We start from the raw sequence: 144,179 nt of genomic DNA, 5'->3' as shown, positions 1-144,179 counted from the left end.
CCTTCTGTGAATACGAAAATGGTAGTAAGTTTAGGATTTTGTCTTAAGTTAGTTCTGTGAATCGGGCCCTTCATCTTTAGGAGACCCGGTTCCACATTGTCCTTTTCCTGTTAGTGGCACCTCTCCACCAATCTTCACAAGGCACCTCACCACCATGTACTTCATCTTTAGGAGACCCGGTTCCACCATGTTCTTTTTCTATTAGTGACACCTCTCCACCAATCTTCACAAGGCACCTCACCACCATGTACTACATCTTTAGGAGACCTGTTGCATCTCTCCACCAATCTTCACCAGGCACCTCACTACCATGTACTTCATCTTTAGGAGACCCGGTTCCACCATGTCCTTTTCCTGTTAGTGGCATGTCTTCACCAATCGTCACAAGGCACTACACCACCATGTACTTCATCTTTAGGAGACCCGGTTCCACCATGTCCTTTTCCTGCTAGTGGCATCTCTCCACCAATCTTCACAAGGCACCTCAACACCATGTACTTCTTCTTTAGGAGACCCGGTTCCACCATGTCCTTTTCCTGTTAGTGGCATCTCTCCACCAACTTCACAAGGCACCTCACCACCATGTACTTCATCTTTAGGAGACCCGGTTCCACCATGTCCTTTTCCTGCTAGTGGCATCTCTCCACCAATCTTCACAAGGCACCTCACCACCATGTACTTCATCATTAGGAGACCCGTTTCCACCATGTCCTTTTCCTGTTAGTGGCATCTCTCCACCAACTTCACAAGGCACCTCACCACCAAATATTTCATCTTTAGGAGACCGGGTTCTACCATGTCCTTTTCCTGTTAGTGGCACCTCTCCACCAATCTTCACAAGGCACCTCACCTCCATGTACTTCATCTTTAGAAGACTTTGTTCCACCATGTTCTTTTTCTGTTAGTGACACCTCTCCGCCAATCTTCACAAGGCACATCACCACCATGTATTTCATCTTTAGTAGACCGAATCCACCATGTCCTTTTCCTGTTAGTGGCATCTGTCCACCAATCTTAACTAGGCACCTCACCAAAATGTACTTCATCTTTAGGAGACCTGTTGCATCTCTCCACCAATCTTCACCAGGCACCTCACTACCATGCACTTCATTTTTAGGAGACCCGGTTCCACCATGTCCTTTTCCTGTTAGTGGCATCTCTCCACCACTCCCATAATCTTCACAAGGCACGACACAACCATGTACTTCATATTTAGGAGACCTTGTTCCACCATGTCCTTTTCCTGTTAGTGGCATCTCTCCTCAATGCCAGCAATCTTCACAAGGCACGACACAACCATGTACTTCATCTTCAGGAGACCCGGTTCCAACATGTCCTTTTCCTGTTAATGGCATCTCTCCACCAAGTTCACAAGGCACTTCACCACCATGTACTTCATCTTTAGGAGACAAGGATCCACCTTGTCCTCATCCTGTTAGTGGCATGTCTTCACCAATCTTCACAAAGCACTTCACCACCATGTACTTCATCTTTAGGAGACCCGGTTCCACCATGTCCTTTTCCTGCTAGTGGCATCTCTCCACCAATCTTCACAAGGCACCTCAGCACCATGTACTTCTTATTTAGGAGACCCGGTTCCACCATGTCCTTTTCCTGTTAGTGGCATCTCTCCACCAACTTCAAAAGGCACCTCACCACCATATATTTCATCTTTAGGAGACCGGGTTCCATCATGTCCTTTTCCTGGTAGTGGCATTTTTCCACCAATCTTCACTAGGCACCTCACGACCTTGTACTTCATTTTTAGGAGACCCGGTTCCACCATGTCCTTTTCCTGTTAGAGGCATCTCTCCACCATTCTTCACAAGACTCCTCACCACTATGTACTTCATCTCTAGGAGACCCGGTTCCACCATGTCCTTTTCCTGTTAGTGGCATCTCTCCACCAACCTTCACAAGGCACCTCACCACCATGTACTTCATCTTTAGGAGACCCTGTTCCACCATTTCCTTTTCCTGTTATTAGCATCTCTCCACCAATCTTCACAAGGCACCTCACCACCACCATGAACTTCATCTTTAGGAGACCCGGTTCCACCATGTCCTTTTCCTGTTAGAGGCATCTCTCCCCTACAATCTTCACAAGGCACCTTACCGCCATGTACTTCATCTTTAGGAGACCCGGTTCCACCATGTACTTTTCCTATTGGTGGCATCTCTCCACCAATCTTATCAAGGCACCTCACCATCATATACTTAATCTTTAGGAGAACCGGTTCCACCATGTCTTTTTACTGTTAGTGGTATCCCTCCACCAATCTTCAAAAGGCACATCACCACCATGTCTTTCATCTTTAGGAGTCCCGGTTCCAACATGTCCTTTGCCTGTTAGTAGCTTCTCTCCACCAATCTTAACAAGGCACATCACCACCATGTACTTCATGTTTAGGAGACCCGGTTACACCATGTCCTTTTACTGTTAGTGGAATCTCTCCACTAATCTTCACAATGCACCTCACTACAATGTACTTCATCTTTAGGAGACCCAGTTCCACCATGTCCTTTTCCTGTTAGTGGCATCTCTCCACCAATGTTCACAAAGCACCTCACCACCATGTACTTCATCTTTAGGAGAAACGGTTCCACCATGTCATTTTCCTGTTAGTGGAATCTCTCCACCTATCTTCACAAGGCACCTCACCACCATGTACTTCATCTTTAGGAGACCCGGTTCCACCATGCCCTTTTGCTATTAGTGGCATCTCTCTGCCATTCTTCACAAGGCACCTCACCACCATGTACTTCATGTTTAGGAGATCCGGTTCCACCAAGACATTTTCCTGTTAGTGGCATCTCTCCACCAATCTTCTCAAGGCACCTTACCACCAAGTACTTCATCTTTATGAGACCCGGTTCCACCAAGTCCTTTTCCTGTTAGTGTCATCTCTCCACCATGCCAGCAATCTTCACAAGGCACCTCACCGCCATGTACTTCATCTTTAGGAGAGCCGGTTCCACCATGTCGTTTTCCTGTTAGTGGCATCTCTCCATCAATCTCCACAAGGCACCTCACCACCATGTACTTCATCTTTAGGAGACCCGGTTCCACCAGGTCTGTTTCCTGTTAGTGGCATCTCTCCACCAATCCTCACAAAGCATCTCATCACCATGTACTTCATCTTTAGAAGACCCGGTTCCACCATGACTTTTTCCTGTTAGTGACATCTCACCACCAATCTTCACAAGGCACCTCACCACCATGTACTTCATCTTTAGGAGACCCGGTTCCACCATGTCCTTTTCCTGTTAGTGGCATCTCTCCACCAATCATCACAAGGCACCTCACCACCATGCACCTTGCCTTTAGGAGACCCGGTACCACCATGTCCTTTTCATGTTAGTGGCATCTCGCCACCAATCTTCACAAGGCACCTCACCACCATGTACTTCATCTTTAAGAGACCCGGTTCTACCATTTCCTTTTCCTGTTAGTAGCATCTCTCCACCAATCTTCACAAGACACCTCACCACCGTGAATTTCATCTTAAGGAGACCTGGTTCCACCATGTCCTTTTCCTGTAAGTGGCATCTCTCCACTAATCTTCACAATGAACCTCACCACCATGTACTTCAGTATTAGAAGACCCGGTTCCACCATGTCTTTTCCAGTTAGTGGCATCTCTCCACCAATCTTCACAAGGCACCTCACCGCCATGTACTTCATCTTTAGGAGACCCGGTTCCACCATGTCATTTTTCTGTTAGTGGCATCTCTCCACCAATCATCACAAGGCACCTCACCACCATGCACCTTGCCTTTAGGAGACCCAGTACCACCATGTCCTTTTCCTGTTAGTGGCATCTCCACTCCAATCTTCACAAGGCACCTCACCACTATGTACTTCAACTTTAGGAGAACCTGAACCACCATGTCCTTTTCCTGTTAGTGGCATCTCTCCACCAATCTTCACAAGGCACCTCACCACCATGTACTTCATCATTAAGAGACGAGGTTCCACCATGTTATTTTCCTGTTAGTGGCATATCTCCACCAATCTTCACAAGACACCTCACCACCACGTACTTCATCTTTAGGAGACCCGGTTCCACCATGTGCTTTTCCTGTTAGTGGCATCTCTCCACCAGTCTTAACAAGGCACCTCACCACCATGTACTTCAGGAGACCCGGTTCCACCATGTTTTTCTCCTGTTAATGGCATCTCTCAACATAACTTCACATGGCACCTCATCACCATGTACTTCATCTTTAGGAGACCCGTTGCATCTCTCCGCCAATCTTCACAAGGCACCTCACTACCATTTTCTTCATCTTGAGGAGCCCCGGTTCCACCATGTCCTTTTCCTGTTAGTGGCATCTCTCCACCACGCCCGTAATCTTCACAAGGCACGCCACAACCATGTACTTCATCTTTAGGATACCTGGTTCCACCATGTCCTTTTCCTGTTAGAGGCATCTCTCCACCATGCCAGCAAACTTCACAAGGCACCTTAACACCATGTACTTCATCGTTAGGAGATCCGGTTCCACCATGTCCTTTTCCTGTTAGTGGCATATCTCTACCAATCTTCACAAGGCACCTCACCAACATGTAATTCATCTTTAGGAGACCTGGTTCTACCATGTCCTTTTCCTGTTAGTGGCATCTATCCACCAATCTTCACAAGGCACCTCACCACCATTTACTTCATCTTTAGGAGACCCGGTTCCACCATGTTCTTTTTCTGTTAGTGACACCTCTCCACCAATCTTCACAAGGCACCTCACCACCATGTACTACATCTTTAGGAGACCTGTTGCATCTCTCCACCAATCTTCACCAGGCACCTCACTACCATGTACTTCATCATTAGGAGACCCGGTTCCACCATGTCCTTTTCCTGTTAGTGGCATCTCTCCACCACGCCCATAATCTTCACAAGGCACGACACAACCATGTACTTCATCTTTAGGAGACCTCGTTCCACCATGTCCTTTTCCTGTTAGCGGCATCTCTCCTCAATGCCAGCAATCTTCACAAGGCACCTTAACACCATGTACTTCATCTTCAGGAGACCCGGTTCCACCATGTCCTTTTCCTGTTAACGGCATCTCTCCACCAAGTTCACAAGGCACCTCACCACCATGTACTTCATCCTTAGTAGACCCGGTTCCACCGTGTCCTTTTCCTGCTAGTGGCATCTCTCCGCCAATCTTCACAAGGCACCTCACCACCATGTACTTCATCTTTAGGAGACCCGTTTCCACCATGTCCTTTTCCTGTTAGTGGCATCTCTCCACCAACATCACAAGGCACCTCACCACCATATATTTAATCTTTAGGAGACCGGGTTCCACCATGTCCTTTTCCTGTTAGTGGCACCTCTCCACCAATCTTCACAAGGTACCTCACCTCCATGTACTTCATCTTTAGAAGACTTGGTTCCACCATGTTCTTTTTCTGTTAGTGACACCTCTCCACCAATCTTCACAAGGCACCTCACCACCATGTAGTTCATCTTTAAGAGACCGGATCCACCATGTCCTTTTCCTGTTAGTGACATCTCTCCACCAATCTTAACTAGGCACCTCACCAAAATGTACTTCATCTTTAGGAGACCCAGTTCCACCATGTCCTTTTCCTGTTAGTGGCATCTCTCCACCAATGTTCACAAAGCACCTCACCACCATGTACTTCATCTTTAGGAGACCCGGTTTCTCCATGCCCTTTTGCTATTAGTGGCATCTCTCCGCCATTCTTCACAAGGCACCTCACCACCATGTACTTCATGTTTAGGAGATCCGGTTCCACCAAGACATTTTCCTGTTAGTGGCATCTCTCCACCAATCTTCACGAGGCACCTCACCACCATGTACTTCATCATTAGAAGACCTGGTTCCACCATGTTCTTTTCCTGTTAGTGGCATCTCTCCACCTATCTTCACAAGGCACCTCACCACCATGTACTTCATCTTTAGGAGACCCGGTTTCTCCATGCCCTTTTGCTATTAGTGGCATCTCTCCGCCATTCTTCACAAGGCACCTCACCACCATGTACTTCATGTTTAGGAGATCCGGTTCCACCAAGACATTTTCCTGTTAGTGGCATCTCTCCACCAATCTTCTCAAGGCACCTTACCACCAAGTACTTCATCTTTATGAGACCCGGTTCCACCAAGTCCTTTTCCTGGTAGTGGCATCTCTCCACTATGCCAGCAATCTTCACAAGGCACCTCATCGCCATGTACTTCATCTTTAGGAGAGCCTGTTCCACCATGTCGTTTTCCTGTTAGTGGCATCTCTCCATCAATCTCCACAAGGCATCTCACCACTATGTACTTCATCTTTAGAAGACCCGGTTCCAGCAGGTCTGTTTCCTGTTCGTGGCATCTCTCCACCAATCCTCACAAAGCATCTCATCACCATGTACTTCATCTTTAGAAGACCCGGTTCCACCATGACTTTTTCCTGTTAGTGACATCTCACCACCAATCTTCACAAGGCACCTCACCACCATGTACTTCATCTTTAGGAGACCCGGTTCCACCATGTCCTTTTCCTATTAGTGGCATCTCTCCACCAATCATCACAAGGCACCTCACCACCATGCACCTTGCCTTTAGGAGACCCGGTACCACCATGTCCTTTTCCTGTTAGTTGCATCCCTACACCAATCTTCACAAGGCACCTCACCACTATGTACTTCAACTTTAGGAGACCCTGAACCACCATGTCCTTTTCTTGTTAGTGGCATCTCGCCACCAATCTTCACAAGGCACCTCACCACCATGTACTTCATCTTTAAGAGACCCGGTTCTAGCATTTCCTTTTCCTGTTAGTAGCATCTCTCCACCAATCTACACAATGCACCTCACTACAATGTACTTCATCTTTAGGAGACCCAGTTCCACCATGTCCTTTTCCTGTTAGTGGCATCTCTCCACCAATGTTCACAAAGCACCTCACCACCATGTACTTCATCTTTTGGAGAAACGGTTCCACCATGTCCTTTTCCTGTTAGTGGAATCTCTCCACCAATCTTCACGAGGCACCTCACCACCATGTACTTCATCATTAGAAGACCTGGTTCCACCATGTCCTTTTCCTGTTAGTGGCATCTCTCCACCTATCTTCACAAGGCACCTCACCACCATGTACTTCATCTTTAGGAGACCCGGTTCCACCATGCCCTTTTGCTATTCGTGGCATCTCTCCGCCATTCTTCACAAGGCACCTCACCACCATGTACTTCATGTTTAGGAGATCCGGTTCCACCAAGACATTTTCCTGTTAGTGGCATCTCTCCACCAATCTTCTCAAGGCACCTTACCACCAAGTACTTCATCTTTATGAGACCCGGTTCCACCAAGTCCTTTTCCTGTTAGTGGCATCTCTCCACCATGCCAGCAATCTTCACAAGGCACCTCATCGCCATGTACTTCATCTTTAGGAGAGCCGGTTCCACCATGTCGTTTTCCTGTTAGTGGCATCTCTCCATCAATCTCCACAAGGCATCTCACCACCATGTACTTCATCTTTAGAAGACCCGGTTCCACCAGGTCTGTTTCCTGTTAGTGGCATCTCTCCACCAATCCTCACAAAGAATCTCATCACCATGTACTTCATCTTTAGAAGACCCGGTTCCACCATGACTTTTTCCTGTTAGTGACATCTCACCACCAATCTTCACAAGGCACCTCACCACCATATACTTCATCTTTAGGAGACCCGGTTGCACCATGTCCTTTTCCTGTTAGTGCAAAAACAACAATTGATGGACAGAATGCAGAACAATGTCATACATTCACCCCAGTACAGAGATCTGGGCCTAAATCCATCATTTTTTTGCTCACCATGCCATTCCAGTTTGAACCCAGCTATATGCAAATCAGTCTTGACCCTGTGCCTCATGGGAACAGTCCAGCCCGAACTGCCAAGCCAGGTCCTACCTGGACTGGAAACAAGCATCCTAGGACCGGTTTCGTGGTTTCACCCCTCTTCAGCCAGGATAGCTTCATTCCAGTGGCATGGAGAGCACGGGACTCACGTCTGAGCATACCCGTCCCACTCGGGGTGACAAATGCAAAAACAACAATTGATGGACAGAATGCAGAACAATGTCATACATTCACCCCAGTACAGAGATCTGGGCCTAAATCCACCATTTTTTTGCTCACCATGCCATTCCAGTTTGAACCCAGCTATATGCAAATCAGTCTTGACCCTGTGCCTCATGGGAACAGTCCAGCCCGAACTGCCAAGCCAGGTCCTACCTGGACTGGAAACAAGCATCCTAGGACCGGTTTCGGGGTTTCACCCCTCTTCAGCCAGGATAGCTTCATTCCAGTGGCATGGAGAGCACGGGACTCACGTCTGAGCATACCCGTCTCACTCGGGGTGACAAATGCAAAAACAACAATTGATGGACAGAATGCAGAACAATCTCATACATTCACCCCAGTACAGAGATCTGGGCCTAAATCCATCATTTTTTTGCTCACCATGCCATTCAAGTTTGAACCCAGCTATATGCAAATCAGTCTTGACCCTGTGCCTCATGGGAACAGTCCAGCCCGAACTGCCAAGCCAGGTCCTACCTGGACTGGAAACAAGCATCCTAGGACCGGTTTCGGGGTTTCACCCCTCTTCAGCCAGGATAGCTTCATTCCAGTGGCATGGAGAGCACGGGACTCACGTCTGAGCATACCCGTCCCACTCGGGGTGACAAATGCAAAAACAACAATTGATGGACAGAATGCAGAACAATGTCATACATTCACCCCAGTACAGAGATCTGGGCCTAAATCCATCATTTTTTTGCTCACCATGCCATTCCAGTTTGAACCCAGCTATATGCAAATCAGTCTTGACCCTGTGCCTCATGGGAACAGTCCAGCCCGAACTGCCAAGCCAGGTCCTACCTGGACTGGAAACAAGCATCCTAGGACCGGTTTTGGGGTTTCACCCCTCTTCAGCCAGGATAGCTTCATTCCAGTGGCATGGAGAGCACGGGACTCACGTCTGAGCATACCTGTCCCACTCGGGGTGACAAATGCAAAAACAACAATTGATGGACAGAATGCAGAACAATGTCATACATTCACCCCAGTACAGAGATCTGGGCCTAAATCCATCATTTTTTTGCTCACCATGCCATTCCAGTTTGAACCCAGCTATATGCAAATCAGTCTTGACCCTGTGCCTCATGGGAACAGTCCAGCCCGAACTGCCAAGCCAGGTCCTACCTGGACTGGAAACAAGCATCCTAGGACCGGTTTCGGGGTTTCACCCCTCTTCAGCCAGGATAGCTTCATTCCAGTGGCATGGAGAGCACGGGACTCACGTCTGAGCATACCCGTCCCACTCGGGGTGACAAATGCAAAAACAACAATTGATGGACAGAATGCAGAACAATGTCATACATTCACCCCAGTACAGAGATCTGGGCCTAAATCCATCATTTTTTTGCTCACCATGCCATTCCAGTTTGAACCCAGCTATATGCAAATCAGTCTTGACCCTGTGCCTCATGGGAACAGTCCAGCCCGAACTGACAAGCCAGGTCCTACCTGGACTGGAAACAAGCATCCTAGGACCGGTTTCGGGGTTTCACCCCTCTTCAGCCAGGATAGCTTCATTCCAGTGGCATGGAGAGCACGGGACTCACGTCTGAGCATACCCGTCCCACTCGGGGTGACAAATGCAAAAACAACAATTGATGGACAGAATGCAGAACAATGTCATACATTCACCCCAGTACAGAGATCTGGGCCTAAATCCATCATTTTTTTGCTCACCATGCCATTCCAGTTTGAACCCAGCTATATGCAAATCAGTCTTGACCCTGTGCCTCATGGGAACAGTCCAGCCCGAACTGCCAAGCCAGGTCCTACCTGGACTGGAAACAAGCATCCTAGGACCGGTTTCGGGGTTTCACCCCTCTTCAGCCAGGATAGCTTCATTCCAGTGGCATGGAGAGCACGGGACTCACGTCTGAGCATACCCGTCCCACTCGGGGTGACAAATGCAAAAACAACAATTGATGGACAGAATGCAGAACAATGTCATACATTCACCCCAGTACAGAGATCTGGGCCTAAATCCATCATTTTTTTGCTCACCATGCCATTCCAGTTTGAACCCAGCTATATGCAAATCAGTCTTGACCCTGTGCCTCATGGGAACAGTCCAGCCCGAACTGCCAAGCCAGGTCCTACCTGGACTGGAAACAAGCATCCTAGGACCGGTTTCGGGGTTTCACCCCTCTTCAGCCAGGATAGCTTCATTCCAGTGGCATGGAGAGCACGGGACTCACGTCTGAGCATTCCCGTCCCACTCGGGGTGACAAATGCAAAAACAACAATTGATGGACAGAATGCAGAACAATGTCATACATTCACCCCAGTACAGAGATCTGGGCCTAAATCCATCATTTTTTTGCTCACCATGCCATTCCAGTTTGAACCCAGCTATATGCAAATCAGTCTTGACCCTGTGCCTCATGGGAACAGTCCAGCCCGAACTGCCAAGCCAGGTCCTACCTGGACTGGAAACAAGCATCCTAGGACCGGTTTCGGGGTTTCACCCCTCTTCAGCCAGGATAGCTTCATTCCAGTGGCATGGAGAGCACGGGACTCACGTCTGAGCATACCCGTCCCACTCGGGGTGACAAATGCAAAAACAACAATTGATGGACAGAATGCAGAACAATGTCATACATTCACCCCAGTACAGAGATCTGGGCCTAAATCCATCATTTTTTTGCTCACCATGCCATTCCAGTTTGAACCCAGCTATATGCAAATCAGTCTTGACCCTGTGCCTCATGGGAACAGTCCAGCCCGAACTGCCAAGCCAGGTCCTACCTGGACTGGAAACAAGCATCCTAGGACCGGTCTAAACTGGGGTGGCGTAGTGGGCAAAAGAACGATGGATTTAACCCAGATCTCTTGACTGGGGGAGAATGTCTGCATTGTCAGCATTCCGTCCATCATTTGTTTGTTGTAACGCTTTTCGCCCTAAGTGGGATGGGTATTCCCAGACGTGGGACCCGTGCTCACTACGCCACTGGAGTCAAGCTATCCTGGCTGATGACGGCTGATAGCCAGAAACCGGTCCTAGGATGCTTGATTCCGGTCCAGGGAAGACATGGCTTGGCAGTTCGGGCTGGACTGTTCCCATGAGGCACAGGGTCAAGACTGATTTACATATGGCCATGTCTAAACTGGGGTGGCGTAGTGGGCAAAAGAACGATGGATTTAACCCAGATCTCTTGACTGGGGGAGAATGTCTGCATTGTCAGCATTCCGTCCATCATTTGTTTGTTGTAACGCTTTTCGCCCTAAGTGGGATGGGTATTCCCAGACGAGGGACCCGTGCTCACTACGCCACTGGAGTCAAGCTATCCTGGCTGATGACGGCTGATAGCCAGAAACCGGTCCTAGGATGCTTGATTCCGGTCCAGGGAAGACATGGCTTGGCAGTTCGGGCTGGACTGTTCCGATGAGGCACAGGGTCAAGACTGATTTGCATATGGCCATGTCTAAACTGGGGTGGCGTAGTGGGCAAAAGAACGATGGATTTAACCCAGATCTCTTGACTGGGGGAGAATGTCTGCATTGTCAGCATTCCGTCCATCATTTGTTTGTTGTAACGCTTTTTGCCCTAAGTGGGATGGGTATTCCCAGACGTGGGACCCGTGCTCACTACGCCACTGGAGTCAAGCTATCCTGGCTGATGACGGCTGATAGCCAGAAACCGGTCCTAGGATGCTTGATTCCGGTCCAGGGAAGACATGGCTTGGCAGTTCGGGCTGGACTGTTCCCATGAGGCACAGGGTCAAGACTGATTTGCATATGGCCATGTCTAAACTGGGGTGGCGTAGTGGGCAAAAGAACGATGGATTTAACCAAGATCTCTTGACTGGGGGAGAATGTCTGCATTGTCAGCATTCCGTCCATCATTTGTTTGTTGTAACGCTTTTCGCCCTAAGTGGGATGGGTATTCCCAGACGTGGGACCCGTGCTCACTACGCCACTGGAGTCAAGCTATCCTGGCTGATGACGGCTGATAGCCAGAAACCGGTCCTAGGATGCTTGATTCCGGTCCAGGGAAGACATGGCTTGGCAGTTCGGGCTGGACTGTTCCCATGAGGCACAGGGTCAAGACTGATTTGCATATGGCCATGTCTAAACTGGGGTGGCGTAGTGGGCAAAAGAACGATGGATTTAACCCAGATCTCTTGACTGGGGGAGAATGTCTGCATTGTCAGCATTCCGTCCATCATTTGTTTGTTGTAACGCTTTTCGCCCTAAGTGGGATGGGTATTCCCAGACGTGGGACCCGTGCTCACTACGCCACTGGAGTCAAGCTATCCTGGCTGATGACGGCTGATAGCCAGAAACCGGTCCTAGGATGCTTGATTCCGGTCCAGGGAAGACATGGCTTGGCAGTTCGGGCTGGACTGTTCCCATGAGGCACGGGGTCAAGACTGATTTGCATATGGCCATGTCTAAACTGGGGTGGCGTAGTGGGCAAAAGAACGATGGATTTAACCCAGATCTCTTGACTGGGGGAGAATGTCTGCATTGTCAGCATTCCGTCCATCATTTGTTTGTTGTAACGCTTTTCGCCCTAAGTGGGATGGGTATTCCCAGACGTGGGACCCGTGCTCACTACGCCACTGGAGTCAAGCTATCCTGGCTGATGACGGCTGATAGCCAGAAACCGGTCCTAGGATGCTTGATTCCGGTCCAGGGAAGACATGGCTTGGCAGTTCGGGCTGGACTGTTCCCATGAGGCACAGGGTCAAGACTGATTTGCATATGGCCATGTCTAAACTGGGTTGGCGTAGTGGGCAAAAGAACAATGGATTTAACCCAGATCTCTTGACTGGGGGAGAATGTCTGCATTGTCAGCATTCCGTCCATCATTTGTTTGTTGTAACGCTTTTCGCCCTAAGTGGGATGGGTATTCCCAGATGTGGGACCCGTGCTCACTACGCCACTGGAGTCAAGCTATCCTGGCTGATGACGGCTGATAGCCAGAAACCGGTCCTAGGATGCTTGATTCCGGTCCAGGGAAGACATGGCTTGGCAGTTCGGGCTGGACTGTTCCCATGAGGCACAGGGTCAAGACTGATTTGCATATGGCCATGTCTAAACTGGGGTGGCGTAGTGGGCAAAAGAACGATGGATTTAACCCAGATCTCTTGACTGGGGGAGAATGTCTGCATTGTCAGCATTCCGTCCATCATTTGTTTGTTGTAACGCTTTTCGCCCTAAGTGGGATGGGTATTCCCAGACGTGGGACCCGTGCTCACTACGCCACTGGAGTCAAGCTATCCTGGCTGATGACGGCTGATAGCCAGAAACCGGTCCTAGGATGCTTGATTCCGGTCCAGGGAAGACATGGCTTGGCAGTTCGGGCTGGACTGTTCCCATGAGGCACAGGGTCAAGACTGATTTGCATATGGCCATGTCTAAACTGGGGTGGCGTAGTGGGCAAAAGAACGATGGATTTAACCCAGATCTCTTGACTGGGGGAGAATGTCTGCATTGTCAGCATTCCGTCCATCATTTGTTTGTTGTAACGCTTTTCGCTCTAAGTGGGATGGGTATTCCCAGACGTGGGACCCGTGCTCACTACGCCACTGGAGTCAAGCTATCCTGGCTGATGACGGCTGATAGCCAGAAACCGGTCCTAGGATGCTTGATTCCGGTCCAGGGAAGACATGGCTTGGCAGTTCGGGCTGGACTGTTCCCATGAGGCACAGGGTCAAGACTGATTTGCATATGGCCATGTCTAAACTGGGGTGGCGTAGTGGGCAAAAGAACGATGGATTTAACCCAGATCTCTTGACTGGGGGAGAATGTCTGCATTGTCAGCATTCCGTCCATCATTTGTTTGTTGTAACGCTTTTCGCCCTAAGTGGGATGGGTATTCCCAGACGTGGGACCCGTGCTCACTACGCCACTAGAGTCAAGCTATCCTGGCTGATGACGGCTGATAGCCAGAAACCGGTCCTAGGATGCTTGATTCCGGTCCAGGGAAGACATGGCTTGGCAGTTCGGGCTGGACTGTTCCCATGAGGCACAGGGTCAAGACTGATTTGCATATGGCCATGTCTAAACTGGGGTGGCGTAGTGGGCAAAAGAACGATGGATTTAACCCAGATCTCTTGACTGGGGGAGAAAGTCTGCATTGTCAGCATTCCGTCCATCATTTGTTTGTTGTAACGCTTTTCGCCCTAAGTGGGATGGGTATTCCCAGACGTGGGACCCGTGCTCACTACGCCACTGGAGTCAAGCTATCCTGGCTGATGACGGCTGATAGCCAGAAACCGGTCCTAGGATGCTTGATTCCGGTCCAGGGAAGACATGGCTTGGCAGTTCGGGCTGGACTGTTCCCATGAGGCACAGGGTCAAGACTGATTTGCATATGGCCATGTCTAAACTGGGGTGGCGTAGTGGGCAAAAGAACGATGGATTTAACCCAGATCTCTTGACTGGGGGAGAATGTCTGCATTGTCAGCATTCCGTCCATCATTTGTTTGTTGTAACGCTTTTCGCCCTAAGTGGGATGGGTATTCCCAGACGTGGGACCCGTGCTCACTACGCCACTGGAGTCAAGCTATCCTGGCTGATGACGGCTGATAGCCAGAAACCGGTCCTAGGATGCTTGATTCCGGTCCAGGGAAGACATGGCTTGGCAGTTCGGGCTGGACTGTTCCCATGAGGCACAGGGTCAAGACTGATTTGCATATGGCCATGTCTAAACTGGGGTGGCGTAGTGGGCAAAAGAACGATGGATTTAACCCAGATCTCTTGACTGGGGGAGAATGTCTGCATTGTCAGCATTCCGTCCATCATTTGTTTGTTGTAACGCTTTTCGCCCTAAGTGGGATGGGTATTCCCAGACGTGGGACCCGTGCTCACTACGCCACTGGAGTCAAGCTATCCTGGCTGATGACGGCTGATAGCCAGAAACCGGTCCTAGGATGCTTGATTCCGGTCCAGGGAAGACATGGCTTGGCAGTTCGGGCTGGACTGTTCCCATGAGGCACAGGGTCAAGACTGATTTGCATATGGCCATGTCTAAACTGGGGTGGCGTAGTGGGCAAAAGAACGATGGATTTAACCCAGATCTCTTGACTGGGGGAGAAAGTCTGCATTGTCAGCATTCCGTCCATCATTTGTTTGTTGTAACGCTTTTTGCCCTAAGTGGGATGGGTATTCCCAGACGTGGGACCCGTGCTCACTACGCCACTGGAGTCAAGCTATCCTGGCTGATGACGGCTGATAGCCAGAAACCGGTCCTAGGATGCTTGATTCCGGTCCAGGGAAGACATGGCTTGGCAGTTCGGGCTGGACTGTTCCCATGAGGCACAGGGTCAAGACTGATTTGCATATGGCCATGTCTAAACTGGGGTGGCGTAGTGGGCAAAAGAACGATGGATTTAACCCAGATCTCTTGACTGGGGGAGAATGTTTGCATTGTCAGCATTCCGTCCATCATTTGTTTGTTGTAACGCTTTTCGCCCTAAGTGGGATGGGTATTCCCAGACGTGGGACCCGTGCTCACTACGCCACTGGAGTCAAGCTATCCTGGCTGATGACGGCTGATAGCCAGAAACCGGTCCTAGGATGCTTGATTCCGGTCCAGGGAAGACATGGCTTGGCAGTTCGGGCTGGACTGTTCCCATGAGGCACAGGGTCAAGACTGATTTGCATATGGCCATGTCTAAACTGGGGTGGCGTAGTGGGCAAAAGAACGATGGATTTAACCCAGATCTCTTGACTGGGGGAGAAAGTCTGCATTGTCAGCATTCCGTCCATCATTTGTTTGTTGTAACGCTTTTCGCCCTAAGTGGGATGGGTATTCCCAGACGTGGGACCCGTGCTCACTACGCCACTGGAGTCAAGCTATCCTGGCTGATGACGGCTGATAGCCAGAAACCGGTCCTAGGATGCTTGATTCCGGTCCAGGGAAGACATGGCTTGGCAGTTCGGGCTGGACTGTTCCCATGAGGCACAGGGTCAAGACTGATTTGCATATGGCCATGTCTAAACTGGGGTGGCGTAGTGGGCAAAAGAACAATGGATTTAACCCAGATCTCTTGACTGGGGGAGAATGTCTGCATTGTCAGCATTCCGTCCATCATTTGTTTGTTGTAACGCTTTTCCTGTTAGTGGCATCTCTCCACCAATCATCACAAGGCACCTCACCACCATGCACCTTGCCTTTAGGAGACCCGGTACCACCATGTCCTTTTCCTGTTAGTTGCATCTCTACACCAATCTTCACAAGGCACCTCACCACTATGTACTTCAACTTTAGGAGACCCTGAACTACCATGTCCTTTTCCTGTTAGTGGCATCTCGCCACCAATCTTCCCAAGGCACCTCACCACCATGTACTTCATCTTTAAGAGACCCGGTTCTACCATTTCCTTTTCCTGTTAGTAGCATCTCTCCACCAATCTTCACAATGCACCTCACTACAATGTACTTCATCTTTATGAGACCCAGTTCCACCATGTCCTTTTCCTGTTAGTGGCATCTCTCCACCAATGTTCACAAAGCACCTCACCACCATGTACTTCATCTTTAGGAGAAACGGTTCCACCATGTCCTTTTCCTGTTAGTGGAATCTCTCCACCAATCTTCACGAGGCACCTCACCACAATGTACTTCATCATTAGAAGACCTGGTTCCACCATGTCCTTTTCCTGTTAGTGGCATCTCTCCAACTATCTTCACAAGGCACCTCACCACCATGTACTTCATCTTTAGGAGACCCGGTTCCACCATGCCCTTTTGCTATTAGTGGCATCTCTCCACCATTCTTCACAAGGCACCTCACCACCATGTACTTCATGTTTAGGAGATCGGGTTCCACCAAGACATTTTCCTGTTAGTGGCATCTCTCCACCAATCTCTTCTCAAGGCACCTTACCACCAAGTACTTCATCTTTATGAGACCCGGTTCCACCAAGTCCTTTTCCGGTTAGTGGCATCTCTCCACCATGCCAGCAATCTTCACAAGGCACCTCATCGCCACGTACTTCATCTTTAGGAGAGCCGGTTCCACCATGTCGTTTTCCTGTTAGTGGCATCTCTCTATCAATCTGCACAAGGCATCTCACCACCATGTACTTCATCTTTAGAAGACCCGGTTCCACTAGGTCTGTTTCCTGTTAGTGGCATCTCTCCACCAATCCTCACAAAGCATCTCATCACCATGTACTTCATCTTTAGAAGACCCGGTTCCACCATGACTGTTTCCTGTTAGTGACATCTCACCACCAATCTTCACAAGGCACCTCACCACCATGTACTTCATCTTTAGGAGACCCGGTTCCACCATGTCCTTTTCCTGTTAGTGGCATCTCTCCACCAATCATCACAAGGTACCTCACCACCATGCACCTTGCCTTTAGGAGACCCGGTACCACCATGTCCTTTTCCTGTTAGTTGCATCTCTACACCAATCTTCACAAGGCACCTCACCACTATGTACTTCAACTTTAGGAGACCCTGAACCACCATGTCCTTTTCCTGTCAGTGGCATCTCGCCACCAATCTTCACAAGGCACCTCACCACCATGTACTTCATCTTTAAGAGACCCGCTCTACCATTTCCTTTTCCTGTTAGTAGCATCTCTCTCCACCAATCTTCACAAGACACCTCACCACCGTGAATTTCATCTTTAGGAGACTTGGTTCCACCATGTCCTTTTCCTGTAAGTGGCATCTCTCCACTAATCTTCACAATGAACCTCACCACCATGTACTTCATTATTAGAAGACCCGGTTCCACCATGTCTTTTCCAGTTAGTGGTATCTCTCCACCAATCTTCACAAGGCACCTCACCGCCATGTACTTCATCTTTAGGAGACCCGGTTCCACCATGTCATTTTCCTGTCAGTGGCATCTCTCCACCAATCATCACAAGGCACCTCACCACCATGCACCTTGCCTTTAGGAGACCCAGTACCACCATGTCCTTTTCCTGTTAGTGGCATCTCTCCACCAATCTTCACAAGGCACCTCACCACTATGTACTTCAACTTTAGGAGACCCTGAACCACCATGTCCTTTTCCTGTTAGTGGCATCTCTCCAGCAATCTTCACAAGGCACCTCACCACCATGAACTTCATCTTTAGGAGACCCGGTTCCACCATGTTCTTTTCGTGTTAGTGGCATCTCTCCACCAATCTTCACAAGGCACTTCACCACCATGTACTTCATCATTAAGAGACGAGGTTCCACCATGTTATTTTCCTGTTAGTGGCATATCTCCACCAATCTTCACACGACACCTCACCACCACGTACTTCATCTTTAGGAGACCCGGTTCCACCATGTCCTTTTCCTGTTAGTGGCATCTCTCCACCAGTCTTAACAAGGCACCTCACCACCATGTACTTCAGGAGACCTGGTTCCACCATATTTTTTTCCTGTTAATGGCATCTCTCAACATAACTTCACAAGGCACCTCATCCCCATGTACTTCATCTTTAGGAGACCCGTTGCATCTCTCCACCAATCTTCACAAGGCACCTCACTACCATGTTATTCATCTTTAGGAGCCCCGGTTCCACCATGTCCTTTTCCTGTTAGTGGCATCTCTCCACCACGCCCGTAATCTTCACAAGGCACGCCACAACCATGTACTTCATCCTTAGGATACCTGGTTCCACCATGTCCTTTTCCTGTTAGAGGCATCTCTCCACCATGCCAGCAAACTTCACAAGGCACCTTAACACCATGTACTTCATCGTTAGGAGATCCGGTTCCACCATGTCCTTTTTCTGTTAGTGGCATATCTCTGCCAATCTTCACAAGGCACCTCACCAACATGTATTTCATCTTTAGGAGACCTGGTTCCACCATGTCCTTTTCCTGTTAGTGGCATCTATCCACCAATCTTCACAAGGCACCTCACCACCATGTACTACATATTTAGGAGACCTGTTGCATCTCTCCACCAATCTTCACCAGGCACCTCACTACCATGTACTTCATCTTTAGGAGACCTCGTTCCACCATGTCCTTTTCCTGTTAGCGGCATCTCTCCTCAATGCCAGCAATCTTCACAAGGCACCTTAACACCATGTACTTCATCTTCAGGAGACCCGGTTCCACCATGTCCTTTTCCTGTTAATGGCATCTCTCCACCAAGTTCACAAGGCACCTCACCACCATGTACTTCATCTTTAGGAGACAAGGTTCCACCATGTCCTTATCCTGTTAGTGGCATGTCTTCAACAATCTTCACAAGGCACTTCACCACCATGTACTTCATCCTTAGTAGACCGGGTTCCACCATGTCCTTTTCCTGCTAGTGGCATCTCTCCACCAATCTTCACAAGGCACATCACCACCATGTACTTCATCTTTAGGAGACCCGTTTCCACCATGTCGTTTTCCTGTTAGTGGCATCTCTCCACCAACTTCACAAGGCACCTCACCACCATATATTTCATCTTTAGGAGACCGGGTTCCACCATGTCCTTTTCCTGTTAGAGGCATCTCTCCACCATGCCAGCAAACTTCACAAGGCACCTTAACACCATGTACTTCATCGTTAGGAGATCCGGTTCCACCATGTCCTTTTTCTGTTAGTGGCATATCTCTGCCAATCTTCACAAGGCACCTCACCTCCATGTACTTCATCTTTAGAAGACTTGGTTCCACCATGTTCTTTTTCTGTTAGTGACACCTCTCCACCAATCTTCACAAGGCACCTCACCACCATGTAGTTCATCTTTAAGAGACTGGATCCACCAAGTCCTGTTCCTGTTAGTGACATCTCTCTACCAATCTTAACTAGGCACCTCACCAAAATGTACTTCATCTTTAGGAGACCTGTTGCATCTCTCCACCAATCTTCACCAGGCACCTCACTACCATGCACTTCATCTTTAGGAGACCCGGTTCCACCATGTCCTTTTCCTGTTAGTGGCATCTCTCCACCACGGCCATAATCTTTACAAGGCACGACACAACAATGTACTTCATCTTTAGGAGACCTTGTTCCACCATGTCCTTTTCCTGTTAGTGGCATCTCTCCTCAATGCCAGCAATCTTCACAAGGCACCTTAACACCATGTAGTTCATCTTTAGGAGACCCGGTTCCAACATGTCCTTTTCCTGTTAATGGCATCTCTCCAGCAAGTCCACAAGGCACTTCACCACCATGTACTTCATCTTTAGGAGACAAGGTTCCACCATGTCCTTATCCTGTTAGTGGCATGTCTTCACCAATCTTCACAAGGCACTTCACCACCATGTACTTCATCTTTAGGAGACCCAGTTCCACCATGTCCTTTTAGTGCTAGTGGCATCTCTCCACTAATCTTCACAAGGCACCTCAACACCATGTACTTCTTCTTTAGGAGACCCGGTTCCACCATGTCCTTTTCCTGTTAATGGCATCTCTCTACCAAGTTCACAAGGCACCTCACCACCATGTACTTCATCTTTAGGAGACAAGGTTCCACCATGTCCTTATCCTGTTAGTTTCATGTCTTCACCAATCGTCACAAGGCACTTCACCACCATGTACTTCATCTTTAGGAGACCCGGTTCCACCATGTCCTTTTCCTGCTAGTGGCATCTCTCCACCAATCTTCACAAGGCACCTCACTACCATGTACTTCATCTTTAGGAGACCCGGTTCCACCATTTCCTTTTCCTGTTAGTGGCATCTCTCCACCACGCCCATAATCTTCACAAGGCACGACACAACCATGTACTTCATCTTTAGAAGACCTAGTTCCACCATGTCCTTATCCTGTTAGTGGCATGTCTTCACCAATCTTCACAAGGCACTTCACCACCATGTACTTCATCTTTAGGAGACCTGTTTCCACCATGTCCTTTTCCTTTTAGTGGCATCTCTCCACCAACTTCACAAGGCACCTCACAACCATATATTTCATCTTTAGGAGACCGGGTTCCACCATGTCCTTTTCCTGTTAGTGGCACCTCTCCACCAATCTTCACAAGGTACCTCACCTCCATGTACTTCATCTTTAGAAGACTTGGTTCCACCATGTTCTTTTTCTGTTAGTGACACCTCTCCACCAATCTTCACAAGGCACCTCACCACCATGTAGTTCATCTTTAAGAGACCGGATCCACCATGTCCTTTTCCTGTTAGTGATATCTCTCCACCAATCTTAACTAGGCACCTCACCAAAATGTACTTCATCTTTAGGAGACCTGTTGCATCTCTCCACCAATCTTCACCAGGCACCTCACTACCATGCACTTCATCTTTAGGAGACCCGGTTCCACCATGTCCTATTCCTGTTAGTGGCATCTCTCCACCACGCCCATAATCTTCACAAGGCACGACACAACCATGTACATCATCTTTAGGAGTCCTTGTTCCACCATGTCCTTTTCCTCTTAGTGGCATCTCTCCTCAATGCCAGCAATCTTCACAAGGCACCTTAACACCATGTAGTTCATCTTTAGGAGACCCAGTTCTAACATGTCCTTTTCCTGTTAATTGCATCTCTCCAGCAAGTTCACAAGGCACTTCACCACCATGTACTTCATCTTTAGGAGACAAGGTTCCACCATGTCCTTATCCTGTTAGTGGCATGTCTTCACCAATCTTCACAAGGCACTTCACCACCATGTACTTCATCTTTAGGAGACCCGGTTCCACCATGTCCTTTTCCTGCTAGTGGCATCTCTCCACCAATCTTCACAAGGCACCTCAACACCATGTACTTCTTCTTTAGGAGACCCGGTTCCACCATGTCCTTTTCCTGTTAGTGGCATCTCTACACCAACTTCACAAGGCACCTCACCACCATGTACTTCATCTTTAAGGGGAGAAAAATTCCGCCATGTCCTTATCCTGTTAGTGGCATGTCTTCACCAATCTTCACAAGGCACTTCACCACCATGTACTTCATCCTTAGTAGACCCGGTTCCACCATGTCCTTTTCCTGCTAGTGGCATCTCTTCACCAATCTTCACAAGGCACCTCACCACCATGTACTTCTTCATTAGGAGATCCGTTTCCACCATGTCCTTTTCCTGTTAGTGGCATCTCTCCACCAACTTCACAAGGCACCTCACCACCATATATTTCATCTTTAGGAGACCGGGTTCCACCATGTCCTTTTCCTGTTAGTGGCACCTCTCCACCAATCTTCACAAGGCACATCACCACCATGTATTTCATCTTTAGTAGACCGAATCCACCATGTCCTTTTCCTGTTAGTGGCATCTCTCCACCAATCTTCACTAGGCAGCTCACCAAAATGTACTTCATCTTTAGGAGACCTGTTGCATCTCTCCAGCATTCTTCACAAGGCACCTCACCTCCATGTACTTCATCTTTAGAAGACTTGGTTCCACCATGTTCTTTTTCTGTTAGTGACACCTCTCCACCAATCTTCACAAGGCACATCACTACCATGTATTTCATCTTTAGTAGACCGAATCCACCATGTCCTTTTCCTGTTAGTGGCATCTCTCCACCAATCTTAACTAGGCAGCTCACCAAAATGTACTTCATCTTTAGGAGACCTGTTGCATCTCTCCAGCAATCTTCACCAGGCACCTCGCTACCATGCACTTCATCTTTAGGAGACCCGGTTCCACCATGTCCTTTTCCTGTTAGTGGCATCTCTCCACCACGCCCATAATCTTCACAAGGCACGACACAACCATGTACTTCATCTTTAGGAGACCTTGTTCCACCATGTCCTTTTCCTCTTAGTGGCATCTTTCCTCAATGCCAGCAATCTTCACAAGGCACGACACAACCATGTACTTCATCTTTAGGAGACCCGGTTCCAACATGTCCTTTTCCTGTTAATGGCATCTCTCCACCAAGTTCACAAAGCACTTCACCACTCTACTTCATCTTTAGGAGACAAGGTTCCACCATGTCCTTATCCTGTTAGTGGCATGTCTTCACCAATCTTCACAAAGCCCTTCACCACCATGTACTTCATCTTTAGGAGACCCGGTTCCACCATGTCCTTTTCCTGCTAGTGGCATCTCTCCACCAATCTTCACAAGGCACCTCAGCACCATGTACTTCTTATTTAGGAGACCCGGTTCCACCATGTTGTTTTCCTGTTAGTGGCATCTCTCCACCAATCTTCACAAGGCACCTCACCACAATGTACTTCATCATTAAGAGACGAGGTTCCACCATGTTATTTTCCTGTTAGTGGCATATCTCCACCAATCTTCACACAATACCTCACCACCACGTACTTCATCTTTAGGAGACCCGGTTCCACCATGTCCTTTTCCTGTTAGTTGCATCTCTCCACCAGTCTTAACAAGGCACCTCACCACCGTGTACTTCAGGAGACCCGGTTCCACCATGTTTTTTTCCTGTTAATGGCATCTCTCAACTTAACTTCACAAGGCACCTCATCACCATGTACTTCATCTTTAGGAGACCCGTTGCATCTCTCCACCAATCTTCACAAGGCACCTCACTACCATGTTCTTCATCTTTAGGAGACCGGGTTCCACCATGTCCTTTTCCTGTTAGTGGCATCTCTCCACCACGCCCAAAATCTTCACAAGGCACGACACAACCATGTACTTCATCTTTAGGAGACCTTGTTCCACCATGTCCTTTTCCTCTTAGTGGCATCTCTCCTCAATGCCAGCAATCTTCACAAGGCACGACACAACCATGTACTTCATCTTTAGGAGACCCGGTTCCAACATGTCGTTTTCCTGTTAATGGCATCTCTCCACCAAGTTCACAAGGCACTTCACCACCCTACTTCATCTTTAGGAGACAAGGTTCCACCATGTCCTTATCCTGTTAGTGGCATGTCTTCACCAATCTTCACAAAGCACTTCACCACCATGTACTTCATCTTTAGGAGACCCGGTTCCACCATGTCCTTTTCCTGCTAGTGGCATCTCTCCACCAATCTTCACAAGGCACCTCAGCACCATGTACTTCTTATTTAGGAGACCCGGTTCCACCATGTTGTTTTCCTGTTAGTGGCATCTCTCCACCAATCTTCACAAGGCACCTCACCACCATGTACTTCATCATTAAGAGACGAGGTTCCACCATGTTATTTTCCTGTTAGTGGCATATCTCCACCAATCTTCACACGACACCTCCCCACCACGTACTTCATCTTTAGGAGACCCGGTTCCACCATATCCTTTTCCTGTTAGTGGCATCTCTCCACCAGTCTTAACAAGGCACCTCACCACCGTGTACTTCAGGAGACCCGGTTCCACCATGTTTTTTCCTGTTCATGGCATCTCTCAACATAACTTCACAAGGCACCTCATCACCATGTACTTCATCTTTAGGAGACCCGTTGCATCTCTCCACCAATCTTCACAAGGCACCTCACTACCATGTTCTTCATCTTTAGGAGCCCCGGTTCCACCATGTCCTTTTCCTGTTAGTGGCATCTCTCCACCACGCCCGTAATCTTCACAAGGCACGCCACAACCATGTACTTCATCTTTAGGATACCTGGTTCCACCATGTCCTTTTCCTGTTAGAGGCATCTCTCCACCATGCCAGCAAACTTCACAAGGCACCTTAACACCATGTACTTCATCGTTAGGAGATCTGGTTCCACCATGTCCTTTTCCTGTTAGTGGCATCTATCCACCAATCTTCACAAGGCACCTCACCACCATGTACTTCATCTTTAGGAGACCCGGTTCCACCATGTTCTTTTTCTGTTAGTGACACCTCTCCACCAATCTTCACAAGGCACCTCACCACCATGTACTACATCTTTAGGAGACATGTTGCATCTCTCCACCAATCTTCACCAGGCACCTCACTACCATGTACTTCATCTTTAGGAGACCCGGTTCCACCATTTCCTTTTCCTGTTAGTGGCATCTCTCCACCACGCCCATAATCTTCACAAGGCACGACACAACCATGTACTTCATCTTTAGAAGACCTCGTTCCACCATGTCCTTTTCCTGTTAGCGGCATCTCTCCTCAATGCCAGCAATCTTCACAAGGCACCTTAACACCATGTACTTCATCTTCAGGAGACCCGGTTCCACCATGTCCTTTTCCTGCTAGTGGCATCTCTCCACCAATCTTCACAAGGCACCTCACCACCATGTACTTCATCTTTAGGAGACCCGTTTCCACCATGTCCTTTTCCTGTTAGTGACACCTCTCCACCAATCTTCACAAGGCACCTCACCACCATGTAGTTCATCTTTAAGAGACCAGATCCACCATGTCCTGTTCCTGTTAGTGACATCTCTCCACCAATCTTAACTAGGCACCTCACCAAAATGTACTTCATCTTTAGGAGACCTGTTGCATCTCTCCACCAATCTTCACCAGGCACCTCACTACCATGCACTTCATATTTAGGAGACCCGGTTCCACCATGTCCTTTTCCTGTTAGTGGCATCTCTCCACCACGCCCATAATCTTCACAAGGCACGACACAATCATGTACTTCATCTTTAGGAGACCTTGTTCCACCATGTCCTTTTCCTGTTAGTGGCATCTCTCCTCAATGCCAGCAATCTTCACAAGGCACCTTAACACCATGTAGTTCATCTTTAGGAGACCCGGTTCCACCATGTCCTTTTCCTGTTAATGGCATCTCTCCAGCAAGTTCACAAGGCACTTCACCACCATGTACTTCATCTTTAGGAGACAAGGTTCCACCATGTCCTTATCCTGTTAGTGGCATGTCTTCACCAATCTTCACAAGGCACTTCACCACCATGTACTTCTTCTTTAGGAGACCCGGTTCCACCATGTCCTTTTCCTGTTAGTGGCATCTCTCCACCAACTTCACAAGGCACCTCACCACCATGTACTTCATCTTTAGGAGACAAGGTTCCGCCATGTCCTTATCCTGTTAGTGGCATGTCTTCACCAATCTTCACAAGGCACTTCACCACCATGTACTTCATCCTTAGTAGACCCGGTTCCACCATGTCCTTTTCCTGCTAGTGGCATCTCTTCACCAATCTTCACAAGGCACCTCAACACCATGTACTTCATCATTAGGAGACCCGTTTCCACCATGTCCTTTTCCTGATAGTGGCATCTCTCCACCAACTTCACAAGGCACCTCACCACCATATATTTCATCTTTAGGAGACCGGGTTCCACCATGTCCTTTTCCTGTTAGTGGCACCTCTCCACCAATCTTCACAAGGCACCTCACCTCCATGTACTTCATCTTTAGAAGACTTGGTTCCACCATGTTCTTTTTCTGTTAGTGACACCTCTCCACCAATCTTCACAAGGCACATCACCACCATGTATTTCATCTTTAGTAGACCGAATCCACCATGTCCTTTTCCTGTTAGTGGCATCTCTCCACCAATCTTAACTAGGCACCTCACCAAAATGTACTTCATCTTTAGGAGACCTGTTGCATCTCTCCACCAATCTTCACCAGGCACCTCACTACCATGCACTTCATCTTTAGGAGACCTGGTTCCACCATGTCCTTTTCCTGTTAGTGGCATCTCTCCACCACGCCCATAATCTTCACAAGGCACAACACAACCATGTACTTCATCTTTAGGAGACCTTGTTCCACCATGTCCTTTTCCTGTTAGTGGCATCTCTCCTCAATGCCAGCAATCTTCACAAGGCACGACACAACCATGTACTTCAACTTTAGGAGACCTTGTTCCACCATGTCCTTTTCCTGTTAATGGCATCTCTCCACCAAGTTCACAAGGCACTTCACCACCCTACTTCATCTTTAGGAGACAAGGTTCCACCATGTCCTTATCCTGTTAGTGGCATGTCTTCACCAATCTTCACAAAGCACTTCACCACCATGTACTTCATCTTTAGGAGACCCGGTTCCACCATGTCCTTTTCCTGCTAGTGGCATCTCTCCACCAATCTTCACAAGGCACCTCAGCACCATGTACTTCCTATTTAGGAGACCCGGTTCCGCCATGTTCTTTTCCTGTTAGTGGCATCTCTCCACCAATCTTCACAAGGCACCTCACCAACATGTACTTCATCATTAAGAGACGAGGTTCCACCATGTTATTTTCCTGTTAGTGGCATATCTCCACCAATCTTCACACGACACCTCACCACCACGTACTTCATCTTTAGGAGACCCGGTTCCACCATGTCCTTTTCCTGTTAGTGGCATCTCTCCACCAGTCTTAACAAGGCACCTCACCACCATGTACTTCAGGAGACCCGGTTCCACCATGTTTTTTTCCTGTTAATGGCATCTCTCAACATAACTTCACAAGGCACCTCATCACCATGTACTTCATCTTTAGGAGACCCGTTGCATCTCTCCACCAATCTTCACAAGGCACCTCACTACCATGTTCTTCATCTTTAGGAGCCCCGGTTCCACCATGTCCTTTTCCTGTTAGTGGCATCTCTCCACCACGCCCGTAATCTTCACAAGGCACACCACAACCATGTACTTCATCTTTAGGATACCTGGTTCCACCATGTCCTTTTCCTGTTAGAGGCATCTCTCCACCATGCCAGCAAACTTCACAAGGCACCTTAACACCATGTACTTCATCGTTAGGAGATCCGGTTCCACCATGTCCTTTTCCTGTTAGTGGCATACCTCTACCAATCTTCACAAGGCACCTCACCAACATGTTTTTCATCTTTAGGAGACCTGGTTCCACCATGTCCTTTTCCTGTTAGTGGCATCTATCCACCAATCTTCACAAGGCACCTCACCACCATGTACTTCATCTTTAGGAGACCCGGTTCCACCATGTTCTTTTTCTGTTAGAGACACCTTTCCACCAATCTTCACAAGGCACCTCACCACCATGTACTACATCTTTAGGAGACCTGTTGCATCTCTCCACCAATCTTCACCAGGCACCTCACTACCATGTACTTCATCTTTAGGAGACCCGGTTCCACCATTTCCTTTTCCTGTAAGTGGCATCTCTCCACCACGCCCATAATCTTCACAAGGCACGACACAACCATGTACTTCATCTTTAGGAGACCTCGTTCCACCATGTCCTTTTCCTGTTAGCGGCATCTCTCCTCAATGCCAGCAATCTTCACAAGGCACCTTAACACCATGTAATTCATCTTCAGGGGACCCGGTTCCACCATGTCCTTTTCCTGTTAATGGCATCTCTCCACCAAGTTCACAAGGCACCTCAACACCATGTACTTCATCTTTAGGAGACAAGGTTCCACCATGTCCATATCCTGTTAGTGGCATGTCTTCACCAATCTTCACAAGGCACTTCACCACCATGTACTTCATCCTTAGTAGACCCGGTTCCACCATGTCCTTTTCCTGCTAGTGGCATCTCTCCACCAATCTTCACAAGGCACCTCACCACCATGTACTTCATCTTTAGGAGACCCGTTTCCACCATGTCCTTTTCCTGTTAGTGACACCTCTCCACCAATCTTCACAAGGCACCTCACCACCATGTAGTTCATCTTTAAGAGACCAGATCCACCATGTCCTGTTCCTGTTAGTGACATCTCTCCACCAATCTTAACTAGGCACCTCACCAAAATGTACTTCATCTTTAGGAGACCTGTTGCATCTCTCCACCAATCTTCACCAGGCACCTCACTACCATGCACTTCATATTTAGGAGACCCGGTTCCACCATGTCCTTTTCCTGTTAGTGGCATCTCTCCACCACGCCCATAATCTTCACAAGGCACGACACAATCATGTACTTCATCTTTAGGAGACCTTGTTCCACCATGTCCTTTTCCTGTTAGTGGCATCTCTCCTCAATGCCAGCAATCTTCACAAGGCACCTTAACACCATGTAGTTCATCTTTAGGAGACCCGGTTCCAACATGTCCTTTTCCTGTTAATGGCATCTCTCCAGCAAGTTCACAAGGCACTTCACCACCATGTACTTCATCTTTAGGAGACAAGGTTCCACCATGTCCTTATCCTGTTAGTGGCATGTCTTCACCAATCTTCACAAGGCACTTCACCACCATGTACTTCTTCTTTAGGAGACCCGGTTCCACCATGTCCTTTTCCTGTTAGTGGCATCTCTCCACCAACTTCACAAGGCACCTCACCACCATGTACTTCATCTTTAGGAGACAAGGTTCCGCCATGTCCTTATCCTGTTAGTGGCATGTCTTCACCAATCTTCACAAGGCACTTCACCACCATGTACTTCATCCTTAGTAGACCCGGTTCCACCATGTCCTTTTCCTGCTAGTGGCATCTCTTCACCAATCTTCACAAGGCACCTCAACACCATGTACTTCATCATTAGGAGACCCGTTTCCACCATGTCCTTTTCCTGATAGTGGCATCTCTCCACCAACTTCACAAGGCACCTCACCACCATATATTTCATCTTTAGGAGACCGGGTTCCACCATGTCCTTTTCCTGTTAGTGGCACCTCTCCACCAATCTTCACAAGGCACCTCACCTCCATGTACTTCATCTTTAGAAGACTTGGTTCCACCATGTTCTTTTTCTGTTAGTGACACCTCTCCACCAATCTTCACAAGGCACATCACCACCATGTATTTCATCTTTAGTAGACCGAATCCACCATGTCCTTTTCCTGTTAGTGGCATCTCTCCACCAATCTTAACTAGGCACCTCACCAAAATGTACTTCATCTTTAGGAGACCTGTTGCATCTCTCCACCAATCTTCACCAGGCACCTCACTACCATGCACTTCATCTTTAGGAGACCTGGTTCCACCATGTCCTTTTCCTGTTAGTGGCATCTCTCCACCACGCCCATAATCTTCACAAGGCACAACACAACCATGTACTTCATCTTTAGGAGACCTTGTTCCACCATGTCCTTTTCCTGTTAGTGGCATCTCTCCTCAATGCCAGCAATCTTCACAAGGCACGACACAACCATGTACTTCAACTTTAGGAGACCTTGTTCCACCATGTCCTTTTCCTGTTAATGGCATCTCTCCACCAAGTTCACAAGGCACTTCACCACCCTACTTCATCTTTAGGAGACAAGGTTCCACCATGTCCTTATCCTGTTAGTGGCATGTCTTCACCAATCTTCACAAAGCACTTCACCACCATGTACTTCATCTTTAGGAGACCCGGTTCCACCATGTCCTTTTCCTGCTAGTGGCATCTCTCCACCAATCTTCACAAGGCACCTCAGCACCATGTACTTCCTATTTAGGAGACCCGGTTCCGCCATGTTCTTTTCCTGTTAGTGGCATCTCTCCACCAATCTTCACAAGGCACCTCACCAACATGTACTTCATCATTAAGAGACGAGGTTCCACCATGGTATTTTCCTGTTAGTGGCATATCTCCACCAATCTTCACACGACACCTCACCACCACGTACTTCATCTTTAGGAGACCCGGTTCCACCATGTCCTTTTCCTGTTAGTGGCATCTCTCCACCAGTCTTAACAAGGCACCTCACCACCATGTACTTCAGGAGACCCGGTTCCACCATGTTTTTTTCCTGTTAATGGCATCTCTCAACATAACTTCACACGGCACCTCATCACCATGTACTTCATCTTTAGGAGACCCGTTGCATCTCTCCACCAATCTTCACAAGGCACCTCACTACCATGTTCTTCATCTTTAGGAGCCCCGGTTCCACCATGTCCTTTTCCTGTTAGTGGCATCTCTCCACCACGCCCGTAATCTTCACAAGGCACACCACAACCATGTACTTCATCTTTAGGATACCTGGTTCCACCATGTCCTTTTCCTGTTAGAGGCATCTCTCCACCATGCCAGCAAACTTCACAAGGCACCTTAACACCATGTACTTCATCGTTAGGAGATCCGGTTCCACCATGTCCTTTTCCTGTTAGTGGCATACCTCTACCAATCTTCACAAGGCACCTCACCAACATGTTTTTCATCTTTAGGAGACCTGGTTCCACCATGTCCTTTTCCTGTTAGTGGCATCTATCCACCAATCTTCACAAGGCACCTCACCACCATGTACTTCATCTTTAGGAGACCCGGTTCCACCATGTTCTTTTTCTGTTAGAGACACCTTTCCACCAATCTTCACAAGGCACCTCACCACCATGTACTACATCTTTAGGAGACCTGTTGCATCTCTCCACCAATCTTCACCAGGCACCTCACTACCATGTACTTCATCTTTAGGAGACCCGGTTCCACCATTTCCTTTTCCTGTAAGTGGCATCTCTCCACCACGCCCATAATCTTCACAAGGCACGACACAACCATGTACTTCATCTTTAGGAGACCTCGTTCCACCATGTCCTTTTCCTGTTAGCGGCATCTCTCCTCAATGCCAGCAATCTTCACAAGGCACCTTAACACCATGTAATTCATCTTCAAGGGACCCGGTTCCATCATGTCCTTTTCCTGTTAATGGCATCTCTCCACCAAGTTCACAAGGCACCTCAACACCATGTACTTCATCTTTAGGAGACAAGGTTCCACCATGTCCATATCCTGTTAGTGGCATGTCTTCACCAATCTTCACAAGGCACTTCACCACCATGTACTTCATCCTTAGTAGACCCGGTTCCACCATGTCCTTTTCCTGCTAGTGGCATCTCTCCACCAATCTTCACAAGGCACCTCACCACCATGTACTTCATCTTTAGGAGACCCGTTTCCACCATGGCCTTTTCCTGTTAGTGGCATCTCTCCACCAACTTCACAAGGCACCTCACAACCATATATTTCATCTTTAGGAGACCGGGTTCCACCATGTCCTTTTCCTGTTAGTGGCACCTCTCCACCAATCTTCACCAGGCACCTCACTACCATGCACTTCATCTTTAGGAGACCTGGTTCCACCATGTCCTTTTCCTGTTAGTGGCATCTCTCCACCACACCCATAATCTTCACAAGGCACGACACAACCATGTACTTCATCTTTAGGAGACCTTGTTCCACCATGTCCTTTTCCTGTTAGTGGCATCTCTCCTCAATGCCAGCAATCTTCACAAGGCACGACACAACCATGTACTTCATCTTTAGGAGACCCGGTTCCAACATGTCCTTTTCCTGTTAATGGCATCTCTCCACCAAGTTCACAAGGCACTTCACCACCCTACTTCATCTTTAGGAGACAAGGTTCCACCATGTCCTTATCCTGTTAGTGGCATGTCTTCACCAATCTTCACAAAGCACTTCACCACCATGTACTTCATCTTTAGGAGACCCGGTTCCACCATGTCCTTTTCCTGCTAGTGGCATCTCTCCACCAATCTTCACAAGGCACCTCAGCACCATGTACTTATTATTTAGGAGACCCGGTTCCACCATGTTCTTTTCCTGTTAGTGGCATCTCTCCACCAATCTTCACAAGGCACCTCACCACCATGTTCTTCATCATTAAGAGACGAGGTTCCACCATGTTATTTTCCTGTTAGTGGCATATCTCCACCAATCTTCACACGACACCTCACCACCACGTACTTCATCTTTAGGAGACCCGGTTCCACCATGTCCTTTTCCTGTTAGTGGCATCTCTCCACCAGTCTTAACAAGGCACCTCACCACCATGTACTTCAGGAGACCCGGTTCCACCATGTTTTTTTCCTGTTAATGGCATCTCTCAACATAACTTCACAAGGCACCTCATCACCATGTACTTCATCTTTAGGAGACCCGTTGCATCTCTCCACCAATCTTCACAAGGCACCTCACTACCATGTTCTTCATCTTTAGGAGCCCCGGTTCCACCATGTCCTTTTCCTGTTAGTGGCATCTCTCCACCACGCCCGTAATCTTCACAAGGCACACCACAACCATGTACTTCATCTTTAGGATACCTGGTTCCACCATGTCCTTTTCCTGTTAGAGGCATCTCTCCACCATGCCAGCAAACTTCACAAGGCACCTTAACACCATGTACTTCATCGTTGGGAGATCCGGTTCCACGATGTCCTTTTCCTGTTAGTGGCATACCTCTACCAATTTTCACAAGGCACCTCACCAACATGTATTTCATCTTTAGGAGACCTGGTTCCACCATGTCCTTTTCCTGTTAGTGGCATCTATCCACCAATCTTCACAAGGCACCTCACCACCATGTACTTCATCTTTAGGAGACCCGGTTCCACCATGTTCTTTTTCTGTTAGTGACACCTCTCCACCAATCTTCACAAGGCACCTCACCACCATGTACTACATCTTTAGGAGACATGTTGCATCTCTCCACCAATCTTCACCAGGCACCTCACTACCATGTACTTCATCTTTAGGAGACCCGGTTCCACCATTTCCTTTTCCTGTTAGTGGCATCTCTCCACCACGCCCATAATCTTCACAAGGCACGACACAACCATGTACTTCATCTTTAGAAGACCTCGTTCCACCATGTCCTTTTCCTGTTAGCGGCATCTCTCCTCAATGCCAGCAATCTTCACAAGGCACCTTAACACCATGTACTTCATCTTCAGGAGACCCGGTTCCACCATGTCCTTTTCCTGTTAATGGCATCTCTCCACCAAGTTCACAAGGCACCTCACCACCATGTACTTCATCTTTAGGAGACAAGGTTCCACCATGTCCTTATCCTGTTAGTGGCATGTCTTCACCAATCTTCACAAGGCACTTCACCACCATGTACTTCATCATTAGTAGACCCGGTTCCACCATGTCCTTTTCCTGCTAGTGGCATCTCTCCACCAATCTTCACAAGGCACCTCACCACCATGTACTTCATCTTTAGGAGACCCGTTTCCACCATGTCCTTTTCCTGTTAGTGACACCTCTCCACCAATCTTCACTAGGCACCTCACCACCATGTAGTTCATCTTTAAGAGACCAGATCCACCATGTCCTGTTCCTGTTAGTGACATCTCTCCACCAATCTTAACTAGGCACCTCACCAAAATGTACTTCATCTTTAGGAGACCTGTTGCATCTCTCCACCAATCTTCACCAGGCACCTCACTACCATGCACTTCATATTTAGGAGACCCGGTTCCACCATGTCCTTTTCCTGTTAGTGGCATCTCTCCACCACGCCCATAATCTTCACAAGGCACGACACAATCATGTACTTCATCTTTAGGAGACCTTGTTCCACCATGTCCTTTTCCTGTTAGTGGCATCTCTCCTCAATGCCAGCAATCTTCACAAGGCACCTTAACACCATGTAGTTCATCTTTAGGAGACCCGGTTCCAACATGTCCTTTTCCTGTTAATGGCATCTCTCCAGCAAGTTCACAAGGCACTTCACCACCATGTACTTCATCTTTAGGAGACAAGGTTCCACCATGTCCTTATCCTGTTAGTGGCATGTCTTCACCAATCTTCACAAGGCACTTCACCACCATGTACTTCTTCTTTAGGAGACCCGGTTCCACCATGTCCTTTTCCTGTTAGTGGCATCTCTCCACCAACTTCACAAGGCACCTCACCACCATGTACTTCATCTTTAGGAGACAAGGTTCCGCCATGTCCTTATCCTGTTAGTGGCATGTCTTCACCAATCTTCACAAGGCACTTCACCACCATGTACTTCATCCTTAGTAGACCCGGTTCCACCATGCCCTTTTCCTGCTAGTGGCATCTCTCCACCAATCTTCACAAGGCACCTCACCACCATGTACTTCATCTTTAGGAGACCCGTTTCCACCATGTCCTTTTCCTGTTAGTGGCATCTCTCCACCAACTTCACAAGGCACCTCACAACCATATATTTCATCTTTAGGAGACCGGGTTCCACCATGTCCTTTTCCTGTTAGTGGCACCTCTCCACCAATCTTCACCAGGCACCTCACTACCATGCACTTCATCTTTAGGAGACCTGGTTCCACCATGTCCTTTTCCTGTTAGTGGCATCTCTCCACCACACCCATAATCTTCACAAGGCACAACACAACCATGTACTTCATCTTTAGGAGACCTTGTTCCACCATGTCCTTTTCCTGTTAGTGGCATCTCTCCTCAATGCCAGCAATCTTCACAAGGCACGACACAACCATGTACTTCATCTTTAGGAGACCCGGTTCCAACATGTCCTTTTCCTGTTAATGGCATCTCTCCACCAAGTTCACAAGGCACTTCACCACCCTACTTCATCTTTAGGAGACAAGGTTCCACCATGTCCTTATCCTGTTAGTGGCATGTCTTCACCAATCTTCACAAAGCACTTCACCACCATGTACTTCATCTTTAGGAGACCCGGTTCCACCATGTCCTTTTCCTGCTAGTGGCATCTCTCCACCAATCTTCACAAGGCACCTCAGCACCATGTACTTATTATTTAGGAGACCCGGTTCCACCATGTTCTTTTCCTGTTAGTGGCATCTCTCCACCAATCTTCACAAGGCACCTCACCACCATGTACTTCATCATTAAGAGACGAGGTTCCACCATGTTATTTTCCTGTTAGTGGCATATCTCCACCAATCTTCACACGACACCTCACCACCACGTACTTCATCTTTAGGAGACCCGGTTCCACCATGTCCTTTTCCTGTTAGTGGCATCTCTCCACCAGTCTTAACAAGGCACCTCACCACCATGTACTTCAGGAGACCCGGTTCCACCATGTTTTTTTCCTGTTAATGGCATCTCTCAACATAACTTCACAAGGCACCTCATCACCATGTACTTCATCTTTAGGAGACCCGTTGCATCTCTCCACCAATCTTCACAAGGCACCTCACTACCATGTTCTTCATCTTTAGGAGCCCCGGTTCCACCATGTCCTTTTCCTGTTAGTGGCATCTCTCCACCACGCCCGTAATCTTCACAAGGCACACCAAAACCTTGTACTTCATCTTTAGGATACCTGGTTCCACCATGTCCTTTTCCTGTTAGAGGCATCTCTCCACCATGCCAACAAACTTCACAAGGCACCTTAACACCATGTACTTCATCGTTAGGAGATCCGGTTCCACCATGTCCTTTTCCTGTTAGTGGCATACCTCTACCAATCTTCACAAGGCACCTCACCAACATGTATTTCATCTTTAGGAGACCCGGTTCCACCATGTTCTTTTTCTGTTAGAGACACCTTTCCACCAATCTTCACAAGGCACCTCACCACCATGTACTACATCTTTAGGAGACCTGTTGCATCTCTCCACCAATCTTCACCAGGCACCTCACTACCATGTACTTCATCTTTAGGAGACCCGGTTCCACCATTTCCTTTTCCTGTAAGTGGCATCTCTCCACCACGCCCATAATCTTCACAAGGCATGACACAACCATGTACTTCATCTTTAGGAGACCTCGTTCCACCATGTCCTTTTCCTGTTAGCGGCATCTCTCCTCAATGCCAGCAATCTTCACAAGGCACCTTAACACCATGTAATTCATCTTCAGGGGACCCGGTTCCACCATGTCCTTTTCCTGTTAATGGCATCTCTCCACCAAGTTCACAAGGCACCTCAACACCATGTACTTCATCTTTAGGAGACAAGGTTCCACCATGTCCATATCCTGTTAGTGGCATGTCTTCAGCAATCTTCACAAGGCACTTCACCACCATGTACTTCATCCTTAGTAGACCCGGTTCCACCATGTCCTTTTCCTGCTAGTGGCATCTCTCCACCAATCTTCACAAGGCACCTCACCACCATGTACTTCATCTTTAGCAGACCTGGTTCAACCATGTCCTTTTCCTGTTAGTGGCATCTCTCCACCAATTTTCACATGGCACCTCACCACCATGTACTTCATCTTTTGGGGACCGGATCCACCATGTCCTCTTCTTGTTAGTGGCTTCTCTCCACCAATCTTAACAAGGCACCTCACCACTATGAACTTCATCTTTAGGAGACCCGGTTCCACCATGTCCTTTTCCTGTTAGTGGCATCTCTCCACCAACTTCACAAGGCACCTCACAACCATATATTTCATCTTTAGGAGACCGGGTTCCAGCATGTCCTTTTCCTGTTAGTGGCACCTCTCCACCAATCTTCACAAGGCACCTCAGCACCATGTACTTCCTATTTAGGAGACCCGGTTCCGCCATGTTCTTTTCCTGTTAGTGGCATCTCTCCACCAATCTTCACAAGGCACCTCACCAACATGTACTTCATCATTAAGAGACGAGGTTCCACCATGTTATTTTCCTGTTAGTGGCATATCTCCACCAATCTTCACACGACACCTCACCACCACGTACTTCATCTTTAGGAGACCCGGTTCCACCATGTCCTTTTCCTGTTAGTGGCATCTCTCCACCAGTCTTAACAAGGCACCTCACCACCATGTACTTCAGGAGACCCGGTTCCACCATGTTTTTTTCCTGTTAATGGCATCTCTCAACATAACTTCACAAGGCACCTCATCACCATGTACTTCATCTTTAGGAGACCCGTTGCATCTCTCCACCAATCTTCACAAGGCACCTCACTACCATGTTCTTCATCTTTAGGAGCCCCGGTTCCACCATGTCCTTTTCCTGTTAGTGGCATCTCTCCACCACGCCCGTAATCTTCACAAGGCACACCACAACCATGTACTTCATCTTTAGGATACCTGGTTCCACCATGTCCTTTTCCTGTTAGAGGCATCTCTCCACCATGCCAGCAAACTTCACAAGGCACCTTAACACCATGTACTTCATCGTTAGGAGATCCGGTTCCACCATGTCCTTTTCCTGTTAGTGGCATACCTCTACCAATCTTCACAAGGCACCTCACCAACATGTTTTTCATCTTTAGGAGACCTGGTTCCACCATGTCCTTTTCCTGTTAGTGGCATCTATCCACCAATCTTCACAAGGCACCTCACCACCATGTACTTCATCTTTAGGAGACCCGGTTCCACCATGTTCTTTTTCTGTTAGAGACACCTTTCCACCAATCTTCACAAGGCACCTCACCACCATGTACTACATCTTTAGGAGACCTGTTGCATCTCTCCACCAATCTTCACCAGGCACCTCACTACCATGTACTTCATCTTTAGGAGACCCGGTTCCACCATTTCCTTTTCCTGTAAGTGGCATCTCTCCACCACGCCCATAATCTTCACAAGGCACGACACAACCATGTACTTCATCTTTAGGAGACCTCGTTCCACCATGTCCTTTTCCTGTTAGCGGCATCTCTCCTCAATGCCAGCAATCTTCACAAGGCACCTTAACACCATGTAATTCATCTTCAGGGGACCCGGTTCCACCATGTCCTTTTCCTGTTAATGGCATCTCTCCACCAAGTTCACAAGGCACCTCAACACCATGTACTTCATCTTTAGGAGACAAGGTTCCACCATGTCCATATCCTGTTAGTGGCATGTCTTCACCAATCTTCACAAGGCACTTCACCACCATGTACTTCATCCTTAGTAGACCCGGTTCCACCATGTCCTTTTCCTGCTAGTGGCATCTCTCCACCAATCTTCACAAGGCACCTCACCACCATGTACTTCATCTTTAGGAGACCCGTTTCCACCATGTCCTTTTCCTGTTAGTGACACCTCTCCACCAATCTTCACAAGGCACCTCACCACCATGTAGTTCATCTTTAAGAGACCAGATCCACCATGTCCTGTTCCTGTTAGTGACATCTCTCCACCAATCTTAACTAGGCACCTCACCAAAATGTACTTCATCTTTAGGAGACCTGTTGCATCTCTCCACCAATCTTCACCAGGCACCTCACTACCATGCACTTCATATTTAGGAGACCCGGTTCCACCATGTCCTTTTCCTGTTAGTGGCATCTCTCCACCACGCCCATAATCTTCACAAGGCACGACACAATCATGTACTTCATCTTTAGGAGACCTTGTTCCACCATGTCCTTTTCCTGTTAGTGGCATCTCTCCTCAATGCCAGCAATCTTCACAAGGCACCTTAACACCATGTAGTTCATCTTTAGGAGACCCGGTTCCAACATGTCCTTTTCCTGTTAATGGCATCTCTCCAGCAAGTTCACAAGGCACTTCACCACCATGTACTTCATCTTTAGGAGACAAGGTTCCACCATGTCCTTATCCTGTTAGTGGCATGTCTTCACCAATCTTCACAAGGCACTTCACCACCATGTACTTCTTCTTTAGGAGACCCGGTTCCACCATGTCCTTTTCCTGTTAGTGGCATCTCTCCACCAACTTCACAAGGCACCTCACCACCATGTACTTCATCTTTAGGAGACAAGGTTCCGCCATGTCCTTATCCTGTTAGTGGCATGTCTTCACCAATCTTCACAAGGCACTTCACCACCATGTACTTCATCCTTAGTAGACCCGGTTCCACCATGTCCTTTTCCTGCTAGTGGCATCTCTTCACCAATCTTCACAAGGCACCTCAACACCATGTACTTCATCATTAGGAGACCCGTTTCCACCATGTCCTTTTCCTGATAGTGGCATCTCTCCACCAACTTCACAAGGCACCTCACCACCATATATTTCATCTTTAGGAGACCGGGTTCCACCATGTCCTTTTCCTGTTAGTGGCACCTCTCCACCAATCTTCACAAGGCACCTCACCTCCATGTACTTCATCTTTAGAAGACTTGGTTCCACCATGTTCTTTTTCTGTTAGTGACACCTCTCCACCAATCTTCACAAGGCACATCACCACCATGTATTTCATCTTTAGTAGACCGAATCCACCATGTCCTTTTCCTGTTAGTGGCATCTCTCCACCAATCTTAACTAGGCACCTCACCAAAATGTACTTCATCTTTAGGAGACCTGTTGCATCTCTCCACCAATCTTCACCAGGCACCTCACTACCATGCACTTCATCTTTAGGAGACCTGGTTCCACCATGTCCTTTTCCTGTTAGTGGCATCTCTCCACCACGCCCATAATCTTCACAAGGCACAACACAACCATGTACTTCATCTTTAGGAGACCTTGTTCCACCATGTCCTTTTCCTGTTAGTGGCATCTCTCCTCAATGCCAGCAATCTTCACAAGGCACGACACAACCATGTACTTCAACTTTAGGAGACCTTGTTCCACCATGTCCTTTTCCTGTTAATGGCATCTCTCCACCAAGTTCACAAGGCACTTCACCACCCTACTTCATCTTTAGGAGACAAGGTTCCACCATGTCCTTATCCTGTTAGTGGCATGTCTTCACCAATCTTCACAAAGCACTTCACCACCATGTACTTCATCTTTAGGAGACCCGGTTCCACCATGTCCTTTTCCTGCTAGTGGCATCTCTCCACCAATCTTCACAAGGCACCTCAGCACCATGTACTTCCTATTTAGGAGACCCGGTTCCGCCATGTTCTTTTCCTGTTAGTGGCATCTCTCCACCAATCTTCACAAGGCACCTCACCAACATGTACTTCATCATTAAGAGACGAGGTTCCACCATGTTATTTTCCTGTTAGTGGCATATCTCCACCAATCTTCACACGACACCTCACCACCACGTACTTCATCTTTAGGAGACCCGGTTCCACCATGTCCTTTTCCTGTTAGTGGCATCTCTCCACCAGTCTTAACAAGGCACCTCACCACCATGTACTTCAGGAGACCCGGTTCCACCATGTTTTTTTCCTGTTAATGGCATCTCTCAACATAACTTCACACGGCACCTCATCACCATGTACTTCATCTTTAGGAGACCCGTTGCATCTCTCCACCAATCTTCACAAGGCACCTCACTACCATGTTCTTCATCTTTAGGAGCCCCGGTTCCACCATGTCCTTTTCCTGTTAGTGGCATCTCTCCACCACGCCCGTAATCTTCACAAGGCACACCACAACCATGTACTTCATCTTTAGGATACCTGGTTCCACCATGTCCTTTTCCTGTTAGAGGCATCTCTCCACCATGCCAGCAAACTTCACAAGGCACCTTAACACCATGTACTTCATCGTTAGGAGATCCGGTTCCACCATGTCCTTTTCCTGTTAGTGGCATACCTCTACCAATCTTCACAAGGCACCTCACCAACATGTTTTTCATCTTTAGGAGACCTGGTTCCACCATGTCCTTTTCCTGTTAGTGGCATCTATCCACCAATCTTCACAAGGCACCTCACCACCATGTACTTCATCTTTAGGAGACCCGGTTCCACCATGTTCTTTTTCTGTTAGAGACACCTTTCCACCAATCTTCACAAGGCACCTCACCACCATGTACTACATCTTTAGGAGACCTGTTGCATCTCTCCACCAATCTTCACCAGGCACCTCACTACCATGTACTTCATCTTTAGGAGACCCGGTTCCACCATTTCCTTTTCCTGTAAGTGGCATCTCTCCACCACGCCCATAATCTTCACAAGGCACGACACAACCATGTACTTCATCTTTAGGAGACCTCGTTCCACCATGTCCTTTTCCTGTTAGCGGCATCTCTCCTCAATGCCAGCAATCTTCACAAGGCACCTTAACACCATGTAATTCATCTTCAAGGGACCCGGTTCCATCATGTCCTTTTCCTGTTAATGGCATCTCTCCACCAAGTTCACAAGGCACCTCAACACCATGTACTTCATCTTTAGGAGACAAGGTTCCACCATGTCCATATCCTGTTAGTGGCATGTCTTCACCAATCTTCACAAGGCACTTCACCACCATGTACTTCATCCTTAGTAGACCCGGTTCCACCATGTCCTTTTCCTGCTAGTGGCATCTCTCCACCAATCTTCACAAGGCACCTCACCACCATGTACTTCATCTTTAGGAGACCCGTTTCCACCATGGCCTTTTCCTGTTAGTGGCATCTCTCCACCAACTTCACAAGGCACCTCACAACCATATATTTCATCTTTAGGAGACCGGGTTCCACCATGTCCTTTTCCTGTTAGTGGCACCTCTCCACCAATCTTCACCAGGCACCTCACTACCATGCACTTCATCTTTAGGAGACCTGGTTCCACCATGTCCTTTTCCTGTTAGTGGCATCTCTCCACCACACCCATAATCTTCACAAGGCACGACACAACCATGTACTTCATCTTTAGGAGACCTTGTTCCACCATGTCCTTTTCCTGTTAGTGGCATCTCTCCTCAATGCCAGCAATCTTCACAAGGCACGACACAACCATGTACTTCATCTTTAGGAGACCCGGTTCCAACATGTCCTTTTCCTGTTAATGGCATCTCTCCACCAAGTTCACAAGGCACTTCACCACCCTACTTCATCTTTAGGAGACAAGGTTCCACCATGTCCTTATCCTGTTAGTGGCATGTCTTCACCAATCTTCACAAAGCACTTCACCACCATGTACTTCATCTTTAGGAGACCCGGTTCCACCATGTCCTTTTCCTGCTAGTGGCATCTCTCCACCAATCTTCACAAGGCACCTCAGCACCATGTACTTATTATTTAGGAGACCCGGTTCCACCATGTTCTTTTCCTGTTAGTGGCATCTCTCCACCAATCTTCACAAGGCACCTCACCACCATGTTCTTCATCATTAAGAGACGAGGTTCCACCATGTTATTTTCCTGTTAGTGGCATATCTCCACCAATCTTCACACGACACCTCACCACCACGTACTTCATCTTTAGGAGACCCGGTTCCACCATGTCCTTTTCCTGTTAGTGGCATCTCTCCACCAGTCTTAACAAGGCACCTCACCACCATGTACTTCAGGAGACCCGGTTCCACCATGTTTTTTTCCTGTTAATGGCATCTCTCAACATAACTTCACAAGGCACCTCATCACCATGTACTTCATCTTTAGGAGACCCGTTGCATCTCTCCACCAATCTTCACAAGGCACCTCACTACCATGTTCTTCATCTTTAGGAGCCCCGGTTCCACCATGTCCTTTTCCTGTTAGTGGCATCTCTCCACCACGCCCGTAATCTTCACAAGGCACACCACAACCATGTACTTCATCTTTAGGATACCTGGTTCCACCATGTCCTTTTCCTGTTAGAGGCATCTCTCCACCATGCCAGCAAACTTCACAAGGCACCTTAACACCATGTACTTCATCGTTGGGAGATCCGGTTCCACGATGTCCTTTTCCTGTTAGTGGCATACCTCTACCAATTTTCACAAGGCACCTCACCAACATGTATTTCATCTTTAGGAGACCTGGTTCCACCATGTCCTTTTCCTGTTAGTGGCATCTATCCACCAATCTTCACAAGGCACCTCACCACCATGTACTTCATCTTTAGGAGACCCGGTTCCACCATGTTCTTTTTCTGTTAGTGACACCTCTCCACCAATCTTCACAAGGCACCTCACCACCATGTACTACATCTTTAGGAGACATGTTGCATCTCTCCACCAATCTTCACCAGGCACCTCACTACCATGTACTTCATCTTTAGGAGACCCGGTTCCACCATTTCCTTTTCCTGTTAGTGGCATCTCTCCACCACGCCCATAATCTTCACAAGGCACGACACAACCATGTACTTCATCTTTAGAAGACCTCGTTCCACCATGTCCTTTTCCTGTTAGCGGCATCTCTCCTCAATGCCAGCAATCTTCACAAGGCACCTTAACACCATGTACTTCATCTTCAGGAGACCCGGTTCCACCATGTCCTTTTCCTGTTAATGGCATCTCTCCACCAAGTTCACAAGGCACCTCACCACCATGTACTTCATCTTTAGGAGACAAGGTTCCACCATGTCCTTATCCTGTTAGTGGCATGTCTTCACCAATCTTCACAAGGCACTTCACCACCATGTACTTCATCATTAGTAGACCCGGTTCCACCATGTCCTTTTCCTGCTAGTGGCATCTCTCCACCAATCTTCACAAGGCACCTCACCACCATGTACTTCATCTTTAGGAGACCCGTTTCCACCATGTCCTTTTCCTGTTAGTGACACCTCTCCACCAATCTTCACTAGGCACCTCACCACCATGTAGTTCATCTTTAAGAGACCAGATCCACCATGTCCTGTTCCTGTTAGTGACATCTCTCCACCAATCTTAACTAGGCACCTCACCAAAATGTACTTCATCTTTAGGAGACCTGTTGCATCTCTCCACCAATCTTCACCAGGCACCTCACTACCATGCACTTCATATTTAGGAGACCCGGTTCCACCATGTCCTTTTCCTGTTAGTGGCATCTCTCCACCACGCCCATAATCTTCACAAGGCACGACACAATCATGTACTTCATCTTTAGGAGACCTTGTTCCACCATGTCCTTTTCCTGTTAGTGGCATCTCTCCTCAATGCCAGCAATCTTCACAAGGCACCTTAACACCATGTAGTTCATCTTTAGGAGACCCGGTTCCAACATGTCCTTTTCCTGTTAATGGCATCTCTCCAGCAAGTTCACAAGGCACTTCACCACCATGTACTTCATCTTTAGGAGACAAGGTTCCACCATGTCCTTATCCTGTTAGTGGCATGTCTTCACCAATCTTCACAAGGCACTTCACCACCATGTACTTCTTCTTTAGGAGACCCGGTTCCACCATGTCCTTTTCCTGTTAGTGGCATCTCTCCACCAACTTCACAAGGCACCTCACCACCATGTACTTCATCTTTAGGAGACAAGGTTCCGCCATGTCCTTATCCTGTTAGTGGCATGTCTTCACCAATCTTCACAAGGCACTTCACCACCATGTACTTCATCCTTAGTAGACCCGGTTCCACCATGCCCTTTTCCTGCTAGTGGCATCTCTCCACCAATCTTCACAAGGCACCTCACCACCATGTACTTCATCTTTAGGAGACCCGTTTCCACCATGTCCTTTTCCTGTTAGTGGCATCTCTCCACCAACTTCACAAGGCACCTCACAACCATATATTTCATCTTTAGGAGACCGGGTTCCACCATGTCCTTTTCCTGTTAGTGGCACCTCTCCACCAATCTTCACCAGGCACCTCACTACCATGCACTTCATCTTTAGGAGACCTGGTTCCACCATGTCCTTTTCCTGTTAGTGGCATCTCTCCACCACACCCATAATCTTCACAAGGCACAACACAACCATGTACTTCATCTTTAGGAGACCTTGTTCCACCATGTCCTTTTCCTGTTAGTGGCATCTCTCCTCAATGCCAGCAATCTTCACAAGGCACGACACAACCATGTACTTCATCTTTAGGAGACCCGGTTCCAACATGTCCTTTTCCTGTTAATGGCATCTCTCCACCAAGTTCACAAGGCACTTCACCACCCTACTTCATCTTTAGGAGACAAGGTTCCACCATGTCCTTATCCTGTTAGTGGCATGTCTTCACCAATCTTCACAAAGCACTTCACCACCATGTACTTCATCTTTAGGAGACCCGGTTCCACCATGTCCTTTTCCTGCTAGTGGCATCTCTCCACCAATCTTCACAAGGCACCTCAGCACCATGTACTTATTATTTAGGAGACCCGGTTCCACCATGTTCTTTTCCTGTTAGTGGCATCTCTCCACCAATCTTCACAAGGCACCTCACCACCATGTACTTCATCATTAAGAGACGAGGTTCCACCATGTTATTTTCCTGTTAGTGGCATATCTCCACCAATCTTCACACGACACCTCACCACCACGTACTTCATCTTTAGGAGACCCGGTTCCACCATGTCCTTTTCCTGTTAGTGGCATCTCTCCACCAGTCTTAACAAGGCACCTCACCACCATGTACTTCAGGAGACCCGGTTCCACCATGTTTTTTTCCTGTTAATGGCATCTCTCAACATAACTTCACAAGGCACCTCATCACCATGTACTTCATCTTTAGGAGACCCGTTGCATCTCTCCACCAATCTTCACAAGGCACCTCACTACCATGTTCTTCATCTTTAGGAGCCCCGGTTCCACCATGTCCTTTTCCTGTTAGTGGCATCTCTCCACCACGCCCGTAATCTTCACAAGGCACACCAAAACCTTGTACTTCATCTTTAGGATACCTGGTTCCACCATGTCCTTTTCCTGTTAGAGGCATCTCTCCACCATGCCAACAAACTTCACAAGGCACCTTAACACCATGTACTTCATCGTTAGGAGATCCGGTTCCACCATGTCCTTTTCCTGTTAGTGGCATACCTCTACCAATCTTCACAAGGCACCTCACCAACATGTATTTCATCTTTAGGAGACCCGGTTCCACCATGTTCTTTTTCTGTTAGAGACACCTTTCCACCAATCTTCACAAGGCACCTCACCACCATGTACTACATCTTTAGGAGACCTGTTGCATCTCTCCACCAATCTTCACCAGGCACCTCACTACCATGTACTTCATCTTTAGGAGACCCGGTTCCACCATTTCCTTTTCCTGTAAGTGGCATCTCTCCACCACGCCCATAATCTTCACAAGGCATGACACAACCATGTACTTCATCTTTAGGAGACCTCGTTCCACCATGTCCTTTTCCTGTTAGCGGCATCTCTCCTCAATGCCAGCAATCTTCACAAGGCACCTTAACACCATGTAATTCATCTTCAGGGGACCCGGTTCCACCATGTCCTTTTCCTGTTAATGGCATCTCTCCACCAAGTTCACAAGGCACCTCAACACCATGTACTTCATCTTTAGGAGACAAGGTTCCACCATGTCCATATCCTGTTAGTGGCATGTCTTCAGCAATCTTCACAAGGCACTTCACCACCATGTACTTCATCCTTAGTAGACCCGGTTCCACCATGTCCTTTTCCTGCTAGTGGCATCTCTCCACCAATCTTCACAAGGCACCTCACCACCATGTACTTCATCTTTAGCAGACCTGGTTCAACCATGTCCTTTTCCTGTTAGTGGCATCTCTCCACCAATTTTCACATGGCACCTCACCACCATGTACTTCATCTTTTGGGGACCGGATCCACCATGTCCTCTTCTTGTTAGTGGCTTCTCTCCACCAATCTTAACAAGGCACCTCACCACTATGAACTTCATCTTTAGGAGACCCGGTTCCACCATGTCCTTTTCCTGTTAGTGGCATCTCTCCACCAACTTCACAAGGCACCTCACAACCATATATTTCATCTTTAGGAGACCGGGTTCCAGCATGTCCATTTCCTGTTAGTGGCACCTCTCCACCAATCTTCACAAGGTACCTCACCTCCATGTACTTCATCTTTAGAAGACTTGGTTCCACCATGTTCTTTTTCTTTTAGTGACAACTCTCCACCAATCTTCACAAGGCACCTCACCACCATGTAGTTCATCTTTAAGAGACCGGATCCACCATGTCCTTTTCCTGTTAGTGGCATCTCTCCTCAATGCCAGCAATCTTCACAAGGCACCTTAACACCATGTAGTTCATCTTTAGGAGACCCGGTTCCAACATGTCCTTTTCCTGTTAATGGCATCTCTCCAGCAAGTTCACAAGGCACTTCACCACCATGTACTTCATCTTTAGGAGACAAGGTTCCACCATGTCCTTATCCTGTTAGTGGCATGTCTTCACCAATCTTCACAAAGCACTTCACCACCATGTACTTCATCTTTAGGAGACCCGGTTCCACCATGTCCTTTTCCTGCTAGTGGCATCTCTCCACCAATCTTCACAAGGCACCTCAGCACCATGTACTTATTATTTAGGAGACCCGGTTCCACCATGTTCTTTTCCTGTTAGTGGCATCTCTCCACCAATCTTCACAAGGCACCTCACCACCATGTACTTCATCATTAAGAGACGAGGTTCCACCATGTTATTTTCCTGTTAGTGGCATATCTCCACCAATCTTCACACGACACCTCACCACCACGTACTTCATCTTTAGGAGACCCGGTTCCACCATGTCCTTTTCCTGTTAGTGGCATCTCTCCACCAGTCTTAACAAGGCACCTCACCACCATGTACTTCAGGAGACCCGGTTCCACCATGTTTTTTTCCTGTTAATGGCATCTCTCAACATAACTTCACAAGGCACCTCATCACCATGTACTTCATCTTTAGGAGACCGTTGCATCTCTCCACCAATCTTCACAAGGCACCTCACTACCATGTTCTTCATCTTTAGGAGCCCCGGTTCCACCATGTCCTTTTCCTGTTAGTGGCATCTCTCCACCACGCCCGTAATCTTCACAAGGCACACCACAACCTTGTACTTCATCTTTAGGATACCTGGTTCCACCATGTCCTTTTCCTGTTAGAGGCATCTCTCCACCATGCCAGCAAACTTCACAAGGCACCTTAACACCATGTACTTCATCGTTAGGAGATCCGGTTCCACCATGTCCTTTTCCTGTTAGTGGCATACCTCTACCAATCTTCACAAGGCACCTCACCAACATGTATTTCATCTTTAGGAGACCCGGTTCCACCATGTTCTTTTTCTGTTAGAGACACCTTTCCACCAATCTTCACAAGGCACCTCACCACCATGTACTACATCTTTAGGAGACCTGTTGCATCTCTCCACCAATCTTCACCAGGCACCTCACTACCATGTACTTCATCTTTAGGAGACCCGGTTCCACCATTTCCTTTTCCTGTAAGTGGCATCTCTCCACCACGCCCATAATCTTCACAAGGCACGACACAACCATGTACTTCATCTTTAGGAGACCTCGTTCCACCATGTCCTTTTCCTGTTAGCGGCATCTCTCCTCAATGCCAGCAATCTTCACAAGGCACCTTAACACCATGTAATTCATCTTCAGGGGACCCGGTTCCACCATGTCCTTTTCCTGTTAATGGCATCTCTCCACCAAGTTCACAAGGCACCTCAACACCATGTACTTCATCTTTAGGAGACAAGGTTCCACCATGTCCATATCCTGTTAGTGGCATGTCTTCACCAATCTTCACAAGGCACTTCACCACCATGTACTTCATCCTTAGTAGACCCGGTTCCACCATGTCCTTTTCCTGCTAGTGGCATCTCTCCACCAATCTTCACAAGGCACCTCACCACCATGTACTTCATCTTTAGCAGACCTGGTTCAACCATGTCCTTTTCCTGTTAGTGGCATCTCTCCACCAATTTTCACATGGCACCTCACCACCATGTACTTCATCTTTTGGGGACCGGATCCACCATGTCCTCTTCTTGTTAGTGGCTTCTCTCCACCAATCTTAACAAGGCACCTCACCACTATGAACTTCATCTTTAGGAGACCCGGTTCCACCATGTCCTTTTCCTGTTAGTGGCATCTCTCCACCAACTTCACAAGGCACCTCACAACCATATATTTCATCTTTAGGAGACCGGGTTCCACCATGTCCTTTTCCTGTTAGTGGCACCTCTCCACCAATCTTCACAAGGTACCTCACCTCCATGTACTTCATCTTTAGAAGACTTGGTTCCACCATGTTCTTTTTCTTTTAGTGACAACTCTCCACCAATCTTCACAAGGCACCTCACCACCATGTAGTTCATCTTTAAGAGACCGGATCCACCATGTCCTTTTCCTGTTAGTGACATCTCTCCACCAATCTTAACTAAGCACCTCACCAAAATGTACTTCATCTTTAGGAGACCTGTTGCATCTCTCCACCAATCTTCACCAGGCACCTCACTACCATGCTCTTCATCTTTAGGAGACCCGGTTCCACCATGTCCTTTTCCTGTTAGTGGCATCTCTCCACCACGCCCATAATCTTCACAAGGCACGACACAATCATGTACTTCATCTTTAGGAGACCTTGTTCCACCATGTCCTTTTCCTGTTAGTGGCATCTCTCCTCAATGCCAGCAATCTTCACAAGGCACCTTAACACCATGTAGTTCATCTTTAGGAGACCCGGTTCCAACATGTCCTTTTCCTGTTAATGGCATCTCTCCAGCAAGTTCACAAGGCACTTCACCACCATGTACTTCATCTTTAGGAGACAAGGTTCCACCATGTCCTTATCCTGTTAGTGGCATGTCTTCACCAATCTTCACAAGGCACTTCACCACCATGTACTTCTTCTTTAGGAGACCCGGTTCCACCATGTCCTTTTCCTGTTAGTGGCATCTCTCCACCAACTTCACAAGGCACCTCACCACCATGTACTTCATCTTTAGGAGACAAGGTTCCGCCATGTCCTTATCCTGTTAGTGGCATGTCTTCACCAATCTTCACAAGGCACTTCACCACCATGTACTTCATCCTTAGTAGACCCGGTTCCACCATGTCCTTTTCCTGCTAGTGGCATCTCTTCACCAATCTTCACAAGGCACCTCAACACCATGTACTTCATCATTAGGAGACCCGTTTCCACCATGTCCTTTTCCTGATAGTGGCATCTCTCCACCAACTTCACAAGGCACCTCACCACCATATATTTCATCTTTAGGAGACCGGGTTCCACCATGTCCTTTTCCTGTTAGTGGCACCTCTCCACCAATCTTCACAAGGCACCTCACCTCCATGTACTTCATCTTTAGAAGACTTGGTTCCACCATGTTCTTTTTCTGTTAGTGACACCTCTCCACCAATCTTCACAAGGCACATCACCACCATGTATTTCATCTTTAGTAGACCGAATCCACCATGTCCTTTTCCTGTTAGTGGCATCTCTCCACCAATCTTAACTAGGCACCTCACCAAAATGTACTTCATCTTTAGGAGACCTGTTGCATCTCTCCACCAATCTTCACCAGGCACCTCACTACCATGCACTTCATCTTTAGGAGACCTGGTTCCACCATGTCCTTTTCCTGTTAGTGGCATCTCTCCACCACGCCCATAATCTTCACAAGGCACGACACAACCATGTACTTCATCTTTAGGAGACCTTGTTCCACCATGTCCTTTTCCTGTTAGTGGCATCTCTCCTCAATGCCAGCAATCTTCACAAGGCACGACACAACCATGTACTTCATCTTTAGGAGACCCGGTTCCAACATGTCCTTTTCCTGTTAATGGCATCTCTCCACCAAGTTCACAAGGCACTTCACCACCCTACTTCATCTTTAGGAGACAAGGTTCCACCATGTCCTTATCCTGTTAGTGGCATGTCTTCACCAATCTTCACAAAGCACTTCACCACCATGTACTTCATCTTTAGGAGACCCGGTTCCACCATGTCCTTTTCCTGCTAGTGGCATCTCTCCACCAATCTTCACAAGGCACCTCAGCACCATGTACTTCCTATTTAGGAGACCCGGTTCCACCATGTTCTTTTCCTGTTAGTGGCATCTCTCCACCAATCTTCACAAGGCACCTCACCACCATGTACTTCATCATTAAGAGACAAGGTTCCACCATGTTATTTTCCTGTTAGTGGCATATCTCCACCAATCTTCACACGACACCTCACCACCACGTACTTCATCTTTAGGAGACCCGGTTCCACCATGTCCTTTTCCTGTTAGTGGCATCTCTCCACCAGTCTTAACAAGGCACCTCACCACCATGTACTTCAGGAGACCCGGTTCCACCATGTTTTTTTCCTGTTAATGGCATCTCTCAACATAACTTCACAAGGCACCTCATCACCATGTACTTCATCTTTAGGAGACCCGTTGCATCTCTCCACCAATCTTCACAAGGCACCTCACTACCATGTTCTTCATCTTTAGGAGCCCCGGTTCCACCATGTCCTTTTCCTGTTAGTGGCATCTCTCCACCACGCCCGTAATCTTCACAAGGCACACCACAACCATGTACTTCATCTTTAGGATACCTGGTTCCACCATGTCCTTTTCCTGTTAGAGGCATCTCTCCACCATGCCAGCAAACTTCACAAGGCACCTTAACACCATGTACTTCATCGTTAGGAGATCCGGTTCCACCATGTCCTTTTCCTGTTAGTGGCATACCTCTACCAATCTTCACAAGGCACCTCACCAACATGTATTTCATCTTTAGGAGACCTGGTTCCACCATGTCCTTTTCCTGTTAGTGGCATCTATCCACCAATCTTCACAAGGCACCTCACCACCATGTACTTCATCTTTAGGAGACCCGGTTCCACCATGTTCTTTTTCTGTTAGAGACACCTTTCCACCAATCTTCACAAGGCACCTCACCACCATGTACTACATCTTTAGGAGACCTGTTGCATCTCTCCACCAATCTTCACCAGGCACCTCACTACCATGTACTTCATCTTTAGGAGACCCGGTTCCACCATTTCCTTTTCCTGTAAGTGGCATCTCTCCACCACGCCCATAATCTTCACAAGGCACGACACAACCATGTACTTCATCTTTAGGAGACCTCGTTCCACCATGTCCTTTTCCTGTTAGCGGCATCTCTCCACCAGTCTTAACAAGACACCTCACCACCATGTACTTCAGGAGACCCGGTTCCACCATGTTTTTTTCCTGTTAATGGCATCTCTCAACATAACTTCACAAGGCACCTCATCACCATGTACTTCATCTTTAGGAGACCCGTTGCATCTCTCCACCAATCTTCACAAGGCACCTCACTACCATGTTCTTCATCTTTAGGAGCCCCGGTTCCACCATGTCCTTTTCCTGTTAGTGGCATCTCTCCACCACGCCCGTAATCTTCACAAGGCACACCACAACCATGTACTTCATCTTTAGGATACCTGGTTCCACCATGTCCTTTTCCTGTTAGAGGCATCTCGCCACCATGCCAGCAAACTTCACAAGGCACCTTAACACCATGTACTTCATCGTTAGGAGATCCGGTTCCACCATGTCCTTTTCCTGTTAGTGGCATACCTCTACCAATCTTCACAAGGCACCTCACCAACATGTTTTTCATCTTTAGGAGACCTGGTTCCACCATGTCCTTTTCCTGTTAGTGGCATCTATCCACCAATCTTCACAAGGCACCTCACCACCATGTACTTCATCTTTAGGAGACCCGGTTCCACCATGTTCTTTTTCTGTTAGAGACACCTTTCCACCAATCTTCACAAGGCACCTCACCACCATGTACTACATCTTTAGGAGACCTGTTGCATCTCTCCACCAATCTTCACCAGGCACCTCACTACCATGTACTTCATCTTTAGGAGACCCGGTTCCACCATTTCCTTTTCCTGTAAGTGGCATCTCTCCACCACGCCCATAATCTTCACAAGGCACGACACAACCATGTACTTCATCTTTAGGAGACCTCGTTCCACCATGTCCTTTTCCTGTTAGCGGCATCTCTCCTCAATGCCAGCAATCTTCACAAGGCACCTTAACACCATGTAATTCATCCTTAGTAGACCCGGTTCCACCATGTCCTTTTCCTGCTAGTGGCATCTCTCCACCAATCTTCACAAGGCACCTCACCACCATGTACTTCATCTTTAGGAGACCCGTTTCCACCATGTCCTTTTCCTGTTAGTGGCATCTCTCCACCAACTTCACAAGGCACCTCACAACCATATATTTCATCTTTAGGAGACCGGGTTCCGCCATGTCCTTTTCCTGTTAGTGGCACCTCTCCACCAATCTTCACCAGGCACCTCACTACCATGCACTTCATCTTTAGGAGTCCTGGTTCCACCATGTCCTTTTCCTGTTAGTGGCATCTCTCCACCACACCCATAATCTTCACAAGGCACGACACAACCATGTACTTCATCTTTAGGAGACCTTGTTCCACCATGTCCTTTTCCTGTTAGTGGCATCTCTCCTCAATGCCAGCAATCTTCACAAGGCACGACACAACCATGTACTTCATCTTTAGGAGACCCGGTTCCAACATGTCCTTTTCCTGTTAATGGCATCTCTCCAGCAAGTTCACAAGGCACTTCACCACCATGTACTTCATCTTTAGGAGACAAGGTTCCACCATGTCCTTATCCTGTTAGTGGCATGTCTTCACCAATCTTCACAAAGCACTTCACCACCATGTACTTCATCTTTAGGAGACCCGGTTCCACCATGTCCTTTTCCTGCTAGTGGCATCTCTCCACCAATCTTCACAAGGCACCTCAGCACCATGTACTTATTATTTAGGAGACCCGGTTCCACCATGTTCTTTTCCTGTTAGTGGCATCTCTCCACCAATCTTCACAAGGCACCTCACCACCATGTACTTCATCATTAAGAGACGAGGTTCCACCATGTTATTTTCCTGTTAGTGGCATATCTCCACCAATCTTCACACGACACCTCACCACCACGTACTTCATCTTTAGGAGACCCGGTTCCACCATGTCCTTTTCCTGTTAGTGGCATCTCTCCACCAGTCTTAACAAGGCACCTCACCACCATGTACTTCAGGAGACCCGGTTCCACCATGTTTTTTTCCTGTTAATGGCATCTCTCAACATAACTTCACAAGGCACCTCATCACCATGTACTTCATCTTTAGGAGACCCGTTGCATCTCTCCACCAATCTTCACAAGGCACCTCACTACCATGTTCTTCATCTTTAGGAGCCCCGGTTCCACCATGTCCTTTTCCTGTTAGTGGCATCTCTCCACCACGCCCGTAATCTTCACAAGGCACACCACAACCTTGTACTTCATCTTTAGGATACCTGGTTCCACCATGTCCTTTTCCTGTTAGAGGCATCTCTCCACCATGCCAGCAAACTTCACAAGGCACCTTAACACCATGTACTTCATCGTTAGGAGATCCGGTTCCACCATGTCCTTTTCCTGTTAGTGGCATACCTCTACCAATCTTCACAAGGCACCTCACCAACATGTATTTCATCTTTAGGAGACCCGGTTCCACCATGTTCTTTTTCTGTTAGAGACACCTTTCCACCAATCTTCACAAGGTACCTCACCACCATGTACTACATCTTTAGGAGACCTGTTGCATCTCTCCACCAATCTTCACCAGGCACCTCACTACCATGTACTTCATCTTTAGGAGACCCGGTTCCACCATTTCCTTTTCCTGTAAGTGGCATCTCTCCACCACGCCCATAATCTTCACAAGGCACGACACAACCATGTACTTCATCTTTAGGAGACCTCGTTCCACCATGTCCTTTTCCTGTTAGCGGCATCTCTCCTCAATGCCAGCAATCTTCACAAGGCACCTTAACACCATGTAATTCATCTTCAGGGGACCCGGTTCCACCATGTCCTTTTCCTGTTAATGGCATCTCTCCACCAAGTTCACAAGGCACCTCAACACCATGTACTTCATCTTTAGGAGACAAGGTTCCACCATGTCCATATCCTGTTAGTGGCATGTCTTCACCAATCTTCACAAGGCACTTCACCACCATGTACTTCATCCTTAGTAGACCCGGTTCCACCATGTCCTTTTCCTGCTAGTGGCATCTCTCCACCAATCTTCACAAGGCACCTCACCACCATGTACTTCATCTTTAGCAGACCTGGTTCAACCATGTCCTTTTCCTGTTAGTGGCATCTCTCCACCAATTTTCACATGGCACCTCACCACCATGTACTTCATCTTTTGGGGACCGGATCCACCATGTCCTCTTCTTGTTAGTGGCTTCTCTCCACCAATCTTAACAAGGCACCTCACCACTATGAACTTCATCTTTAGGAGACCCGGTTCCACCATGTCCTTTTCCTGTTAGTGGCATCTCTCCACCAACTTCACAAGGCACCTCACAACCATATATTTCATCTTTAGGAGACCGGGTTCCACCATGTCCTTTTCCTGTTAGTGGCACCTCTCCACCAATCTTCACAAGGTACCTCACCTCCATGTACTTCATCTTTAGAAGACTTGGTTCCACCATGTTCTTTTTCTTTTAGTGACAACTCTCCACCAATCTTCACAAGGCACCTCACCACCATGTAGTTCATCTTTAAGAGACCGGATCCACCATGTCCTTTTCCTGTTAGTGACATCTCTCCACCAATCTTAACTAAGCACCTCACCAAAATGTACTTCATCTTTAGGAGACCTGTTGCATCTCTCCACCAATCTTCACCAGGCACCTCACTACCATGCTCTTCATCTTTAGGAGACCCGGTTCCACCATGTCCTTTTCCTGTTAGTGGCATCTCTCCACCACGCCCATAATCTTCACAAGGCACGACACAATCATGTACTTCATCTTTAGGAGACCTTGTTCCACCATGTCCTTTTCCTGTTAGTGGCATCTCTCCTCAATGCCAGCAATCTTCACAAGGCACCTTAACACCATGTAGTTCATCTTTAGGAGACCCGGTTCCAACATGTCCTTTTCCTGTTAATGGCATCTCTCCAGCAAGTTCACAAGGCACTTCACCACCATGTACTTCATCTTTAGGAGACAAGGTTCCACCATGTCCTTATCCTGTTAGTGGCATGTCTTCACCAATCTTCACAAGGCACTTCACCACCATGTACTTCTTCTTTAGGAGACCCGGTTCCACCATGTCCTTTTCCTGTTAGTGGCATCTCTCCACCAACTTCACAAGGCACCTCACCACCATGTACTTCATCTTTAGGAGACAAGGTTCCGCCATGTCCTTATCCTGTTAGTGGCATGTCTTCACCAATCTTCACAAGGCACTTCACCACCATGTACTTCATCCTTAGTAGACCCGGTTCCACCATGTCCTTTTCCTGCTAGTGGCATCTCTTCACCAATCTTCACAAGGCACCTCAACACCATGTACTTCATCATTAGGAGACCCGTTTCCACCATGTCCTTTTCCTGATAGTGGCATCTCTCCACCAACTTCACAAGGCACCTCACCACCATATATTTCATCTTTAGGAGACCGGGTTCCACCATGTCCTTTTCCTGTTAGTGGCACCTCTCCACCAATCTTCACAAGGCACCTCACCTCCATGTACTTCATCTTTAGAAGACTTGGTTCCACCATGTTCTTTTTCTGTTAGTGACACCTCTCCACCAATCTTCACAAGGCACATCACCACCATGTATTTCATCTTTAGTAGACCGAATCCACCATGTCCTTTTCCTGTTAGTGGCATCTCTCCACCAATCTTAACTAGGCACCTCACCAAAATGTACTTCATCTTTAGGAGACCTGTTGCATCTCTCCACCAATCTTCACCAGGCACCTCACTACCATGCACTTCATCTTTAGGAGACCTGGTTCCACCATGTCCTTTTCCTGTTAGTGGCATCTCTCCACCACGCCCATAATCTTCACAAGGCACGACACAACCATGTACTTCATCTTTAGGAGACCTTGTTCCACCATGTCCTTTTCCTGTTAGTGGCATCTCTCCTCAATGCCAGCAATCTTCACAAGGCACGACACAACCATGTACTTCATCTTTAGGAGACCCGGTTCCAACATGTCCTTTTCCTGTTAATGGCATCTCTCCACCAAGTTCACAAGGCACTTCACCACCCTACTTCATCTTTAGGAGACAAGGTTCCACCATGTCCTTATCCTGTTAGTGGCATGTCTTCACCAATCTTCACAAAGCACTTCACCACCATGTACTTCATCTTTAGGAGACCCGGTTCCACCATGTCCTTTTCCTGCTAGTGGCATCTCTCCACCAATCTTCACAAGGCACCTCAGCACCATGTACTTCCTATTTAGGAGACCCGGTTCCACCATGTTCTTTTCCTGTTAGTGGCATCTCTCCACCAATCTTCACAAGGCACCTCACCACCATGTACTTCATCATTAAGAGACAAGGTTCCACCATGTTATTTTCCTGTTAGTGGCATATCTCCACCAATCTTCACACGACACCTCACCACCACGTACTTCATCTTTAGGAGACCCGGTTCCACCATGTCCTTTTCCTGTTAGTGGCATCTCTCCACCAGTCTTAACAAGGCACCTCACCACCATGTACTTCAGGAGACCCGGTTCCACCATGTTTTTTTCCTGTTAATGGCATCTCTCAACATAACTTCACAAGGCACCTCATCACCATGTACTTCATCTTTAGGAGACCCGTTGCATCTCTCCACCAATCTTCACAAGGCACCTCACTACCATGTTCTTCATCTTTAGGAGCCCCGGTTCCACCATGTCCTTTTCCTGTTAGTGGCATCTCTCCACCACGCCCGTAATCTTCACAAGGCACACCACAACCATGTACTTCATCTTTAGGATACCTGGTTCCACCATGTCCTTTTCCTGTTAGAGGCATCTCTCCACCATGCCAGCAAACTTCACAAGGCACCTTAACACCATGTACTTCATCGTTAGGAGATCCGGTTCCACCATGTCCTTTTCCTGTTAGTGGCATACCTCTACCAATCTTCACAAGGCACCTCACCAACATGTATTTCATCTTTAGGAGACCTGGTTCCACCATGTCCTTTTCCTGTTAGTGGCATCTATCCACCAATCTTCACAAGGCACCTCACCACCATGTACTTCATCTTTAGGAGACCCGGTTCCACCATGTTCTTTTTCTGTTAGAGACACCTTTCCACCAATCTTCACAAGGCACCTCACCACCATGTACTACATCTTTAGGAGACCTGTTGCATCTCTCCACCAATCTTCACCAGGCACCTCACTACCATGTACTTCATCTTTAGGAGACCCGGTTCCACCATTTCCTTTTCCTGTAAGTGGCATCTCTCCACCACGCCCATAATCTTCACAAGGCACGACACAACCATGTACTTCATCTTTAGGAGACCTCGTTCCACCATGTCCTTTTCCTGTTAGCGGCATCTCTCCACCAGTCTTAACAAGACACCTCACCACCATGTACTTCAGGAGACCCGGTTCCACCATGTTTTTTTCCTGTTAATGGCATCTCTCAACATAACTTCACAAGGCACCTCATCACCATGTACTTCATCTTTAGGAGACCCGTTGCATCTCTCCACCAATCTTCACAAGGCACCTCACTACCATGTTCTTCATCTTTAGGAGCCCCGGTTCCACCATGTCCTTTTCCTGTTAGTGGCATCTCTCCACCACGCCCGTAATCTTCACAAGGCACACCACAACCATGTACTTCATCTTTAGGATACCTGGTTCCACCATGTCCTTTTCCTGTTAGAGGCATCTCGCCACCATGCCAGCAAACTTCACAAGGCACCTTAACACCATGTACTTCATCGTTAGGAGATCCGGTTCCACCATGTCCTTTTCCTGTTAGTGGCATACCTCTACCAATCTTCACAAGGCACCTCACCAACATGTTTTTCATCTTTAGGAGACCTGGTTCCACCATGTCCTTTTCCTGTTAGTGGCATCTATCCACCAATCTTCACAAGGCACCTCACCACCATGTACTTCATCTTTAGGAGACCCGGTTCCACCATGTTCTTTTTCTGTTAGAGACACCTTTCCACCAATCTTCACAAGGCACCTCACCACCATGTACTACATCTTTAGGAGACCTGTTGCATCTCTCCACCAATCTTCACCAGGCACCTCACTACCATGTACTTCATCTTTAGGAGACCCGGTTCCACCATTTCCTTTTCCTGTAAGTGGCATCTCTCCACCACGCCCATAATCTTCACAAGGCACGACACAACCATGTACTTCATCTTTAGGAGACCTCGTTCCACCATGTCCTTTTCCTGTTAGCGGCATCTCTCCTCAATGCCAGCAATCTTCACAAGGCACCTTAACACCATGTAATTCATCCTTAGTAGACCCGGTTCCACCATGTCCTTTTCCTGCTAGTGGCATCTCTCCACCAATCTTCACAAGGCACCTCACCACCATGTACTTCATCTTTAGGAGACCCGTTTCCACCATGTCCTTTTCCTGTTAGTGGCATCTCTCCACCAACTTCACAAGGCACCTCACAACCATATATTTCATCTTTAGGAGACCGGGTTCCGCCATGTCCTTTTCCTGTTAGTGGCACCTCTCCACCAATCTTCACCAGGCACCTCACTACCATGCACTTCATCTTTAGGAGTCCTGGTTCCACCATGTCCTTTTCCTGTTAGTGGCATCTCTCCACCACACCCATAATCTTCACAAGGCACGACACAACCATGTACTTCATCTTTAGGAGACCTTGTTCCACCATGTCCTTTTCCTGTTAGTGGCATCTCTCCTCAATGCCAGCAATCTTCACAAGGCACGACACAACCATGTACTTCATCTTTAGGAGACCCGGTTCCAACATGTCCTTTTCCTGTTAATGGCATCTCTCCACCAAGTTCACAAGGCACTTCACCACCCTACTTCATCTTTAGGAGACAAGGTTCCACCATGTCCTTATCCTGTTAGTGGCATGTCTTCACCAATCATCACAAAGCACTTCACCACCATGTACTTCATCTTTAGGAGACCCGGTTCCACCATGTCCTTTTCCTGCTAGTGGCATCTCTCCATCAATCTTCACAAGGCACCTCAGCACCATGTACTTATTATTTAGGAGAACTGGTTCCACCATGTTCTTTTCCTGTTAGTGGCATCTCTCCACCAATCTTCACAAGGCACCTCACCACCATGTACTTCATCATTAAGAGACGAGGTTCCACCATGTTATTTTCCTGTTAGTGGCATATATCCACCAATCTTCACACGACACCTCACCACCACGTACTTCATCTTTAGGAGACCCGGTTCAACCATGTCCTTTTCCTGTTAGTGGCATCTCTCCACCAGTCTTAACAAGGCACCTCACCACCATGTACTTCAGGAGACCCGGTTCCACCATGTTTTTTTCCTGTTAATGGCATCTCTCAACATAACTTCACAAGGCACCTCATCACCATGTACTTCATCTTTAGGAGACCCGTTGCATCTCTCCACCAATCTTCACAAGGCACCTCACTACCATGTTCTTCATCTTTAGGAGCCCCGGTTCCACCATGTCCTTTTCCTGTTAGTGGCATCTCTCCACCACGCCTGTAATCTTCACAAGGCACACCACAACCATGTACTTCATCTTTAGGATACCTGGTTCCACCATGTCCTTTTCCTGTTAGAGGCATCTCTCCACCATGCCAGCAAACTTCACAAGGCACCTTAACACCATGTACTTCATCGTTAGGAGATCCGGTTCCACCATGTCCTTTTCCTGTTAGTGGCATACCTCTACCAATCTTCACAAGGCACCTCACCAACATGTATTTCATCTTTAGGAGACCTGGTTCCACCATGTCCTTTTCCTGTTAGTGGCATCTATCCACCAATCTTCACAAGGCACCTCACCACCATGTACTTCATCTTTAGGAGACCCGGTTCCACCATGTTCTTTTTCTGTTAGAGACACCTTTCCACCAATCTTCACAAGGCACCTCACCACCATGTACTACATCTTTAGGAGACCTGTTGCATCTCTCCACCAATCTTCACCAGGCACCTCACTACCATGTACTTCATCTTTAGGAGACCCGGTTCCACCATTTCCTTTTCCTGTAAGTGGCATCTCTCCACCACGCCCATAATCTTCACAAGGCACGACACAACCATGTACTTCATCTTTAGGAGACCTCGTTCCACCATGTCCTTTTCCTGTTAGCGGCATCTCTCCTCAATGCCAGCAATCTTCACAAGGCACCTTAACACCATGTAATTCATCTTCAGGGGACCCGGTTCCACCATGTCCTTTTCCTGTTAATGGCATCTCTCCACCAAGTTCACAAGGCACCTCAACACCATGTACTTCATCTTTAGGAGACAAGGTTCCACCATGTCCATATCCTGTTAGTGGCATGTCTTCACCAATCTTCACAAGGCACTTCACCACCATGTACTTCATCCTTAGTAGACCCGGTTCCACCATGTCCTTTTCCTGCTAGTGGCATCTCTCCACCAATCTTCACAAGGCACCTCACCACCATGTACTTCATCTTTAGCAGACCTGGTTCAACCATGTCCTTTTCCTGTTAGTGGCATCTCTCCACCAATTTTCACATGGCACCTCACCACCATGCACTTCATCTTTTGGGGACCGGATCCACCATGTCCTCTTCTTGTTAGTGGCTTCTCTCCACCAATCTTAACAAGGCACCTCACCACTATGAACTTCATCTTTAGGAGACCCGGTTCCACCATGTCCTTTTCCTGTTAGTGGCATCTCTCCACCAACTTCACAAGGCACCTCACAACCATATATTTCATCTTTAGGAGACCGGGTTCCACCATGTCCTTTTCCTGTTAGTGGCACCTCTCCACCAATCTTCACAAGGTACCTCACCTCCATGTACTTCATCTTTAGAAGACTTGGTTCCACCATGTTCTTTTTCTTTTAGTGACAACTCTCCACCAATCTTCACAAGGCACCTCACCACCATGTAGTTCATCTTTAAGAGACCGGATCCACCATGTCCTTTTCCTGTTAGTGACATCTCTCCACCAATCTTAACTAGGCACCTCACCAAAATGTACTTCATCTTTAGGAGACCTGTTGCATCTCTCCACCAATCTTCACCAGGCACCTCACTACCATGCTCTTCATCTTTAGGAGACCCGGTTCCACCATGTCCTTTTCCTGTTAGTGGCATCTCTCCACCACGCCCATAATATTCACAAGGCATGACACAACCATGTACTTCATCTTTAGGAGACCTTGTTCCACCATGTCCTTTTCCTGATAGTGGCATCTCTCCTCAATGCCAGCAATCTTCACAAGGCACCTCAACACCATGTAGTTCATCTTTAGGAGACCCGGTTCCAACATGTCCTTTTCCTGTTAATGGCATCTCTCCAGCAAGTTCACAAGGCACTTCACCACCATGTACTTCATCTTTAGGAGACAAGGTTCCACCATGTCCTTATTCTGTTAGTGGCATGTCTTCACCAATCTTCACAAGGCACTTCACCACCATGTACTTCATCTTTAGGAGACCCGGTTCCACCATGTCCTTTTCCTGCTAGTGGCATCTCTCCACCAATCTTCACAAGGCACCTCAACACCATGTACTTCTTCTTTAGGAGACCCGGTTCCACCATGTCATTTTCCTGTTAGTGGCATCTCTCCACCAACTTCACAAGGCACCTCACCACCATGTACTTCATCTTTAGGAGACAAGGTTCCGCCATGTCCTTATCCTGTTAGTGGCATGTCTTCACCAATCTTCACAAGGCACTTCACCACCATGTACTTCATCCTTAGTAGACCCGGTTCCACCATGTCCTTTTCCTGCTAGTGGCATCTCTTCACCAATCTTCACAAGGCACCTCACCACCATGTACTTCATCTTTACGAGACCCGTTTCCACAATGTCCTTTTCCTGTTAGTGGCATCTCTCCACCAATCTTCACAAGGCACCTCACCACCATGTAGTTCATCTTTCAAAGACCGGATCCACCATGTCCTGTTCCTGTTAGTGACATCTCTCCACCAATCTTAACTAGGCACCTCACCAAAATGTACTTCATCTTTAGGAGACCTGTTGCATCTCTCCACCAATCTTCACCAGGCACCTCACTACCATGCACTTCATCTTTAGGAGACCCGGTTTCACCATGTCCTTTTCCTGTTAGTGGCATCTCTCCACCACGCCCATAATCTTCACAAGGCACGACACAACCATGTACTTCATCTTTAGGAGACCTTGTTCCACCATGTCCTTTTCCTGTTAGTTGCATCTCTCCTCAATGCCAGCAATCTTCACAAGGCACCTTAACACCATGTAGTTCATCTTTAGGAGACCCGGTTCCAACATGTCCTTTTCCTGTTAATGGCATCTCTCCAGCAAGTTCACAAGGCACTTCACCACCATGTACTTCATCTTTAGGAGACAAGGTTCCACCATGTCCTTATCCTGTTAGTGGCATGTCTTCACCAATCTTCACAAGGCACTTCACCACCATGTACTTAATCTTTAGGAGACCCGGTTCCACCATGTCCTTTTCCAGCTAGTGGCATCTCTCCACCAATCTTCACAAAGCACCTCAACACCATGTACTTCTTCTTTAGGAGACTCGGTTCCACCATGTCCTTTTCCTGCTAGTGGCATCTCTCCAGCAATCTTAACTAGGCACCTCACCAAAATGTACTTCATCTTTAGGAGACCTGTTGCATCTCTCCACCAATCTTCACCAGGCACCTCACTACCATGCATTTCATCTTTAGGAGACCCGGTTCCACCATGTCCTTTTCCTGTTAGTGGCATCTCTCTACCACGCCCATAATCTTCACAAGGCACGACACAACCATGTACTTCATCTTTAGGAGACCCGGTTCCAACATGTCCTTTTCCTGTTAATGGCATCTCTCCACCAAGTTCACAAGGCACTTCACCACCCTACTTCATCTTTAGGAGACAAGGTTCCACCATGTCCTTATCCTGTTAGTGGCATGTCTTCACCAATCTTCACAAAGCACTTCACCACCATGTACTTCATCTTTAGGAGACCCGGTTCCACCATGTCCTTTTCCTGCTAGTGGCAACTCTCCACCAATCTTCACGAGGCACCTCACCACCATGTACTTCATCATTAAGAGACGAGGTTCCACCATGTTCTTTTCCTGTTAGTGGCATTTCTCCACCAATCTTCACACGACACCTCACCACCACGTACTTCATCTTTAGGAGACCGGGTTCCACCATGTCCTTTTCCTGTTAGTGGCATCTCTCCACCAGTCTTAACAAGGCACCTCACCACCATGTACTTCAGGAGACCCGGTTCCACCAGGTTTTTTTCCTGATAATGGCATCTCTCAACATAACTTCACAAGGCACCTCATCACCATGTACTTCATCTTTAGGAGACCCGTTGCATCTCTCCACCAATCTTCACAAGGCACCTCACTACCATGTTCTTCATCTTTAGGAGCCCCGGTTCCACCATGTCCTTTTCCTGTTAGTGGCATCTCTCCACCACGTCCGTAATCTTCATAAGGCACACCACAAACTTGTTCTTCATCTTTAGGATACCTGGTTTCACCATGTCCTTTTCCTGTTAGAGGCATCTCTCCACCATGCCAGCAAACTTCACAAGGCACCTTAACACCATGTACTTCAGCGTTAGGAGATCCGGTTCCACCATGTCCGTTTCCTGTTAGTGGCATACCTCTACCAATCTTCACAAGGCACCTCACCAACATGTATTTCATCTTTAGGAGACCCGGTTCCACCATTTCCTTTTCCTGCTAGTGGCAACTCTCCACCAATCTTCACAAGGCACCTCAGCACCATGTACTTCTTATTTAGGAGACCCGGTTCCACCATGTTCTTTTCCTGTTAGTGGCATTTCTCCACCAATCTTCACGAGGCACCTCACCACCATGTACTTCATCATTAAGAGACGAGGTTCCACCATGTTATTTTCCTGTTAGTGGCATATCTCCACCAATCTTCACACGACACCTCACCACCACGTACTTCATCTTTAGGAGACCGGGTTCCACCATGTCCTTTTCCTGTTAGTGGCATCTCTCCACCAGTCTTAACAAGGCACCTCACCACCATGTACTTCAGGAGACCCGGTTCCACCAGGTTTTTTTCCTGATAATGGCATCTCTCAACATAACTTCACAAGGCACCTCATCACCATGTACTTCATCTTTAGGAGACCCGTTGCATCTCTCCACCAATCTTCACAAGGCACCTCACTACCATGTTCTTCATCTTTAGGATACCTGGTTTCACCATGTCCTTTTCCTGTTAGAGGCATCTCTCCACCATGCCAGCAAACTTCACAAGGCACCTTAACACCATGTACTTCAGCGTTAGGAGATCCGGTTCCACCATGTCCGTTTCCTGTTAGTGGCATACCTCTACCAATCTTCACAAGGCACCTCACCAACATGTATTTCATCTTTAGGAGACCCGGTTCCACCATTTCCTTTTCCTGTTAGTGGCATCTCTCCACCAACTTCACAAGGCACCTCACCACCATGTACTTCATCTTTAGGAGACAAGGTTCCGCCATGTCCTTATCCTGTTAGTGGCAGCTCTTCACCAATCTTCACAAGGCACTTCACCACCATGTACTTCATCCTTAGTAGACCCGGTTCCACCATGTCCTTTTCCTGCTAGTGGCATCTCTTCACCAATCTTCACAAGGCACCTCACCACCATGTACTTCATTTTTACGAGACCCGTTTCCACAATGTCCTTTTCCTGTTCGTGGCATCTCTCCACCAATATTCACAAGGCACCTCACCACCATGTAGTTCATCTTTAAGAGACCGGATCCACCATGTCCTGTTCCTGTTAGTGACATCTCTCCACCAATCTTAACTAGGCACCTCACCAAAATGTACTTCATCTTTAGGAGACCTGTTGCATCTCTCCACCAATCTTCACCAGGCACCTCACTGCCATGCAGTTCATCTTTAGGAGAACCGGTTCCACCATGTCCTTTTCCTGTTAGTGGCATCTCTCCACCACGCCCATAATCTTCACAAGGCACGACACAACCATGTACTTCATCTTTAGGAGACCTTGTTCCACCATGTCCTTTTCCTGTTAGTGGCATCTCTCCTCAATGCCAGGAATCATCACAAGGCACCTTAACACCATGTAGTTCATCTTTAGGAGACCCGGTTCCAACATGTCCTTTGCCTGTTAATGGCATCTCTCCAGCAAGTTCACAAGGCACTTCACCACCATGTACTTCATCTTTAGGAGACAAGGTTCCGCCATGTCCTTATCCTGTTAGTGACATGTCTTCACCAATCTTCACAAGGCACTTCACCACCATGTATTTAATCTTTAGGAGACCCGGTTCCACCATGTCCTTTTCCTGCTAGTGGCATCTCTCCACCAATCTTCACAAAGCACCTCAACACCATGTACTTCTTCTTCTTTAGGAGACCCGGTTCCACCATGTCCTTTTCCTGTTAGTGGCATCTCTCCACCAACTTCACAAGGCACCTCACCACCATGTACTTCATCTTTAGGAGACAAGGTTCTGCCATGTCCTTATCCTGTTAGTGGCATGTCTTCACCAATCTTCACACGGAACTTCACCACCATGTACTTCATCTTTAGGAGACCCGGTTCCACCATGTCCTTTTCCTGCTAGTGGCATCTCTCCACCAATCTTAACTAGGCACCTCACCAAAATGTACTTCATCTTTAGGAGACCTGTTGCATCTCTCCACCAATCTTCACCAGGCACCTCACTACCATGCACTTCATCTTTAGGAGACCCGGTTCCACCATGTCCTTTTCCTGTTAGTGGCATCTCTCTACCACGCCCATAATCTTCACAAGGCACAACACAACCATGTACTTCATCTTTAGGAGACCTTGTTCCACCATGTCCTTTTCCTGTTAGTGGCATCTCTCCTCAATGCCAGCAATCTTCACAAGGCACGACACAACCATGTACTTCATCTTTAGGAGACCCGGTTCCAACATGTCCTTTTCCTGTTAATGGCATCTCTCCACCAAGTTTACAAGGCACTTCACCACCCTACTTCATCTTTAGGAGACAAGGTTCCACCATGTCCTTATCCTGTTAGTGGCATGTCTTCACCAATCTTCACAAAGCACTTCACCACCATGTACTTCATCTTTAGGAGACCCGGTTCCACCATGTCCTTTTCCTGCTAGTGGCAACTCTCCACCAATCTTCACAAGGCACCTCAGCACCATGTACTTCTTATTTAGGAGACCCGGTTCCACCATGTTCTTTTCCTGTTAGTGGCATCTCTCCACCAATCTTGACAAGGCACCTCACCACCATGTACTTCATCATTAAGAGACGAGGTTCCACCATGTTATTTTCCTGTTAGTGGCATATCTCCACCAATCTTCACACGACACCTCACCACCACGTACTTCATCTTTAGGAGACCCGGTTCCACCATGTCCTTTTCCTGTTAGTGGCATCTCTCCACCAGTCTTAACAAGGCACCTCACCACCATGTACTTCAGGAGACCCGGTTCCACCATGTTTTTTTCCTGTTAATGGCATCTCTCAACATAACTTCACAAGGCACCTCATTACCATGTACTTCATCTTTAGGAGACCCGTTGCATCTATCCACCAATCTTCACAAGGCACCTCACTGCCATGTTCTTCATCTTTAGGAGCCCCGGTTCCACCATGTCCTTTTCCTGTTAGTGGCATCTCTCCACCACACCCGTAATCTTCATAAGGCACGCCACAACCTTGTTCTTCATCTTTAGGATACCTGGTTCCACCATGTCCTTTTCCTGTTAGAGGCATCTCTCCACCATGCCAGCAAACTTCACAAGGCACCTTAACAACATGTACTTCAGCGTTAGGAGATCCGGTTCCACCATGTCCTTTTCCTGTTAGTGGCATACCTCTACCAATCTTCACAAGGCACCTCACCAACATGTATTTCATCTTTAGGAGACCTGGTTCCACCATGTCCTTTTCCTGATAGTGGCATCTATCCACCAATCTTCACAAGGCACCGCACCACCATGTAGTTCATCTTTAGGAGACCCGGTTCCACCATGTTCTTTTTCTGTTAGTGACACCTCTCCACCAATCTTCACAAGGCACCTCACCACCATGTACTACATCTTTAGGAGACCCGTTTCCACCATGTCCTTTTCCTGTTAGTGGCATCTCTCCACCAATCTTCACAAGGCACCTCACCACCATGTAGTTCATCTTTAAGAGACCGGATCCACCATGTCCTTTTCCTGTTAGTGACATCCCTCCACCAATCTTAACTAGGCACCTCACCAAAATGTACTTCATCTTTAGGAGACCTGTTGCATCTCTCCACCAATCTTCACCAGGCACCTCACTACCATTCACTTCATCTTTAGGAGACCCGGTTCCACCATGTCCTTTTCCTGTTAGTGGCATCTCTCCACCACGCCCATAATATTCACAAGGCACGACACAACCATGTACTTCATCTTTAGGAGACCTTGTTCCACCATGTCCTTTTCCTGTTAGGGGCATCTCTCCTCAATGCCAGCAATCTTCACAAGGCACCTTAACACCATGTAGTTCATCTTTAGGAGACCCGGTTCCAACATGTCCTTTTCCTGTTAATGGCATCTCTCCAGCAAGTTCACAAGGCACTTCACCACCATGTACTTCATCTTTAGGAGACAAGGTTCCACCATGTCCTTATCCTGTTAGTGGCATGTCTTCACTAATCTTCACAAGGCACTTCACTACCATGTACTTAATCTTTAGGAGACCCGGTTCCACCATGTCCTTTTCCTGCTAGTGGCATCTCTCCACCAATCTTCACAAAGCACCTCAACACCATGTACTTCTTCTTTAGGAGACCAGGTTCCACCATGTCCTTTTCCTGTTAGTGGCATCTCTCCACCAACTTCACAAGGCACCTCACCACCATGTACTTCATCTTTAGGAGACAAGGTTCCGCCATGTCCTTATCCTGTTAGTGGCATGTCTTCACCAATCTTCACAAGGCACTTTACCACCATGTACTTCATCTTTAGGAGACCCAGTTCCACCATGTCCTTTTTCTGCTAGTGGCATCTCTCCACCAATCTTAACTAGGCACCTCACCAAACTGTACTTCATCTTTAGCAGACCTGTTGCATCTCTCCACCAACCTTCACAAGGCACCTCACCACCATGTACTTCATCTTTAGGAGACCCTGTTCCACCATTTCCTTTTCCTGTTATTAGCATCTCTCCACCAATCTTCACAAGGCACCTCACCACCATGAACTTCATCTTTAGGAGACCCGGTTCCACCATGTCCTTTTCCTGTTAGAGGCATCTCTCCCCTTCAATTTTCACAAGGCACCTTACCGCCATGTACTTCATCTTTAGGAGACCCGGTTCCACCATGTACTTATCCTATTGGTGGCATCTCTCCACCAATCTTCACAAGGCACCTCACCATCATATACTTCATCTTTAGAAGTCCCGGTTCCACCATGTCCTTTGCCTGTTAGTAGCTTCTCTCCACTAATCTTCACAATGCACCTCACTATAATGTACTTCATCTTTAGGAGACCCAGTTCCACCATGTCCTTTTCCTGTTAGTGGCATCTCTCCACCAATGTTCACAAAGCACCTCACCACCATGTACTTCATCTTTAGGAGAAACGGTTCCACCATGTCCTTTTCCTGTTAGTGGAATCTCTCCACCAATCTTCACGAGGCACCTCACCACCATGTACTTCATCATTAGAAGACCTGGTTCCACCATGTCCTTTTCCTGTTAGTGGCATCTCTCCACCTATCTTCACAAGGTACCTCACCACCATGTACTTCATCTTTAGGAGACCCGGTTCCACCATGCCCTTTTGCTATTAGTGGCATCTCTCCGCCATTCTTCACAAGGCATCTCACCACCATGTACTTCATGTTTAGGAGATCCGGTTCCACCAAGACATTTTCCTGTTAGTGGCATCTCTCCACCAATCTTCTCAAGGCACCTTACCACCAAGTACTTCATCTTTATGAGACCCGGTTCCACCAAGTCCTTTTCCTGTTAGTGGCATCTCTCCACCATGCCAGCAATCTTCACAAGGCACCTCATCGCCATGTACTTCATCTTTAGGAGAGCCGGTTCCACCATGTCGTTTTCCTGTTAGTTGCATCTCTCCATCAATCTCCACAAGGCATCTCACCACCATGGACTTCATCTTTAGAAGACCCGGTTCCACCAGGTCTGTTTCCTTTTAGTGACATCTCTCCACCAATCCTCACAAAGCATCTCATCACCATGTACTTCATCTTTAGAAGACTCGGTTCCACCATGACGTTTTCCTGTTAGTGACATCTCACCACCAATCTTCACAAGGCACCTCACCACCATGTACTTCATCTTTAGGAGGCCCGGTTCCACCATGTCCTTTTCCTGTTAGTGGCATCTCTCCACCAATCATCACAAGGCACCTCACCACCATACACCTTGCCTTTAGGAGACCCGGTACCACCATGTCCTTTTCCTGTTAGTTGCATCTCTACACCAATCTTCACAAGGCACCTCACCACTATGTACTTCAACTTTAGGAGACCCTGAAAAACCATGTCCTTTTCCTGTTAGTGGCATCTCGCCACCAATCTTCACAAGGCACCTCACCACCATGTACTTCATCTTTAAGAGACCCGGTTCTACCATTTCCTTTTCCTGTTAGTAGCATCTCTCCACCAATCTTCACAAGACACCTCACCACCGTGAATTTCATCTTTAGGAGACCTGGTTCCACCATGTCCTTTTCCTGTAAGTGGCATCTCTCCACTAATCTTCACAATGAACCTCACCACCATGTACTTCATTATTAGAAGACCCGGTTCCACCATGTCCTTTTCCAGTTAGTGGCATCTCTCCACCAATCTTCACAAGGCACCTCACCGCCATGTACTTCATCTTTAGGAGACCCGGTTCCACCATGTCATTTTCCTGTTAGTGGCATCTCTCCACCAATCATCACAAGGCACCTCACCACCATGCACCTTGCCTTTAGGAGACCCAGTACCACCATGTCCTTTTCCTGTTAGTGGCATCTCTACACCAATCTTCACAAGGCACCTCACCACTATGTACTTCAACTTTAGGAGACCCTGAACCACCATGTTCTTTTCCTGTTAGTGGCATCTCTTCAGCAATCTTCACAAGGCACCTCACCACCATGTACTTCATCATTAAGAGACGAGGTTCCACCATGTTATTTTCCCGTTAGTGGCATATCTCCACCAATCTTCACACGACACCTCACCACCACGTACTTCATCTTTAGGAGACCCGGTTCCACCATGTCCTTTTCCTGTTAGTATCATCTCTCCACCAGTCTTAACAAGGCACCTCACCACCATGTACTTCAGGAGACCTGGTTCCACCATGTTTTTTTCCTGTAAATGGCATCTCTCAACATAACTTCACAAGGCACCACATCACCATGTACTTCATCTTTAGGAGCCCCGGTTCCACCATGTCCTTTTCCTGTTAGTGGTATCTCTCCACCACGCCCGTAATCTTCACAAGGCACGCCACAACCATGTACTTCATCTTTAGGATACCTGGTTCCACCATGTCCTTTTCCTGTTAGAGGCATCTCTCCACCATGCCAGCAAACTTCACAAGGCACCTTAACACCATGTACTTCATCGTTAGGAGATCCGGTTCCACCATGTCCTTTTCCTGTTAGTGGCATATCTCTACCAATCTTCACAAGGCACCTCACCAACATGTATTTCATCTTTAGGAGACCCGGTTCCACCATGTCCTTTTCCTGTTAGTGGCATCTATCCACCAATCTTCACAATGCACCTCACCACCATGTACTTCATCTTTAGGAGACCCGGTTCTACCATTTCCTTTTCCTGTTAGTAGCTTCTCTCTACCAATCTTCACAAGGCACCTCACCACCGTGAACTTCATCTTTAGGAGACCCGGTTCCACCTTGTCCTTTTCCTTTTAGTGGCATGTTAGAATGGGGAACCTCTGGTTGGCACAGGTAGGTACTTGTGACAAGCAGTGGTCCCTTCTTCTATTCAGGGCGAGAGAATTACCCCTTCAGAACAACCCCTGCTCACCCTATAGGTAGTGTGGCGCGAGCAGTCAGGGCTAAACTTCAGGGCGCTGGTCAGTTAAGCATTTATGATCACACACAGTAAACCACAACGATCCCCCACAAATGGACACCAGGCGTAAGTTGTATCAAAAATACGGATGCTTTATATAAAAGATTCTTTCTTACGCAGGTATGTACAAGACCATCAATAACGGTTGCAAAATGGAAGCCACAAGATGATAATTAGGCACTGTTCTTGTCTTTGGTAACTTATTCGATCACGAGCGCTTCACAGGGCTCGGTTGAGTCGGTCCAGTCACGGTGATGCGCAGTGCACCCGGGATACAGTGATACGGGGAAATCAGAACGTTGCGGACCCCGAGTCCGATAGAGAGTTCACTGTACCTGGGAACGTGCGATGTGCTTGGACGAGTCTTCGTGGGAGATGCAGGTTCTGCACCTCGCGGGTCTTCCGGATCGAGACTTCAGCGGGCGGCTCTCGGTAGACAGGTGCGGCCCAGGGCCTCCGACACGGACTGTGCGGGAGGTCACTGCGGAGGGCGGCACGGTCAGACTCAGGCTGGGAGGTGAAGCGGGGCTGCCGGATACGTTACGACGTACGGGCGGCCGTCCGAGGCTGGATTTCACTTCCCCACTAGAAATCCGGCGGGAGGGCGAGAGGGCACCAAGCGCGCTCCAGTAGCAGGCAGGTGACAGGGAAGCGGGACGGCCAGACTCGATGGGTCCAGAGCGACTCAGGTAGAGCGGGGCTCTCGGCGAGTGGAGGCGGCCAGGCTTCTGGGTGTCACGGCCCTAGGAGGGATGCGAAGGTGCGCAGGGCACTCCGGCGGGAGAAAGCACACGGCTCGAATTCTCAGACGAGCGGAGACACGGTGAACCCACTGGTCCTGGGGTTCAGTTCAGGGGGCAAGCTCTTCTTCCAAGCCCTTGGAGATAGTTGAAGAACAAAGTGCAAAAGTCTCTTTCAGTCTTTTTCCTCTCCTTCCTCAGCAAGGCACCTACTGCAGGCCAGTCCCTCAGGTCAGGGAAAGTTACTCCTCCTTCAGCTTCTTCCAGGTCCTTCTAGTCGGGCAGAGGTCCTTCGTGGTTCAATCTGGATCTGATTTCTTAGGAGCCAGGCTCCTACTTTTATACAGGGATTCTTTTGTTCTTTAGCGCCAGGGGGCCTGGGCCTGGCTCAGTCCAGTTTTGGAGCACTCTGTTGGGGTGACTCGGCTTGTTCCTTTCAGCAGCAGGGCAGAGACATCAGCCGCTCCACAGGGGGCGGCGCCGGCTTTGTGGTGGCAGAGCACAGGTCTATTCAAGAGTCAGGGTGTACTCCTCCCACCCATCCTGGGGTAATCTCTCTACCCACCACCGGGCAGCCAACCTGTCTCCTGGAATCCCCCAGCCCTGCTCCTGTACTGTTGCTAGGCAGAACACACACCCAGCAGAGGCGGACTGAGATGGTCAGGCACGCAAAGGCTAACTTTCTAAAAGTAGCATTTGCAAACCCAGGATATTAAAATAACCTTTACTAAAAGATGTGTTTTATTATCCCGAGTTTAGGCATACTAAACATGACTTTCTACCATGCTCTCTGAGTCCACTGGGGTCACAGCGTGTAGCGATCCCAGCAGCCCATTCTGGCCTATGGAGAGCAGGTAGCCTTCAATAGTGAAAAAGGAAAATGGCTGTAATTCACTATTAAGACATGCCACACACATCAGGGCATGTCCTACCTTATGCCTACAATGCACCCTGCGCTTAGGCCTACCAGAGGGGTGACTAACATGTAGTTAAGGGAAGGTTTAGGGACTGGTAAGTGGGGACACTTGCTCAGTCAGCGCGACGGTACCAGACCGCGCGCAGGTTCTGCAGTGGCAGACCCTAGACACATTTTACCCCGCTGCTTCGGTGGGTGGCACAACCAGTGCTGCAAGCCCACTAGCAGCATTTGGATATACAAGCCCTTGGCACCCCTGGTGCACTCTACTAGGGACTGATAGTAAACCAAATAAACCAAACGTGGAAGTCAATTCACATAATACATTTTGCCATAGGGAGAGCATATGCACCTTAGCACTGATCAGCAGTGGTAAGGTGCCCAGAGTCATAAAACAGCCAACACCAGGTCAGAAAAAATACAGGAGGAAGGCAAAAGGTTTAGGGATGACCCTGCAAAAAGGGCCAGGTCCAACATGGCATCTCTCCACTAATCTTCACAAGGAACCTCACCACAATGTACTTCATTATTAGAAAACCTGGTTCCACCATGTCCTTTCCCTGTTAGTGGCATCTCTCCACCAATCTTCACAAGGCACCTCACTACCATGTACTTCATCTTTAGGAGACCCGGTTCCACCATATCTTTTTCCTGTTAAAGGCACCTCTCCAACAATCTTCACAAGGCACCTCACCGCCATGTACTTCATCTTTAGAAGACCCGGTTCCACCATGTCCTTTTCCTGTTAGTGGTATACCTCCACCAATCTTCACACGGCTCTACACCACCACGTTCTTCATCTTTAGGAGACCCAGTTCCACCATGTCCTTTTCCTGTTAGAGGCATCTCTCCACCAATATTCACAAGGCACCTCACCACCATGTACTTCATCTTTAGGAGACCCGGATCCACTATGCTCTTTTTCTGTTAGTGACATCTCTCCACCAATCTTCACAAGGTACCTCACCACCATTTACTTCATGTTTAGGAGACCCGGTTCGACCAAGTTCTTTTCCTGTTAGTCTCATCTCTCCACCAATTTTCACATGGTACATTACCACCATGTACTTCATCTTTAGGAAACTGGATCCACCATGTCCTTTTCATGTTAGTGGCATCTCTCCACCATGTACTTCATCATTAGAAGACCTGGTTCCACCATGTCCTTTTCCTGTTAGTGGCATCTCTCCACCTATCTTCACAAGGTACCTCACCACCATGTACTTCATCTTTAGGAGACCCGGTTCCACCATACCCTTTTGCTATTAGTGGCATCTCTCCACCATTCTCCACAAGGCACCTCACCACCATGTACTTCATGTTTAGGAGATCCGGTTCCACCAAATCCTTTTCCTGTTAGTGGCATCTCTCCACCATGCCAGCAATCTTCACAAGGCACCTCATCGCCATGTATTTCATCTTTAAGAGAGCCGGTTCCACCATGTCCTTTTCCTGTTAGTGGCATCTCTCCACCAATCTTCACAAAGCATCTCATCACCATGTACTTCATCTTTAGAAGACCCGGTTCCACCATGACTTTTTCCTGTTAGTGACATCTCACCACCAATCTTCACAAGGCACCTCACCACCATGTACTTCATCTTTAGGAGACCCGGTTCCACCATGTCCTTTTCCTGTTAGTGGCATCTCTCCACCACTCATCACAAGGCACCTCACCACCATGCACCTTGCCTTTAGGAGACCCGGTACCACCATGTCCTTTTCCTGTTAGTTGCATCTCTACACCAATCTTCACAAGGCACCTCACCACTATGTACTTCAAGTTTAGGAGACCCTGAACCACCATGTCCTTTTCCTGTTAGTGCAAAAACAACAATTGATGGACAGAATGCAGAACAATGTCATACATTCACCCCAGTACAGAGATCTGGGCCTAAATCCATCGTTTTTTTGCTCACCATGCCGTTCCAGTTTGAACCCAGCCATATGCAAATCAGTCTTGACCCTGTGCCTCATGGGAACAGTCCAGCCCGAACTGCCAAGCCAGGTCCTCCCTGGACTGGAAACAAGCATCCTAGGACCGGTTTCGGGGTTTCACCCCTCTTCAGCCAGGATAGCTTGATTCCAGTGGCATGGAGAGCAAGGGACCAACGTCTGGGCATACCCTTCCCACTCGGGGTGACAAATGCAAAAACAACAATTGATGGACAGAATGCAGAACAATGTCATACTTTCACCCCAGTACAGAGATCTGTGCCTAAATCCATCGTTTTTTTGCTCACCATGCCATTCCAGTTTGAACCCAGCCATATGCAAATCAGTCTTGACCCTGTGCCTCATGGGAACAGTCCAGCCCGAACTGCCAAGCCAGGTCCTCCCTGGACTGGAAACAAGCATCCTATGACCGGTTTCGGGGTTTCACCCCTCTTCAGCCAGGATAGCTTGATTCCAGTGTCATGGAGAGCAAGGGACCCACGTCTGGGCATACCCTTCCCACTCGTGTTGACAAATGCAAAAACAACAATTGATGGACAGAATGCAGAACAATGTCATACATTCGCCCCAGTACAGAGATCTGGGCCTAAATCCATCGTTTTATTTCTCACAATGCTGTTCCAGTTTGAACCCAGCCATATGCAAATCAGTCTTGACCCTGTGCCTCATGGGAACAGTCCAGTCCGAAATGCCAAGCCAGGTCCTCCCTGGACTGGAAACAAGCATCCTAGGACCGGTTTCGGGATTTCACCCCTCTTCAGCCAGGATAGCTTGATTCCAGTGGCATGGAGAGCAAGGGACCCACATCTGGGCATACCCTTCCCACTCGGGGTGACAAATGCAAAAACATCAATTGATGGACAGAATGCAGAACAATGTCATACATTCACCCCAGTACAGAGATCTGGGCCTAAATCCATCGTTTTTTTGCTCATCATGCCATTCCAGTTTGAACCCAGCCATATGCAAATCAGTCTTGACCCTGTGCCTCATGGGAACAGTCCAGCCCGAACTGCCAAGCCAGGTCCTCCCTGGACTGGAAACAAGCATCCTAGGACCGGTTTCGGGGTTTCACCCCTCTTCAGCCAGGATAGCTTGATTCCAGTGGCACCTCACCACTATGTACTTCAGGTTTAGGAGACCCGGTTCCACCATGTCCTTTTCCTGTTAGAGGCATCTCTCCCCTACAATCTTCACAAGGCACCTTACCACCATGTACTTCATCTTTAGGAGACCCGGTTCCACCGTGTACTTTTCCTATTGGTGGCATCTCTCCACCAATCTTCACAAGGCACCTCACCATCATATACTTCATCTTTAGGAGAACCGGTTCCTCCATGTCTTTTTACTGTTAGTGGAATCCCTCTACCAATCTTCAAAAGGCACATCACCACCATGTCTTTCATCTTTAGAAGTCCCGGTTCCACCATGTCCTTTGCCTGTTAGTAGCTTCTCTCCACTAATCTTCACAATGCACCTCACTACAATGTACTTCATCTTTAGGAGACCCAGTTCCACCATGTCCTTTTCCTGTTAGTGGCATCTCTCCACCAATGTTCACAAAGCACCTCACCACCATGTACTTCATCTTTAGGAGAAACGGTTCCACCATGTCCTTTTCCTGTTAATGGAATCTCTCCACCAATCTTCACGAGGCACCTCACCACCATGTACTTCATCATTAGAAGACCTGGTTCCACCATGTCCTTTTCCTGTTAGTGGCATCTCTCCACCTATCTTCACAAGGCACCTCACCACCATGTACTTCATCTTTAGGAGACCCGGTTCCACCATGCCCTTTTGCTATTAGTGGCATCTCTCCGCCATTCTTCACAAGGCATTTCACCACCATGTACTTCATGTTTAGGAGATCCGGTTCCACCAAGACATTTTATTGTTAGTGGCATCTCTCCACCAATCTTCTCAAGGCACCTTACCACCAAGTACTTCATCTTTATGAGACCCGGTTCCACCAAGTCCTTTTCCTGTTAGTGGCATCTCTCCACCATGCCAGAAATCTTCACAAGGCACCTCATCGCCATGTACTTCATCTTTAGGAGAGCCGGTTCCACCATGTCGTTTTCCTGTTAGTTGCATCTCTCCATCAATCTCCACAAGGCATCTCACCACCATGTACTTCATCTTTAGAAGACCCGGTTCCACCATGACCTTTTCCTGTTAGTGGCATCTCTCCACCAATCATCACAAGGCACCTCACCACCATGCACCTTGCCTTTAGGAGACCCGGTACCACCATGTCCTTTTCCTGTTAGTTGCATCCCTACACCAATCTTCACAAGGCACCTCACCACTATGTACTTCATCTTTAAGAGACCCGGTTCTACCATTTCCTTTTCCTGTTAGTAGCATCTCGCCACCAATCTTCACAAGGCACCTCACCACGATGTACTTCATCTTTAAGAGACCCGGTTCTACCATTTGCTTTTCCTGTTAGTAGCATCTCTCCACCAATCTTCACAAGACACCTCACCACCGTGAATTTCATCTTTAGGAGACCTGGTTCCACCATGTCCTTTTCCTGTAAGTGGCATCTCTCCACTAATCTTCACAATGAACCTCACCACCAAGTACTTCATTATTAGAACACCCGGTTCCACCATGTCCTTTTCCAGTTAGTGGCATCTCTCCACCAATCTTCACAAGGCACCTCACCACCATGTACTTCATCTTTAGGAGACCCCGTTCCACCATGTTCTTTTCCTGTTAGTGGCATCTCTCCACCAATCTTCACAAGGCACCTCACCACCATGTACTTCATCATTAAGAGACGAGGTTCCACCATGTTATTTTTCTGTTAGTGGCATATCTCCACCAATCTTCACACGACACCTCACCACCACGTACTTCATCTTTAGGAGACCCGGTTCCACCATGTCCTTTTCCTGTTAGTGGCATCTCTCCACCAGTCTTAACAAGGCACCTCACCACCATGTACTTCAGGAGACCCGGTTCCACCATGTTTTTTCCTGTTAATGGCATCTCTCAACATAACTTCACAAGGCACCTCATCACCATGTTCTTCATCTTTAGGAGCCCCGGTTCCACCATGTCCTTTTCCTGTTAGTGGCATTTCTCCACCACGCCCGTAATCTTCACAAGGCACGCCACAACCATGTACTTCATCTTTAGGATACCTGGTTCCACCATGTCCTTTTCCTGTTAGAGGCATCTCTCCACCATGCCAGCAAACTTCACAAGGCACCTTAACACCATGTACTTCATCGTTAGGAGATCCGGTTCCACCATGTCCTTTTCCTGTTAGTGGCATATCTCTACCAATCTTCACAAGGCACCTCACCAACATGTATTTCATCTTTAGGAGACCCGGTTCCACCATGTCCTTTTCCTGTTAGTGGCATCTATCCACCAATCTTCACAATGCACCTCACCACCATGTACTTCATCTTTAGGAGACCCGGTTCTACCATTTCCTTTTCCTGTTAGTAGCTTCTCTCTACCAATCTTCACAAGGCACCTCACCACCGTGAACTTCATCTTTAGGAGACCCGGTTCCACCACGTCCTTTTCCTTTTAGTGGCATCTCTCCACTAATCTTCACAAGGAACCTCACCACAATGTACTTCATTATTAGAAAACCCGGTTCCACCATGTCCTTTCCCTGTTAGTGGCATCTCTCCACCAATCTTCACAAGGCACCTCACCACCATGTACTTCATCTTTAGGAGACCCGGTTCCACCATATCTTTTTCCTGTTAAAGGCACCTCTCCAACAATCTTCACAAGGCACCTCACCGCCATGTACTTCATCTTTAGAAGACCCGGTTCCACCATGTCCTTTTCCTGTTAGTGGTATACCTCCACCAATCTTCACACGGCTCTACACCACCACGTTCTTCATCTTTAGGAGACCCAGTTCCACCATGTCCTTTTCCTGTTAGAGGCATCTCTCCACCAATATTCACAAGGCACCTCACCACCATGTACTTCATCTTTAGGAGACCCGGATCCACTATGCTCTTTTTCTGTTAGTGACATCTCTCCACCAATCTTCACAAGGTACCTCACCACCATTTACTTCATGTTTAGGAGACCCGGTTCGACCAAGTTCTTTTCCTGTTAGTCTCATCTCTCCACCAATTTTCACATGGTACCTTACCACCATGTACTTCATCTTTAGGAAACTGGATCCACCATGTCCTTTTCATGTTAGTGGCATCTCTCCACCATGTACTTCATCATTAGAAGACCTGGTTCCACCATGTCCTTTTCCTGTGAGTGGCATCTCTCCACCTATCTTCACAAGGTACCTCACCACCATGTACTTCATCTTTAGGAGACCCGGTTCCACCATACCCTTTTGCTATTAGTGGCATCTCTCCACCATTCTCCACAAGGCACCTCACCACCATGTACTTCATTCTTAGGAGATCCGGTTCCACCAAGTCCTTTTCCTGTTAGTGGCATCTCTCCACCATGCCAGCAATCTTCACAAGGCACCTCATCGCCATGTATTTCATCTTTAGGAGAGCCGGTTCCACCATGTCCTTTTCCTGTTAGTGGCATCTCTCCACCAATCTCCACAAGGCATCTCACCACCATGTACTTCATCTTTAGAAGACCCGGTTCAACCAGGTCTGTTTGCTGTTAGTGGCATATCTCCACCAATCTTCACAAAGCATCTCATCACCATGTACTTCATCTTTAGAAGACCCGGTTCCACCATGACTTTTTCCTGTTAGTGACATCTCACCACCAATCTTCACAAGGCACCTCACCACCATGTACTTCATCTTTAGGAGACCCGGTTCCATCATGTCCTTTTCCTGTTAGTGGCATCTCTCCACCACTCATCACAAGGCACCTCACCACCATGCACCTTGCCTTTAGGAGACCCGGTACCACCATGTCCTTTTCCTGTTAGTTGCATCTCTACACCAATCTTCACAAGGCACCTCACCACTATGTACTTCAAGTTTAGGAGACCCTGAACCACCATGTCCTTTTCCTGTTAGTGCAAAAACAACAATTGATGGACAGAATGCAGAACAATGTCATACATTCACCCCAGTACAGAGATCTGGGCCTAAATCCATCGTTTTTTTGCTCACCATGCCGTTCCAGTTTGAACCCAGCCATATGCAAATCAGTCTTGACCCTGTGCCTCATGGGAACAGTCCAGCCCGAACTGCCAAGCCAGGTCCTCCCTGGACTGGAAACAAGCATCCTAGGACCGGTTTCGGGGTTTCACCCCTCTTCAGCCAGGATAGCTTGATTCCAGTGGCATGGAGAGCAAGGGACCCACGTCTGGGCTTACCCTTCCCACTCGGGGTGACAAAAGCAAAAACAACAATTGATGGACAGAATGCAGAACAATGTCATACATTCACCCCAGTACAGAGATCTGTGCCTAAATCCATCGTTTTTTTGCTCACCATGCCATTCCAGTTTGAACCCAGCCATATGCAAATCAGTCTTGACCCTGTGCCTCATGGGAACAGTCCAGCCCGAACTGCCAAGCCAGGTCCTCCCTGGACTGGAAACAAGCATCCTATGACCGGTTTCGGGGTTTCACCCCTCTTCAGCCAGGATAGCTTGATTCCAGTGTCATGGAGAGCAAGGGACCCACGTCTGGGCATACCCTTCCCACTCGTGGTGACAAATGCAAAAACAACAATTGATGGACAGAATGCAGAACAATGTCATACATTCACCCCAGTACAGAGATCTGGGCCTAAATCCATCGTTTTATTGCTCACAATGCCGTTCCAGTTTGAACCCAGCCATATGCAAATCAGTCTTGACCCTGTGCCTCATGGGAACAGTCCAGTCCGAAATGCCAAGCCAGGTCCTCCCTGGACTGGAAACAAGCATCCTAGGACCGGTTTCGGGGTTTCACCCCTCTTCAGCCAGGATAGCTTGATTCCAGTGGCATGGAGAGCAAGGGACCCACATCTGGGCATACCCTTCCCACTCGGGGTGACAAATGCAAAAACATCAATTGATGGACAGAATGCAGAACAATGTCATACATTCACCCCAGTACAGAGATCTGGGCCTAAATCCATCGTTTTTTTGCTCATCATGCCATTCCAGTTTGAACCCAGCCATATGCAAATCAGTCTTGACCCTGTGCCTCATGGGAACAGTCCAGCCCGAACTGCCAAGCCAGGTCCTCCCTGGACTGGAAACAAGCATCCTAGGACCGGTTTCGGGGTTTCACCCCTCTTCAGCCAGGATAGCTTGATTCCAGTGGCACCTCACCACTATGTACTTCAGGTTTAGGAGACCCGGTTCCACCATGTCCTTTTCCTGTTAGAGGCATCTCTCCCCTACAATCTTCACAAGGCACCTTACCACCATGTACTTCATCTTTAGGAGACCCGGTTCCACCGTGTACTTTTCCTATTGGTGGCATCTCTCCACCAATCTTCACAAGGCACCTCACCATCATATACTTCATCTTTAGGAGAACCGGTTCCTCCATGTCTTTTTACTGTTAGTGGAATCCCTCTACCAATCTTCAAAAGGCACATCACCACCATGTCTTTCATCTTTAGAAGTCCCGGTTCCACCATGTCCTTTGCCTGTTAGTAGCTTCTCTCCACTAATCTTCACAATGCACCTCACTACAATGTACTTCATCTTTAGGAGACCCAGTTCCACCATGTCCTTTTCCTGTTAGTGGCATCTCTCCACCAATGTTCACAAAGCACCTCACCACCATGTACTTCATCTTTAGGAGAAACGGTTCCACCATGTCCTTTTCCTGTTAATGGAATCTCTCCACCAATCTTCACGAGGCACCTCACCACCATGTACTTCATCATTAGAAGACCTGGTTCCACCATGTCCTTTTCCTGTTAGTGGCATCTCTCCACCTATCTTCACAAGGCACCTCACCACCATGTACTTCATCTTTAGGAGACCCGGTTCCACCATGCCCTTTTGCTATTAGTGGCATCTCTCCGCCATTCTTCACAAGGCATTTCATCACCATGTACTTCATGTTTAGGAGATCCGGTTCCACCAAGACATTTTATTGTTAGTGGCATCTCTCCACCAATCTTCTCAAGGCACCTTACCACCAAGTACTTCATCTTTATGAGACCCGGTTCCACCAAGTCCTTTTCCTGTTAGTGGCATCTCTCCACCATGCCAGCAATCTTCACAAGGCACATCATCGCCATGTACTTCATCTTTAGGAGAGACGGTTCCACCATGTCGTTTTCCTGTTAGTTGCATCTCTCCATCAATCTCCACAAGGCATCTCACCACCATGTACTTCATCTTTAGAAGACCCGGTTCCACCATGACCTTTTCCTGTTAGTGGCATCTCTCCACCAATCATCACAAGGCACCTCACCACCATGCACCTTGCCTTTAGGAGACCCGGTACCACCATGTCCTTTTCCTGTTAGTTGCATCCCTACACCAATCTTCACAAGGCACCTCACCACTATGTACTTCATCTTTAAGAGACCCGGTTCTACCATTTCCTTTTCCTGTTAGTAGCATCTCGCCACCAATCTTCACAAGGCACCTCACCACCATGTACTTCATCTTTAAGAGACCCGGTTCTACCATTTCCTTTTCCTGTTAGTAGCATCTCTCCACCAATCTTCACAAGACACCTCACCACCGTGAATTTCATCTTTAGGAGACCTGGTTCCACCATGTCCTTTTCCTGTAAGTGGCATCTCTCCACTAATCTTCACAATGAACCTCACCACCAAGTACTTCATTATTAGAACACCCGGTTCCACCATGTCCTTTTCCAGTTAGTGGCATCTCTCCACCAATCTTCACAAGGCACCTCACCACCATGTACTTCATCTTTAGGAGACCCGGTTCCACCATGTAATTTTCCTGTTGGTGGCATCTCTCCACCAATCATCACAAGGCACCTCACCACCATGCACCTTGCCTTTAGGAGACCCAGTACCACCATGTCCTTTTCCTGTTAGTGGCATCTCTACACCAATCTTCACAAGGCACCTCAACCCTATGTACTTCAACTTTAGGAGACCCTGAACCACCATGTCCTTTTCCTGTTAGTGGCATCTCTCCAGCAATCTTCACAAGGCACCTCACCACCATGAACTTCATCTTTAGGAGACCCGGTTCCACCATGTTCTTTTCCTGTTAGTGGCATCTCTCCACCAATCTTCACAAGGCACCTCACCACCATGTACTTCATCATTAAGAGACGAGGTTCCACCATGTTATTTTTCTGTTAGTGGCATATCTCCACCAATCTTCACACGACACCTCACCACCACGTACTTCATCTTTAGGAGACCCGGTTCCACCATGTCCTTTTCCTGTTAGTGGCATCTCTCCACCAGTCTTAACAAGGCACCTCACCACCATGTACTTCAGGAGACCCGGTTCCACCATGTTTTTTCCTGTTAATGGCATCTCTCAACATAACTTCACAAGGCACCTCATCACCATGTTCTTCATCTTTAGGAGCCCCGGTTCCACCATGTCCTTTTCCTGTTAGTGGCATTTCTCCACCACGCCCGTAATCTTCACAAGGCACGCCACAACCATGTACTTCATCTTTAGGATACCTGGTTCCACCATGTCCTTTTCCTGTTAGAGGCATCTCTCCACCATGCCAGCAAACTTCACAAGGCACCTTAACACCATGTACTTCATCGTTAGGAGATCCGGTTCCACCATTTCCTTTTCCTGTTAGTGGCATATCTCTACCAATCTTCACAAGGCACCTCACCAACATGTATTTCATCTTTAGGTGACCCGGTTCCACCATGTCCTTTTCCTGTTAGTGGCATCTATCCACCAATCTTCACAAGGCACCTCACCACCATGTACTTCATCTTTAGGAGACCAGGTTCCACCATTTCCCTTTCCTGTTAGTAGCATCTCTCTACCAATCTTCACAAGACACCACACCACCGTGAACTTCATCTTTAGGAGACCCGGTTCCACCATGTCCTTTTCCTGTAAGTGGCATGTCTCCACTAATCTTCACAATGAACCTCACCACCATGTACTTCATTATTGGAAGACCCGGTTCCACCATGTCCTTTTCCAGTTAGTGGCATCTCTCCACCAATTTTCACATGGTACCTCACCACCATGTACTTCATCTTTAGGAAACTGGATCCACCATGTCCTTTTCATGTTAGTGGCATCTCTCCACCATGTACTTCATCATTAGAAGACCTGGTTCCACCATGTCCTTTTCCTGTTAGTGGCATCTCTCCACCTATCTTCACAAGGCACCTCACCACCATGTACTTCATCTTTAGGAGACCCGGTTCCACCATACCGTTTTGCTATTAGTGGCATCTCTCCACCATTCTTCACAAGGCACCTCACCACCATGTACTTCATGTTTAGGAGATCCGGTTCCACCAAGTCATTTTCTTCCTAGTGGCATCTCTCCACCAATCTTCTCAAGGCACCTTACCACCAAGTACTTCATCTTTAGGAGACCCGGTTCCACCAAGTCCTTTTCCTGTTAGTGGCATCTCTCCACCATGCCAGCAATCTTCACAAAGCGGTACAAAAAGGGGTGGTGATGGACGGAGCATCAGAACCAATCAAACACTCACACCCAGTCAACAGATCTGGGTTTGATCCATCACCGTTCTTTAGCCCACTCTGCCACCCCAGTTCAGACATGGCCATATGCAAATCAGTCTGACCCTGTGCCTCAGGGGAACAGTCCAGCCCGAACTGCCAAGCCATGCCTTCCCTGGACCGGAAACAAGCTTTCTAGGACCGGTTTCTGGCATTTCAGCCGTCTTCAGCCAGGCTTGCTTGAATCCAGAGGCAAAGTGAGCAAGGGACTCACGTCTGAGCATACCCTGCCAACTTATGGCGAACAAAGCGGTACAAAAAGGGGGTGGTGATGGACGGAGCATCAGAACCAATCAAACACTCACACCCAGTCAACAGATCTGGGTTTGATCCATCACCGTTCTTTAGCCCACTCTGCCACCCCAGTTCAGACATGGCCATATGCAAATCAGTCTGACCCTGTGCCTCATGGGAACAGTCCAGCCCGAACTGCCAAGCCATGCCTTCCCTGGACCGGAAACAAGATTTCTAGGACCGGTTTCTGGCATTTCAGCCGTCTTCAGCCAGGCTTGCTTGAATCCAGAGGCAAAGTGAGCAAGGGACTCACGTCTGAGCATACCCTGCCAACTTATGGCGAACAAAGCGGTACAAAAAGGGGTGGTGATGGACGGAGCATCAGAACCAATCAAACACTCACACCCAGTCAACAGATCTGGGTTTGATCCATCACCGTTCTTTAGCCCACTCTGCCACCCCAGTTCAGACATGGCCATATGCAAATCAGTCTGACCCTGTGCCTCATGGGAACAGTCCAGCCCGAACTGCCAAGCCATGCCTTCCCTGGACCGGAAACAAGTACCACCATGTCCTTTTGCTGTTAGTTGCATCTCTACACCAATCTTCACAAGGCACCTCACCACTATGTACTTCAAGTTTAGGAGACCCTGAACCACCATGTCCTTTTCCTGTTAGTGGCATCTCGCCACCAATCTTCACAAGGCACCTCACCACCATGTACTTCATCTTTAAGAGACCCGGTTCTACCATTTCCTTTTCCTGTTAGTAGCATCTCTCCACCAATCTTCACAAGACACCACACCACCGTGAACTTCATCTTTAGGAGACCCGGTTCCACCATGTCCTTTTCCTGTAAGTGGCATGTCTCCACTAATCTTCACAATGAACCTCACCACCATGTACTTCATTATTGGAAGACCCGGTTCCACCATGTCCTTTTCCAGTTAGTGGCATCTCTCCACCAATCTTCACAAGGCACCTCACCGCCATGTACTTCATCTTTAGGAGACCCGGTTCCACCATGTCATTTTCCTGTTAGTGGCATCTCTCCACCAATCATAACAAGTTACCTCACCACCATGCACCTTGCCTTTAGGAGACCCGGTACCACCATGTCCTTTTCCTGTTAGTGGCATCTCTACACCAATCTTCACAAGACACCTCACCACTATGTTCTTCAACTTTAGGAGACCCTGAACCACCATGTCCTTTTCCTGTTAGTGGCATCTTTCCAGCAATTTTCACAAGGCACCTCACCACAATGTACTTCTTCTTTCGGAGACCCGGTTCCACCATGTTCTTTTCCTGTTAGTGGCATCTCTCCACCAATCGTCACAAGGCACCTCACCACCATGTACTTCATCATTAATAGACGAGGTTCCACCATGTTATTTTCTTGTTAGAGGCATCTCTCCACCAATATTCACAAGGCACCTCACCACCATGTACTTCATCTTTAGGAGACCCGGATCCACTATGCTCTTTTTCTGTTAGTGACATCTCTCCACCAATCTTCACAAGGCACCTCACCACCATTTACTTCATGTTTAGGAGACCCGGTTCGACCAAGTTCTTTTCCTGTTAGTCTCATCTCTCCACCAATTTTCACATGGTACCTCACCACCATGTACTTCAGTTTTAGGAAACTGGATCCACCATGTCCTTTTCTTGTTAGTGGCATCTCTCCACCATGTACTTCATCATTAGAAGACCTGGTTCCACCATGTCCTTTTCCTGTTAGTGGCATCTCTCCACCTATCTTCACAAGGCACCTCACCACCATGTACTTCATCTTTAGGAGACCCGGTTCCACCATACCTGTTAGAGACGGGGATCTCTGATTGGCGCAAGGATGTCCTTGTGTCAAGCAGTGACCCTCTCCTCCACGTCAGGGCAAAGGATAACCCCTTTTGGAATGACCCTTGCTCACCCTCTAGGTGCGTGGCGTGAGCAGCCAAAGCGATTCTTCAGGCGTTGTTGGTTAAGCAATTATAATCACACACACAGTAAATACATTAATCCCCCCCAGAAACGGACACCAGGCTTAGGTATGTGAAAATACGCTTCTTTATATAAAAATAACTATCTCAATACGCAGACTTATCACAAGACCAGTAGCGCTTTTGTCTTTATGCCACCAGATCGTAAAGCAGGCAATGGTACTTTGTTGCAGTTTCAAACGGATACTTTTTAGTCTCTTCAAGCAATGTTACTTTGGGGTTCCAGTCACGAATCGGCCCGGACCCTACCGCGGCTCACGCATCAGGCGTGGACGCGCCTGCGCCATGCACGGCTCTTCCCAGCGGCCCGGAGGCAGGCTGGAGGCGAGACGGGCTTGCGGTGCGGTGGGGTTCGGGGAGTAGGGCGCTCGTCGGAGGGCGCGAGGTCCCATGGAGGATGGTGGAGATAGGCACTCGCTCTCACTCACCCGGGAAGACTCTTGAAGACAGCACAGCCCTCTGGCACGATCGGCTCCTGATGACGGGGAAATAAGGCGTTGCGGGCCCGAGCCCGATGCTGGAACTTCAAGGAACGTTGTAAGTTCTTTGGGAGTCGGCACGGGTCAGTGCGACTCAGTGACTCTTGGTAGCACCTTTGGATCCTTCGTCAGCGGGTGCATGCACTCAGGCAGGCGCGGCCCACGACCCTTAGCACGGCGTTGCGGGGGGTCTCCACAGCGGGGGCGGCGCGGCCTGACTTAGTCCGAGATAGCGAAGCGGGGTCACAGGGCACGGCCCGTGCAGCTGATGACCCGGCGGGGATCACGATCATCGGGGGGATTCCGGCGAGAGGGGTGACAGCGCGTTCAGCGCACTCCAGTGGCAGGCGGTGACAGGGGTGCAGGCAACCTAGCCCGGGGACAGAGAGCGGCTCCGGATGGAGCGGGGCTCTCACGGGGTAAAGGCAGGCCAGCTCCTGAGTGTCACGGACCTAGGAGGGGGCGGTGAGGGGCGCAGTCTCTTTCCAGCGGGATGCACACACGGCTCGACTTGGAGGACGAGCAAAAGCACAGAGAACCCACTGGTCCTGGGGTTCAGTTCAGGGGGCAAGCTCAGATCAAGCCCTTGGAGAATGTTCAAGCACAAAGCAGCAAAGTTTCTTCAGCAAGTCTTTTCCTCTCCTTTCTCAGCAAGGCAAGCAGCAGGCCAGTCCTTCCAGCGTCTTCTTCTCCTTCTAGTCGGGCAGAGTTTCTTTGTGGTAAACAGGATTCTGATTTGCAAGGAGCAGGGCTCCTACTTTTATACCACATTTCTTTTGTTCTTTCAGGCCAGGGGGGCCTTCGCATAGTCGTTCTCAGTCCTGAGCACTTTGTTGGGGGGTACTCTGACTTCTGCTTTCAGTGTGAGGGGCAGGCACATCAGCCGCTCCACAGGAGGTGGTGCCGGCATTCAGGAGACAAGTACTTTCAGGAGCACCTTGTGGACAGCGCTTCGCCCGTCCTGGGCCAGGTGCAGGCTGAGTCATCAGTCGCTCCCCAGGGGGGCGGAGCCAGCATTGTGGTCGTGGAGCACTGCCCTATTCAGAGTCCAAGGAGCACTCCCACCTCCCACCAAGGTGTCCTCCTGTCATCCACTACCTGTCATCCCTCCAGCCCTGTCACTCACATAGCCCAGACAGTCAGATACACACACAGCAGAGGCGGGCTGAGATGGTTAAGCGAGTAAATACTTACTTTCTAAAAGTCGTATTTACAAACCCAGGATAGTAAAATAAACTTGACTACAAGAAGTATTTTATCATCCCGAGTTCAGGCATACTAAACATATCTCTCTACCATGTTCCCTGAGCCCGCTGGGATTATAGGATGTACTAACTCCAGCAGCTCATCTGGCCTAATGGGAACAGGTAGCCATGCAATAGTGAGCCACGAATATGGCGGTGATTCGCTATTAGGACAGGCCTCACAACCAGGGCTTGTCCTACCTTAAACCTACAATGCACCCTGCCCGCGGGCCTACCATAGGGGTGACTAACATGAGGCTAAGGGAAGGTTCTGGAGGCTGGCAAGTGTGTGCACTTGCCCAGCCAGCGCGACAGTGCGGGACTGCACGCGGGGTCTGCGGTGGCGGACCCGGGACACATTTTACATGGCCGCTGTTGTGGGTGGCGCAACTAGCGCTGCAGCCCACCAGCGGCATTGGCATTCACAAGCCCTGGCACTCCGGGTGCACTTTACTGGGGACTGACAGTGAATCCAATAAACCAATCATGTATATCAATTATGAACATCTTTATCTTAGGGAGCACTTGCGCTGCGGCACGGATTAGCTGTGGCGCAGCGCCCTGAGCGGACAACACCAGAAAAACAATCGAGGCACACCATCAAAAAGTGGAAGGGAAACTCACGCCAAGGTGCCAGGTCTAACAATACCCTTTTGCTATTAGTGGCATCTCTCCACCATTCTTCACAAGGCACCTCACCACCATGTACTTCATGTTTAGGAGATCCGGTTCCACCAAGTCATTTTATTCTTAGTGGCATCTCTCCACCAATCTTCTCAAGGCACCTTACCACCAAGTACTTCATCTTTAGGAGACCCGGTTCCACCAAGTCCTTTTCCTGTTAGTGGCATCTCTCCACCATGCCAGCAATCTTCACAAGGCACCTCATCGCCATGGATTTCATCTTTAGGAGAGCCGGTTCCACCATGTCCTTTTCCTGTTAGTGGCATCTCTCCACCAATCTCCACAAGGCATCTCACCACCATGTACTTCATCTTTAGAAGACCCGGTTCCACCATGACTTTTTCCTGTTAGTGACATCTCACCACCAATCTTCACAAGGCACCTCACCACCATGTACTTCATCTTTAGGAGACCCGGTTCCACCATGTCCTTTTCCTGTTAGTGGCATCTCTCCACCACTCATCACAAGGCACCTCACCACCATGCACCTTGCCTTTAGGAGACCCGGTACCACCATGTCCTTTTCCTGTTAGTTGCATCTCTACACCAATCTTCACAAGGCACCTCACCACTATGTACTTCAAGTTTAGGAGACCCTGAACCACCATGTCCTTTTCCTGTTAGTGGCATCTCGCCACCAATCTTCACAAGGCACCTCACCACCATGTACTTCATCTTTAAGAGACCCGGTTCTACCATTTACTTTTCCTGTTAGTAGCATCTCTCCACCAATCTTCCCAAGACACCACACCACTGTGAACTTCATCTTTAGGAGACCCGGTTCCACCATGTCCTTTTCCTGTAAGTGGCATGTCTCCACTAATCTTCACAATGAACCTCACCACCATTTACTTCATTATTAGAAGACCCGGTTCCACCATGTCCTTTTCCAGTTAGTGGCATCTCTCCACCAATCTTCACAAGGCACCTCACCGCCATGTACTTCATCTTTAGGAGACCCGGTTCCACCATGTCATTTTCCTGTTAGTGGCATCTCTCCACCAATCATCACAAGGCACCTCACCACCATGCACCTTGCCTTTAGGAGACCCGGTACCACCATGTCCTTTTCCTGTTAGTGGCATCTCTACACCAATCTTCACAAGACACCTCACCACTATGTTCTTCAACTTTAGGAGACCCTGAACCACCATGTCCTTTTCCTGTTAGTGGCATCTCTCCTGCAATCTTCACAAGGCACCTCACCACCATGTACTTCATCTTTCGGAGACCCGGTTCCACCATGTTCTTTTCCTGTTAGTGGCATCTCTCCACTGTTAGACCTTGCACCTTGGCGTGAGTTTCCCTCCCACTTTTTTTACTGGTGTGCCTCAAATGTTTTGCTGGTGTTGTCTGCTCAGGGCACTGCGCCACGGCTAATCCGTGCCGCAGTGCAAGTGCTCCCTAGGTAAAGTGTACCTGTAATTGATATTCATGATTGGTTTATTGGATTTACTGTCAGTCCCCAGTAAAGTGCACCAGGAGTGCCAGGGCTTGTGAATGCCAATGCTGCTGGTGGGCTTGCAGCGCTGGTTACGCCACCCACAGAAGCGGCCTTGTAAAATGTGTCTAGGGTCTGCCACTGCAGAACCTGCGTGCAGTCTGGTACTGTCATGCTGGCTGGGCAAGTGCACACACTTGCCAGCCTCCAAACCTTCCCTTTGCCTCATGTTAGTCACCCCTATGGTAGGCCCACGGGCAGGGTGCATTGTAGGTGTAAGGTAGGACAAGCCCTGAGTGTGTGGCATGTCCTAATAGTGAATTACAGCCATTTTCGTTTTTCACTATTGAAGGCTACCTGCTCTCCATAGGACAGAATGGGCTGCTGGAGTCACTACACGCTGTGACCCCAGTGGACTCATAGAGCATGGTAGAATGTCAAGTTTAGTATGCCTGAACTCAGAATAATAAAATACTTCTTTTAGTAAAGTTTATTTTAATATCCTGCGTTTGTAAATACTACTTTTAGAAAGTTAGTATTTACTGACCTGGCCATTTCAGTCCGCCTCTGCTGTGTGTGTGTGTTCTGCCTAGCAACAGTAAGGAGCAGGGTTGGGGAATCCCCAGAGACAGGCTGGCTGCCAGCTGGTGGGTAGAGAGATTACACCAGGATGGGTGGGAGGAGTACACCTTGACTCTTGAATAGACCTGGGCTCTGCCACCACAAAGCCGGCTCCGCCCCCTGTGGAGCGGCTGATGTCTCTGCCCTGCTGCTGAAAGGAAAGAGCAGAGTCACCATAACAAAGTACTCCAGAACTGGACTGAGCCAGGCCCAGGCCCCCTGGCGCTAAAGAACAAAAGAATCACTGTATAAAATTAGGAGCCTGGCTCCTAAGAAATCAGAATCCTGTTTTACCACAAAGAACCTCTGCCCGACTAGAAGGAGGAGAAGACGCTGGAAGGACTGGCCTGCTGCTTGCCTTGCTGAGAAAGGAGAGGAAGAGACTTGCTGAAAAGACTTTGCTGCTTTGTGCTTTAAACATTCTCCAAGGGCTTGATCTGAGCTTGCCCCCTGAACTGAACCCCAGGACCAGTGGGTTCTTTGTGCCTTTGCTCGTCCTGAAACTCGAGCCGTGTGTGCATCCAGCTGGAGAAAGACTGCGCCCCTCATCGCCCCCTCCTAGGGCCGTGACACTCGGGAGCTTGCCTGCCTTTGTCCCCGTGAGAGCCTCGCTCCGACCGGAGTCGCTCTCTGCCCCCGGGCTAGGCTACCTGCTCCTCTGCCACCGTCTGCTACTGGAGCACGCTGAAGCGTTATCGCCCAACCCCCCGCCGGAATTCCTCCCCGACGATTGTGATCCCCGCCGGGTCATCAGCTGCAAGGACCGTGCCCTGTGACCCCGCTTCGCTATCCCGGACTGGGACCAGGCCGCGCCGCCCCCGCTGTGGAGACCCCCGCACCGCCGTGCTGAGGGTCGTGGGCCGCGCCTGCCTGAGTGCATGCACCCGCTAACGTAGGATCCAAAGGTGCCCCCATCATCACTGAGTCGCACTGTCCCGTGCCGACTCCCAAAGCAACTACAACGTTCCTTAAAGTTCCAGCATCGGGCTCGGGGCCCGCAACGCCTTATTTCCCCATCATCCGGAGCCGATCGGGCCAGAGGGCTGTGCTGTCTGCAGAATCTCCCCGGGTGAGTGAGAGCGAGTGTATATCCCCACTGTCATTCCCGGGACCTCGAGCCCTCTGACAGGCGCCCTGCTCCCCGTAGCCCCCACCGCACCGCAAGCCCGTCTCGCCTCCAGTTCTGCCTCCGAGCCGCTGGGAAGAGCCATACGTGGCACAGGCGTGCTCACGCCCGATGCGTGAGCAGCGGTAGGGTCCGGGCCGATCCTTGACAGAAGAAAGAGGGAAGCGCGGCGAAGCGCACCGAAGGGCTAGGATTGGCCTAAATCCCCTAAAAGTGACTGAAGCCCCAAAGTAACGTTGTTTTAAGAGACTAAAAGAGTATCCGTTTGAAACTGCAACCAAGAACATTTGCCTGCTTTATAATCTGGTGGCATAGAGAAAAACGTTATTGGTCTTGTGATAAGTCTGCTGATATATAGACCTATATTTTTACATAAAGAGGCGTATTTTTCCATATCCAAGCCTGGTGTCCATTTGTGGGGGGAATGATGTATTTACTGTGTGTATGGTTACAAATGCTTAACTAACTAACGCCTGGAGAATAGCCTTGGCTGCTCACGCCACGCACCTAGAGGGTGAGCAAGGGTCATTCCAAAGGGGTTATCCTGCGCCCTGACCTAGAGGAGAGGGTCCCTGCTTGACACAAGGGCATCCTTGCGCCAACCAGAGACCCCCAAGTCTAACATTGTTGGCAGCGGCTGGGATTTCGAATTTGCATTTGTAATTTGCATACAGTGAATTATTAATCACCACATAGTGAGAGCAGACCAAGTATCGCAGCCACAGGTTTTCATTTTTGGAACTTTGTTGAGACATCTGCCATTATTGCAACCATGCCTGGCTCACTCCCTGCTGGAAGAGCACTCTCTGTGATTTCTGGAATGGATGAGGTGGATTGGGAGAGACTGGAAGGCTACACACTAGAGCAATTGAAAGGCTACAGTGTAAAATTCAGAGTTCCCCATACTGGATTCAAGAAGAAGAACCAGTACCTCAAGGCGTTGAGAGCCTGGAAAGAGTCAAGAGACCCACAGAATGCGGGGGACATCGTCCCACCCGACAACCTTGTGGAGCCCAGCAGAGTCCTGTCCCCAGAGGAGCTGGCAGACAGGGCAGCAGACAGGGCGCATGCAATGGAGATGGCAAAGTTGGCAGGACAAATGGAAATGGAGAAGCAGAAGTTGGCCTTGGAGGCACAACAACGCCAAATGGATCATGATATAAGATTGAAGGAGTTGGAGCTGAAGGCGAAAAGTTTGGAAACAGCTCCTTCTGGTGGCAGCACTCCGCCCGTACAGGTAGAGTCCAAGGTGTACATCCCCAAAGATATAGTTAAGGAGTATTTTAGGAAGGATGACATAGGGCAGTGGTTCAGAGCCTATGAGGTAGCCATGTCTTCACACCGGATCCCTGAGAAAGACTGGGGAGCGGGGTTGTGTGGAAGGTTCCTTGCTGAAGGGCGTGACACACTTTTAGATTTGCCCCTAGAACTCCAGATCCATATGAAGGAAGCTTTAATGACCAGGTATGGGTTAACTCCTGAGCTATATAGACAGAGGTTCAGGGAGACTAAGAAGATCCCTGAGAGTACGTATGTGGAGTATGTGACTTTTTTTTCAGAGCACTGGATGGTTGGGTGAAGGGTAGCAAAGTGAATGATTATCAAGGGCTGCTTGATTTAATTGCATGGGAGCACTTGTCCAGTCAATGTTTTCCTGAGCTACGCCAGCACCTGATTGATAGCAAGCTGTCCAACCCGAGGAAGCTTGCTGAGGAGGCGGACCGCTGGCTCAGCACCAGGGTCCACAAGGGTCAAGTGGGAGACTCCGCCAAAGGTGGGCAGGGTCCCCAGCAGAAGAGTGGGGGGGACAAGGGTAAACAGAAAGGTTTCCAAAAAGGCCCCCAAAGTAATCCCCAAGGGAACCAGCAGAAGGGTTCTCAGCCTCCCCCGCCCCCGCAGCAGAACTGTGCCCCGACAGGTAGGCCTGTTCCAAAGGGGCCCTTCAATTGTTACAGCTGTGGGGACCCGGGTCACATTGCCACTGATCCTAAGTGTCGCCTGTTTGGTAAGACAGCACCCACTGGTGCTCCACCCCGGCAAGTAGCTAATGTTAATTTTGGGGGGGAGGTAGCCGTCCAGGGGGGTGAGGGTCCTGCGCATATGACCCTAGTCTCGCTAGGAGACAGTGAGATGGTCCCTGAAACCTACTTACCCTCTAACACTAAGAAATATGGGCAAGTAGTGACCATCAATGGAAAGAAGGTTGAGGCTCTTAGAGATACAGGAGCCAGCGTGACCTCGGTGAGGCAACACCTGGTGTCTCAAGAGCAGGTTGTACCCCATGCCTACTGTAGGGTTGTCAATGCTGACAACATAGAGATTCGTTGTCCAATGGCTCAAGTTCCCTTTGAGTGGGGGGAGGTCTCTGGTACTCTACAAGTCGCTGTGAGAACTGACATGCCTGTAGACTGTCTGCTAGGGAACGACCTGGAGAGCTCCCCATGGGAAAAGGTGGAGAAGACCATGCATCTGAGGATGGTGGGTCTACCCGACTGGGCGTGCGTGACCACCCGGTCAATGGCAGCCAGTAGGGGTGTTGAAAGGGTCCTGGAGCCTGAGGGAGAGGTCCAGGAAGCGGCCTTAGGGAGAAGGCGCAGGAGGCGCGGGAAACCGGCCCCCGAAGTTCCCACGGCCCAGGAGGAAGCAGACCCTGACGGGGATGCTCTGGAGCCTACCGGGGAACAAATTGCCGAACTGGGAGACCTGCCTGAGCTGACCCATTGGCAGCAAGAAGGAGGCCCCTCCAGGGAGGAATTCTGCAGGGAGCAGAAAGAATGCCCTTCTCTCGTGGGTATGCGGCAGCAGGCTGCAGACCAGGCCAATGGTGTTCAGGCCAAGACACACTATGTGTACTGGGAGAGTGACCTCCTGTATTCAGAGCCTAAGGCTGCTGAACCTGGGTCAGCCCGTGTGCTGGTGGTACCCCAGAAGTTCAGAACCTTCCTACTGGGGCTGGCTCATGATGTGCCTTTAGCAGGACATTTGAGGATGGACAGGACCTATGGCAGGCTTGTCACCCACTTTTACTGACCCCAAATGCACACGAATTCAGATTCCTACTGCAGGACCTGTCAGACTTGCCAGGCAAGTGGTAAGAGCGGAGGGAAGCACAAGGCTCCTCTGCAACCCTTCCCCGTGGTCGGTACGCCATTCCAACGAGTGGGTATTGATATTGTTGGGCCTCTGGACCCCAAGACAGCCCTGGGCAACAGGTTCATCCTGGTCTTGGTGGATCATGCCACCCGGTACCCTGAAGCCATCCCTCTGAGGACAGTGACGGCCCCCGTGGTGGGACGGGCACTGATGGGAATTTTCTCCAGAGTGGGATTCCCTCTAGAGGTGGTGAGCGACAGGGGGACCAATTTCATATCCACATATATGAAATCCCTGTGGAAGGAGTGTGGGGTAACCTACAAGTTCACCACTCCTTACCACCCCCAAGGAAATGGGTTGGTTGAGAGATTCAACCGAACCCTCAAAGGCATGATCATGGGCCTAGACGGTCCAATGAGGCATAAGTGGGACGTCCTCTTGCCATGCCTGCTCTTTGCTTACCGAGAGGTGCCACAGAAGTCTCTAGGGTTCAGCCCCTTTGAGCTTCTCTATGGTCACCCGGTAAGAGGACCTCTGAGTTTGGTAAAGGAAGGCTGGGAGCAATCTCCCAGGAAACCTCCCCAGAATGTATACAGTTACATGTTGGCCTTCAGAAACCAGACTAGGCGTTTCAGGCAACTTGCCAAGGCAAATCTGGAAGCCAGCCAGGAAGAGATGAAGCGGTGGTACGACCCGAATGCCACTCTGGTAGAGCTTCAACATGGACAAAAGATGTGGGTCTTGGCCCCAGTGGAGCCTTGTGCACTTCAGGATAAGTGGACAGGTCCATTTGAGGTTGTGGAGCGCAAAAGTCCTATCACCTACTTGGTGGACATGCAGTCTCCCAGGAACCCTTTGAGGGTCCTACATGTTAACCGCCTTAAGCCCCACTTAGAGAGGGCCGAAGTGGGCATGCTGCTGGCCACTGATGATGGAATGGAAGAGGAGACTGAGCCTCTTCCTGACCTCTTAGTAGCCTCTGAGAAAGATGGGTCAGTGGATGGAGTTAACCTCTCACCCACCCTGACGCCTGAACAACAGGAAGATTGCCGCCAATTGCTGGGGCAATTTCCAGATAGGTTCTCCCTGGTTCCTGGTGTCACAGATTGGTGCGTCCATGATGTGGACACAGGAGACAGCTTACCTGTGAAGCACAAGGCTTACAGGGTAACTGACAGGGTCAGAGCTTGCATCAAGGAGGAGGTCTCCAAAATGCTTGCTTTAGGGGTGGTTGAGTCCTCCAGCAGTCCTTGGTCCAGCCCCGTGGTCTTGGTCCCCAAAGCTGCTGCGCCGGGAGCCACACCTGAACTCCGGTTCTGTGTGGACTACAGAGGACTCAATTCAGTAACTAAGACTGACGCGCACCCCATCCCCAGAGCTGATGAGCTCATTGATCGGCTGGGGGCTGCCCGGTTCCTCAGCACGTTTGATTTAACGTCTGGGTACTGGCAGATCGCCTTGACCGATGGGGCCAAAGAGAGGTCAGAATTCTCTACACCAGATGGGCACTTCCAGTTCCGGGTTATGCCATTTGGGATGAAGAATGCCACTGCCACCTTTCAGAGGTTGGTCAACCAGGTGTTGGTTGGACTGGATGAGTTCAGTGCCGTCTACCTGGATGACATTGCAGTGTTCAGTGCCACCTGGCCCGAACACCTGCGCCACCACTGGGAAGTGTTGACGGCTCTGCGCCGAGCAGGCCTCACGATCAAGGCAAGCACGTGCCAGATCGGGCAGGGTTCCGTGGTGTACTTAGGACACCAAGTGGGGAGTGGCAAGGTGGCACCCTTGCAACCCAAAATTGAGACCATCCTGGCTTGGGAACCCCCCAAGACACAGACCGCAGTGAGGGCCTTCCTGGGGCTCACTGGGTACTACAGGAGGTTTGTCAAGGGCTATGGAACTATTGTTGCCCCCTTGACAGAGCTGACTTCCAAGAAGCAGCCCAAGAAAGTGATCTGGACTGACACCTGTCAGAAAGCTTTTGACACCCTGAAGACTGCCATGTGCACGGCGCCCGTGCTCTTGGCCCCTGACTTCTCCAAGGAATTCCTAGTGCAGACAGACGCTTCAGAGCATGGTGTAGGGGCTGTTCTCTCACAGATGACTGAGGAGGGCTGGGGCCAACCCGTAGCCTTCATCAGTAGGAGGTTACTTCCACGGGAAAGTAGGTGGAGTGCAATTGAGCGAGAAGCATTTGCTGTGGTCTGGGCGCTGAAGAAGCTAAGACCCTACTTGTTGGGTCTCACTTCCGAGTTCAGACAGACCACAGGCCCCTCAGATGGTTGATGCAAATGAGGGGTGAGAACCCAAAGCTGTTGAGGTGGTCCATCTCCCTACAGGGTATGGACTTTACGGTGGAACACCGTCCTGGCACAGATCACGCCAACGCTGACGGTCTGTCCAGGTATTTCTGCCTTAGTGACGAGGAACTCCCTGGGCAAGGGTAGTTCTCCCCACATTTCAGCTGGAGGGGACACGTGTTAGACCTGGCACCTTGGCGTGAGTTTCCCTCCCACTTTTTTTACTGGCGTGCCTCAAATATTTTGCTGGTGTTGTCTGCTCAGGGCACTGCGCCACGGCTAATCCGTGCCGCAGTGCAAGTGCTCCCTAGGTAAAGTGTACCTTTAATTGATATTCATGATTGGTTTATTGGATTTACTGTCAGTCCCCAGTAAAGTGCAACAGGAGTGCCAGGGCTTGTGAATGCCAATGCTGCTGGTGGGCTTGCAGCGCTGGTTGCTCCACCCACAGAAGCGGCCTTGTAAAATGTGTCTAGGGTCTGCCACTGCAGAACATGCGTGCAGTCTGGTACTGTCATGCTGGCTGGGCAAGTGCACACACTTGCCAACCTCCAAACCTTCCCTTTGCCTCATGTTAGTCACCCCTATGGTAGGCCCACGGGCAGGGTGCATTGTAGGTGTAAGGTAGGACAAGCCCTGAGTGTGTGGCATGTCCTAATAGTGAATTACAGCCATTTTCGTTTTTCACTATTGAAGGCTACCTGCTCTCCATAGGCCAGAATGGGCTGCTGGAGTCACTACACGCTGTGACCCCAGTGGACTCATAGAGCATGGTAGAATGTGAAGTTTAGTATGCCTGAACTCAGAATAATAAAATACTTCTTTTAGTAAAGTTTATTTTAATATCCTGCGTTTGTAAATACTACTTTTAGAAAGTTAGTATTTACTGACCTGGCCATTTCAGTCCGCCTCTGCTGTGTGTGTGTGTTCTGCCTAGCAACAGTAAGGAGCAGGGTTGGGGAATCCCCAGAGACAGGCTGGCTGCCAGGTGGTGGGTAGAGAGATTACACCAGGATGGGTGGGAGGAGTACACCTTGACTCTTGAATAGACCTGGGCTCTGCCACCACAAAGCCGGCTCCGCCCCCTGTGGAGCGGCTGATGTCTCTGCCCTGCTGCTGAAAGGAAAGAGCAGAGTCACCATAACAAAGTACTCCAGAACTGGACTGAGCCAGGCCCAGGCCCCCTGGCGCTAAAGAACAAAAGAATCACTGTATAAAAGTAGGAGCCTGGCTCCTAAGAAATCAGAATCCTGTTTTACCACAAAGAACCTCTGCCCGACTAGAAGGAGAAGAAGACTCTGGAAGGACTGGCCTGCTGCTTGCCTTGCTGAGAAAGGAGAGGAAGAGACTTGCTGAAAAGACTTTGCTGCTTTGTGCTTTAAACATTCTCCAAGGGCTTGATCTGAGCTTGCCCCCTGAACTGAACCCCAGGACCAGTGGGTTCTTTGTGCCTTTGCTCGTCCTGAAACTCGAGCCCTATGTGCATCCAGCTGGAGAAAGACTGCGCCCCTCATCGCCCCCTCCTAGGGCCGTGACACTCGGGAGCTTGCCTGCCTTTGTCCCCGTGAGAGCCTCGCTCCGACCGGAGTCGCTCTCTGCCCCCAGGCTAGGCTACCTGCTCCTCTGCCACCGTCCGCTACTGGAGCACGCTGAAGCGTTATCGCCCAACCCCCCGCCGGAATTCCTCCCCGACGATTGTGATCCCCGCCGGGTCATCAGCTGCACGGACCGTGCCCTGTGACCCCGCTTCGCTATCCCGCACTGGGACCAGGCCGCGCCGCCCCCGCTGTGGAGACCCCCGCACCGCCGTGCTGAGGGTCGTGGGCCGCGCCTGCCTGAGTGCATGCACCCGCTGACGTAGGATCCAAAGGTGCCCCCATCATCACTGAGTCGCACTGTCCCGTGCCGACTCCCAAAGCAACTACAACGTTCCTTAAAGTTCCAGCATCGGGCTCGGGGCCCGCAACGCCTTATTTCCCTGTCATCCGGAGCTGATCGGGCCAGAGGGCTGTGCTGTCTGCAGAATCTCCCCGGGTGAGTGAGAGCGAGTGTATATCCCCGCCGTCATTCCCGGGACCTCGAGCCCTCTGACAGGCGCCCTGCTCCCCGTAGCCCCCACCGCACCGCAAGCCCGTCTCGCCTCCAGTTCTGCCTCCGAGCTGCTGGGAAGAGCCGTACGTGGCGCAGGCGTGCTCACGCCCGATGCGTGAGCCGCGGTAGGGTCCGGGCCGATCCTTGACAGAAGAAAGAGGGAAGCGCGGCGAAGCGCACCGAAGGGCTAGGACTGGCCTAAATCCCCTAAAAGTGACTGAAGCCCCAAAGTAACGTTGTTTTAAGAGACTAAAAGAGTATCCGTTTGAAACTGCAACCAAGAACATTTGCCTGCTTTATAATCTGGTGGCATAGAGAAAAACGTTATTGGTCTTGTGATAAGTCTGCTGATATATAGACCTATATTTTTACATAAAGAAGCGTATTTTTCCATATCCAAGCCTGGTGTCCATTTGTGGGGGGGAATGATGTATTTACTGTGTGTATGGTTACAAATGCTTAACTAACTAACGCCTGGAGAATAGCCTTGGCTGCTCACGCCACGCACCTAGAGGGTGAGCAAGGGTCATTCCAAAGGGGGTATCCTGCGCCCTGACCTAGAGGAGAGGGTCCCTGCTTGACACAAGGGCATCCTTGCGCCAACCAGAGACCCCCAAGTCTAACATTGTTGGCAGCGGCTGGGATTTCGAATTTGCATTTGTAATTTGCATACAGTGAATTATTAATCACCACATAGTGAGAGCAGACCAAGTATCGCAGCCACAGGTTTTCATTTTTTGAACTTTGTTGAGACATCTGCCATTATTGCAACCATGCCTGGCTCACTCCCTGCTGGAAGAGCACTCTCTGTGATTTCTGGAATGGATGATGTGGATTGGGAGAGACTGGAAGGCTACACACTAGAACAATTGAAAGGCTACAGTGTAAAATTAAGAGTTCCCCATACTGGATTCAAGAAGAAGAACCAGTACCTCAAGGCATTGAGAGCCTGGAAAGAGTCAAGAGACCCACAGAATGCGGGGGACATCGTCCCACCCGACAACCTTGTGGAGCCCAGCAGAGTCCTGTCCCCAGAGGAGCTGGCAGACAGGGTAGCAGACAGGGTGCATGCAATGGAGATGGCAAAGTTGGCAGGACAAATGGAAATGGAGAAGCAGAAGTTGGCCTTGGAGGCACAACAACGCCAAATGGATCATGATGTAAGATTGAAGGAGTTGGAGCTGAAGGCGAAAAGTTTTTTAAACAGCTCCTTCTGGTGGCAGCACTCCGCCGGTACAGGTAGAGTCCAAGGTGTACATCCCCAAAGATATAGTTAAGGAGTATTTTAGGAAGGATGACATAGGGCAGTAGTTCAGAGCCTATGAGGTAGCCATGTCTTCACACCGGGTCCCTGAGAAAGACTGGGGAGCGGGGTTGTGGGGAAGGTTCCTTGCTGAAGGGCGTGACACACTTTTAGATTTGCCCCTAGAACTCCAGATCTCCTATCCCCATATGAAGGAAGCTTTAATGACCAGGTATGGGTTAACTCCTGAGCTATATAGACAGAGGTTCAGGGAGACTAAGAAGATCCCTGGGAGTACGTATGTGGAGTATGTGACTTTTTTTTGCAGAGCACTGGATGGTTGGGTGAAGGGTAGCAAAGTGAATGATTATCAAGGGCTGCTTGATTTAATTGCATGGGAGCACTTGTCCAGTCAATGTTTTCCTGAGCTACGCCAGCACCTGATTGATAGCAAGCTGTCCAACCCGAGGAAGCTTGCTGAGGAGGCGGACCGCTGGCTCAGCACCAGGGTCCACAAGGGTCAAGTGGGAGACTCCGCCAAAGGTGGGCAGGGTCCCCAGCAGAAGAGTGGGGGGGACAAGGGTAAACAGAAAGGGTTCCAAAAAGGCCCCCAAAGTAATCCCCAAGGGAACCAGCAGAAGGGTTCTCAGCCTCTCCCGCCCCCGCAGCAGAACGGGGCCCCGACAGGTAGGCCTGTTCCAAAGGGGCCCTTCAATTGTTACAGCTGTGGGGACCCGGGTCACATTGCCACTGATCCTAAGTGTCGCCTGTTTGGTAAGACAGCACCCACTGGTGCTCCACCCCGGCAAGTAGCTAATGTTAATTTTGGGGAGGAGGTAGCCGTCCAGGGGGGTGAGGGTCCTGCGCATATGACCCTAGTCTCGCTAGGAGACAGTGAGATGGTCCCTGAAACCTACTTACCCTCTAACACTAAGAAATATGGGCAAGTAGTGACCATCAATGGAAAGAAGGTTGAGGCTCTTAGAGATACAGGAGCCAGCGTGACCTCGGTGAGGCAACACCTGGTGTCTCAAGAGCAGGTTGTACCCCATGCCTACTGTAGGGTTGTCAATGCTGACCACATAGAGAGTCGTTGTCCAATGGCTCAAGTTCCCTTTGAGTGGGGGGAGGTCTCTGGTACTCTACAAGTCGCTATGGAACTGACATGCCTGTAGACTGTCTGCTAGGGAACGACCTGGAGAGCTCCCCTTGGGAAAAGGTGGAGAAGACCACGCATCTGAGGATGGTGGGTCTACCCGACTGGGCGTGCGTGACCACCCGGTCAATGGCAGCCAGTAGGGGTGTTGAAAGGGTCCTGGAGCCTGAGGGAGAGGTCCAGGAACCGGCCTTAGGGAGAAGGCGCAGGAGGCGTGGGAAACCGGCCCCCGAAGTTCCCACGGCCCAGGAGGAAGCAGACCCTGACAGGGATGCTCTAGAGCCTACCGGAGAACAGATTGCCGAACTGGGAGACCTGCCTGAGCTGACCCATTGGCAGCAAGAAGGAGGCCCCTCCAGGGAGGAATTCTGCAGGGAGCAGAAAGAATGCCCTTCTCTCGTGGGTATGCGGCAGCAGGCTGCAGACCAGGCCAATGGTGTTCAGTCCAAGACACACTACGTTTACTGGGAGAGTGACCTCCTGTATTCAGAGCCTAAGGCTGCTGAACCTGGGTCAGCCCATGTGCTGGTGGTACCCCAGAAATCCAGAACCTTCCTACTGGGGCTGGCTCATGATGTGCCTTTAGCAGGACATTTGGGGATGGACAAGACCTATGGCAGGCTTGTCACCCACTTTTACTGGCCCCAAATGCACAAGAATTCAGATTTCTACTGCAGGACCTGTCAGACTTGCCAGGCAAGTGGTAAGAGCGGAGGGAAGCACAAGGCTCCTCTGCAACCCTTCCCCGTGGTCGGTATGCCATTCCAACGAGTGGGTATTGATATTGTTGGGCCTCTGGACCCCAAGACAGCCCTGGGCAACAGGTTCATCCTGGTCTTGGTGGATCATGCCACCCGGTACCCTGAAGCCATCCCTCTGAGGACAGTGACGGCCCCCGTGGTGGGACGGGCACTGATGGGAATTTTCTCCAGAGTGGGATTCCCTCTAGAGGTGGTGAGCGACAGGGGGACCAATTTCATATCGACATATATGAAATCCCTGTGGAAGGAGTGTGGGGTAACCTACAAGTTCACCACTCCTTATCACCCCCAAGGAAATGGGTTGGTTGAGAGATTCAACCGAACCCTCAAAGGCATGATCATGGGCCTAGACGGTCCAATGAGGCGTAAGTGGGACGTCCTCTTGCCATGCCTGCTCTTTGCTTACCGAGAGGTGCCACAGAAGTCTCTAGGGTTCAGCCCCTTTGAGCTTCTGTATGGTCACCCGGTAAGAGGACCTCTGAGTTTGGTAAAGGAAGGCTGGGAGCAATCTCCCAGGAAACCTCCCCAGAATGTATACAGTTACATACTGGCCTTCAGAAACCAGACTAGGCGTTTCAGGCAACTTGCTGAGGCAAATGTGGAAGCCAGCCAGGAAGAGATGAAGCGGTGGTACGACCAGAATGCCACTCTGGTAGAGCTTCAAACTGGACAAAAGGTGTGGGTCTTGGCCCCAGTGGAGCCTTGTGCACTTCAGGATAAGTGGACAGGTACATTTGAGGTTGTGGAGCGCAAAATTCCTATCACCTACTTGGTGGACATGCAGTCTCCCAGGAACCCTTTGAGGGTCCTACATGTTAACCGCCTTAAGCCCCACTTAGAGAGGGCCGAAGTGGGCATGCTGCTGGCCACTGATGATGGAATGGAAGAGGAGACTGAGCCTCTTCCTGACCTCTTAGTAGCCTCTGAGAAAGATGGGTCAGTGGATGGAGTTAACCTCTCACCCACCCTGACGCCTGAACAACAGGAAGATTGCCGCCAATTGCTGGGGCAATTTCCAGATAGGTTCTCCCTGGTTCCTGGTGTCACAGATTGGTGCGTCCATGATGTGGACACAGGAGACTGCTTACCTGTGAAGCACAAGGCTTACAGGGTAACTGACAGGGTCAGAGCTTGCATCAAGGAGGAGGTCTCCAAAATGCTTGCTTTAGGGGTGGTTGAGTCCTCCAGCAGTCCTTGGTCCAGCCCCGTGGTCTTGGTCCCCAAAGCTGCTGCGCCGGGAGCCACACCTGAACTCCGGTTCTGTGTGGACTACAGAGGACTCAATTCAGTAACTAAGACTGACGCGCACCCCATCCCCAGAGCTGATGAGCTCATTGATCGGCTGGGGGCTGCCCGGTTCCTCAGCACGTTTGATTTAACGTCTGGGTACTGGCAGATCGCCTTGACCGATGGGGCCAAAGAGAGGTCAGCATTCTCTACACCAGATGGGCACTTCCAGTTCTGGGTTATGCCATTTGGGATGAAGAATGCCACTGCCACCTTTCAGAGGTTGGTCAACCAGGTGTTGGTTGGACTGGATGAGTTCAGTGCCGCCTACCTGGATGACATCGCAGTGTTCAGTGCCACCTGGCCCGAACACCTGCGCCACCTCTGGGAAGTGTTGACGGCTCTGCGCCGAGCAGGCCTCACGATCAAGGCAAGCACGTGCCAGATCGGGCAGGGTTCCGTGGTGTACTTAGGACACCAAGTGGGGAGTGGCAAGGTGGCACCCTTGCAACCCAAAATTGAGACCATCCTGGCTTGGGAACCCCCCAAGACACAGACCGCAGTGAGGGCCTTCCTGGGGCTCACTGGGTACTACAGGAGGTTTGTCAAGGGCCATGGAACTATTGTTGCCCCCTTTACAGAGCTGACTTCCAAGAAGCAGCCCAAGAAAGTGATCTGGACTGACACCTGTCAGAAAGCTTTTGACACCCTGAAGACTGCCATGTGCACGGCGCCCGTGCTCTTGGCCCCTGACTTCTCCAAGGGATTCCTAGTGCAGACAGACGCTTCAGAGCATGGTGTAGGGGCTGTTCTCTCACAGATGACTGAGGAGGGCTGGGACCAACCCGTAGCCTTCATCAGTAGGAGGTTACTTCCACGGGAAAGTAGGTGGAGTGCAATTGAGCGAGAAGCATTTGCTGTGGTCTGGGCGCTGAAGAAGCTAAGACCCTACTTGTTTGGGTCTCACTTCCGAGTTCAGACAGACCACAGGCCCCTCAGATGGTTGATGCAAATGAGGGGTGAGAACCCAAAGCTGTTGAGGTGGTCCATCTCCCTACAGGGTATGGACTTTACGGTGGAACACCGTCCTGGCACAGATCACGCCAACGCTGACGGTCTGTCCAGGTATTTCTGCCTTAGTGACGAGGAACTCCCTGGGCAAGGGTAGTTCTCCCCACATTTCAGCTGGAAGGGACACGTGTTAGACCTGGCAACTTGGCGTGAGTTTCCCTCCCACTTTTTTTACTGGTGTGCCTCAAATGTTTTGCTGGTGTTGTCTGCTCAGGGCACTGCGCCACGGCTAATCCGAGCCGCAGTGCAAGTGCTCCCTAGGTAAAGTGTACCTGTAATTGATATTAATGATTGGTTTATTGGATTTACTGTCAGTCCCCAGTAAAGTGCACCAGGAGTGCCAGGGCTTGTGAATGCCAATGCTGCTGGTGGGCTTGCAGCGCTGGTTGCGCCACCCACAGAAGCGGCCTTGTAAAATGTGTCTAGGGTCTGCCACTGCAGAACCTGCGTGCAGTCTGGTACTGTCATGCTGGCTGGGCAAGTGCACACACTTGCCAACTTCCAAACCTTCCCTTTGCCTCATGTTAGTCACCCCTATGGTAGGCCCACGGGCAGTGTGCATTGTAGGTGTAAGGTAGGACAAGCCCTGAGTGTGTGGCATGTCCTAATAGTGAATTACAGCCATTTTCGTTTTTCACTATTGAAGGCTACCTGCTCTCCATAGGCCAGAATGGGCTGATGGAGTCACTACACGCTGTGACCCCAGTGGACTCATAGAGCATGGTAGAATGTCAAGTTTAGTATGCCTGAACTCAGAATAATAAAATACTTCTTTTAGTAAAGTTTATTTTCATATCCTGCGTTTGTAAATACTACTTTTAGAAAGTTAGTATTTACTGACCTGGCCATTTCAGTCCGCCTCTGCTGTGTGTGTGTGTGTTCTGCCTAGCAACAGTAAGGAGCAGGGTTGGGGAATCCCCAGAGACAGGCTGGCTGCCAGGTGGTGGGTAGAGAGATTACACCCCCTGTGGAGCGGCTGATGTCTCTGCCCTGCTGCTGAAAGGAAAGAGCAGAGTCACCATAACAAAGTACTCCAGAACTGGACTGAGCCAGGCCCAGGCCCCCTGGCGCTAAAGAACAAAAGAATCACTGTATAAAATTAGGAGCCTGGCTCCTAAGAAATCAGAATCCTGTTTTACCACAAAGAACCTCTGCCCGACTAGAAGGAGGAGAAGACGCTGGAAGGACTGGCCTGCTGCTTGCCTTGCTGAGAAAGGAGAGGAAGAGACTTGGTGAAAAGACTTTGCTGCTTTGTGCTTTAAACATTCTCCAAGGGCTTGATCTGAGCTTGCCCCCTGAACTGAACCCCAGGACCAGTGGGTTCTTTGTGCCTTTGCTCGTCCTGAAACTCGAGCCCTGTGTGCATCCAGCTGGAGAAAGACTGCGCCCCTCATCGCCCCCTCCTAGGGCCGTGACACTCGGGAGCTTGCCTGCCTTTGTCCCCGTGAGAGCCTCGCTCCGACCGGAGTCGCTCTCTGCCCCCGGGCTAGGCTACCTGCTCCTCTGCCACCGTCCGCTACTGGAGCGCGCTGAAGCGTTATCGCCCCTCCCGCGGGAATTCCTCCCCGACGATTGTGATCCCCGTCATCAGCTGCACGGACCGTGCCCTGTGACCCCGCTTCGCTATCCCGGACTGGGACCAGGCCGCGCCGCCCCCGCTGTGGAGACCCACGCACCGCCGTGCTGAGGGTCGTGGGCCGCGCCTACCTGAGTGCATGCACCCGCTAACGTAGGATCCAAAGGTGCCCCCATCATCACTGAGTCGCACTGTCCCGTGCCGACTCCCAAAGCAACTACAACGTTCCTTGAAGTTCCAGCATCGGGCTCGGGGCCCGCAACGCCTTATTTCCCCATCATCCGGAGCCGATCGGGCCAGAGGGCTGTGCTGTCTGCAGAATCTCCCCGGGTGAGTGAGAGCGAGTGTATATCCCCGCTGTCATTCCCGGGACCTCGAGCCCTCTGACAGGCGCCCTGCTCCCCGTAGCCCCCACCGCACCGCAAGCCCGTCTCGCCTCCAGTTCTGCCTCCGAGCTGCTGGGAAGAGCCATACGTGGCACAGGCGTGCTCACGCCCGATGCGTGAGCAGCGGTAGGGTCCGGGCCGATCCTTGACAGAAGAAAGAGGGAAGCGCGGCGAAGCGCACCGAAGGGCTAGGACTGGCCTAAATCCCCTAAAAGTGACTGAAGCCCCAAAGTAACGTTGTTTTAAGAGACTAAAAGAGTATCCGTTTGAAACTGCAACCAAGAACATTTGCCTGCTTTATAATCTGGTGGCATAGAGAAAAACGTTATTGGTCTTGTGATAAGTCTGCTGATATATAGACCTATATTTTTACATAAAGAAGCGTATTTTTCCATATCCAAGCCTGGTGTCCATTTGTGGGGGGGAATGATGTATTTACTGTGTGTATGGTTACAAATGCTTAACTAACTAACGCCTGGAGAATAGCCTTGGCTGCTCACGCCACGCACCTAGAGGGTGAGCAAGGGTCATTCCAAAGGGGTTATACTGCGCCCTGACCTAGAGGAGAGGGTCCCTGCTTGACACAAGGGCATCCTTGCGCCAACCAGAGACCCCCAAGTCTAACATCCACCAATCTTCACAAGGCACCTCACCACCATGTACTTCATCATTAAGAGACGAGGTTCCACCATGTTATTTTCCTGTTAGTGGCATATCTCCACCAATCTTCACAAGACACCTCACCAGCACGTACTTCATCTTTAGGAGACCTGGTTCCACCATGTCCTTTTCCTGTTAGTGGCATCTCTCCACCAGTCTTAACAAGGCACCTCACCACCATGTACTTCATTTTTAGGAGACCCGGTTTCACCACGTTTTTTTCCTGTTAATGGCATCTCTCAACCAAACTTCACAAGGCACCTCATCACCATGTACTTCATCTTTAGGAGACCCATTGCATCTCTCCACCAATCTTCACAAGGCACCTCACTACCATGTTCTTCATCTTTAGGAGCCCCGGTTCCACCATGTCCTTTTCCTGTTAGTGGCATCTCTCCACCACGCCCGTAATCTTCACAAGGCACGCCACAACCATGTAATTCATCTTTAGGATACCTGGTTCCACCTTGTCCTTTTCCTGTTAGTGGCATCTCTCCACCATGCCAGCAATCTTCACAAGGCACCTTAACACCATGTACTTCATCGTTAGGAGATCCGGTTCCACCATGTCCTTTTCCTGTTAGTGGCATATCTCTACCAATCTTCACAAGGCACCTCACCACCATGTATTTCATCTTTAGGAGACCCGGTTCCACCATGTCCTTTTCCTGTTAGTGGCATCTATCCACCAATCTTCACAAGGCACCTCACCACCATGTACTTCATCTTTAGTAGACCCGGTTCTACCATTTCCTTTTCCTGTTAGTAGCATCTCTCTACCAATCTTCACAAAACACCTCACCACCGTGAACTTCATCTTTAGGAGACCCGGTTCCACCATGTCCTTTTCCTGTTAGTGGCATCTCTCCACTAATCTTCACAAGGAACCTCACCACCATGTACTTCATTATTAGAAGACCCGGTTCCACCATGTCCTTTCCCTGTTAGTGTCATCTCTCCACCAATCGTCACAAGGCACCTCACCGCCATGTACTTCATCTTTAGGAGACCCGGTTCCACCATATCTTTTTCCTGTTAGAGACATCTCTCCAACAATCTTCACAAGACACCTCACTGCCATGTACTTCATCTTTAGAAGACCAGGTTCCACCATGTCCTTTTCCTGTTAGTGGCATACCTCCACCAATCTTCACACGGCTCTACTCCACCACGTACTTCATATTTAGGAGACCCGGTTCCACCATGTCCTTTTCCTGTTAGAGGCATCTCTCGACCAATTTACACAAGGCACCTCACCACCATGTACTTCATCTTTAGGAGACCCGGTTTCACCATGTCCTTTACCTGTTATTGGTATCTCTCCACCAATCTTCACAAGACACCTCACCACCATGTACTTCATCTTTAGGAGACCCGGATCCACTATGCTCTATTTCTGTTAGTGACATCTCTCCACCAATCTTCACAAGGCACCTCACCACCATTTACTTCATGTTTAGGAGACCCGGTTCGACCAAGTTCTTTTCCTGTTAGTCTCATCTCTCCACCAATTTTCACATCGTACCTCACCACCATGTACTTCATCTTTAGGAAACTGGATCCACCATGTCCTTTTCATGTTAGTGGCATCTCTTCACCAATCTCAACAAGGCACCTCACCACCATGTACTTCATCTTTAGGAGACCCGGTTCCACCATATTCTTTTCGTGTTAGTGGCATCTCTCCACCAATCTTCACAAGGCACATCACCACCTTTTACTTCATCTTTAGGAGACCCGTTGCATCTCTTCACCAATCTTCACAAGGCACCTCCCTACCATGTACTTCATCTTTATGAGACCCGGTTCCACGATGTCCTTTTCCTGTTAGTGGCATCTCTCCACCATGCTCGCAATCTTCACAAGGCACCATTACACCATGTTCTTCATCGTTAGAAGACCCGGTTCCACCATGTCCTTTTCCTGTTAGTGGCATCTCTCCACCAATCTTCACAAGGCACCTCACCACCAGGTACTTCATCTTTAGGAGACCTTTTTACACCATGTCATTTTCCTGTTAGTGGCATCTCTCCACTAATCTTCACAAGGCACCTCACCACCATGAACTGCATCTTTAGGAGATCCGGTTACTCCATGTCCTTTTCCTGTTAGTGGCATCTCTCCACCAATCTTCACAAGGTACCTTACCACCATGTATTTCATCATTAGGAGACCCGGTTCCTCCATGTCCTTTTTCTGTTAGCGGCACCCCACCCCAATCTTCACAAGGCACTTCAGCACCATGTACTTCATCTTTTGGATACCCGGATCCACCATGTCCTCTTCTTGTTAGAGGCTTCCCTCCACCAATCTTAACAAGGCACATCACCACCATGTACTTCATCTTTAGAAGACCCGGTTCCACCATGTCCTTTTCCTGTTAGTGGCATCTCTCCACCAATCATCACAAGGGACCTCACTACCATTTACTTTATCTTTACTAGACCCGGTTATACCATGTCCGTTTCCTGTTAGTGGCATACCTCCACCAATCTTCACACGGCTCCTCACCACCACGTACTTCATCTTTAGGAGACCCGGTTCCACCATGTCCTTTTCCTGTTAGAGGCCTCTCTCCACCAATCTTCACAAGGCACCTCACCACCATGTACTTCATCTTTAGGAGACCAGGTTCCACCATGTCCTTTTCCTATTAGTAGCATCTCTCCACCAATATTCACAAGGCTTCTCACCACCATGTACTTCATCTTTAGGTGACAAGCTTCACCATGTCCTTTTCCTGTTAGTGGCATCTCTCCACCAATCTTCACAAGGCACCTCACCACCATGTACTTCATCTTTAGGAGACCAGAATCCACTATGCTCTTGTTCTGTTAGTGACCTACTCCCAATCAATCAAAACAAGGTACCTCACCACCATGTACTTCATCTTTAGGAGACCCAGTTCCACCATGTTCTTTTCCTGTTAATGGCATCTCTCCACCAATCTTCACAAGGCACCTCACCATCATATACTTCATCTTTAGGAGACCCGTTGCATCTCTCCACCAATCTTCATAATGCACCTCACTACCATGTACTTCATCTTTAGGAGACCCGGTTCCACCATGTCCTTTTCCTGTTAGTGGCATCTCTCCAACACACCTGCAATCTTCACAAGGCACCTTAACACCATGTACTTCATTAGGAGACCCAGTTCCACCATGTCCTTTTCCTTTTAGTGGCATCTCTCCACCAATCCTCACAAGGCACCTCACCACCATGTACTTCATCTTTAGGAGTCCTGGTTCCACCATGATATTTTCCTGTTAGTGGCATCTCTCCACCAATCTTCACAAGGCACTTCACCCCCAGGTACTTCATCTTTAGGAGACCCAGTTCCACCATGTCCTTTTCCTGATAGTGGCATCTCTCCACCAATCTTCACAAGGCTCCTCTCCACAATGTACTTCATCTTTAAGTGACCCGGTTTCACCATGTCCTTTTCCTGTTAGTGGCATCTCTCCACCAATCTTCACAATGCACCTCACCACCATGTACTTCATCTTTAGGAGACCAGGATCCACTATGTTCTTTTTCTGTTAGTGACATCTCTCCACCAATCTTCACTAGGCATCTCACCACCATGTACTTCATCTTTAGGACACCCGCTACATCTCTCCACCAATCTTCATAAGGTACCTCTCTACCATATACTTCATCTTTAGGAGACCTGGTTCCACCATGTCCTTTTCCTGTTATTGGCATCTCTCCACCAATCTTCACAAGGCACCTCACCACCATGCACTTCATCTTAAGGAGACCTGGTTCCACCATGAAATTTTCCTGTTAGTGGCATCCCTCCGCCAATCTTCACAAGGCACTTCACCCCCAGGTACTTCATCTTTAGGAGACCCAGTTCCACCATGTCCTTTTACTGATAGGGGCATCTCTTCACCAATCTTCTCAAGGCACCTCACCACCATGTTCTTCATCTTTAGGAGACCCAGTTACACCATGTCCTTTTCCTGTTAGTGGCATCTCTCGACCAATATTCAAAAGGTACCTCACCACCATCTATTTCATCTTTAGTAGACCCGGTTCCTTTACGTCCGTTTCCTGTTAGTGGCATCTCTCCACCAATCTTCACAAGGTACCTTACCACCATTTATTTCATCATTAGGAGACCCGGTTCCTCCATGTCCTTTTCATGTTAGCGGCAGCCCCCACCAATCTTCACAAGGCACTTCAGCACCATGTACTTCATCTTTTGCAAACCCGGATCCACTATGTCCTCTTCTTGTTAGTGGCTTCTCTCCACCAATCTTCACAAGGCACCTCACCACCATGTCCTTCATATTTAGGAGACTCTGTTCCACCATGTCCTTTTCGTGTTAGTGGCTTCTCTCTACCAATCTTAACAAGGCACCTCACCACCATGTACTTCATCTTTAGGAGTCCCGGTTCCACCATGTCCTTTTCCTGTTAGTGGCATCTCTCCGCCAATCTTCACAAGGCACCTCACCACCATTTACTTCATCTTTAGGGGACCCGGTTCCACCATGTCTTTTTCCTGTTAGTGGCATCTCTCCACCAATCTTCACATGGCACCTCACCACCATGTGCTTCATCTTTAGGAGTCTCGGTGCCACCATGTGCTTTTCCTGTTAGTGGCATCTCTCCACCAATCTTGACAAGGCTCTTCACCACCATGTACTTCATGTTTAATAGACCCGGTTCTACCAAGTTCTTTTCCTGTTAGTGGCATCTCACCACCAATTTTCACATGGCACCTCACCACCATGTACTTCATCTTTAGGAAACCGGATCCACCATGTCCTTTTCATGTTAGTGGCATCTCTCCACCAATCTAAACAAGGCACATCACCACCATGTACTTCATCTTTAGGAGACCCGGTTCCACCATGTTCTTTTCCTGTTAGTGGCATCTCTGCATCAATCTTTACAAGGCACATCACCACCATGTACTTCATCTTTAGGAGACCCGTTGCATCTCTCCACTAATCTTCACAAGGCACCTCACTAACATGTACTTCATCTTTAGGAGATCCGGATCCACCATGTCCTTTTCCTGTTAGTGGCATCTCTCCACCACGCCCGCAATCTTCACAGGCACCTTAACACCATGTACTTCATTGTTAGGAGCCCCAGTTCCACCATGTCCTTTTCCTATTAGTGGCATCTCTCCACCAATCTTCACAAGGCACCTCACCACCATGTACTTCATCTTTAGGAGACCCGGTTCCACCATGTCCTTTTCCTGTTGGTGGCATCTCTCCACCAATCTTCACAAGGCACCTCACCACCATGTACTGCATCTTTAGGAGACCCGGTTACTCTCTGTCCTTTTCCTGTTAGTGGCATCTCTCCACCAATATTCACAAGGTACCTCACAACCATGTATTTCATCTTTAGGAGACCCGGTTCCTCCACGTCCGTTTCCTGTTAGTGGCATCTCTCCACCAATCTTCACAAGGTACCTTACCACCATTTATTTCATCATTAGGAGACCCGGTTCCTCCATGTCCTTTTCATGTTAGCGGCTGCCCCCACCAATCTTTACAAGGCACTTCAGCACCATGTACTTCATCTTTAGGAGACCCGGTTCCACCATCTCCTTTTCCTCTTAGTGGCATCTCTCCACCAATTCTCACATCACACCTCACCACCATGTACTTCATCTTTTGGAAACCCGGATCCACCATGTCCTCTTCTTGTAAGTGGCTTCTCTCCACCATTCTTCACAAGGCACCTCACCACCATGTCCTTCATATTTAGGAGACTCTGTTCCAACATGTCCTTTTCGTGTTAGTGGCTTCTCTCCACCAATCTTAACAAGGCACCTCACCACCATGTACTTCATCTTTAGGAGTCTCGGTTCCACCATGTCCTTTTCCTGTTAGTGGCATCTCTCCACCAATCTTCACAAGGCACCTCACCACCATTTACTTCATCTTTAGGAGACCCGGTTCCACCATGTCTTTTTCCTGTTAGTGGCATCTCTCCACCAATCTTCACATGGCACCTCACCACCATGTGCTTCATCTTTAGAAGTCTCGGTGCCACCATGTGCTTTTCCTGTTAGTGGCATCTCTCCACCAATCTTGACAAGTCACTTCACCACCATGTACTTCATGTTTATGAGACCCGGTTCTACCAAGTTCTTTTCCTGTTAGTGGCATCTCACCACCAATTTTCACATGGCACCTCACCACCATGTACTTCATCTTTAGGAAACCTGATCCACCATGTCCTTTTCATGTTAGTGGCATCTCTCCACCAATCTAAACAAGGCACATTACCACCATGTACTTCATCTTTAGGAGACCCGGTTCCACCATATTCTTTTCCTGTTAGTGGCATCTCTGCATCAATCTTTACAAGGCACATCATCACCATGTACTTCATCTTTAGGAGACCCGTTGCATATCTCCACTAATCTTCACAAGGCACCTCACTACCATGTACTTCATCTTTATGAGACCTGGATCCACCATGTCCTTTTCCTGTTAGTGGCATCTCTCCACCACGCCCGCAATCTTCACAGGCACCTTAACACCATGTACTTCATCGTTAGGAGCCCCAGTTCCACCATGTCCCCGTCCTGTTGGTGGCATCTCTCCACCAATCTTCACAAGGCACCTCACCACCATGTACTGCATCTTTAGGAGACCCGGTAACTCTCTGTCCTTTTCCTGTTAGTGGCGTCTCTCCACCAATATTCACAAGATACCTCACAACCATGTATTTCATCTTTAGGAGACCCGGTTCCTCCACGTCCGTTTCCTGTTAGTGGCATCTCTCCACCAATCTTCACAAGGTACCGTACCACCATTTATTTCATCATTAGGAGACCCGGTTCCTCCATGTCCTTTTCATGTTAGCGGCAGCCCCCACCAATCTTCACAAGGCACTTCAGCACCATGTACTTCATCTTTAGGAGACCCGGTTCCACCATGTTCTTTTCCTGTTAGTGGCATCTCTCCACCAATTTTCACATCACACCTCACCACCATGTACTTCCTCTTTTGGAAACCCGGATCCACCATGTCCTCTTCTTGTTAGTGGCTTCTCTACACCAATCTTCACAAGGCACCTCACCACCATGTCCTTCATATTTAGGAGACTCTGTTCCACCATGTCCTTTTCGTGTTAATGGCTTCTCTCCACCAATCTTAACAAGGCACCTCACCACCATGTACTTCATCTTTAGGAGTCCCGGTTCCACCATGTCCTTTTCCTGTTAGTGGCATCTCTCCACCAATCTTCACAAGGCACCTCACCACCATTTACTTCATCTTTAGGAGACCCGGTTCCACCATGTCTTTTTCCTGTTAGTGGCATCTCTCCACTGTGGAAATTTAGCTTGTAATTGAACATTATCTGCGCCATCTTGCCTCTCCCCAGCGCCACGCACAGAAAACGCACGGCAGCCATTTTAGGCACCCCACTCTCTCTCCCCGCTCATTGCCGATCACCAGAGCGTCCCTCAGGCGCTGCGAACATCCCCCGTGCGCTGGCCACCCCCGCTCTCTCATACATGGGCCGTAAAACCTCTCCTTCTGCGCAACCCTGCCATGGAATCGCACCCCGTGCCTGACCAACACCTCCTTTCATCCCATACATGGTCATACATCCTTTTGATAACCCCCCTTCCTCTGCGCCCGATTGTCCGAACCGATCCCAGGCCATCACCTAGCCCTGCGGATGCAGTTTGTTGCTCCTACTGTAAGGGAAACACCCCACATCAAAGGGATTACAGTGGATCAAGGCCCCCCACCCCCTGAGACCCGACCAGTCGCACACACCCCCGGGAATTGGCGGAATGTCCCGCCGTGTGATAGCCATCTCCTACTGTGGGTGGGGTGGGGACTTCTACTGTAGCTATGTGTGGGAGCGGATCTGAGCCGGGGATTCTGAGGATGTTCTTTCATGCATCAAAGCGATCTCAAGAATGTGCCATGTATGATAAACCTGCAATAAAGTCATAAACGTGTGTATAAGAGACCAGGTCTCAGAGATGCAGTTAGAGCACCTCGTGACGATACCTTGCTGTCTGATCTGATGTGTTCTTCTCCGACGGAATAAAACTTTGTTTCCTGCCTTCCAGTCTCCGGCGCCTGCCTCTTTGTTGGTTTATCATCGAATGGTATAAGAGGCGATTACCGCCGGGCAATACTTGAAAGGTTATCGACTGCAACTGCCGCTACCATTTAACAATTGGCGCCCAAAGTGGGGCCCATCAGTGACATGTGGATCCAGCGGGAGATGTCCCGACGACAGAGTGAACGACTGCAACGATCGGGAAGAGCTCCTGCCCGATAGACCCTCGTCTGGCAGCCGATCATCCGAACTTCACTGGTTCCGAGCAGACCTCTCTCGAGTGATCTACGGTCCTGACTGGGAACCATCAGGAGTGCCGCGGCAATAACGGAGAGTAGAGGACGATCGGGCGCTGGAGGCGGAAGACGAGAAAACTGTCCACGCGGTCCGGGTAAGGTCGTGAAATACGACAGATCGCTAAATAATTGATTGATTGATTGAAAATACTAGTATTGCTTATTGATTGTTCTTTTTGAGGTATTCGCTGCCTACAAACGGGGAAGAGTAGAAATACTGCCTCTCCCCCCTTTGCAGATAGTGAAGGGTAGGTAACGCGGACTTTTGTCCCCCATTGTAATCTGTCGTGCCTATTTCTTCCTCCCCACTGATTGATTGTCCGAACATTGATTGTTTTGAAGAATAGTGCTCTTTGAGATATTCTCTGTTTGCAAATAACGTAGAATAGGAATATTCTGTCTAGTCTTTGCAAATAGTGAAGGGTAGGTAACGCAGACTTTTGTCCCCATTGTAACCCGTCGTGCCTATCTCTTTCTCACCATTGATTGATTGATTGTCCGAACACTAGTTGTTCGATATTGGTTCTTTGGAGGTATTCTCTGCTTGCAAATAACGTGGAATAGAGATATTCTGTCTAGTCTTTGCAAGCAGTGAAAAGATAGGTAGTGCAGACTTTTGTCCCCGTTGTAACCCGTCATGCCTATCTTCTCCCCACTGATTGGTAGTTGGTTCTGCCCGGACCGCTTATTAGAGGTGAACCATCCGGCTCCACTGGAAGGCACCCCTAATAAGGACATGTTCACTAAATACGGACTAGTCGCCGTAGCTTATAGTAAGCTATGGCATAAATATACAAAGAAGGACCCCGAGAGTCAGTGGCCACTGATGGGATCCTTTGATGACCATAAAATAGAAACGCTAGAAATAGCTCTACGTAGCAATAAAATGACGCCCACTATGCTCGATAGTATCGGCATGTGGCGCAAAGAAGCAACGCAACGGAAAAAGAGAGAAGAAGTAAAGGCAGAAAAAGAACTACGAAAGGCAGCTCACCTTGCCGCTAGAAAGTTAGAGGAAGAGATAAAGGAGAGAAAAGAAGCTAAACTAAAACAAGAGTCTGAAACATCAGGCCAGTGCCCTGTTAGGACCTCCTCTACGCTCTACCCTGAGTTACCTTCCAAGCAACGAGCGAATGACGAATTGCTATTAGGTCCCCCGATCATCTACATGCCCCCTCCATACACTCCCTCCCAACCTGTAGTACAGCACCCGCAACCCCCAAACGCAAGTGAAAGCGGTACCAGGGCCTCGGTCCTCACGGCCTCCGCGCCGGCCGAACCTCTTGTACTGAACACAACGTTAGCAATAACGTTAGATGACCCTGAGATGAGAAAGAAAGATTCCGCCAGAATGAATCGACTAACAAAGGATGAACGATCCGGAATCGATAAGGTAGTAAGGACACTAGTAGAACGAAAAGAAAGTGAGGAATATGTAACAGACATGTATAACTCGTATGCCGACAACCGCAGACGACACTTTGTCGTACGACTTTGTTATCACACCCTGAATGCCTATGAGGATAGGTACCAAGATAGAGGTCCCGAAGGCTTAGCGACCTTGTATAGGAAGGTAGACATTGGGGAGGAGGGAGAGGGCGATGTGACGGACCTCTTCACTCGTACACCCGTAGCGACTGAACCCCAGGCAGGAAAGGCTGATACCATGATGCCCATCAAAGAAGCCGCCCCCTACTGGGTCCCCCCACGAGGTTAGGGAACACATGATGACATCAACCACCAAGATGCGAAGGGAAGGGTTGTATATAACTGGGTCTACCAGCCATGGGACCGACAAGACATTTTGACCTTTAGAAAAACACTACCCGACTTAAGAAAGAACCCGACTGCCTTCTACACCGAACTAGGTACAGCCTTAGGTTCAACAATAATGACCTTAGCAGATATCGACTTGTTCTTCGGGTTATGTCTGCCGGCTGATGTGTGGAAGCAAATCCGGAAAGTCGACCACGCTGAGCCGTTCGGATATACCTGGGTACAACTCGATACCATAGACAAACAGCGAGAACCGGGACAAAAAACCCCAAAAGCCATATTGGAGCTCCCAGACAAGATTGTACAGAAATTGAAGACTCTAATCCCAGAAAGAAATGTAGACTGGTCGATAGTGACGGCTTGTCGCCAGAAACCCCAGGAGGATGTGTCTGAATACTTCTCTCGATTCGAGACAGTGTTTTCCGATTATAGTGGCCAGGACATGACCACTGCAACCGGACATCACCTCTTTGTCCAGAATTACGTGAAGGGTCTGTCTCAAGAAGTCTCCCAGAAGCTACAGACCAGCGAAAGTAGTTGGGCAGCCTCCAAACCCGCAGCTATCCTTCAGATGGCCCAATACTACGAACACCAAAAGAATGAGAACAATAGGGCGTCCGAAAGAAAGAAAAAGGAACTGAAGGAAAGAGTAATGATAGCTCAGTTACAAGGGGTGACCATAGGAAGGGAGCCTCCCAAAGGTAATTATCAACCGACCGCTCCTAGAAAGCTACCCCCTAGAGACCATACACCTGCACCCTACGCTGGACGAAGAGACTTAGACGGGAACCAATGTGCGTTCTGTAGAGGGTTCGGACACTGGAAATCCCAGTGCCCGGTCCTTCTGGATATGAACAAAAATAGAGACACCAGAGACATAGCACATGACCCCAGAAGTAGAGGACAGGGACGAGGGTACACGAACGACGCCACCAACGACAGGCCAGGCAGACCAAACACCTTTGACCGCCCCCGACAGAACCAGTGCCAGCAGTCCGACTACGAGAACACCCATGACTTTGCATAGGACCGCCAGGGGCAAGGGAGGGATCCAGTCGAACTCCGTGTTGACCAGCAAGGTCCTTACGTCACTGCTAAGGTCTTGGGCACAAAGTCTCCATTTTTGGTAGATACTGGGGCGACACGTAGTGCGTTATCTAAATGACTGATTCCTAGGGCACCCTTGTCTGGCTCACACGTAACCTCAATAGGCTTCGATGGAACGCCCTCCACTAACCCCTTATCAGCACCAATCTCCTTTGACTTAGAAGATAACACCACTGACACGACATTTCTGCTCTCCTCCAACACCCCCGACGCTATTATGGGACTTGATTTGCTAAAACATTTCCGAGCTACCATCAGATGTTCCCCAGACGGAGTGCGAGTCATTCTGCACGATAACCCGGATCTGTTCAGGTCTTGTCTCACACGACGTATGTTCTCTATAACCGATGCTGATCTGTCTCTACTCGACACGTTACCCTCACATCTATGGGCTAAAACCGACTCAGATGTAGGGAGCATGGTGATCGACCCTGTACACATAACCGTCCGACCAGACGCAGTGCTCCCAAAGCTTCCACAGTATCGGATATCGCCCGAAGGCGAGAAGGCATTGGTGGAAATCATCCAGTCCCTAGTCGATGCAGGAGTGGTAGAAGAAGTAGTCAGTAATGTTTGCAACAGCCCTATCCTACCCATAGTAAAGAAGCAAGGCGAGGGAGATGAGAAAGCATACCGCTTCATTGTTGACTTGCGAGAGGTTAACAAAGTAGTCATACCTCAGTACCCCGTGGTCTCGGACATCACCACCATCCTCACCCTGATTCCGTCCACTGCCACCACCTTTACCGTTATTGATCTCAAGAACGCCTTCTTTTCCATCCCCATCCACCCAGACAGCCGCTACCTGTTCGGCTTCACCTTAAAAGCCCGTTCATACAGATTCTGTAGGGCACCCCAAGGCTACACTGAGAGCCCCAGCATTTATAGCCAAGCCCTCAAGAGACAACTAGATGCAGTCCAACTACCAGATGGAGTGGTGTTAATACAGTACGTCGTTGACATTCTTTTGGCGGCCGACACCACTCCACTTGCAGTCACAGCCACCATTCACCTCCTCCACTTCCTCGCGGAGAACGGTCACAAGGTCTCCAGGAAGAAGTTACAATTCTGCCAACCCCAAGTGACATACCTAGGCCACCTCCTATCCAAATACGGGAGGAAACTTACACCTGACCGAATTCAGACCATCCTAGAAACCCCTGTTCCCAAAACTCAGAAGCAAGTGCGGTCTCTGGTAGGCCTCACCTCCTTCTGTCGACAGTGGTTGCCAAACTTCAGTCTTATTGTAAAACCTCTGCTTTCCCTGTTGGCTAAAGATGTCCCCTTCCCCCTCCCCTGGACACCCGAATGCCAATCCTCCTTCAAAGAATTACGAGATGCCCTTTGTTCAGCACCAGTCCTAGGAACCCCAGACTACACTAAACCTTTCTCCCTCTTCACCCACGAAAGGGAGGGATGCGCGTTGTCTGTTCTAACCCAGTCCATAGGTCCTAAACAACGCCCTTGTGCCTACTTCTCTGCCACTCTTGACCCTGTAGCCAGAGCTTTGCCCGCCTGCCTTCGAGCAGTAGCCGCCGCTGCTGTCTCTATCCGACAAAGTGAGGGGATCGTGCTCTCGAACCCCCTCACTGTATTAGTACCCCATGCGGTTGACACCCTCCTGAACCAGACCAAGACTCAACACCTGACTAGCGCAAGACTGACTGGTTATGAACTGACTCTGCTTGCACCCCACATCACATTGAAACGATGCACCACTCTGAATCCAGCTACCCTACTACCTCTCCCTGACGCTGACCCCAATGCGTCCCCTATACATGACTGCGTGACCCTCACCGACGAACAGACCAAGAGTAGGGTTGACCTCCGAGATACTGCCTTCCCGGACCCTGACGGAGAACTGTGGGTAGATGGCTCATGCATCAAGCTCCCCGATGGCACCACCTCAGCTGCCTATGCAGTCACCACAGCCCGAACAGTTGTTGAGACAGCCCGCATCACACAGCGATCCGCACAGGCGGCTGAACTGATTGCTCTCACACGAGCATGCATCCTAGCAGCAGGGACAACTGCAAACATTTACACAGACAGTCAGTACGCCTTCGGGGTAGTTCACCACTTTGGGCTCCTATGGAAGGAGAGGGGATTCCTGACCTCTCATGGCACACCCATCCTACATGGAGATCTAGTCTCCGCCTTGACCGAAGCAGTCCTCCTCCCCACACGGCTGGCTGTGATCAAATGCCAGGCACACGAGAAGGTGACCGACATTATAGGACAGGGAAATGCTCTAGCTGACATTACTGCCCGAACTACTGCCGAGAATAGGTCCACGACCCGCATGTACGTGACCAGGTCACAAACTGAGAAATGGCAGGATGCTAGGGAAACGATTAGGGACATCCAATTAGCCAGCTCACCACACGAATTGACTGAATGGGCACGGGTGGGATTGAAGGACGATGACGGTTACTGGCGAACTAAAGACACAAACAAATGGTTGCTACCTGACTCATACTTGATTCCCATGCTGACCATGACACACTCCCCCGCACACATTGGGTCTGCCCCCATGATCGAACTCATCTCCAAAGTTTGGCACAATGACAAGATCCCAGACTCAGCCAAACGTCTGGTCCAACAATGCCTGGTATGCCTCCAACACAACCCTGGTAAAGGAACTGCTGTCCCCCGGGGAGGGTTTGGGGTTCCTAATCATCCCTTTGAGGTCCTACAGATGGATTACATCCAGTTAGAAAGATGCCGAAGCCTGAAGTACGTACTTGTCGTTGTGTGTGCTTTCAGCAAGTGGGTGGAAGCCTACCCAACCCACGACAACACTGCTATGACTACCGCAAAAGTATTGCTGAAGGAATTCTTCCCCCGTTACGGCCTTTGTCGAATTTTGTGGAGCGACAACGGCCCCCACTTCGTAGCCGAAGTTATCCAACTCATCTTAAAGGGGTTGGGTGTAAAACAAAAGTTCCACGCAGTCTTCCATCCCCAATCTGCAGGCTTGGTTGAACGACATAACGCCACATTGAAGCTCAAAATAGCCAAAATAGTTGCCACCACAGGACTGAAATGGCCAGACGCTCTCCCGCTAGCATTGCTATCAATGCGTTCCACTCCCTCTAAACACCACTTAACCCCCTACGAGGTCGTCTTCGGGCGGCCCATGAACCTTTGGACTGCACCAAAACCCACATCCATTCACGACGTCCCGGACGTCCTCATGTCTGACTATTTGTACAACCTAACTAAAACGTTGTCTGTTATCCATCAGCAGGTGCTGCAAGACATTCCCGATGCTTCCAAGGGCCCCGGAAACGATATCCAACCCGGAGATTACGTCCTAGTGCGTCATTTCCAGCGTGCAAAGAGTCTGGAGCCCCGGTGGACGGGCCCCCTGCAAGTCCTGATCACCACCCGAACAGCTCTTCGAGTGGAGGGGAAGCGCAATTGGCTGCATGCACATCACTGCAAAAGGGTATCGCCGACCCTGACGACAACCGACAACATCGCCGACCAAGAAGAGCTCCTGAACAAAGACTGACCATCCCTGAGCTGCCACCCGGATACAGAGACACTTGAGTTAATGAAATATCCCGATCCCACTGTACCATCCAAAGAAGGGTATAACCTGCGACGAAAGGAGGGAACCTCGGCTAAGCAGACCACAAACTAAGTTGAAATCTCAAAACGGTAGCCTAATCACCTCAAAGGCCTCCAGAAGAAAAATTAAACAAAGTCTGTGGTTCTGCCCGCTACCGAGTCCCTTGAAGATGATGGAAGCACCCGACATGAAGGTGATGGAAGCAACCGGGCGTCCGAAGATCCACTACAGAAACCCAAAGACTGACAAAATGCACAGCTCAAAGACTATTGCACTTTTCATTACCCTTCTCTTTTGCCTTCTCCTCGTGGTCACCTTCTGGATCATAGAGGAGAGCTCACCCGCCCATAAGACGTTGCTGACCACCGTTCAACCAACCACCATGAAAGAACACCATCTGATCTCACTTTCACCCCAACTCCGAGAAAGGCGTAAGGAGTTCTGGAATAACTCTTTTGTGCAGTTGCTCCATGTTGGACTTGGCCCTTCTGACACATATTTGTCTAGAGAGCCATGAAGGCTCCAACGAACGGGGGCATTTCTTGTGCGATTGAGTGGCCCCAGATGGCAGCGGGCCACTCCCACCTTGCCCCCATTATTTCTCGAGCCTAGAGGGCTCTAGGGGGCAGTTCCTGCTGTGCAGAGCCCACGAGGCTCAGGGGGCATTTCAGTTGTTTCAGAGCCCTGGGAGGCTCCAACGTTGGCCCCAGCATTTCTCCAGTTGCCCAGCACTTAGTGGGCAACTGCTACGTGTAGGTTGTGCTTTGTGCGCGCTGGTTTGCGCAGCCTGCACAGGCGCGCCCTGACTCTGCTGGACAGGGCGTCCAGAGCCCCAACAAGGCCAGGTGGCCTAGGGACTGCCACAGATAGTGGCTAATGTGAGTTTTCACGTTATTGTTTCCTTCCCTGCACCTCTGAATGTGTTTATGCGTCATGTGCTTTGCTTTACACCGCTGAATGTATTTTATGCATCATGTGTTTCCCTTGTTTTACACCTCTGAATGTGATGCATCATGTGTAATGTGCGTTTTACCCCTACAGGTATTGTGATACTTAGGTGGTTGTTTTCTCCCTAGTACAGGTAGTGCCAGTGAGGTCCTGATTCCCTGCGCAATATTTTCCTAAGGTGGTTAGGGTTGCGTAGGTGGTACTTACCTGATACCAGTAGTGACTGGTTGTGTGCTAGGTGTAATTTTGTGCAACAGTAATTTTATTTCCTATGTTCTAAGTGCTATGTTCTAAGAGTGCTAATTCCTGACAGTGGTCCATGTGGCCCTGTCCCCTGTATATATAATCCCTTGTAAATTCTGCCCGTGCCTGTTGGCACATTGTAGAGTGTGTGTTTTTATCTAATGTGTTGTGTATAATACAAAGGCTATTTTTATAGAATACCTTGTGTGGAGTTTCCTTTGTGGTGGGCCTTGGGTGTTGTTGCTGGGTGCGCGCGCAAACGCTTTACACATCGCCTCAGAGATAAGCCTGACTGCTCGTGCCAAGCTACCAAGGGGGTGAGCAGGGGTTATCTTTGGCGTGTACCTTCCTTGCCCTGACTAGAGTGGTGGTTTCTGCCTGGCTTTGGCGCAAGCCCTAGCCAACCAGAAATCCCATTTCTAACACTCCACCAACACAATCTTGCTGCCAATGCCACTGACTGCTGGATCTGTGGACTGCTACCACATGCCACTGGACATTCTATCCCTTTCATCCCTTCACCTTTCTCTGTCCATGGCTCCTGCCTCGCGTGGCTAATCCTCCTGCGAGAAAGCTATAAGGACAATGCTACTTCCGGCAAAACTGTGTCGCATTTCTACCATGGGTTCTGGCTGAACAAAACTGGAAAAACTTCTGCTCCCTTCTGCCCTCTGAGGTCAAACACTTCCTTTCACATGGACATCCCTGCCAAAGAATGAGTTGAAATGCAGGTGTTCAACAACCCAGCCAGACCCACCTTCTCTTACCTCCGGAAACGAACGGCCGCCACCCCAACAGTGGCCCTATCCGTCATCAACATCACTGGACTTGTGTGCCTCGAAGGCCTGGGGGCGCAGCTGGTGGGCCACAGCTCCTGCCTCATCACCCGAACATTGGACTCAGTTGACCCACCCACCTTTGTTACCTCCCCAAATATGTACTTCGTCTGTGGTACTAAGGCCTACACCTGGCTTCCGAAAGGTTGGGGAGGCACCTGCTACATCGCTTTTGTCCTTCCTCCGACATATGTGGCTCCAGCAAACCATCACCGACAGAAACGTGCCAAAGACATTGTACAAGCCGACTCCACCGGAGCACAGTTCCTGGATGCAGTAAAGGGACTTGTTCCACTTTGGGGTCCAATGGCAAACAGCCGTGCCATCCGCCACTTAACCCAGGCAATCGAAACGACGATGAACATCACGGCTGGCATCCTCACCAACAACACCGCCGAGCTTCAGGCCGTCCGCCTGGTGGCTCTTCAGAACCGCCTCGTTCTAGATGTGGTTCTGGCTGATCGTGGAGGAGCATGCCGCATCATTGGGTCCAGCTGTTGTACCTACGTACCGGATAACTCACCCTCAGTTTACAAGGCGATTGAACACCTTCACAGACTTTTCGCAGAGGTTCATCAGGAGCAAGAAGGATGGTCGCTTGGGAGTTGGTTTTGGGACACTATTAAAAGTTGGGGGTGGAGGTTGTTTACGTTTATCCTAATACCGATTGTGGTACTGTGTGGATGCTGCCTGGGGATTCAATGCTTGCCACCTTTATGTTTGCTTTTCATGAACTGCATTTGCCCTAAGACTTTGAACTTTGAAGCGGAACGAATGAAAGCTCTGTACGAGGTAGAAGTTCGTAGTATTATGGGGATAGATCCGAACTAAACAAGCTGGCGAGATATGTTAAAAGGGAGGACTGTGGAAATTTAGCTTGTAACTGAACATTATCTGCGCCATCTTGCCTCTCCCCAGCGCCACGCACAGAAAACGCACGGCAGCCATTTTAGGCACCCCACTCTCTCTCCCCGCTCATTGCCGATCACCAGCGCGTCCCTCAGGCGCTGCGAACATCCCCCGCGCGCTGGCCACCCCCGCTCTCTCATACATGGGCCGTAAAACCTCTCCTTCTGCGCAACCCTGCCATGGAATCGCACCCCGTGCCTGACCAACACCTCCTTTCATCCCATACATGGTCATACATCCTTTTGATAACCCCCCTTCCTCTGCGCCCGATTGTCCGAACCGATCCCAGGCCATCACCTAGCCCTGCGGATGCAGTTTATTGCCCCTACTGTAAGGGAAACACCCCACATCAAAGGGATTACAGTGGATCAAGGCCCCCCACCCCCTGAGACCCGACCAGTCGCACACACCCCCGGGAATTGGCGGAATGTCCCGCCGTGTGATAGCCATCTCCTACTGTGGGTGGGGTGGGGACTTCTACTGTAGCTATGTGTGGGAGCGGATCTGAGCCGGGGATTCTGAGAATGTTCTTTCATGCATCAAAGCGATCTCAAGAATGTGCCATGTATGATAAACCTGTAATAAAGTCATAAACGTGTGTATAAGAGACCAGGTCTCAGAGATGCAGTTAGAGCACCTCGTGACGATACCTTGCTGTCTGATCTGATGTGTTCTACTCCGACGGAATAAAACTTTGTTTCCTGCCTTCCAGTCTCCGGCGCCTGCCTCTTTGTTGGTTTATCATCGAATGGTATAAGAGGCGATTACCGCCGGGCAATACTTGAAAGGTTATCGACTGCAACTGCCGCTACCATTTAACATCCACCAATCTTCACATAGCACCTCACCCCCATGTGCTTCATCTTTAGGAGTCTCGGTGCCACCATGTGCTTTTCCTGTTAGTGGCATCTCACCACCAATTTTCACATGGCACCTCACCACCATGTACTTCATCTTTAGGAAACCGGGTCCACCATGTCCTTTTCATGTTAGTGGCATCTCTCCACCAATCTTGACAAGGCACTTCACCACCATGTACTTCACGTTTAGGAGACCCGGTTCTACCAAGTTCTTTTCCTGTTAGTGGCATCTCACCACCAATTTTAACATGGCACCTCACCACCATGTACTTCATCTTTAGGAAACCGGATCCACCATGTCCTTTTCATGTTAGTGGCATCTCTCCACCAATCTAAACAAGGCACATCACCACCATGTACTTCATCTTTAGGAGACCCGGTTCCACCATATTCTTTTCCTGTTAGTGGCATCTCTGCATCAGTCTTTACAAGGCACATCACCACCATGTACTTCATCTTTAGGAGACCCGTTGCATCTCTCCACTAATCTTCACAAGGCACCTCACTACCATGTACTTCATCTTTATGAGATCCGGATCCACCATGTCCTTTTCCTGTTAGTGGCATCTCTCCACCACGCCCGCAATCTTCACAGGCACCTTAACACCATGTACTTCATTGTTAGGAGCCCCAGTTCCACCATGTCCTTTTCCTATTAGTGGCATCTCTCCACCAATCTTCACAAGGCACCTCACCACCATGTCCTTCATCTTTAGGAGACCCAGTTCCACCATGTCCTTTTCCTCTTGGTGGCATCTCACCACCAATCTTCACAAGGCACCTCACCACCATGTACTGCATCTTTAGGAGACCCGGTTACTCTCTGTCCTTTTCCTGTTAGTGGCATCTCTCCACCAATATTCACAAGGTACCTCACAACCATGTATTTCATCTTTAGGAGACCCGGTTCCTCCACGTCCGTTTCCTGTTAGTGGCATCTCTCCACCAATCTTCACAAGGTACCTTACCACCGATTATTTCATCATTAGGAGACCCGGTTCCTCCATGTCCTTTTCATGTTAGCGGCTGCCCCCACCAAACTTCACAAGGCACTTCAGCACCATGTACTTCATCTTTAGGAGACCCGGTTCCACCATCTCCTTTTCCTGTTAGTGGCGTCTCTCCACCAATTTTCACATCACACCTCACCACCATGTAATTCATCATTTGGAAACCCGGATCCACCATGTCCTCTTCTTGTTAGTGGCTTCTCTCCACCAATCTTCACAAGGCACCTCACCACCATGTCCTTCATATTTAGGAGACTCGGTTCCACCATGTCCTTTTTGTGTTAGTGGCTTCTCTCCACCAATCTTAACAAGGCACCTCACCACCATGTACTTCATCTTTAGGAGTCCCGGTTCCACCATGTCCTTTTCCTGTTAGTGGCATCTCTCCACCAATCTTCACAAGGCACCTCACCACCATTTACTTCATCTTTAGGAGACCCGGTTCCACCATGTATTTTTCCTGTTAGTGGCATCTCTCCACCAATCTTCACATGGCACCTCACCACCATGTGCTTCATCTTTAGGAGTCTCGGTGCCACCATGTGCTTTTCCTGTTAGTGGCATCTCTCCACCAATCTTGACAAGGCACTTCACCACCATGAAATTCATGTTTAGGAGACCCGGTTCTACCAAGTTCTTTTCCTGTTAGTGTCATCTCACCACCAATTTTCACATGGCACCTCACCACCATGTACTTCATCTTTAGGAAACCGGATCCACCATGTCCTTTTCATGTTAGTGGCATCTCTCCACCAATCTAAACAAGGCACATCACCACCATGTACTTCATCTTTAGGAGACCCGGTTCCACCATGTTCTTTTCCTGTTAGTGGCATCTCTGCATCTATCTTTACAAGGCACATCATCACCATGTACTTCATCTTTAGGAGACCCGTTGCATCTCTCCACTAATCTTCACAAGGCACCTCACTACCATGTACTTCATCTTTGTGAGACCCGGATCCACCATGTCCTTTTCCTGTTAGTGGCATCTCTCCACCACGCCCGCAATCTTCACAGGCACCTTAACACCATGTACTTCATCGTTAGGAGCCCCAGTTCCACCATGTCCTTTTCCTGTTGGTGGCATCTCTCCACCAATCTTCACAAGGCACCTCACTACCATGTACTGCATCTTTAGGAGACCCGGTTACTCTCTGTCCTTTTCCTGTTAGTGGCATCTCTCCACCAATATTCACCAGATACCTCACAACCATGTATTTCATCTTTAGGAGACCCGGTTCCTCCACGTCCGTTTCCTGTTAGTGGCATCTCTCTACCAATCTTCACAAGGTACTGTACCACCATTTATTTCATCATTAGGAGACCCGGTTCCTCCATGTCCTTTTCATGTTAGCGGCAGCCCCCACCAATCTTCACAAGGCACTTCAGCACCATGTACTTCATCTTTAGTAGACCCGGTTCCACCATGTTCTTTTCCTGTTAGTGGCATCTCTCCACCAATTTTCACATCACACCTCACCACCATGTACTTCATCTTTTGGAAACCCGGATCCACCATGTCCTCTTCTTGTTAGTGGCTTATCTCCACCAATCTTCACAAGGCACCTCACCACCATGTCCTTCATATTTAGGAGACTCTGTTCCACCATGTCCTTTTCGTGTTAGTGGCTTCTCTCCACCAATCTTAACAAGGCACCTCACCACCATGTACTTCATCTTTAGGAGTCCCGGTTCCACCATGTCCTTTTCCTGTTAGTGGCATCTCTCCACCAATCTTGACAAGGCACTTCACCACCATGTACTTCATGTTTAGGAGACCCGGTTCTACCAAGTTCTTTTCCTGTTAGTGGCATCTCACCACCAATGTTCACATGGCACCTCACCACCATGTACTTCATCTTTAGGAAACCGGATCCACCATGTCCTTTTCATGTTAGTGGCATCTCCCCACCAATCTAAACAAGGTACATCACCACCATGTACTTCATCTTTAGGAGACCCGGTTCCACCATGTTCTTTTCCTGTTAGTGGCATCTCTGCATCAATCTTTACAAGGCACGTCACCACCATGTACTTCATCTTTAGGAGACCCGTTGCATCTCTCCACTAATCTTCACAAGGCACCTCACTACCATGTACTTCATCTTTATGAGACCCGGATTCACCATGTCCTGTTCCTGTTAGTGGCATCTCTCCACCACACCCGCAATCTTCACAGGCACCTTAACACCATGTCCTTCATCGTTAGGAGCCCCAGTTCCACCATGTCCTTTTCCTATTAGTGGCATCTCTCCACCAATCTTCACAAGGTGCCTCACTACCATGTACTTCATCTTTAGGAGACCCGGTTCCACCATGTCCTTTTCCTGTTGGTGGCATCTCTCCACCAATCTTCACAAGGCACCTCACCACCATGTACTGCATCTTTAGGAGACCCGGTTACTCTATATCCTTTTTCTCTTAGTGGCATCTCTCCACCAATATTCACAAGGTACCTCACAACCATGTATTTCATCTTAAGGAGACCCGGTTCCTCCATGTCCTTTTCCTGTTAGAGGCATCTCTCCACCAATCTACACAAGGCACCTCACCACCATTTACTTCATCTTTAGGAGACCCGGTTCCACCATCTCCTTTTCCTGTTAGTGGCGTCTCTCCACCAATCTTCACAAGGGACCTCACCACCATTTACTTTATCTTTACTAGACCTGGTTATACCATGTCCGTTTCCTGTTAGTGTCATATCTCTACCAATCTTCACACGGCTCCTCACCACCACGTACTTCATCTTTAGGAGACCTGGATCCACAATGTCCTTTTCCTGTAAGTGGCATCTCTCCACCAATCTTCACAAGGCACCTTACCACTATGTTCTTCATCTTTAGTAGACCCTGTTCCACTATGTCCTTTTCCTGTTAGTGGCACCTCTTCACCAATCTTCACAAGGCACCTCACAATCCATGTACTTCATCGTTAGGAGACCCGGATCCACTATGTTATTTTTCTGTTAGTGACATCTCTCCACTTATCTTCCCAAGGCACCTCACCACCATGTACTTCATGTTTAAGAGATCCGGTTCCACCATTTCCTATTCCTGTTAGTGGCATACCTCCACCAATCTTCACATGGCTCCTCACCACCATGTACTTCATCTTTAGGAGACCCGGTTGCACCATGTCCTTTTCCTGTTAGAGGCATCTCTCCACCAATCTTCACAAGGCACCTCACCACCATGTACTTCATCTTTAGGAGACCCGGTTCCACCATGTCCTTTTCCTGTTAGTGGCATCTTTCCACCAATCTTCACAAGTCACCTCACCACCATGTACCTTATCTTTAGGAGACCCGGTACCACCATGTCCTTTTTCTGTTTGTGGCATCTCTACACCAATCTTCTTAAGGCACCTCACCACCATGTGCTTCAACTTTAGGTGACCCTGTACCATCATGTCCTTTTCCTGTTAGTGGCATCTCTACACCAATCTTCACAAGGCACCTCACCACCATGTACTTTATCTTTAAGAGACACGGTTCCACCATGTTCTATTTCTGTTAGTGGCATCTCTCCACCAATCTTCTCAAGGCACCTCACAACCATGTAGTTCATCTTTAGGAGACCGAATCCACCATGTCCTTTTCCTGTTAGTGGAATCTCTCCACCAATCTTAACTAGGCACCTCACCAAAATGTACTTCATCTTTAGGAGACCTGTTGCATCTCTCCACCCATCTTCACCAGGCACCTCACTACCATGCACTTCATCTTTAGGAGACCCGGTTCCACCATGTCCTTTTCCTGTTAGTGGCATCTCTCCACCATGCCCATAATCTTCACAAGGCACGACACAACCATGTACTTCATCTTTAGGAGACCTTGTTCCACCATTCTCTCGTTGTGAAACGAGAGAATGCTAGCAGAAGACAGTGAAGGCCAGACGATAAGATAAGGTCAGGAAAGAATAGTGTGAACCAACAGATAGTTGAGACGGGGATTAGAAAAGCCAGACAGGGATTAGTGTACTCGGCTAGGTCTAACACCAGCTTTGCAAATAGGGGCAGAAGGCGTATTTCGACACCAGGTTACAGAAAAAGCAGAATAGACTTTGTTCGCTGTGCTGCCTGAGTGATGGCAACACAAAATGGCAGCGGAGCACAAAATGGCGGGTCGCTTCGATCGCGATCAGAAATCAAAGTTCCTCAGGATAAGGACATGGTGGAACCTTGTCTCCTAAAGATAAAGTACATGGTGGTGAAGTGCCTTGTGAACTTGGTGGAGAGATGTCATTAACAGGAAAAGGACATGTTGGAACCGGGTCTCCTAAAGATGAGGTACATGGTGTTAAGGTGCCTTGTGAAGATTGCTGGCATTGAGGAGAGATGCCACTAAGAGGAAAAGGACATGGTGGAACAAGGTCTCCTAAAGATGAAGTACATGGTTGTGTCGTGCCTTGTGAAGATTATGGGCATGGTGGAGAGATGCCACTAACAGGAAAAGGAGATGGTGGAACCGGGTCTCCTAAAGATGAAGTGCATGGTAGTGAGGTGCCTGGTGAAGATTGGTGGAGAGATGCAACAGTTCTCCGAAAGATGAAGTACATTTTGGTGAGGTGCCTAGTTAAGATTGGTGGAGAGATGCCAATAACAGGAAAAGGACATGGTGGATTCGGTATCTTAATGATGAACTACATGGTTGTGAGGTGCCTTGTGAAGATTGGTGGAGAGGTGTCACTAACAGAAAAAGAACATGGTGGAACCAAGTCTTCTAAAGATGAAGTACATGGAGGTGAGGTGCCTTGTGAAGATTGGTGGAGAGGTGCCACTAACAGGAAAAGGACATGGTGGAACCCGGTCTCCTAAAGATGAAATATATGGTGGTGAGGTGCCTTGTGAAGTTGGTGGAGAGATGCCACTAATAGGAAAAGGACATGGCGGAAACGGGTCTCCTAAAGATGAAGTACATGGTGGTGAGGTGCCTTGTGAAGATTGGTGGAGAGATGCCACTAGCAGGAAAAGGACATGGTGGAACCGGGTCTACTAAAGATGAAGAACATGGTGGTGAAGTGCCTTGTGAAGATTTGTGAAGACATGCCACTAACAGGATAAGGACATGGTGGAACCTTGTCTCCTAAAGATGAAGTACATGGTGGTGAGGTGCCTTGTGAAGTTGGTGGAGAGATGCCACTAAAAGGAAAAGGACATGGTGGAACCGGGTCTCCTAAAGAAGAAGTACGTGGTGTTGAGGTGCCTTGTGAATATTGGTGGAAAGATGCCACTAGCAGGAAAAGGACATGGTGGAACTGGGTCTCCTAAAGATGAAGTACATGGTGGTGAAGTGCCTTGTGAAGATTGGTGAAGAAATGCCACTAACAGGATAAGGAGATGGTGGAACCTTGTCTCCTAAAGATGAAGTACATGGTGGTGAAGTGCCTTGTGAACTTGGTGGAGGGATGTCATTAACAGGAAAAGGACATGTTGGAACCGGGTCTCCTAAAGATGAGGTACATGGTGTTAAGGTGCCTTGTGAAGATTGCTGGCATTGAGGAGAGATGCTACTAAGAGGAAAAGGACATGGTGGAACAAGGTCTCCTAAAGATGAAGTACATGGTTGTGTCGTGCCTTGTGAAGATTATGGGCATGGTGGAGAGATGCCACTAACAGGAAAAGGAGATGGTGGAACCGGGTCTCCGAAACATGAAGTGCATGGTAGTGAGGTGCCTGCTGAAGATTGGTAGAGAGATGCAACATGTCTCCTAAAGATGAAGTACATGGTGGTGAGGTGCCTTGTGAAGATTGGTGGAGAGATGCCACTAACCGGAAAAGGACATGATGGATCCGGTCTCCTAAAGATGAACTACATGGTGGTGAGGTGCCTTGTGAAGATTGGTGGAGCGATGCCACTGACAGAAAAAGAACATGGTGGAACCGGGTCTCCTAAAGATGAAGTAAATGGTGGTAAGGTGCCTTGTGAAGATTGGTGGAGAGGTGCCACTAACAGGAAAAGGACATGGTGGAACCGGGTCTCCTAAAGATGAAGTACGTGGTGGTGAGGTGCCTTGTGAAGATTGGTGGAGCGATGCCACTAACAGGAAAAGGACATGGTGGAACCGAGTCTCCTAAAGATGAAGAACATGGTGGTGAGGTGCCTTGAGAAGATATATTTGCTGGTTTGTATAGCGCTGGAATCGACTCCTGGTGGAGTATCTCTGCGCTTTTGGAGCCGGTCGAAACTGAGGTGTGAAAGAATGGGTCTAGATCTCATTTCTGAACAGTACAGTTTTCAGGTGTCTCCTGAAAGTGAGGTGTTCTTTACACTGTCTCAAAGACAGAGGGAGTTTGTTCCATAATGTGGGTCCTGTAATTGATTGTGCTTTGCTCCCATGTCTGGCTTTTTTTGCACGGGGGATCACTAAGAGAGGATTGTTGCTGGACCTGAGCGATCGAGTTGGAATATAGGGAACAAATTTGTTTAGAAGGTAGACGGGCCCTTGTCCATTTAGACATTTATGAATCAGACAACATATTTTAAATTTAGTTCTCTGCCGGATTGAAAGCCAGTGCAGTTGCTCAAGGAGGGGCTTAGAAGCAGTTCTCAGGGGGACGTTGAGGACAAGGCGAGCTGCCGTGTTCTGAATGACCTGAAGATTGGCCAATACGCCTTCGTTGGCAAAAAGCAACAGGCGATTACAATAGTCAATCCGACTTAAAACCAAAGCCTGAACAAGAGTTCTCCTAAAGGAGTCAGGTAGTAGAGGGAAAACTTTACGTAACAGGCTAATGGTATGGAAGCATATTCCTGAAATATAGTTAACATGCTGTTTGAGTGACAAATCTTGATCCAATCGGATCCCTAAATTCTTCACGACCTGTTTGGGTTTGGGAACTGTTCCCAGGTCGTGTGGCCACCAATCAGGGGTCCATAATATTTTAGCTTCTCCAAACAGCATTACCTTAGTTTTGCTGACGTTGCACTGAAGATAATTGGAGGACATCCAATGTGCCACTGCCTTCATGCCTGAAGAGAAAGAGCTTCTTACATCAGCGGAGAGAGTTTTAAAGGGGAAGAGGAGCTGTGTATCATCAGCATATGATACTGGGATGAAACCATACATGCGCATCACTCTTGCCAGGGGTGCCACATAGATGTTAAAAAGGGTTGGGCTTAAACAGGAGCCCTGTGGCACCCCTTTTGAAATCTCTACCTCCGCTGAACGATACGTATCCATGATGACTCTCTGGGAGCGATCGGATAGGAAGCTCTTTAACCAGTCAAGGGCTTTATCCTTGATGCCAGCGTTCGACAACCGATCGGTCAGGATGGTGTGTGACACGGTGTCGAACGCTGCTGACAGATCTAAAAGAACCAGGATCACTGAGAAGCCCTTCTCCTGGTACATATGTAGATCATCAGTGACAGACAGAAGGGTGGACTCCGTGCTGTGTTTCGGCCTGAACCCTGACTGAGAGTAGTCCAGGCCGCCAGCAAGTTCGATGTAGCTGGACAGATGGTGGTTTACATGCTTTTCAATCAGTTTCCCTAGAAATGGTAATAAGGATATGGGCCTGAGATTAGCTAGTTCGGTCCATGGGATGGTAGTATTTTTCCTGATAGGTCTAACAAGGGCTCGTTTCCAATCTCTGGGGACGTTGCCTGAGCTAAGTGAAAGATTCACCAGTCTTTCAATCACGGGGCAGAACTGTTCAGTCAGGGCAGGCATTATCCTAGCTGGGATAGTATCATCTGGACTACCACTTTTGATCTGTGATATTAATGAGGAAGTTTCTTGTAAAGAGATGAGAGGGAAGGTATCTAACGTATATTTGTCCTGCTTCAGTTCGATATCCATCTCAAGGGGCGCCGTATCTATAGTAGTTGCTCTATTGGCGCAAACTATTTTATCATAAATTATATCTATTTTATTGGTGAAGAAGCAGGAGATATCATCACATAGCTGTTGAGAAGCTAACTCAGAGGATTCACATGCTACTGGCTTGACAAAGGTTTGTAAAATTTGGTACAGGACCCTTGGAGAGTTCCCTGCAGCTGTGATTTGTGATGCAATATAAGTTTTGCGAGCAATGCGAATAGCTTTATGGTAGATAGATAATAAATCCCAATATTTATTCTTATCCTCTACCAGGTGGGAGGTTCTCCACCTCTTTTCTAGTTTCCTAGCAGTTAATTTTAGTGGTCAGAAAACCAGATTTCTTGTTTGTTAGCCGGTCTGGGTTTGAACTGTTTCAAAGGGGCAATCTTATCTATAGCTTCATTAGTAGCTCTTTCAAATATTTTGATAGCAGTTCCAATATTTTCTTGGGGGGAAAAGAAGGGGGAATTAAACTTTTTCTTGAAGGTGGTATCGGTAACTTTGTGCCACTGTCTACGTACACTCGGTAGTAAGATCGGGCGTGAGGAGGTGGGCTTGGAGTGAGGAGTAAAAAATTCAACAATAAAATGATCAGTCCAATTAACCTGTATTGCAGGTAGACAAGAGACTGACGAGAAGTTGGATAAGATCAGGTCTAGAGTATGACCTGCCTGATGTGTGGGCCCACAGTTACGTTTTATTAGTCCTAGTGAGGACAGGTCGGTTAATAGAGATTGCGCCTCGCTGCAATCCAACCTATCGCTATGTACATTGAAGTCCCCTACTAATATGAAGTTGATATCATTGTTGACATGTGGGGCAAGTAGCTCCATCAGCAAGCTGGAAAAATTAGTGCATGGTCCAGGAGGACGGTATACTAGGGCACCCTTTTGACTTTCTTTGGGGGACAATATTATTTTAAAGATTAATAGTTCAACTTCTGGAGTGCTTAATTCTTCTAAAACCGAAATATTGATTTCTTGTTTATGCACAATAGCAATCCCGCCACCTATTTTAGTGGGGCGGTCCAATCTGACTATTTTATAGTTATTTGGGACTCCCAGGGTTATGGCAAGGGTAGAGTGTGGTTTTAGCCACGTTTCCGTAAGGTAACACAAATCGGGTTGTTTAGAAGAGATTAGGTCCCAAACCTCCGCAGTGTGTTTGGAGAGTGACCTAATATTACAAAGGATGTTTTTCCTCCCCAAGGGAGTATGATTGCTTCCAGCAACAATATTGATGTCAAGATTGATTGGTTTGGGACATTCAGTGCTGTTAGTGTCCCGCGTATGTATGGTACACTGAGTGGGGCAATGAAGGCAAGAAAATGGCCCTTCTACCTTCCACCACGCCCCTATTCTTCACAAGGCACGACACAACCATGTACTTCATCTTTAGGAGACCCGGTTCCAACATGTCCTTTTCCTGTTAATGACATCTCTCCACCAAGTTCACAAGGCACTTCACCACCATGTACTTCATCTTTAGGAGACAAGGTTCCACCATGTCCTTATCCTGTTAGTGGCATGTCTTCACCAATCTTCACAAGGCACCTCAACACCATGTACTTCTTCTTTAGGAGACCCGGTTCCACCATGTCCTTTTCCTGTTAGTGGCATCTCTCCACCAACTTCACAAGGCACCTCACCACCATGTACTTCATCTTTAGGAGACAAGGTTCCACCATGTCCTTTTCCTGTTAGTGGCATCTCTCCACCAACTTCACAAGGCACATCACCACCATATATTTCATCTTTAGGAGACCGGGTTCCACCATGTCCTTTTCCTGTTAGTGGCATTTCTCCACCAATCTTCACTAGGCACCTCACGACCTTGTACTTCATCTTTAGGAGAACTGGTTCCACCATGTCCTTTTCCTGTTAGAGTCATCTCTCCACCATTCTTCACAAGACACCTCACCACTATTGTTAGAAATTAGATTTCTGGTTGGCTAGGGCTTGCGCCAAAGCCAGGCAGAAACCACCACTCTAGTCAGGGCTGGGGAGTTACACGCCAAAGATAACCCCTGCTCACCCCCTTGGTAGCTTGGCACGAGCAGTCAGGCTTATCCCGGAGGCAATGTGTAAAGCGTTTGCGCGCGCACCCAGCAACAACACCCAAGGCCCACCACAAAAGAAACTCCACACAAGGTATTATATAAAAATAACCTTTGTATTATACCAAAACACATTAGATAATATTCACACAATTTACACTGTGCCAACTGGCACGGGCAGAATTTTACAAGGGATTATATGTACAGGGGACAGGGCCACAGGGACCACTGTCAGGAATTAGCACTTTTAGAAGTTAGCACTTAGAACATAGGATATGAAATTACTGTAGCACAAAATACCACATGTAGCACACAACCAGTAACTACTGGTAACAGGTAAGTACCACCTACGCAACCCTAACCACCTTAGGAAAATATTGCGCGGGGAACCAGGACCTCACTAGCACCACCTGTACTAGGAGAAAAACAACCACCTAAGTATCACAATACCTGTAGGGGTATAAGCACATTACACATGACGCATAAAAACACATTCAGCGGTGTAAACACAAGGCACATGACGCATAAAAACACATTCAGAGGTGCAGGTTAGGAACAATAGCGCAAAACTCACATTAGCCACCACTTGTGGCAGTCCCTAGGCCAACTGGCCTTGTCGGGGCTAGGACGCCCTGTGCAGCAGAGTCAGGGCAAGGCTGCGCAAGCTGCGCCAGCCAAAGCGTAAAGGCCACAACCTAAACGTTGCAGCTGCCCACTAAGTGCTGGGCAGCTGGGAAAAGGAGCGTGGCCACCACTGTGCCCTTTGAACACAAATATCGCAGTCACATGGGCCCTCTCTGGGCTCTACCCACAAGTAATGCCCCCTAGAGCCTTCGTGGCTCAAGAACGATGTGCCCTCAATGTTGGAGTGCCTAGTGCGCTCTAAACACGCATACAATGCCCCCTATGTTTAGAGCCTCCCTGGGCTCTTAAGAGAAAACAATGTGGGCCTCGTTGGAGCCTCTCGGGGCTCGGGAACACGTTTGGGCGGCCCGCTGCCTTCCGGGGCCGCCCGACACTCGCACTGCCCCGGTGCCTTGTGCAGGCACGACAGAAATGCCCCCACGGATGGAGCGGCCCTCTGCCTTCCGGGGCCGATCTGATACTAATAGAATGCCCCCGCACGTTGGGGCGCAGGCGCTCTATCCCCACTGGCCCCCACTCACCGGGACTCTGGAGGACTCCTTCTGACCTCCTCCGGTCGTCTTGGTGCTCCACGGGGCTTGGATGCGGAGCCTACGGGCTCCGTGTATGTAGGCAGCACGTCCCAGTGCGGGGTGGACTCCCGCCTGGGTGGGGGATGCCGTGCTTCTCCTGAGGGCCCCGGGGCGCAGGGTAGGCTCCTGCCTGCTCCGGGGCTTCGAATCCAACCGCGAGTCTTCGGTGGGAGGCGGGGTAGGCTCCCGCCCTCCTACTTCCGGTTGCGATTGTCCCGGAGGCCCGCCCTCGGCCTGCCTGACTTCCGGTAAGCCCGGCCGCGGCGGTGGTTCTCTCTGCTTTCTCCGAAGCGCGGGGTGGGCTCCCGCCTGCGTATTAAAGTGGAAAATAGGCAGAACTAAGCGGGGTGGGCACCCTCCGATGACCACGGCAATGTCCCTGGCAGGGTGGGCACCTGCCAGGGGACTTCAGGACCAGTCTAGAATGGGGCAAATGCCGGGTGGGCACCGGCTTCCAGAAATAAAGCGCTCCTAGCGCTAAGGATAAAAAGTGAAAGCGCTCTCAGCGATAAAGGCAAGTCCAGCAAAGTTCTCCCCTGCATGCAGCAAGGCAGGGGGGGGGGGCAAGGCTGGGCCCAGAGCCAGCTCACTGGGCCTCCAGGCAGGGAGGTAATCCAAGTGGCGGTCCTCTGGCCCAGCAACAGCAGCAGCCCCCTCATGCAGGATCCTGGAAGAGAACATTTTTCATGGGGTCACAGCCCCTTCTTATACACATAACACCTTTGTCTCAAGGTGCAGGGAAGGGGCGAACCAGTTACAACTGGTTCCTGAGCACTTTGTTTTGCTCAGCCCCTCTCCCTATTCAGAGAGCAGGCCAGGGTCATCAGTCGCACCACAGGGGGCGGAGCCAGCATTGTGTGGGGGGAAAACCCAGCCCTATTCAGGACCCAGGTGTACTCCTCCCACCCATCTAGCTGCTGATCTCCCTATTCACCACATTGTGACTCCTCCTGACTCTGGGGATTCCCTAGCCCGTCACATGACCTCAGCCAGCCAATCGCCAGGCAAGGCACACATTTCACACTGCACACAGAAGTGCCCACTTCTAGAAGTGGCACTTCCATACTAGGTACATGCACGCCGCACACATCATCGCTCAGCATTTCATCACACGAGTCCGCACATACCAGACTCGATCCTGCACACCCCATGCATCAGGAACTACCAGGGGCACATACATTCCCCATGCATTCCTATGGGAGGGCAGGCCTATCTCACCACATGCACTCAGAGTGCGCACGCACTTTACTCTGGGACACAGGGAAAGTGCGCAGAAACCAAAAATCACTACCACCAGGTCACCAATAAAAGCAAAAAGTTCAGGGGTGAACCTGCTAGAAGGGCCAAGTCCAACACAACCCCCTTCCAGCCAAAACGCAGGGCAGACCAATCACCATCGTGATGGACTTCCCTGCTTGGGGCGATAGAACACGGACGCGGGCCCGCAACTGCAGGGACACCCTTCTGTTCTACGCCACGGTGAACCCATGGGACTCCTCCTAAAACCACTATCCGGACCAACTGGGCTGCCCCACTGGTACTCCCAAGCTGTCTGCGGCCAAGACCAGGCCCTAGGCCACCCAGGTGCCACCGGTCCTTGCCTAATCACAGAGTGGGGGGTAGTAACCCCTGGCACATAGCGGCCATTCTCCACTCTTCCGGTCTGCAAGACAGGACTAGACTGCCACTGGTTCTCCAGCCTAGGGTCTGCACCCTCAGGCGGACCAGGAGTCTCAGGGAAGGCTCTCTTCCCCCTACCTCTTCTCCTAGGGTTCCTCCTACTCTGGCGAGGGGTACCCCTAGAACGCCATGCCAACCCAGTGTTTAACCCCTTAGGTTGCACCGGGGTCAGAGGTGGGCTCTCCCACCCTCTGCACCCCCTTCCAAATCCCTGCTCCCTACCAACTGGGGCGGTACCTCTGGAAGAAGAACCGGTCAGGACACTGGTTACAGTCGTCCTACCCTTCAGGTCAGGCTGATCCTGAACCTGGCCTCCCAACCTCCGGTCTATAACCTTTGGTGGAATAATCGCCTGGCACTCCAGGACTTCTGGGGATTTACACTCCATCCCCCTGAGGCTAACAAATGACACATATGTCGTGTGACTGTCTGTCTGGCGCGGATCTCCCGTCCCCTGCCCACCTGACAGTGCGCAGAGATCCCCCAGAACAGAAGTGGTGTCACCATGGTCACTACACGGGATCCTGGCCCAACTGGGTAGTCCCTGACCCACTGGCTCTTCCACTGGGAAACTCATCCCCCAATCACTCCTTACGCTGGACTCCTGTACCCTCCCTACCGGAGCGGTACTGCCAGGCTCTAGAACCACAGGAGCCCTGTTTACAGGTGCTCCAGGTCCTCTACTCACTAAGAGATCTTCCTCAAGTGGAGTAACAGGACAGCCTAGGTCCCCAACTTGGTGTTCCCTCATGAAACCATCCAAGTCCTGAGGCAGGGTTTCGTGCGTCTGGGGACCCTCGGTCACCCTCTTACTCCCGCTCCACTGAGCCAGGCCGTAAGCCCCTACACCCTCCTCGCTATCCTGGGACCTAGCTGGGCTACACTGAGCCTCTTCCACCACGCTGGGCTGGAAGATACCTGAACCACTACTTTTGGATTCACTCCCTAATGACTCTAGAGAACCTCTGGCACTTTCCCAGTGCTCTGCTTCATCCGCAAGCTCAAATGGCTCAGACATACCACACCCCAACAGGTGTTGACGCAACCCCGGCACACAACAACTGAGCAGGTGTTCTTTGAGAACCAGATTACACAGTTTATCAAAATCAGATCCTGCGGGATCTATCCAATCAAACAGTGCATTCTCACATTCATCCACAAACTCCTCCCAAGACTGGTGAGACAGTTTCCTACGGCCCCTGAATTTTAACCTTAACTCCTCCTCCTGGGAAACAGGTACCAGACTGGGGGAACTGGGACTGGGATTTCCTACACTGAAATCTATATGGCTGCCACCACTGGACTCAACCCTCCCTGGGGAGCGCAGAAAACTAAGACTGCGCGCAGGGGATAGTCTACCCTCCAGAGCTACTTTGCCTCTGGTGGAGGCCCTCTCAGCCTCCTCTACCCTCTCCTGCGCCAAGACCCACTCAGTCTCTCGGTGTTGCTTCTTGGCCTCCAGCTGCGCCATAGCCTGGGCATGCTCTAACCTGAGCTTCGCTAACGTCAGCTGGTGCTCCCTTTCTTTCCTCCTATCTTCCCACTCCTTTGGGGACAGGGGAAAGGGATGAGGTGCTGCCTCCTACGCTGGACCCAGCAAGGGACTCCCTACCTATGGGGTCTTCACTCTCTACTGGCGTCCAGGTACTGTCATTTTCTTCCTCTTCTTCCTCTTCAGGGCTCCCCACAGACCCACCACCCTCCAGGTGTGAGGCCCAGGCCCTTTCCGTACCGTACCCAAGATCCCATGGACCCTTTTGCCATAGGACCAGGTGGGCCTGAAGTTCGTACAGAGTGTCTGACTCTCTCACCCTTATACCTCTCTCCCTACAGGACCTTTCCAACTCCTGCCTCTGGTGCCAAGCTAGATCGCAGGAATCAAAAGCAGGCTCCGTTCTGGCGGACGTTATGGTGAAAAGATTACACAGGGAACCTAGGGGTCTGAGCTTAACAGGAGCACACAATTCACAAAAGATTCAGCAAGCTCTCTATCCCAGGGAACTCACACTCACTTGTCTAGTGCCACACACCATTCATCCACACACAACCCTCCCCTCGGACTGGTAAGGCAGTTTCTACCACCCCTGATTCCTCAACCTGACCACAAGTGACACAGGTACCAACTCTGGGCGCAGGGCGGGGAACAAATGTACTGGACACTATTATGCTGCCACCACTGGATCCCACCCTTACTGGTGAATCCAGAAAACACACTGCACTTAGGGGGATGATCTACCCACCCGTGCTAGGGACACCTAACTCACAGTGCACAAGAAACACATTTCTACAGAAATGACATTCAAAAGCAACCTTAGAACAATAATCCCTATACCATGTGATTATCTAAATGCAGAGTTTTGTAGTGCGGCCAGTTGCTGCTGCGGTACAGCGCAAAGGCAAGTCCAAATCCCACCGCTGATCACCAATGTTAGAAATGGGATTTCTGGTTGGCTAGGCCTTGCGCCAAAGCCAGGCAGAAACCACCACTCTAGTCAGGGCTGGGGAGTTACACGCCAAAGATAACCCCTGCTCACCCCCTTGGTAGCTTGGCACGAGCAGTCAGGCTTATCCCGGAGGCAATGTGTAAAGCGTTTGCGCGCGCACCCAGCAACAACACCCAAGGCCCACCACAAAAGAAACTCCACACAAGGTATTATATAAAAATAACCTTTGTATTATACCAAAACACATTAGATAATATTCACACAATTTACACTGTGCCAACTGGCACGGGCAGAAGTTTACAAGGGATTATATGTACAGGGGACAGGGCCAGAGGGACCACTGTCAGGAATTAGCACTTTTAGAAGTTAGCACTTAGAACATAGGATATGAAATTACTGTAGCACAAAATAACACATGTAGCACACAACCAGTAACTACTGGTAACAGGTAAGTACCACCTACGCAACCCTAACCACCTTAGGAAAATATTGCGCGGGGAACCAGGACCTCACTAGCACCACCTGTACTAGGAGAAAAACAACCACCTAAGTATCACAATACCTGTAGGGGTATAAGCACATTACACATGACGCATAAAAACACATTCAGCGGTGTAAACACAAGGCACATGACGCATAAAAACACATTCAGAGGTGCAGGTTAGGAACAATAGCACAAAACTCACATTAGCCACCACTTGTGGCAGTCCCTAGGCCAACTGGTCTTGTCGGGGCTAGGACGCCCTGTGCAGCAGAGTCAGGGCAAGGCTGCGCAAGCTGCGCCAGCCAAAGCGTAAAGGCCACAACCTAAACGTTGCAGCTGCCCACTAAGTGCTGGGCAGCTGGGAAAAGGAGCGTGGGCA

This window comes from Triturus cristatus, chromosome 5_1 (assembly GCF_964204655.1).
Source record: "Triturus cristatus chromosome 5_1, aTriCri1.1, whole genome shotgun sequence".
NCBI lineage: Eukaryota > Metazoa > Chordata > Amphibia > Caudata > Salamandridae > Triturus > Triturus cristatus.
Note: the sequence above shows the minus strand (reverse complement) of the source record.